We start from the raw sequence: 113,357 nt of genomic DNA, 5'->3' as shown, positions 1-113,357 counted from the left end.
CAATACAATATTGTAAAGTAAAAAAAAATAAAAAATTTTTTAAAAATTTAAAAAAAATAAAAGAAAAGAGGAAATCCATCAGGAAAAAAGAAAAATCTCCAATAACAACCTAACGTTGTACCTCAAGAGACTAGAAAAGGAAGAACAAAGTCCAAAGTTAGTCGATGGAAGGGAACAACAAAGGTTACACCAGAAATAAATGAAACTAAAAAGACAAAATGAAATCAAGAGCTGGTTCTTTGAAAAGATACACAAAATTGACAAATCTTTAGCTAGAATCACCCAGAATTTTCTTAAGTGTGGTAAGAATTAACAAAATTTCTCTTGGAAGATGTGAAATGATCTAAAAAGTAAGCAATGCATCAATAATGGAAGGATATGACAGCAGTAGCTCAAAAAGATTGATGCTCATTCATCTTAAGGACTTTCTGTGGCAAATACGATAGTTGGTCTTTTGCCCTAGTAGACTAAATAAAAAGAGGGGACAAAAAATAGTTACATAAGCTATAACAGGGAGAGCTGAGGTTTGAAGTTATTATTTTGGATTTTGCACATTGAATCACTTGATGAATTGGTTTGATTCTGTCCATCATCTCTTAATCGTAGACAGTTTTTCTAGAGAGTGACAGCATGGGGTCAGCCAGGCTAGGAGAGTCACTGTCCTGGTGGTATCTGGGGTGCAGGGGAATAAGTAGAACCAGAATATGTTACTCACAGTATAACTTGACCCTTCACATTTGCTGACTGCACTGCAATTTCTTTTAGTTGTGCTTTTAGTTGCTTGCACCCAGCTCCCTGAGGACTTGGTCTTCCCCCTTCCCTTGATCTTCCACTTCCCCCTTCCCCACACGCCTGCGTAGGACCCCTTCTGCCTTCTGGTGCGGAGGCCCAGGCTCCATTTCCACTCCTGTCAGGGCCTGCCTGTGGGCCCAGGAAGGTCAGAGTCAAGTGCAGGCCCCACAGCATCTGGGGCAGTGGTGTCTTGTCTTAGGCTGGCTGTACCTGGCTTTGGCAGGGGCCTCTCACCTGCTCCTGGTCCAGGGGCCCAGCACATCCTGTGCAGAGGTTGCAATTCCTTGGGGTCATCCATTCCTTGTACGTTGGTTTGATGGGCCCAAGGGAAGGGGAGGTTCGCTTCCCCACCCTGTTGGGCTGTGCATTTTCATTTTGCATTGAGTTTGGCAAATTACATCACTGACCCTGTGTGCCAGGACCCAGGGCAGCAGTGAAGCAGCAGAGGAGATGAGGTAGGGATATGTTCTTCCCATTAATTCCATCGCTCATTGGTTCTGGTATCAGGCTACGAAACTTTCCATTAAGAAACTTTTTCAACACTGCTCAGATTTCGAGCTTTCATTCACATAATTTTTCTGTTCTGAAATGTCTTCTCTTAGCTGCTAAGATTTTCCAACTTTTCCTTATTTTTAAAGGCCCAAATCCAGATTGATCTCTCTCACAAGACTTCTGGCCCACTCCGGACAACCTTGTGGGTTCTCTGTGCTGAACTCAGGCTGTGCTTTCTGAGTGTTTTTTACGAATTAAACATAGATTTCTGACCGTTCATCCTGTGTTCATTGTTTGGCCTTGTTATTGAACTTTTCAGGTGCTTGTGATTTGTTTAATGACTCTTCTTAATACAGTCTCTTGCAAAATGTGATAGATGCATGCACACATATTTGTTGAATGAATGACACCCTCAGTGTGTGATGGCATTTTTTGAAAGTAAGGGAACAATTAAGGCCATACTTTTTAAAGACATTGTTGATTGGTCAAAATCAAACTTCTAAATCCAGTGATTTCAAGTGATCAATTAGAGAAAAAGTAATGATGAACTAGAAATTGACAATGAAGAAAGGAAATTTTCAACCAGAAGACAGCGGTTTTTATAGCAGTGGATTCATTTAATTTGAAGTCTGTCTTTTACAATCACGAGATTAAGGACAGGGAAGCCTGGCATGCTGCAGTCCATGGGGTCACAAACAGTTGGACACAACTGAGCGACTGGACAACATGATTAGATGAAATTCTCACTGCAACACGAGCGTGTATGTCTTTTCAGACCCACAAATTACGTTCAGTACCCCAACCAGGAGGTTAAGGAAAATTCTGGGGACTTGGGCAATGCTGCCTCAGTCCTGCTCATTTTTTGAGAGGTCCTCCCAGGCGGGCGCTAAAGTATTGGGCTGTTAGTTGTTGTTTTTTCCCCCAGATATTCTGTTATTTTCAAAAGAAAATAAACATTTTAAATGTTTACCTGAAACATTTAAGGTAGACAGCAGCATTACTTAGTATTTATGAATTTATCATTTTAGAACTTCACATTTTAATGTTTGCTTATTAGAGGGTCTCTGTTAATATACTGATACCACGAAGGTCTTTGGTGGGGCTGCTCTTTACCTTCAGGTTTGTTGAATTTTCCTCCCAACTTTGGTGGTTTCCTGGGTTTCTTGAGTCACCACAGCTCCAGCTGAAGGATCTTCCATCCGGTGAGGCACCTGGGGCTTACAGGGCTTCATTTCAACAGAAGATGCTCCTTTCCTGTTTTTGTCCAATGACCAAAGTGAACACACGGGCTGTTAGTTCCATTTTGGGAGGAGTTTTCAGGTCGGGCTTTAAAACGCACGAATGACGTCAGCACGTCAGCGCCTCCATCGAAAATGGACGCTTGAGTCAAGCAGTGTTCTTGTTTTCTCATTTGGCGGGGCGGGGGAGAGAGCTGCGGAGGTGCCTTCCTCCGGGGAGTTACAGAACAGAGGCTTTGCGTTCTCTGAAAAGCTCTCTATTCTTTCTTAAAATGTTCACAGAGTCCCAGGCCAGAAAACAAAACAAGACGGCTGTATTAGTCACCCGACAATGGGAGAGGAAAGCCACCCACTTCTCCATGCTTCCTTTCAAAGTAACCTCAGCGACCCTGACAGATTCATGGAACTAATTAGAAACAACAGTTAGGAAGCCGCGGGAGGGGCGATTTTGTCTCTAGACAACATTTGAGAACTTCCCTGAGGAGCCTCTGCTGCCTCAGACCCCACTCCCTGCCCCCATCCCACTCCCCACCGGGCAGACCCTCCTGAGAGGGGCTCAGACCACCACCCCCTTGTTGAATCCACCATCAATTTAAGCACTCCCGTGTCCCACAACCCACCTGACAGGCTGTCACTCTACCCAGGCCTCAGTGGGGGTCAGAGCTCAGTCAAGCCCTGCAGCCCCCTAAGCTTTCGCCCTGACCACAGGGTTGAGGGTGGTGAGCCCCTCAAAGCAGAGGTCACGACCTGTGAAGAAAGGGAAGAGATGGAAACCTAGCTCTCAAGTGCCTGCTCAGAGCCGGGCACTGTGCTGGGAGGAATCTTAATTGTTGTTCTTTAGTCGCTAAGTTATGCCTGACTCTTGGCGATCCCATGGACTGTAGCCCACCAGGCTCTTCTGTCCATGGGGTTTTCCTGTGTAATATCATTTTACCATGTAAGTGGCCCTTCAATTATATAGAAGGAGAAAAACAGAGTCAGAAAGATTAAAAATGTATAGAAGATTGCATTCCAGTTATCTCCAAAGTTGGGTGGGTCTGCTCTAGGGAAGGTGCCAAATTAAATCTCGTTGATTAACCACTAACTACCTGAAAGTGAAAGTCAATTGGGTCCAGCTTTTTGCGATCCATAGTCCATGGAATTCTCCAGGCCAGAATACTGCAGTGGGTAGCCTTTCCCTTCTCCAGGGGATCTTCCCAACCCAGGGATTGAACCTAGGTCTCCCACATTGGAGGTGGATTCTTTACCAGCTGAGCCACAAGGGAAGCACAAGAACAATGGAGTGGTTAGTCTATCCCTTCTCCAGCGTATCTTCCCAACCCAGGAATTGAAGCTGGGTCTCCTGCATTGCAGGTGGATTCTTTACCAACTGAACTATGAGGGAAGCATGAGTGCCCTCCAACTGGCCAGTTTCTAGCTTAAATTGTGGCAGGAAAATTATTTGGGAAAAAAAATGGTGTTGACATGACCATATTAAGTCTCTGTCAATTAATGACTAAAAATAGTTTTGTGTGTTCACATAGGATTCCAAGTTTATGTCAAGAATTATTCAAATACAGGAAAAGTTTCAGCTTCAGAACACAAACTTTCAGCATCTTGTTTGGCCCATCAGAAACTTCACTGAAAACACAAATATTATTCAAGTTTCCATCTTGATGCCTGGCAGTTTTTCCCTTGGGAAAGAGCTTCCAAAATGCATAGTTTAGATATAAATTTATTCATCGCTCTAGTGTCTCTTTTGTTGGGAAACCAACATAATAGTAGCTAACATTTATATAGCCATTGTCATGTGCCAGACGCTGCCTTCAGTGTTCTGTGTATTACTCACTTAATCACCATAACATCCTGTGAAGTGGATACCATTGCTATCTCTATCTTACATGTGGGGAAATTGAAGGCCCAGAGAGGTTGAGACTTGCTCAAGGACACACAGCTGATAAATGGTGGAGCCAAGTTCTTGGTATACTGATTTTTCTCTTTTTGTATGCTTCCTGTTTCTGTCTTAATAACGTTATTATATCTATATCTCACTGTAGGCCACCCTGGCTTGGATACATTTTAAAACAGAGAAGATGCTGGTTCCTCCTCTCGTGGCCCACGTAGGGCAGAGTCCCCATGCTTGGAAGGTGAAGGGAGTCGCTGGGTGCAGTGAGGGGCCATCAGACTGGAGCTCTAAAGGGCTCCTGCCCCGCTTCTCTCATCCTAGCACCCACACAGCTTCTGATTTTAATGTGTAATTGAAACTTGATTTAACCCCAACTAACAGGATTAGGCAGAGAAGGCAATGGCACCCCACTCCAGTACTCTTGCCTGGAAAATCCATGGACGGAGGAGCCTGGTGGGCTGCAGTCCATGGGGTCGCTAAGAGTCGGACACGACTGAGCGACTTCTCTTTCACTTTTCTCTTTCATGCATTGGAGAAGGAAATGGCAACCCACTCCAGTATTCTTGCTTGCAGAATCCCAGGGATGGTGGAGCCTGGTGGGCTGCCGTCTATGGGGTCGCACAGAGTCGGACACGACTGAAGCGACTTAGCATAGCATAGCATAACAGGATCAGGAGAAGATGGTTTGCTGTTGTAAAACCAAGCAGAGGAAAACAGACCCTGCTGGAATCACATGTGTGTTTTCTCTGAGTTGTCCATGGCCTAGAAGGGCTCAGATTCATTTAGTTGGAGGGGTGGGGATTACCTAATTCCCCAGCAAGACATGGCAGCTCACTCCCTTGGTCCAGCATGTTGTCCTTAAATGTGCAGCCGTGGGAGTCGTGTAAACCCAGATGCGAACCAGCTCTGCTGTGGAGTTGCCTTAGGAAGGCTGGTTAACCGCTGAGTGCCATGTATGCTTGTCTGTACAATGGCTGCGTTAATAAAAGATACCCTCTCAGGATGCGGTAAGAGTTAACTAAGATTATGTTCGTAAAGCAGGAGATTAACACGGTGGATGGCACAAATGACTCAAAAAATGTACTAATATCAGCAGAAACACATTGCATTTTATTACAGTGATTAGAAAGGAAGCACAAGCAACATGGGTGGGCCTATAGATTTTCACTTTGAGTTAAGTCAGAAAGAGAAAGACAAAGACCATATCACGTATATGTGGAATCTAAAATACGGCACAAATGAGCTTACCTGTGAAACAGAAAGAGACTCACAGACACAGAGGACTGACTGGTGGTTGCCAAGGTTGGGGGAGGGAAAGATTGGGAGGCTGGGGTTAGGAGATGCAAGCTATTGTATACAGAGTCAATACACAACAAGGGCCTACTGTAGAACCTGGGGAACTATGTTTAGTATCCTGTGATAAGCCATAATGGAAAAGAAAACGAAAAGAACGTATACATAGATATGTATAACTGAATCACTTTGCTGTAGAAAAAGTAGAAATTAGCACAACATTGCAGATCAACTGTACTTCAATAAAATAAACTTAAAAAAGAAAGGAAGCAAAAAGCAAAAGCTTTTATAAACCTAAGTTTCTCAAGAGAAATATCAAGCACACTAAGTCTTAGAGTCTCCCATCCAAGTGGGCCACCCAGTGTAACGTTGAGGCTTCAAGCAACTCGTGCAACATTTACAATAACTGGTTACATACTTGACCATAAGGGAAATCACAACAAAATCAAAGAATCAATAATAAAAAGTCTGACTAAACTACAGCAATTTTTTGAGAGCAACAGCTAAAAAGATATTGCCTAAAGTTTTTGTGATATAAGCATTTTAAAAGTCAAATCAAATATGATTTCTAAGTGATTCCTAGAGCAAAGAAAATGTCTTAATGGGGGAATTTAAATATTTTGAACTAACAACAAAAACACTACCCAAAACCGTGGAATGTATTATAGCTAAGGATGGAGTGCAGCTTCTGGCTTTAAATGTATACAAAAAAGTTTGTTAAATCAGTGAGCTGAATTCCAGTTTAAGAAGGAAAAGAGCAACTGAGCAAAATCAAAAAAAACAAGAACAGAAATAGTAAAGATTAGAGCAGGGATAATGGAATAGCATTTTACAAAATCACAGGAGAGTAAAACAGAACTAAATCTAAGGAAACTAAGCTTTGTCATCTACAGAACAGTGGTGCTAACATTGCCTTCAAAGTGAAGTTGTAAGGTCATGTGTTACTCTGTGCAGAAGCACTCTGTAGACTGCAGAGAACTACATTGATGCGCATTTCATCTTTATATCATGTATTCAGTCCATCCTGACCAATTATCTCTTCTGTGCCTGGTGGTGGAAGTATAATGCCTTCTTAGGTATTGATCATGTCAGCCCAACAGGACCCCAAACAGTGTCTGCAGCAAAGAGACACACACCGCTTAATGAGAACACAGGATGGGGATGTAACCCGCTCAGGGATGTTAGGAAAGTTCTGAGTGAAAATGAGTTTCAAGCAGAGAAAAGGAGGCAGGATGGAGGGAGAAGTGTGTCAGACGAAGGGAAGGGCACATGGCGTGTGTGAAGGACAGAAAAAGGACAGAGGGGCTGAGGCACCATGGCTGGGGAGGGGGCGGGGCTACAGTGTAGGAAGGAGCCGGGAGGCTGTGCTTGGAGTTTCACTTTCTATGAGCCACAGGAAACTGCTGCAGTGTTTGTTTTTGAGTTGGAGGGGATGGTTTGAACCTCCAACTTGTAGCCAATCAGAAGCACAGGTAACAACCTGGGCTTGTGCTTGGGGTCTGAGCCCTTTACCTGCAGAACCTGATGCTCTCTGCGGATAGATGGTGTCAGAATGGAGCTGATTTGTAGGACCCCAGTTGGTGTCACGGAACATCACTTGGTGTGGGGAAAATCCCACCCCCACGTCGGGATCATGAGTGCAGAGCCCTTAACTTTCCCTTATGGCATTTCATTTCTGTGTCCTTAAAACTGACTTCCATTTCCCACCTCCTGGAAATTCGGCTGAGCTTAGGTAGGAGTCAGGGGACATCTACTGAATAGAATCTGGGACTCTTTCCTGCTGTCTCCTGCCAAAAAAACACATCCATTTCCAAGGGAGCTCCTTCCTCCAGGGGAATGACCTCAGAATAGGATGAATGTGCTTTCTGGGAGAGGTCCAGCCCTTGGTTTTTATTGAGAGAGTCATCAGCGTAGGACAAATGGATAGCAGAGTTAAATTATTACATTCTTAAAGTATTGGAAGCCCTTTTATTCTGAGCTTCAATTTGTGGCTTCCAGGGCAGCTGAGAGTCTCATTGTTCTGAAGGTCCTAAATCTCTGCTTTGCCTATTGGTCTATTGGCTTTCAAAGCCCATGTCTTTACCGATCATATAAGTCACTTGGTAAACTCCTTTAGGGTCTCCTGGTAAAATGTTTCTACCGGGATGTTGTTTTGCCTGTAGACAACTGAAAAATCAAATAACATGACTTAGTTGATGCCTTTGAATTGTGGCGCTGGAGAAGACTCTTGAGAGTTCCTTGGACATCAAAGACATCAAACTAGTCAATCCTAAAGGAAATCAGCTCTGAATATTCATTGGAAGGGTTAATGCTGAAGCTGAAGCTCCAATACTTTGGCCACCTGATGTGAAGAACAGACTCATCGGAAAAGACCCTGATGCTGGGAAAGATTGCAGGCGGGAGGAGAAGGGGATGACAGAGGAAGAAATGGTTGGATGGCATCACCGACTCAATGGACACGAGTTTGAGAAAACTCTGGGACATAGTGAAGGACAGGAAAGCCTGGTGTGCTACAGTCCATGGGGTCGCAAAGAGTCAGATGTGACTTAGCGACCGAACAACAACAAACATTAAAATGTATCAGTTCAGTTCAGTTGTTCAGCCTTGTCTGACTCTTTGCAACCCCATGGACTGCAGCACGCCTGGCTTCCCTGTCCATCACCAACTCCCGGAGCTTGCTCAAACTCACGTCTATCGTGTCGGACATGTATAGCTTTACATAACAGGAGATCCCGGGTGAGCTTCTGTATTCCTATCTTCATCTCACTTTCTCAAACTGTGCACTGCTGCCCCCCCCCACCTAAGAATTTCCCTTGTGTCACTCTCATCTTTTCCTTTCTTCAAAATCATATTTCCACTCCACTGAACGATACTCACACAAGGAAGCACCTACAACCCTGAAACATGTACACTAAAAGAACCGTTTCTCTTTTTTATAGCAAAACTGCTTCAGATGGTTTCCCTACTCACCAGCTCTTCTTCTGTTCCTTCAATTTTCTTTTGAATCTTCTCCCATCAGGTTTTAAAAAATACTGAGCTATAACTGACATACGGCATTGTGTTAGTTTTATCAGTACAACATGATTTGGTATTTTTATGTGTTGATAAATGATCACCACAATAAATCTAGTTAACATCCATCGCCACACATAGTTACAAATACTTTTCTTGTGATGAGAACTTTTTAAAAATAACTTTTTATTTTTAATCGAAAGATAATTGCTGTACAGTGTTGTGTTGGTTTCTGCCATATACAACATGAATCAGCCACAGTGATGAGAACTGTTAAGATTTACTAACAAGTCTCAAATATACAGCAGAGTACTATTAACTATAGTCACCACGCTGGACAGTACACTCCCATGACATTTATTTTATAACTGGAAGTTTGTACACTGTGATTCTCTCCACCCATTTTTCCCACCCCTCACCTCTTGCCTCTGAAAACCTCCAATCTTTTATTTATAAGTTTGGGCTTTTCCTTTTTGTTTTTAATTAAAGGATAATTGCTTTGCAGTATTTTGTGGTTTTCTGTCATACATCAACAAGAGTCAGCCATAGGCACACCCATGTCCCCTCCCTCCCAACCCCCCCTCTCATCTTCCTCCCCATCCCACCCTTCTAGATTGTCACAGAGCCCCTGTTTGAGTTCCCTGAGTCATACAGCATGGAGAGAGTAACATGGGAATTTACAATACAGTGTGTGAAATAGACAGCCAGTGGGAATTTGCTGTTTGTTTTGTTTTTGATTCTGTACATACTTGAGATCACCTGCTATTGGTCTCCGTCTGACATCTCCCTTAGCATAACACCCTCAAGGTCTGTCCATTTTGTTGCAGATGGAAAGATTTCCTTCTTTTTACAGTTAATATTCCATCATATTGTTGTTATTCAGTCACTAAGTCGTGTCCAACTCTTTGAGACTCCATGGACTGCAGCATGCCAGGCTCCCCTGTCCTTCACTATCTCTTGGAGTTGGCTCAGATTCATGTCCTTTGAGTCGATGATGCTATCTAACCATCTCATCCTCTGTTGTCCTCTTCTCCTGCCTTCAATCTTTCCCAGCATCAGGGTCTTTTCCAGTGAGTTGGCTCTTCGCATCAGGTGGCCAAAGTATTGGAGCTTCAGCTTCAGCATCAGTCCTTCCAATGAATGGTCAGGACTGATTTCCTTTAGGATGGACTGGTTGGATCTCCTTACAGTCCAAGGGACTCTCAAGAGTCTTCTGCAACACCACAATTCAAAAGCATCAATTCTTCGGTGCTCAGCTTTCTTTATGGTCCAACTCTCATGTTGGTACATTTAAAAATCCACATTTTAAATGTATGCCACATTTTCAAATCCATTCATCTATTGATGGACACATATTGTTTCAATGTCTTGGCTGTTGTAAATAATGCTGCATTGAACATGAGAGGCACATATATCTTTTTGAGTTAGGTTTTTGTTTTCTTTGGATAAATACCCAGGCGTGTAATTGCTGGATCATATGGTAGTTCTCTTTTTAATTTTTTGAGAAATCTCCGTTTTGTTCTCCATGGTGGCTGCACCACTCCCCACCAACTGTGCACAAGGATTCCCTTTTATCTGCACCCTCGCCAACATTTGTTATTTCTTGACTTTTTGACAACTGCCAGTCTGACAGGTGTGAGGTGCTGTCTCCCTGTGGCTCTGAGTTCTGTTTCCCTGACGTGGAGCATGAGTGGACTTTCCACCCTCTCCTCCACGGGAGCTCCTCTTAGCAGAGTTCCTGATGTGCTGGCAGACCCAGCGGGTGATTTTCCTTTCCTGACTCATCAGCGGCATTTGATGTAGTTGATCAGCCCTTTTGCTCTGAAACACTTTTTTTCTTGGCTCCTCTGTTCCCCTCCTGTAATGCTGACACTGCTCCTCAGTCTCCTTTTGAGATTCTTCTGGTTTTTTTGGACTTCAAATATTGAAATACCCTGAGGCCAGTCCTCAAACCTTTCTTCTCTATTTGTTCTCTTTCTTGATGAGCTCATCCCATCTCACTGCTTTAAAATTCATTCATGTGCTAATGATCGCCCAGGTTAGACCTCCAACTTGGACCTCTCCACCAAACTTCAGACTCATAAATCCACCTTGTAAATCCACAAATCTAGCTTGACTATGCAATGTCTGATTGGCATCTCAAACAGTGCATCAAAACTGAGTTCTTTATGTCTTCTTTGCCCCAAATCTGCCCTTCCTCCAGTTGCCCTACCTCAGTAAATCACAACTCCATTCTTTCATTTCTTCTGCCCTCAAATCTTGGGTTTCTCCCACACTTTTAGTGTCCTTATATTTATATTTTATGTTTTCATTTATAATTTTAAAATTGATAACATATTGAATGATAATATTTTAAGTATATTGGGCTAATTAAAACAGATTATAAAAATTGATTTTTCTCTTACACCACTTTTTTTCAGAATGCCTATGAGAAAATATGAAATTATGCATGTAGCTTGCATTTGTGGCTCACGTTCATTTCTCTCAGAGACCAATGATGCTTTACTTGAATCTTGAGAAGTGGTGCTGGCTCGTATAAGATTAATATACAATTGGGGTTATGCAAGTATGAAAGAGGTGGGTAATGGGAGTTAGAGGGCAACTGGCAGTGTTGGTTACATGAGAACAGCTGTTTGTTGCTTTTTAAAATATATATTAACATATATAGTGCTCAAGTGTATATGCTATTTACAGTATATATCTATATCAACATAAAACACAGGTATCTATATGTGTGTACAATATATGTCCTAGGGTGTATATTGTCTGGGGAGACCTGTTTCTGGGGGTCACGGGGCCCACACACTTGCTCTGCGGAGAGGAGAGGTGGGGGAGTGACTCGGGGTCACTGGAGGGTGCACACCACGGAAAAATCAAGGCCTTCCAGGGACAGAAAGGGGGCTCAGGACGTGAAGGGCTGCCCTGCCCACGTGGTCACCCCGGTTTTGGAACCAGCAAACAGTTGACATTTTTGGGTGTTTCTGGACTTTTGTGCAAAATGACTTCACTTAAAAACAACAACAACAACAACAAATCCAACTACATGGGTTCCGAATCAGTAGTTGGGCTCTGAACATCTGTAAGGATTCAGACACACAGCTCCCCCACCGGGTGGGTTTCCGGGGCTCAGAGGGTCCTATGTGGCCTGGAGAGGAGGTGAGGGCTTCACTCTGTCAAGAGAATGGCCCTTCTCCTCCCAGCTTCTCAGGGACAGCACGTGTCAGCAGATGTCTGGTCACCGAGGAGGACTCTGCCAGTCCTGCTCACTCAGAAAACACCACCCACTGGAGAGGAGACACAGGGGTCCCCCATTCTCTGGGTGGGGGCTGGCCTGCCATCTGCCTGTCCACCTCCTCGTGGCCCATGGGAACCTTCCTCTGATGCTCAGAACCACTCTGCCTTGCCAGCCCTGTGTGGGGTGCCCTGGGGACCCCTGGATCGTAACTGACCTCTGTTTCCAGCTTCCTGCTCTGAAGGGAAAGCCCTGGAAGCAGCTTCAGTTCTCATGGTTGTCCCTGGAGCCACAGATGTCAACCAAGTGATGTCATACTTTGGGCCCTGACAGGCTCAGCAGGTCCTGTGCCCTGAACCCACTGCCAACCGCAGCCTGGGTGCAAATACATTAAATGGGAAACTATACCAAGGTATGGTTTTCTCTATTAAGGCTCAGATAAGCTGCTTCCATGGTCAAGTACTCATGAACGCCACAGCCCTTGGACTGAGGGGCGCGTGGGCAGATGAGTTGGGGGGCAGAAGCCTTCCATGTTCCCCCACAAGTGGGGCAGGGAGAGGAGGGCAGGACAACGGGGGAGCCCTGGGCCAGTCTAGTCGATTGCTGGGGAGGTGGGGGTGAGCTGAGGAAACCCCAGCCCAGAATGCTGGGGATGCCCCCACCTGGGAAGAACCAAGCTCTGCCGGCCCCAGGAGGGTCCGGGGAAAGGAGAGGGCATAGGAGCTCGTGCTCCAGGCTGCTGGGTCTCTAGGGAACCCTGTTGCCCCGAGGATGAGTGCTTGTGGTGGGGAGGGTCTGGACAGGACCCCCTTGGCAGTCTTGCTGGGAGTTGGGGCATAGGGCCTATGGTTGGCAGGCAAGGTTCTGGGTGGCTGGGGTCCCTGCCCAGATCCGTTCCCCCTGCCCCTGCCGGGGGCTCTCTGGGAGCCTCACCAGCACACCACCATTCACTGACCTCCAGTGTGCAGGAACCAGCCCAGAGCTGATGGAACCAGAGACCAGCAAACACAGGATCCAGAGCCCCTGCCCTCACAAGGGCCTTCCTGGGCTCCATGAACTCTGTCCTGCTCAGCCAGCCCCCAAGATGACAGGAGAATTGGTACCCCAGCTTCCTTCAGCATCTACCAATGCCCCCCCTACCCCAGCCCTGGGTGAGGCCTGATGAGAAGGTGGCCGGGCTTACAACTCCCTGGGCCCCAGACATCATTTTCTGGGGTGGGGGAAGAGGTGGGGGTCTCACTGGAGGATCTGGGGACTCCAGGAAGGCAGGAAGGCACGGGGAAGCCTTGGCTTGGGTCCCAGCCATTGAGGGTGTCTCCTAGAGACCCATCCTTTGGGGGCCACGGGGCCAATTTTCTAGTCTTTTGAGAAACACTGCAAGAGTCTTCAGGGCAGGGCGGGCCCAGGCCTGGGGGCACTGAAGGGGAGGAACAAAAGAGGCCCTCCATATTTTTCTGCTTGGCTGACTTTCAGGGTGCTGATGTTTTCTTCCGGCACCAGTGTGTGGAGGAACTTGAAGGTGCTGATGTAGTAGGTTTGGATGTCTGCGGCAGCCAAAGGCTCAGCGATCCAGGCCACTTCGAAGCACTTATCAAATCCCGGGGCCTATCCTCCAATCCTCACCATCTTCCAGAGCCCCCCAGATGTGCTTGTGAACAACAAATTACTAGGAAACCTCTGCTGGGTCTGCTTGTCCCTCACCAGGGAGATGTAGCCCTTTATCAGGGAGAAGGAGAAGAAGCGGATGTGGCCACAGTTATCGCCGGAGGACACCAGGGGGTCCTTCAGTCCACTGGAGTAGAACGTGACGTCCATAAGGAGTGTGGCAACAGTGGGCGGTATGTCAGAGTCCAGGCTGGTGACACAGAACCTGTTGCTTGGGGTGGACAGTGGGTGGATGACGGGCCTCTGGACCGCCTTGGGCTTCATGAAGCAGTGTGTAATGCCAAGGTTCTCAGCTGCCAGCGTCTCGCTATTGATGACGTGCAGGGTGGTTAACTCTGATGACAAAGTGTGGGTGATGAAGGGCAGGTCCTACTCATGCACCAGGATGAAGTCCATCTGGAAGGTGGACAGCGTGGACACAGAGATGTTCTGATCAGCCAGTGGGGTGATGACTGACTTGACGATCTTGGTCATGCTGGTGGCCTGGAAACTGGAGAAGCTGCCGCCCTGGACACCACATTGAGGGCCAGCCAGGTGGCATCGGGCACACCCAGGTGTTCTGAGGAGGGCAGTTCCAGGAAGCCCTCCTCATCGACAATGATGGTGTAATCCTCTGGCGTCTTGGTCAGACTGAAGAACTTGCACCTGGTCTCAGAGGACAGGAAGGCAAGTTTGATCAGGCTGTAGGTGAAGAGTGGGATACTCTCCTTGACAATGCTGGCAACTTGCAGCTGAGGGAGCAGGTGTTTGGAGTGTGGGTTTTGGAGCTGAACAAGCAATCACGTCCTAGTTCCACTGCTTAGCAGCAGGTGACGTCTCTGAGCCTCAGTTTCATCATCTCTAAAATGGGGATAACAATATTTACCATGTAAGGTCATTGTGAGATTTGATAAGATGATGTTGATACAATTTAATATAGCACATCTTCCCAACCCAGGGATCGAACCCGGGTCTCCTGCATTGCAGGCAGATGCTTTACCATCTGAGCTACCAGGGAAGCCCGATATAGCACATAGTAAGCACAAATAAGTGGTAGTTAATATCCTGATTTCTCAAGTCTTGACTGATCCCACCTTTGGGCAGAGAGTCCTTGGCTGGCATTCAAGCCAAGATGCTGTTGGTACATGTTCTGAAGTTCCAGTTTCCTAAACCACAGTGTTGAAAGCTCTTGGTCATCGTGAAAAGTTCAGTAGATATGAAATATATTATTCCTAGGAATCAGAATTTACCAAAATTACAGGCCCCTGGAGGTGATGTCATTTTAGCAAAAAGATCCTTTGCTACAAGGATGTCACAGTATGTTTTGTTTGCTTTGTTTGTTGAGTCACTAAGTTGTGTTCGACTCTTTGTGACCCCATGGACTGCAGCATGCCAGCCTTCCCTGTCCTTCACTATCTCCCCAAGTTTTTGCAAACTCATGTCCATTGAGTTGATGATGCCATCCAACCATCTCATCCTCTGTCACCCCCTTCTCCTCCTGCCTTCAATCTTTCCCAGCATCAGGGTCTTTTTCAGTGAGTCAGCTCTTTGCATCAGGTGACCAAAGTATTGGAACTTCAGCTTTGGCATCAGTCCTTCCAATGAATAGTCAGGGTTGATTTCCTTTAGGATTGACTGGTTTGATCTCCTTGCTGTCCAGGGAACTCTCAAGAGTCTTCTCCAGCACCACAGTAGGAAGGCATCAATTCTTCGGTGCTCAGCCTTCTTTCTGGTCCAACCCTCGCATCCATACCTGACTGCTAGAAAAACTATAGCTTTGACTATATGGACCTTTGTCAGCAAAGTGATGTCTCTGCTTTTTTATACGCTGTCTAGGTTTTTCATAGCTTTTCTTCCAAAGAACAAGAGTTTTTAAAACTTTGTGGTTGCAGTCACCATCCACAGTGATTTTAGAGTCCAAGAAAATAAGAATCCGTACTGTTTCCACTCTTCCCCCATCTATTTGCCATGAAGTGATGGGATCAGGTGCCATGATCTTAGTTTTTTGAATGCTGAGTTTTAAGCCAGCCTTTTCACTTTCCTCTTTTATCCTCATCAAGAAGCTCTTTAGCTCCTCTTCACTTTCTGCCATTAGAGTGGTGTCGTCTGCATATCTGAGGTTATTGATATTTCTCCTGGCAATCTTGATTCCAGCTTGTGATTCATCCAGCAGAGCATTTCACGTGATGTACTCTGCATAGAAGTTAAATAAGCAGGGTGACAATGCACAGCCTTGACGTACTCCCTTCCCAATTTGGAACCAGTTTGTTGTCCCATGTCCGGTTTTACCTACTGCTTCTTGACCTGCATACAGATTTCTCAGGAGGCAGGTAAGGTGGTCGGGTATTTCCATCTCTTGAAGAATTTTCCACAATTTGTTGTGATCCATGCAGTCAAAGGGATTCATTCAACAGATAATTTTGCCACCCTCAGAGCCTATCAACTGCCATTAGTCACCATCTTACCTGCCCTCTAGGGTTTTCAGATCCTGGCCATCTTCCTCAGATTCAAGAACATCCTTAGGACCAAAGCTCCCTGTCAAAACTCTATGGTCTGATCCTGGAGGTGGAGCCTGCCTTGGAGAACTGTGCAAGTCACACTGAAGCTGACAGCTTCACCCTCGTGGAAGGATACTTTTAGGGTGACTCTGATGAGACTTTCTCGAAGCGGGGCTCTGACAAGCAGTCTCTACTTTTGACACCCACCATGGACTTAGGATTCTGCTGGTATCATGAGACATACTTTCTGGACAGGAGCAATGCCTGTTCAGCACTTACTTTGCTTAACTCACTGACCCATCAGGACCTGGCAGAGAGATGACACACTGCTGATTGTCTGATTGAATGCAGCAGCCCATCGATCTGAAATAATCATGGTAATTGATGGTAAAATAGGACCCGAATCAAGGAGTCACAGAGGGATTCTCAGAAACACACCTATTGTATAAAGTAGTGATTCTCAGTGTTTTACGAAGAGGAGCATGTTGCTACTTGTGTGATTTGCCATTGTTGCTCTCCACCTTTCTTTCATTGAAATAAGCTTTTTAACCTACTTTGAAAGATACACATTAATACTTTTAAAAAGAGACTGCAAATTAAAGCTTGTTTTTGGTTTTAAAAGCAATATGTATTTTCAGAATTTGATGACTCTACTGTACTCCTAATGGCCTCCACTCCCATGGGGATGATGGCGAGCACCCTGATGCATAAAATAAGATCCAACTCTTCCTTATGTTCCTCCTGCTTTTAGATATGTTTCATAGTAGCTTTGTCCTGTCATTCCAAGCACCAGAATGTTGTTGAATAAAATGAGAACTAGAATAAAAGTGAGTGTCATAGCTTTTGGATCTTCCTTGAGAAGAATAGTTGTTTCTCCTGCAGTACTTAATCATGAATGAATGGAATGAATGTATGATTATTCTTAAATTGTTGCCTGAAAATTGTCATGTCATTTTTCATTTGTATATGTCACCCTTCATTCAAATGGTATGCTCCTGAAGGGAAGGCTATTAATTTTTTTTTTCTTTCTTGGATTTCAAGTGACAGGGATTTAATTCCATGCAGCTTAAGTAAGAGTTGAGATTTACTGACTTCTGTAACAGGGAGAGACAGGGCTGCATTGAAGAAATCAGCCTGTGTATTCAGGGCTTGCTCTCAGTCTCCACGTCTCATCTCATCTCATCTTCTCTTTGTGTTGGTTTTATTCTCTCTCATTACCAGGGTTTTCCTGTCTGTGGTAGGTGATGGGGGTGGGCAGAGGGAATGAGTGGAGGGCAGGTGACCTGGTAGCCGGCAGCTACAGACTTTCATCATCTCAGCTGTTGTATGATGAATTTGGCTGGCCTCCGTCCCTGGTTCCTGGAAGAAAACCTCAAAACTCTTGGAATTTCCCGAGTGATAGGAGTGTCTTTGTAATTCATCCGTGGGTTCTTGGACCACACCTGAGTTTATATGAGGTGACTCATTGTTGGCCCCCAGACAGTTTTAGGATGGGGCTGGCCAGGTCAGAAGGGCCAACCATGTAATTAGAGGGCTGGGGCTATGAACCAAGTAGTATCAGCCCCACTTTCCACGGGTGAAAGAGAGTGGAGATTGAGTTCAATCTCATGGCCAGTGGCCCCATCACATGGCTATAGAGTGAAACCCCAGTAAAAACTCTGACTGAGTATATCAATGTCCCAGAACAGTGACACATCCGGAGGACACAAGAGCTTTGCATTTGGAACCTTCCCAAATGGTGCCCCATATATCTCTTCACTTGGCTGTTCTTGTTTGGTATCCTTTTGCTATAATAAATCTGGATAGTGTTTTCCTGAGTTCTATGAGTTGTCCTAGTGAATTATCAAACCCGAGGAGCTGGTGGGAACCCCTGCATTTGCAGCAGTGGGTCAGAAGTGTGGGTGGCTTGGGCTGGTGACTGACGTGAGGGTGGGCTGTAGAGGACAGTGCCCTTAACCTGTGAAATTTGACCTAACTCTGGGTAGCTGGGGCTTCCCAGGTGGCGCTAGTGGTAAAAAAAAAAAAAAAAAAATCTGCCTGCCAATGCAGGAGATGTGGGTTTGATTCCTGGTTCTGGAAGATCCCCTGGAGAAGGACATGGTAACCCACCCCAGTATTCTTGCCCGGGAAATCCCATGAACCAAGGAGCCTTGTGGGCTACAGTCCATGGGATTGCAAAAGAGTCGGACATGACTGAGCAACTAGACCAGCACCTGCGTCTTTAGTGCACAAATTGCATTGCGCTGACTTTGGTGCAGTTTCCAACACTGAAGTGGAAAATTCCACACTAAGACTTTGGTTGGACAGACTGGGTAATTTGGCCACCTTTGAAACTTTGGCTCCACACGGCGTGAGGAGGAGCGGTTCTGCTGCAGCGGGGGGCGCGGGGATGCATGTTGGGTGACAGAGCAGTAGTTGTCTCCCACAGCAACAGTTTGCATCATTTTCTGACCTCAGCACGTTGCAAAGACAGTTAGTGTTCATCAAATATTTATTTGCCCCCTTACATATGCCAATATAACCACAAGTGGGGTCTGACTTCTTGCTGCTCAAAAGCCAATAAAGGGGCAAGTTTGGTGGAAAGGAAAGTTTGCTTTCTTTTGGATGCCAGCAACCTGTGTTGGGGGAGGACAGACTCCTGTCCAAGGGCCAGCTCCCCCTCTCCCTGACAATCAGGAGGCAAGACTTTTCACAGGCAGAGGGAGGCGGCTATGTGCAGAAACAGCACAGTCAGCTCTGACGGTCATCTTGAAATTCGTCATTGGTGGTCTGACCAGCATCATCTAGATTATTTTAAGTCCATAATCTTTAGTTCCAGAATTGGTTTGTTCCCATTTCCTTGAGGCCAGTTCTCCCAAACTGTGGCAGTTTATGTCATGGCTACAGTCTAGACTTATGCAGTTAACTTCTTCCACCTGGTGGGAGTTTCAGTATCTACAAGACAGCTCACAGGATATGGCTCAGAATATTATCTACAGCCCTTGAGGAGGAACTAAAGGTCCTTGGCTTTGCTGAATGACTAGAACTATTATTATTTAGTCTTGTTGGACTATTTTTTGTCCCTGCATTTTCTCATTTTTCCGATTAAACTTATTCTTTGGCTAAAGTTTTCCCACAGACAAAAGATGGGGTGAGGATGTGGTGGGGTAGGGGTGGGGAAGGGTCCTAAGATCCTACTCCGTTTCATCAGTATTCCTTACAGTTAAGTTGTGTCCTTATGGTTAGTTCTGGCCAATGGACTGTGAGCAAAATTAACATGAGTCAGTTTCAGCCAAAGGTAATTAAAAGCCTAGAATCTTTTCTTCTCTCTCTTCTTTCCTTGCTGCTCTGACCTTGGCCACCAAGTGTCCCAGTTGGCATACCACAAGATGGAGGAAGGTACTTGTTCATGTTGGTCTCTGCTGTGTTAAGTCAATGAGATTTGGGGGCTATGGAAGACTGATTAATTCCCCCCTATAGATATTAGGTCCTAATCCCAGAACCTGTAAATGGATAAAGGGTCTTTGCAAGTCTGATTACTTTAAGAATCTTGAGATGAAGTTGTTGTCATGGATTATGTGGGAAAGTCTTAAATGCCATCATAAGTCTACTCATAAGAGAGACAGAGAAAGATTAGACATCCACATAGAAAAGTTGACGTGACCCTGGAGGCAGATTGCAGTGATATGGCCACAAACCCAGGGAATTTACTCTCTCACAGTTCTGGAGGCCCGAAGTCTGAAGTCTGTATCATTGGGCCAAAATCAAGATATCTGCAGGGTCACATTCTGATTGACTTCTGGGGGGATTTCTTCCTCTTCCTTAGCTTCTGGTGGTTCCAAGCATTTCTTCAGTGCGGCAGAATGACAGCAGTCTCTGCCACCATCTTCACACAAGCTTCTCTTCTGTGTTTTCTCCCTCATGTGTGTGTCTTGTCTTTTTTCCCTCATGCATGTCTTCTTCCTCATGTGCATGTCTTCTCCCTCACGTGTGAGTCTTCTCCCTCATATCTGTGTCTTCTCCCTCATGTATGTGTCTTCTCCCTCATATCTGTGTCTTCTCCTCATGTGTGTCTTTTCCCTCATGTGTGTGTCTCCTCCCTCATATGTGAGTCCTGTGTTTTCTCCCTCATGTGTGTCTCTTCTTCCTTGTGTGTGTCTTCTCCCTCATGTGTGAGTCTTCTCTCTCATATCTGTGTCTTCTCCCTCATGTGTGAGTCTTCTCCCTCATGTGTGTGTCATCTCCCTCATGTGTGTGTCTTTTCTGGCGTATCTGTGTCTTCTCCCTCATATCTGTGTCTTCTCCCTCATGTGTGTCTTTTCCCTCATGTGTGTGTCTCCTCCCTCATATGTGAGTCCTGTGTTTTCTCCCTCATGTGTGTCTCTTCTTCCTTGTGTGTGTCTTCTCCCTCATGTGTGAGTCTTCTCTCTCATATCTGTGTCTTCTCCCTCATGTGTGAGTCTTCTCCCTCATGTGTGTGTCATCTCCCTCATGTGTGTGTCTTCTCTGGCATATCTGTGTCTTCTCCCTCATATCTGTGTCTTCTCCCTCATGTGTGTCTTTTCCCTCATGTGTGTGTCTCCTCCCTCATATGTGAGTCTTGTGTTTTCTCCCTCATGTGTGTCTCTTCTTCCTTGTGTGTGTCTTCTCCCTCATGTGTGTGTCTTCTCCCTCATGTGTGTGTCTTCTCCCTCATGTCTGTGTCTCCCTTCTCTTCTCATAAGAACACTTCCCTGGCGTAAGAGTCCATCCAGATTATCGGTGATCACCTCTTTAGCTTGAGATCCTTAATTTAATCATATCTGCAAGGACCCTTTTACTAAATAAGGTGAAATCCACACATTCTGGGTGGACACCTCTCTTGGGGGCCATCCTTTATCCTGCTACAGATACCAATGTCTTGGATAGCAAGTCTGGGACAGGTAGTGTCCCCACAATATATATTCAGTGAAAGAGTTTATCCAGTGAGCAATTGCCCTTTAGTCTAAAGAACATATTTTTAAATAAACATGAAAGCTATCTTTCTGTGTACAGGTATGAACCAATTATTGCTTTATTGAAAACATACAAGATCCAGTGTATTATTTGAGAATGTTCTTCATTAGGTTGAACATATGCCTTATCTAGTAATTGCTTTCTTGGCTTTGAAATCCGCCTAGAATATCTTCAGTACATCCAACACACCAGTCCCATCTTTGCCATGATGGTGAGATTGATGCCTGTTATGAGGATGACATGCTGAGTGAAGGTTTATTACTATAAATCTCAGGCTCCAAATACATCAAAGGAGATGACAGGCATGAAATGTTTGCTTACGATGCTAAACTCAAACCAGAAATTGACTCGAAGTCACTTCCAAATATCTGAAAGTCTAAGATCTTTTGGTTCAACTGAGTAAGGTTAGGATAGGCATGCTTCAGATTTTGGTGGCTTAAATTCTAAAGTAGTCTATCATTTGGAGAAGGCAATAACATCCCACTCCAGTACTCTTGCCTGGAAAATCCCATGGATGGAGGAGCCTGGTGGGCTATGGTCCATGGGGTCGAAAAGAGTCGGACACAACTGAGCGACTTCACTTTCACTTTTCACTTTCATGCACTGGGGAAGGAAATGGTACTTGCCTGGAGAATCCCAGGGACGGGGGGAGCCTGGTGGACTGCTGTCTATGGGGTTGCACAGAGTCGGGCACAACTGAAGCGACTTAGCAGCAGCAGCAGCAGTCTATCATTTGCTCCAAAGAAGTAGAGAAATTTAGGAAGGTGCCCAGAGGTTTGGGCTATTTTTAGGTATTTCCATTTAAAATGAAAACATTTGGAATCAAATTGGAAAACTGTAGAGAATCTAGGGGTCTACCATCTTGAGGTAGAAAGGGCATCCTGCAGTTTCTGAAGACCCTGTACCATTCCTGTTTCTGCAGCTGGATTGCTGTGTAAGTGTGTGCTAGTGACTTAACCTCTCTGGGTCTCTTGTGTTCTCAGTAGAAGCAATGTATTGGAGTAATTGATCTGGAAGATTCCTTCTAGCTCTAAAATTCTATGGTTCTGAAAGGGGACCTGCTTTACGACAGACCACCCAGGTGAAAAGTTAACTCTCTGAGGCAGATCTCATCCTTGGACCCAGGAGAACAGTGGTAGGTCATTGCAATATAATCTGGAGCAAGGGCAGACCGCGAAGCAAAACAACTGAAACAGGAACTTGGACCCAGTGTTGATTTATCTCTAAGATGTGTTTTTCCATTTTCTCTGGCAAGGTTGCTCTAAAGTAGAATCAGCTGAAAAAGTATGAGCTGGCAGGATACACATAGGCCCTTCTGATTGGGGAAGGCTTTGGGGTCCTGGTCCCCACTAAGAACACCCTCTGTTCATCCCTTTCACCAACAGCTCTTCTGAAGGATGCCAGCTGGGGCCGCAGACTCTACAGCATCTTGCTGCAGAGACAGGGCCTTCTTCACCGGGGGCCAATCACCTTGACACCTTTCTAGTCCATCAGGAAGCACCCCTCCCCTTCCCAGCAGAAAGAGTGCTTCCTCAGAGCATGTCCAGGGCAAGGGGAGTGAGTCTAAGGGGAAGGCGTGCTTATGATGAGCTGGATGAGGGGAAGCATTGGATGGTTTCCTAACGGTGAGAGCATACAGTCAGTTGCTTTTTGCCAAAACAATATTCCATAGCTCAAGGAATGACACGGCCTTCTAAACCAGGCGCCTAACATGCTCAGGCCGAGATGACTTCATGTGGACAGTGACAACTGGCTTTGTCATAATAAATAACTCTTTACAAAAGTCCTGGCAGACTCTTGTGTTTTCTCTGCTTTATGGGTTGGAGGTATGGAAACAAGAAACAGGAGGCTTTCCTTCCTTTGAGAAATGTGTTTCAAACTTGAGAATCTTGGGAGAATTTAAAGTTAGTTTTTCAGAGTTTTTTTTTTTTTTTCCTTATGATGATTGATGCCTGTTGAAGGGGAAGAACAAATTATCCTTATTGTGTGATCATTCAATTTTGAAAATCTCACGAGAAGATGACTAGATCAGTGACATCTGAACATGTCTTTCATGGGGAGTGTGGCATGGGCACTGCTCAGTGCCTGTGGGCATTTCCAGAATCGCATGCCCTTGGTGACACCCAGTCTCCAGGATACAGTAGAAAATCACTCATCTGACCAAGAAACTGATGGACTGATGCTGAAGCTGGAGCTCCAATACTTTGGCCACCTGATGCAAAGAGCTGACTCATTGGAAAAGACCCTGATGCTGGGAAAGACGGAGGGCAGGAGGAGAAGGTGTGACAGAGGATGAGATGGTTGGATAGCATCACTGACTCAATGGACATGAGTTTGAGCAAATTCTGGGAGACAGTAAAGGACAGGGAAGACTGGCGTGCTGCAGTCCATGGGGTTGCAAAGAGTCGGTCATGGCTGAGCGAGTGAACACCAACCAAGAAAGAGGAAAATCTCCAGTTGAATGAAAAAAAATTCGAAGCTGCCAACACCAAGATGACATGGACGAGGAAATGATCTCAGGCCAAGGGCAGTGAGTGACCTCCACCCCGACTCTGCACAGCGCAGTCTCCAGTGCATCACCACTGTGAGGTGTGGTGTATGTATCCCTTATATGTGGCCTGGGGCCAAGGGACTGGTTGGGGATGGGCACCTAGAGAAGGGAGGTCAGCTGGAGACGAGGAGATCACAGCCCACGCTTGGGAGGAGATAGACTTATGTGGAACACAGAAGAAGCTTTGACAGTCAGGTATGTTGAGAGGTTTACTATAAGCTACAATACAAAAATCTTGGTGTGTGTGTGTGTGTGTGCGTGTGTGTATGTGTGGTCAGATTTTATAGTTTGTGTCTTCTCAGATGCCTCCTCTGCAAAAAACAGCCTCAGCTACTTGACTGAACTATTAAGATTTATATATCCATGCATGTAGCACTTAGAACAAGTCCTGATATGAAGTATTTGATGCCTACAACTTAGCTTTTATTATCATATGAATGAAAATGCATACTATATATCAGCTGATTACCATTTATCACACTGAGAAGTTGTTTGTGCACAATCAGTTGGTAAGTTGTGTCTGACTCTGCAACCCCATGGACTGCAGTCCATCAGGCTCCTCTGTCCATGGGATTCTCCAGGCAAGAATACTGGAGTGGACTGCAAGTCCCTCCTCCAAGGGATCTTCCTGACCCAGGGATCGAACCTAAGTCCCCTGTGTCTCCTGCATTGGCAGGCTGATTCTTTACCACTAAGCCACCAGAAGTTGTTTATCCAGAGTATTTCAATCTGGAAAAGAAGCGATTGGCATTTGAAAGCGTACAAGGCCGTGGTAAAAGCCAACTAAGAGATGCTTGCAAGGAAAATCTTGTTAGACTGAGGTTGGAGTTCGTGAGCTCAAAGACATCCCCCTTTGAGGATTTCAGTCTGACATGCTCTAGTGACTGTGGGAGTGTAAATTGGCACAAGACTTTGGGAGGGCATTTTGATCATGGTTTTCATTTTTTTTTTTTTAAAGAAAAGGCTTACATCCTTTGGCCCAGCAATTTAACTTCTAGGAATGAATCCAGATGGAATATCAAGGGTGCAAGCCATATTTCTTTACAAGGACAGTCACTGAAGCATAACATACAATAACCAGAAATGAGAAACAATGCAAACATCTAACAACAAGGGAGTGCTGTGTCAAAACTAGGTTATGTACGTGTACAGATGATTAAGCCACCGTTACTGTTAGTAATGTTGAAGATTCTTTAAAGATGAGAGAATGTCAGCAATGCATTTTAAGTGGAAAAAAGTTTACAAAACTCTGTTTAGTGTGGTTTTGGTGGAATACATCCTTTGTCCACTTGTCTTCCTTCACACGATGGGCATGAGTTTGGGTGAACTCTGGGAGTTGGTGATGGACAGGGAGGCCTGGCGTGCTGCAATTCATGGGGTCGCAAAGAGTCGGACATGACTGAGAGACTGGACTGAACTGAACTGAACTTCCTTCACAGCAACAGGATGGAGGTGTTCCCACCTCAAGCATTCAGCCAGCACACCCTCCCCAGTCGCCCATCACAAACAGCAGGGGGCGCACAGCTGCCCCGTGGCTCCCATGCCACTGATTTCAGTAAATATTTGTGATCAAAGTGTGACAGCAAGTGAATACTCAGACTGGGTCAATAGGAAATGAAACCATTTTATTTTTCTCTTCATCCTTGATGCCTTAGAAGGATGGAACACAAATATTTCTCTTCTCCCTCCTGTGTGTTAGTTGCTCAGTTGTGTCCAACTCTACAGCCTCATGCGACCCCATGGACTGTAGTTCCTCTGTCCATGGGATTTCCCAGGCACAAATACTGGAGTGGGTTGGCATGCCCTTCTCCAGGGAAACTTCCCAACCCAGGGATCTAACCTGGATCTCCTGCATTGCAGGTGGACTCTTTACCATCTGAGCCACCAGGGATGTAAAAAATTAAATGCTCTTTGCCCTTGAAGTTAAGGCAACTTGCATTTTTGGTAGGACTGATTAAGAGGCTGGATGTAGCAGGTTGTAAATATCTACTGTATCAAGAACAAGAGAGAGAAAAGGGGTTAAGCAAAGAAGTCATTTATTTTGGAGAAACAGGAGTAGACATTACCTTGGAATATAAGCCAGCAGAGATCTTTACGTTCCTGATAGCATCCTGGGAAGATGGAGGGACCCCAGAAAGGCATGGTCTTGGCATGAGAGAGGGCATATATTCTGAGCCTTGTTTTTTAAACAAATGACTTTGTCCCAAATGTGGCACTCAAGAGTCAAGGGCCATATGTAGAAGAGAACCAGTTTCTTAGTGGTTCAGATCAGATCAGATCAGATCAGTCGCTCAGTCGTGTCGGACTCTTTGCGACCCCATGAATCGCAGCATGCCAGGCCTCCCTGTCCATCACCAATTCCCTGTCCATCACCAATTCCCTGTCCATCACCAATTCCCTGTCCATCACCATACTCACATCCATCGAGTCAGCGACGCCATCCAGCCATCTCATCCTCTGTCGTCCCCTTCTCCTCTTGCCCCCAATCCCTCCCAGCATCAGAGTCTTTTCCAATGAGTCAACTCTTCGCATCAGGTGGCCAAAGTACTGGAGTTTCAGCTTTAGCATCATTCCTTCCAAAGAAATCCCAGGGCTGATCTCCTTTAGAATGGACTGGTTGGATCTCCTTGCAGTCCAAGGGACTCTCAAGAGTCTTCTCCAACACCACAGTTCAAAAGCATCAATTCTTCGACGCTCAGCCTTCTTCACAGTCCAACTCTCACATCCATACATGACCACAGGAAAAACCATAGCCTTGACTAGACGAAGCTTTGCTGGCAAAGTAATGTCTCTGCTTTTGAATATGCCATCTAGGTTGGTCATAACTTTCCTTCCAAGGAGTAAGCGTCTTTTAATTTCATGGCTGCAGTCACCATCTGCAGTGATTAGAGGACCCTCCCACTTCCTAGTCCCCCCTTGGAATTGCATAGATTTACACTCCTTTGAGAGTTTGAAATTGTCAGAGTCACTCTTGCTGAAATCCCTGCTGAGGGAAGACTACACAGACAGCAATACTTTCAAATACTCCTTTGGTTTGTTCAATAAGTACAGTTTATAAAGGCTCTCTATTCCTGCACTTTCTCTCTCTCTTTCTTGATGTATAGTTGGTATACAGTATTATATAAGTTACAGGTGTACAATATAGTGAGTCCCAAGGTTTAAAGATTATAAACCATTTATAGTTATTATAAAATATTGGCTATATGCCTTGTGTGGTACAATACATCCTTGTAGCTTATTTTGTTTATTTTTTTTAAGATATTTATCTGGCCTCATCAAGTCTTAGTTGCAGAATCTAGTTCCCTGACCAGGGATCGAACCTGGGCCTCCTGCATTCGGAGCATGGAGTCTTAACCACTGAACCCCCAGAAAGGTCCCCCTTATAGTTTACTTTATACCTAGTTGTTTGTACCTCTTAGCCCCCTACCCCTAGGTTCCCCCTTCCCTCCCCGTCTCTACTGGCAACCACCACCTTGTTCTCTGTGTGTGACAGACACCTTATTCTTAATCACACACTACATTCTTTATCTTCTCTCTCGTTCTTTCTCCCTCTCTCTTTCATCTACGTGTTATACCAACCTCACTGAATGACTTGGGAGGTGTTCCTTTCTTTTCTGAATCCTAGAATAGTTTGTGCAAAAGTGTGTTCTCTGACAGATCTATTGATTTGATTTCATTAATGCTTGTTAGACTATTAAGGTTTTTCATTTTTTCTTAACTCAGTTTTGGTAAGTAATATTTTTCTAGGAATTTGACTCTTTCAGTTATGTTGTAAATTTTATTTGTACAAAATTTTTCCTAAACATTTTTCTTAATATTCTGTTGTTTCTTAACATCAGCAATACTTGAAACTTTGTCTTAATTGTATTTATTTCTCTTTTTTTCTTTATCAGTTGTTTGCTATTTTTTAGTCTTTCCAAAGGACTTACTTTGTTCTCTTTTATGTTTCTTTTTAGTACCATAAATTTTCTCTCTTACCTTTGTTTTCTTCTGTCTACTGAAATGGAATTTATTTTGCAATTCTTTTTCTAGGACCTGTAGATGGATGCTTATAGCAATTATTTTTGGCTTTTCTTTGTCACTAATCTAAATTTTTAAGGCCATGAATTTCCATTTAAGTTCTGCTTTAGCTGCATCTTGAAAGCTTTGATACATAGTATTTTCATTAGCACTCAGTTAAATTTTTTTTCAATTTTCATTTTGATTATTTTTGATTTGTAAATTACTTAAAAGTGATTCTTAATTTCAAATATATGGCAGTTTTAGTGGCCTCCTTGCTATATTTTATAATATCTATTGAGACCATTGTAATAAAATGTGTTCTGTATGATGCCAACTCTTTTAAATGTGTTGAAACTTGTGTAATGGCACTCTGTATAGTCAGTTTTTACAAATACTCTGAGTAGCTATTAGGTATAATATTCTATCTGTTTATTAGGTCAAACTTTTTAATTCTTTTATTTTCAAATCTTCTATGTCTCTGATGATTTTTTGGAATGCTTAGATTCATAATTTCTGTGGGTTTTATTTGAAAATCTATTGCAATGGTGGTGTGCTGAGTGCTAAGTCACTTCAGTTGTGTCCAACTCTGTGATGCTATGGACTGTAACCCGCCAGGCTTCTCTGCCCATGGGATTCTTCAGGCAAGAATACTGGAGTGGGTGGCCATGCCCTCCTCCAGGGGATCTTCCCAACCCAGGAACTCAACCCACGTCTCTTCCCTCTCCTGCATCGGCAGCAGCTTCTTTACCACTAGTGCCACCTGGGAAGCCTGCGGTGGTGGTGAAATTGTTGATTTCATATCTTCTGTCAGTTTTTGCTTTATTTATTTTGAGGCCTTGTGATTAGGTGCATAATAGTTTAGAATTACTTTAATTTACTACCAAATTGAATCTTTTATCATTAAGTAGTGACTCTCCATACCTATAGCAGTGCCTTTTGCTTTAAAGTCCACTTTTTTCCCCTAAAATTTCTATAACCACAATGGTTTTCCTTTGACTAGTATTCATCCACATATATATTTTTACCTTTTCCTTTTAATGCTTTTGTATCCAATTGTTTTTAATGTGTTTCTTTTAAAAATCACTTGTTAATTATTGTCTTTAACTGGAGAAATTAATCTGTTTTCATTTATTATAATTACTGACATTTTGTGTTTATTATATTGTTCTGTCATAGCTTTTCTTCCAAGGAGCAAAGGTCTTTTAATTTCATGGCTGCAATCACCATTCACAGTGATTTTGGAGTCCAAGAAAATAGTCTGTCACTGTTTCCATTGTTTCCTCATCTATTTGCCATGAAGTGATGGGACTGGATGCCATGGTCTTCATTTTTTGAATGTTGAGTTTTAAGCCAGCTTTTTCACTCTCCTCTTTCATCTTCATCAGGAGGCTCTTTAGTTTCTCTTCATTTTCTGCCATTAAAGTGATGTCATCCACATATCTGACGTTATCGATATTTCTCCTGTCAATCTTGATTCCAGCTTGCGCGTCATTCACCCCAGCATTTCACATGTACTTTGCATAGAGGTTAAATAAGCAGGGTAACAATACACAGGCTTGACCTATTTACTTAATTTTGAATCAGTTCGCTGATCCGTGTCTGGTTCTAACTATTGTTTCTTCACCTGCATATAGGTTCCCCAGGAGGCAGGTCAGGTGGTCTGGTATTCCCATCTCTTGAAGAATTTTCCAGTTTGTTGTGATCCACACAGTCAAAGGCTTTATCGTAGTCAATGAAGCAGAACATGTTTTTCTGGTATTCACTTGCTTTTTTTATAATCCAATAGATGTTGGCAATTTGATCTCTGGTTTCTCTGCCTTTTCTAAACCCAGCTTGTACATCTGGAAGCTCTCGGTTCACATCTTGTTGAAGCCTAACTTGACAGATTTTGAGCATTACCTTGCTAGCAAGTGAAATAAGTGCAATTGTGTGGTAGTTTGAACATTCTTTGGCATTGCCCTTCTTTGGTATTTAAATGAAAACTGACTGAAAGCGTCCAATCCTCTGGACACTTAAAGGACGCTTGCTCCTTGGAAGAGAAGCAATGACCAACCTAGACAGTGTGTTAAAAAGCAGAGATATCATTTTGCCAACAAAGGACCATCTAGTCAAAGCTATGGTTTTTCGAGTAGTCAGGTATAGATGTGAAAGTTGGACCATAAAGAAGGCTGAGCACCCCAAAATTTGTGCTTCTGAATTGTGATGCTGGAGAAGACTCTTGGGAGTCCCGTGGACTGCAAGGAGACCAAACTAGTCCATCCTAAAGGAACTTGTCCCTGAATATTCATTGGAAGGACTGGTGCTGAAGCTGAAACTCCAATTCTTTGGCCACCTGATGCCAACAGCCAACTCATTGGAAAAGACCCTGATTCTGGGAAAGATTAAGGAGAGGAGGAGAAAAGGAGCAAGAGAGGACTCAACGGACATGAATAGGAGCAAACTCCAGGAGTTACTGAAAGACAGGGAAGCCTGGCTTGCTGCAGTCCACGGGGGTCACAAGAGTTGGACACAACTGAGCCACTAAACAACAGCAATATATTGTTGTGATTTTAATATTTTTAATTAAAATAATTGCAGTTTCTCCTTGTTCCACCATTTCTATGTTCCATTCTCTCTCCTTTCTTATCTTCTTTTGGATTGATTGTTCCGTTTTTCTCACTTTATTTTTTCCTATGGTAGTTTAAGAGTTTTGCATTCTATTATTTTCATGGCTATCATAGAAATTTAATATACACAGTTTATCAAAATGTTACGTTATTGACAGTAAACCCTCTTTCCAAGTAACATGATGTCCTTAAAATACTTCAATTTCAGTTGTTCCTTCTAACATTGTGGTATTATTACTATGTATTTTATTTCTATTTTTAAATTGCTCCCTAAGAACATTATTATTATTATTAGCTTATTCTTCTTATTTTATGTATCAATATTTTTCCATATTTACCCACATATTTTCCCCTTTCTTTGTTTTTCTTTCTGTATCTCATTCTTTCCATCTGGGATAATATCCTTTTTTCCTGAAATAAATGCTTAAGGATTTCCTTTAGTAAGGGTTTGCTGCTAGCAAACTCTCTCAGTTTTTGTTTTTCTTAAAAGATCTTTATTTTATCCCGGTCCTGGAAGGACACATGTGATGTATACAATCTTCTTATCTTATGCAGCTATTTGTCTTTCCATTAAAGTGGTCTGTAACAGAAGAGGATTTAAAACCCATCTATCAGCATTGCTGTCCTCTCGTGGAAACAAGGTACACCTTTATCTGGATGGTGAGTTTAGAGAAAACTGGAACCACCATTCCCCTTCTACTGAAAAATAAAAAGGCTCTCTCAAGCACCACAGAGGTGGAAATGTCCATCTCTTGATTAAAACACATAGCTCTAAAGGTCTTCTATTAAAATGCAACTTCTCACCAGTAGGAAGGAATGTTAAGGGATATTTGTTATTCACTGTCAGCTTCACACGGTGAGTTAATTCTCGGGCTGCTAGGTAATGCTGTTGCTTGGAGGAAGACCACATAGGATGAACAGGAAAACTAATTTTGGGTAGAAGGAAGGAAGGAAGACAGCTCTCTTTTTGCCCCAAGAACCAGTCCTGGAGACAATGTAGGACAATCTCGACAGGAAGCTGGGGCAGGAGGGCATGGGCTCTCAGGGGTGAGTGGGTGGGTGGTGGAGTGGTGACCACGAGTTTCCATGTTCTTGTCAATTCCCAGCTCTGAACTCTTCAGCCCATGCCTGTGGCTTCTTCCTCACTCTCAGCGTTGAGGAAATAAAGTGTCAGAGGAGAATGTTCTCCACTAAGCTGAGTTGCTGCTTCCCCACCCCACCCTGCCTCAGAGTTTTATTTAACACACTTCTTCCTCCTTCTTTTTCTTCCCACTTTCTCTTAGGTCTTGGCTTTTAATCATGCTTGAGTCTCGAAACCAAAACCTGTTACTGGTACCAGTGTAATATAGTAGTCACCGTCAAAGACTTGGAAAATCCAGAAAAGTCTGAAGAAGGAAAATAAAACCCCCAAATCCACTTACTATTAGAGGATAATGACCTTTCTAATTTTTGTGTATTGTATTTTGAATTTTTTGGTATGTGTGTTCTTTCTCACTCTCTTTATCTACCCTCCCCACCCCCCCACCTGCCCCTCCACACACAATTGGAATGATTACGAGGATTAATTTTCTCATTTACTTTGTCTTCGCATTAAAATGCCTTTCTTCATGTTGTTAATATATTCCTTCTATCTTGCTGTTTCCTTCCATCTTCCTTTCCCTCATAAACATCAAGTCCTCCTTCAGTCCTCACACTCTTGAAGACTGTATCCTGCACCAGCAAATCCCACTCCCCATCCCCACCAGATGCCGGCAAATGCCGTCAAAGACCTTGGCGCTGGCAAATCTGACCGACCCTTATTCTTTCCTCTTTTTATTGAACATGCAGTGACAGTTGTCTCTATTGGTTGCGGTCTCCTGGAAACACTCTGCTTCCTTCATGTTCATGGAAAAGTTCACCCTGCTTTTCTTTTTCCATTTCCTTCTCAGAATGCATCGCCAGCTTCTTTGGGTAGCCTTCCTTGTGAAGGGCAGGTGGTCTTCATGGATCTGTCCTCGGCCCTTCCTCATTCTCCTGCCTCTGGACAATCACATCTGTACCAGTGATTGCATCTCGAGTTCAGACGTTTCTCTAAACGTGCAGCTCTGGATGTCTCACTGGCATGTCAAACTCAACAGGACTGAAGCAGAGCTCACACGGCATGTGGGAGGGTTTCAGGGGCCAGAATGAAAATCGCGTCCATCATTCTGGCCACCTTCTTTGCCTAGAACCCAGGCACAGGGTGCCCCTAATGCTGGGAAATGGAGTAGCTGGATGCCCAGGAGGGAATGACACTCAGCTGGGAGAGCAGCCAGCTAGTGTCCATCACGTCTGCCTGTAAGGAACAGCCTATGGCAAAACCCACCAAAGGGATGGCTTCTGAAGAGGCTACTGTTAACTGCTCAGGATGGCAAAATGGGAGCTCCTTGGAAACAGTCTTTCAGGAAAGTTTGGAGCTGACATCATTCTGGAGGTTCTGCAAAGAGAAGCCAGAAAACAAGTACAGATATTAAAAGCCGCACATGAAACACGATTTGCCTGTCCATGAAGCCATCCAAGATGAGCTCAGCGAAGGGGCATGAGGTCGGCAGGGACGCCTCTGAAGCATCCAGATGCTCGGCACAGAGACTTTCAGTGCCGTTTCGGGAGGACACCGGGACAGCTGAGGCAATGCTTTGGGCCCGCTTTCATTTCACACTGTTCTTTTTTTTCCATTTCAGTTGCAACTTTGAAAGTGTTTTATGCTTTGAGATTTCTGGTCATTTTCAAAAAGAGCTGAAGTATTTCAGTTCTGTTTTTACTCTTGATCCCTCTCCTTAACCCTCCCAATCTTTATATTCTTCTATCTTATATTGCCAAGTACGTTTTAAAAGGGAAATCCCTGGTAGTGAAGTGAAAGTCGCTTCACTGAGTTCAATCACTCAGTAGTGTCTGACTCTTTGCGACCCCATGAACCGGCAGCATGCCAGGCCTCCCTGTCCATCACCAACTCCTGGAGTTTACCCAAACTCATGTCCATTGAGTCGGTGATGCCATCTAACCATCTCATGGACTATACGGTCCACGGAATTCTCCAGGCCAGAATACTGGAGTGGGTAACCTTTCCCTTCTCCAGGGGATCTTCCCAACCCAGGGATCAAACCTAGGTCTTCCATGTTGCAGGCAGATTCTTTACCAGCTGAGCCACAATGGAAGCCTGAAATCCCTGGTAGCTCAGCAGTATAGAATCTGCCTGTAATGTAGGAGATACGGGTTCGATCCTTGGGTCAGGAAGATCCCCTGAAGAAGTAAATGGAAGCCCACTCTGGTATTCTTGACTGGGAAAGTCCATGGACAGAGGATCCTGGCAGGCATGGTGTTGCAAGAGTCGGTCATGACTAAACCACCACCACCATTTTAGAAGGTGTGGCTTCAGAAGATGAAGGAGGCTGAGCGCAAGCACAGACTGGGTGCTGTCCTTCCTGTGATCATTCTGCTTGAGCCATGACCTATTCTCTATACGAAGTGTGAGATATCAGTCCCATCAGAGCAAAGAATGGGCTTGACAGATAGAAGGAGCATCCTTAGAACACCTGCGAACATTTCCTTACTTGCAAAGCAAGGATGGAGGTGAAAACAAATCATTCTTACCAATCATCCTTCTCCTTATAAAAATGCTTAGTGAAAATTGTCTTTCAATTTTCTGGCCAGTAAGTTTCCGCGTACACTAAATAATAGTGTTTAGAAGTCTACATTGATTTATCCATAACCAAGTCTTCTTTCTTTCCCTTTTCATTCTCCAAAACTGCTACCATCTCTTAATTGCTTTGTCTGCTTTTTGGTTTCTTGTGAGGTACCACTCTTGGGGTAATTAGAAGCATCACCCTTTAAGCCAGACCACTAGCAAATCTGAGCTCTGCCACTTACCAGCTGTGTGACGGTGGTAAGTTCTTTAACATTCCTTCATCCCAGTTTCCTCATTTATAAAACGAGGAAAATAAATGATGCTGCTGCTGCTGCTGCTGCTAAGTTGCTTCAGTCATGTAAGACCTGTCCAAAAGGTGGGTATGAGGATTAACTGAGTTAACTTTTGTAAAGCCCTTAGGGCAGTGCCTAGTGTGTGTTTAGCTTCTGTTATTATTATTATTTTAATCCATTCAGAAAGCCAGGGTCAGAATGTTGAGGCTATCAATTTTCCTGCTAACCATCTTCAGTGGCTCTGCATTGCCAAGGAAACAAAGTGTGAATGTCTTTCAGGGTTCTTTGTGATCAGGCCAGGATGCCCCTTCCAGCACATTCTCTTACTCATCAGAATCAGCCACGAGTTTATCCTTCACACACACCAGTCTCTTTCCTGCCTCTCCACAGTAGTACATGACATTCTCTTTGCCTGGAGTTTTTTCTTTCTAGATGGAAGCCTCACTTCTGACAGGCTGCTTTCCGCTTATCCTGGGCAGATGATGACTTATCCATGGCTGTCAGCCTGGGGTTTCTCCCCAGCTCCCGGCACACCTGCAACTACCTGGGAGAGACGGCAGGTGTGTGCTGATGAGCTGGTGGCCCCAGAGAAGAGCAGGAAGGTGTCTGTTCCCAAATGGACACTCGGATATGCTCATGGCTAATCTTTCCACTTCCAAGAAATGACATTCCCTCACGTATAAAATGACCAGACAAGACATTTTCTGCCCCTTTTCTCAGAGTCACTAAAAGGTTTGAATGATGTCAACGGCAAGAACATTTTGTGAGAAGAATAATATGCTTTGCAAACATACGAAAGATCATCATTATTCTGATAGACAGGATTGAGTGGAAAGAGCATGCCCGAGACTTTGATTTGTTACAGAAATCAGAGTGTCTACTATGTATTATGGTCTCATTTAATTTTTACAACCTCTGAGTCAAGGCTCAGAGAGGTATAGGAATTTGCCCAAGTTCCCATGGTTGGCTGGCGATGGATTCATAGGCTGAGACTACAGATTGAATCCAGATCCTTCTGGCTCTGAAACCTTGGTTCTTCATGGTGATTTCCTGCTTCCAGACTCCACGAGTGATGTCAGTAGCGTGCATAGAATTTGGAGCCGCATCTCTGGAGCAGAGGCTTTTCATCACGAACAGCATCTGACTCATCCAAAGAAGCTTCTCCAAAACACAATTACCCAAATGCAGCCCCAGAGATTGGATCCATTAGCCCTGGGAAGGGCCAAGGTCTCTGCATTTTGAAAAAATTTCCCAAGAGGTCCAACCATTCACACCTGTTAAAAACCCCTACCCTTAAAGCTTCATTAATTGAGCACAAGTAGCATGCCAGTCTTTGTGTAGGCCCAGGGCACAGATATAAAGAAGACTGACTCTTGCCCTTAAGATCTTAGGTTTTAGAGGAGAATTGAGTATGTTGACTCTGCAACACACAGCAATATGTGCTAATGACACTTACGAGCAGTTCTGGGAGACTGTGGAGGAGCAAATGGCAGACTCCACCTGAGGGCCCAGGAAGGCTTCTCAAGGAAGTTAACACCTGAGCAGAGGCTCGAAGGATGTGCACGTGTTCATCAGTTGGAATCAGTTGGCCTTTGTCAGGCATGCAGTTCAGTTCAGATTTTGCTATTGGAAAGAGCACTCTGGAGATTTCTAGAAGGATGGGTTGGAGAAGGAAAAACAGACCCACAGCAAGTCAGCCTCCCGGTCCCAAATGACCTTCACCTGTGGTCCATGTCAGCTCTCCCATTCACACTGGACCCCTTAGCATTAGGGTCTGCGCTCTAGGTCAGCTTGGGCTTTCCTTTCCTGACATTCTCTCTGACACTTCTTTCCTGTATTCTCCCTCCTCCTCTCCCACGGCGACTGCTCCTCATCCTTACTCTCTTTTCCCAGCCGTCAGACGACCCTAAACCTCACAGTTCACAGTTCCTTCTCTGACCTCGCTTGCCTCACCACACAGCCTGGACGGAACCCTTTGATAGTCATTGGCAATGACGTACTGGCTAATGTGGTTCCTTTGCCCAAATACAGAGAAGAGTGTTTTTTTTTAATTTTTAAAATTGAACTTTTAATTTTATATTGGAGTGTAGCTGATTAACAATGCGGTGATAGTTTCAGGTGGACAGCAAAGAGACTCAGCCATACATACGCATGTATCAGATCTCTCCCAAACTCCCCTCCCATCCAGGCTGCCACATAACACTGAACAGAGTTCCCTGTGTTACACAGTAGATCCTTGCTGGTTACCCACCCTGAATATAGCAATGTGCACATGGCCATCCTAAACATAAATGAATCACTTTAAAAGTATTATTTGGGGGAATCCCAAGTATTTCGTGTAAGAAACATGGTTAGACCATTCTTGCCTGGAAGACAAACATCTATCATACCTTCTAGTTGCTTTCTCACCATTGACTATTTTATGATTATGATTATTTTATTTTCTCAAGGTATAATTGACATACAACATAATGATTCAATATTGGTGTATATTGTGAAATGATCACTATGATAAGTCTAGATAATATCTATCACCAAAGTTACAGAACTTTTTCTTGTGATGAGAACTTTTACAACCTGTTCCCTGAGCAACTTTCAGATATGCAACACAGTATTATTAATTATTATTAAATAGTAATAATTAATTAGGGCTTCCCAGGTCGTTTAGTGGTAAAGAATCTGCTTGCCAATGCAGGAGGATGTAGGAGACACAAGTTCAATCCCTAATTGGGAAGATCCCCTGGAGAAGGAAATGGCAACCCACTCCAGTATCCTTACCTGGAGAATCCCATGGAGGGAGGAGCCTGGTGGGCTGCAATCCATGGATTCACAAAGAGTGTATACACACACATTGTTAATTACAGTCATCACGCTGTATGTTTCATCACCACCCACTGACCCTTCTCCCATCTCCTCCAAGCTTCACACATGCTCACCTCTTCCCAACATTATACCATCTGCTTTTCTAACACTGGCTCAAACCCTTTCCTCCCTTCCTCATCAAACTACTAGGCCAGGTAATTGCCTTTTTCTCCCTGTCTTCATTCCAGGACAAAAGCTATTTACTTACACATATCTCATTAGAATTAAAATATTCTTTCTTTCACTGCTATTTATGTACACCTTTACTTCTGTCTTTTATGACTTCAGTTTGGTGTGTGTCTTGAAAATTTTCCTTTACTAGAGACAAACTACTTAGGCTCAGATGCTGTGTCTGATTCACCTTGGTTATCTTGCAATACCTTGTACAGTGAAATGTGATCTTTGCTCAGATGTTACCTTCTCATAAGGTCTGTACTTATCGTCCTACTTAAAATTCCAGCTTACATCCCACCTTTGGCATTCCTGATTCCCCTTACCCCTTATTAATTGAAATACATTTAGGGCAAATAAGTGCCTTCTAAAAATGCCTTCCTGGGACTTCTCTGGCAGTCTAGTGGTTATGACTCTGTGCTTCCACTGCAGGGGCCATAGATCTGATCCCTAGTTGGGAACTATGATTCTGCATGTCATGCAGCATGGCCAAAAAAAAAATTCTTTCTCAATAATTTATAAATGTGTAGCTGAGAGATTTGGGATTATCAGAGTCTGATCAAAGTGAATGAGGGATCTACAACAGCACTGAAGTTGTGATTAATAAAGAACTCAATCAATTGTCATGTACTTTATATACTGGATGATTTGAACAGGATCCGCAAGAAGGAAGAATAGTTGAGAGGTCTCCCTCTATTGGGGGGCAGGGAGCAGACAGCGTGCTGGTTGCCCGAATGCACTGTCTGGTCTGCTGGACTAGCCCAGGCCTATATGGGAGATGGTGGTTGCTTCAAGCTGACTCAGACCTTGAAGTCAGGCCACCAGACCTTAAGATACTGACCTACAGCTTAGACAGGACCTCTAGGGCCAGGTAATAAGGGTTATCTGTGGCTAGAGGTCAAGGCATCAACAGAATCCCAGAGCTGATCACCTAAGTGGAGTCAGCTCTCCCTGACTACACTCTAAGAGGCAGATTAGAGATCAGGAAATTGAAGCTGCAATCTACAGTGAGAAAAATACTGCCATTTTCTCCTGCTGGTGAATATGCAGAAGAACCCACTGGGAAGCAGGAGGTTGCCAGATGTGCACAGAGTCAGGACATACTGCCTTCCTCTGCCTTCAGCAGCCACCGAGGAGGACCCACTCCTGGACACCTCCTCCAGAGGCCACAGGCCCTGCTGTGTCCACACGTGGGAAGTAACATCCCAGCTAAGTTGAAACACACATGCTTATTCCCAGGCAGCTTTCCACCACAGCACTGTTGGCAGGAAGCAGTGGAATAACCTCTGCAAAAGACAGAAATGATTTTATTTCTTTTGGTCCATCTGGACCAGGAGATTTGCCTTCTGTTGATGCTTTATTTAGGTTAATATCAAAAATTAGCATACACAATATGTGGATGCACAAGCTCAATAAAAGAGATGAATAATGAACGAGGATGTTGGTGAATCCCTGAGAGTTCGGCTGAATGTCGGCAAGTTACCAAGGGGCTAATCCACCACCGGATGGTATAGAAATGCCTCTCTGTTTACATGGCAAGGCCTGAGAGCCAGCTTTCCAGCAGTGACAAAATCCTGCTGAAATCTACCACATCGGGCTGGTGGGAGGCCTCTAGTCATCTCAATAAACAGTAACCTAAATAAGGCTTTATTGTAGCCGGGCGTTCTCATCCCTGTGCAAGATGTCTTGAAGCACATGGTTCCCAGGGCAGAAGATCAGAGAGAATGCTATAAATTACCCAGTAATAAGAATGATCATTTCTTTGGGCTGGTTTTAATTGGCAGCAGCTGTCTACCCATCCTGGGTCTATCTAGGATTTCACAATTCGGTGTCACCACGTGAGATCGACACCCCAGGGTCACAGTCGGCCTCCACACAGACCCCCTCGAGGGGTGGAGGGATTCATGTGTGTCCTGCTTTGAGTCATGTTAACAGTCACTCCAGTAATACCTGCTCCTGGGCCCTGCTGTAATCTTGGTCATGCTGAGCAAACTGTTAAAATCTGAAAATCCTCGTGAATCACAGGAGCTCTCTGAGTTTCTACCACCCATCTGGCTTCCCAAAAGATAATGCAACAGTAACTAGATAATAATAAAATAGTAACTAAGGGCTTATCATAAATTTTCCTGCTCAGAATAAAACCACTTTAATCGATCCTTTTAATGTAAAACTATATGGCTATTAATTCCACTAATGAAGTATGTTTTTCACAGAACACATAAGTAGAGAAATGCAAGCAGATTCTTTATCATCTGAGCCACCAGGGAAGCCCCGAGAAATGTATGAATACTATACTGAATTGATGACAAGGATGTATATATAATTTTTTGCCTCTGGCCCTGGGCTGTACTACTGTTCACTTTTGCCTTCACGAAATACTCACTGAAACAGAAGAAAACCTACGTGTTGGGGAGTATGAGGATTAAACAAACAAAGAAAAGTACATAAAAATGCCTCTTTTGAGCCCTGCACACAGGGTGCTCCATAAATATGTGTTGAGTTGAAATGATTTTGAAAATAGAATTTCTATTTCATAAATTGTGGCACTGCCTCTAAGTATATTTGTCACCCAGTGAGTCAGCTTTGAATTTAGCTGACTTCGGATCAATGGATACTGAATAAATGTCTTATGACAAGAAGTGTCAGGGTAGCTGGTGAGAATCCTAGTAAGAAAACCCATTTCTGAAGTTCACTTCCAGAGCAGAAGCCACATTTCTTCAGCGCAGCTGTAAAATGTTTGTCGTGGGAGTTGTGTCCCTGTCCCTAGGGCCAGGTGACATGGCCCAGCGGTAGCTTCTGTACCTGAGGTGACGTATAGACCCAGCCCTCGACCCTCAAGGACACATGAGAGGTCAGCTGGAAGGTCACCTCAAGGACACATGAGAGGTCAGCCGGGAGGTCACCTCAAGGACACATGAGAGGTCACCTGTTCACGACAGAAGGTGAGACGAGAGCTTTGACACGAGCCATTACAAGCGCTTGGATTTCCCAAGTTGGTTGTAGATGAGACTGTGAGTACCCAAAGGGCTCAAAAAGGAAAGTAGGAAAGGGAAAGGAAGGATGCCTGATGCCAAGTTTATGGAGATACTGGATGAAATGCTATGCCTTTCCCGAGTCTGAGGGCCTCTTTGAGAAGGGAATCAGGCTGAATGGCACTTGAGAAGGTGGCATTTTCTTAACAGAGAACACCAAGCAAATATTAAAGACAGCTTGTGGTCATTAGGAAAAGGGCTAAGCTGAGACAGAGAACAGTCTTCAGGTGGTGAGGGGTCAGGAGCACACAGATGTGGCCCAGTGGACACAAATTCTGATCTGTACTCTGTGCCAACAAGAGGCATGAACTTGGGAGAGTAATTTCTCTTTCTAGTAATTTCTCTTTCTAGATGGGTGGACCCATCTAATAATATTTCCAAGATTATTTAGTTCTCAGCTCCTGTGAGACCTGCTGGTGAATGATATTGTTTGCTTACTATGCACCAGTCACTGTGCTAAGACACTTTTGTGTATTTCCTCATTTTGTTGTTATTTTTTAGTTGCTCAGTTGTGTCCAGCTCTTTGCCACCCCATGGGCTGCAGCACGCCAGGCTTCCCTGTCCTTCCCTGTCTCCTGGAGCTTGCCCAAGTTCGTGTTCACTGATTTGGTGATGCCAACCAAGCATCTCATCCTCTGTCATCCTCTTCTTCTGTCTGAAGTCTTACCCAGCATCAGGATCTTTTCCAACGAGTCAGCTCTTCGCATCAGGTGGCCAAAGTATTGGAGCTTCAGCATCAGTCCTTCCAGTGAATAGTCAGGACTGATTTCCTTTCCCTCTGAGTTGTTAAACTATCCTCCTTGTTTTAGAGGTGGACAGTGAGTCTTGAAGAGGTTAAGTAACTTGCTTGGATGCACAAGCTTGGACAGTTCTGGAGGCAGCATAAGATCTAAGCCTGCCTCTCTGGAGCGTATTGTGAGGTGGTGATGCGGCTGCTGTGTGTCTGTCTCCATGGCACCCAGAGAGGATGGTCCCCAGCCTGGGTCCCCGTCTGCCCTTGTCAGTGGTCAGCTGCCACTTTCATGAGGTTTCCTCACAGACACGTGTGTGTCTTCTCCTCTCTTGCCCAACTGCCAGGACTTGGGAACCAAGGTGAGGAGAAGAAAGAGGGGTTCTTCAGGTCAATGAGGGCTTCTCTGGGGCCCACAGGGCCCAACTTGGGGAAACCCTTCTGGGAATGTCAGGATCCCCAGCCCTGCAGAAAAGTAACCCTGGAATCACAGGGTCTTTAGGGCTTTAAAGTAAAAGGGATATTTGCATTCAGCTACTCTAACTTTGTCAACAAAGGTCTGTCTAGTCAAGGCTATGGTTTTTCCAGTGGTCATGTATGGATGTGAGAGTTGGACTATAAAGAAAGCTGAGAGCCAAAGAATTGATGCTTTTGAACTGTGGTATTGGAGAAGACTCTTGAGATTCCCTTGGACTGCAAGGAGATCCAACCAGTCCATCCTAAAGGAGATCAGTCCTGGGTGTTCCTTGGTAGGATTGATTTTGAAGCTGAAATTCCAATACTTTGGCCACCTGATGCGAAAAGCTGACTCATTTGAAAAGACCCTGATGCTGGGAAAGATTGAGGGCAGGAAGAGAAGGGCACGACAGAATATGAGATGGTTGGATGGCATCACTGACTCAACAGACATGGGTTTGTGTGGACTCTGGGAGTTGGTGATGGACAAGCAGGCCTGGTGTGCTGTGGTTCATGGGGTTGCAAAGAGTTGGACATGACTGAGCAACTGAACTGACTGACTCTAACCCTTGAGTTCATCTGAATCCCATGGCCCAAGGCCAGACTTGGAGATGGTGGGAGATCAGATCTCTCAGAGCTCGGGGGCGGCGATGGAGGAGCTCTGAGTGCCACGTGCAGGCCTCTTTCTGGACCTGGCCTCAGGGCTCCTTGCTGCCGTCCAGGCTGTGTGGAGTCAGGCCCTGTCACCGTCCTGAGGAGACGTCGTGTGGATGAGGGCAGAGCCGGGACCTGTCAGGGAGGCAGCTGGGACCGGGGTCTGTATTTGTGTTTTGTATCCAGACCCCAGGTGACTAGAAGTCCAGATGCCCCTTTCTCCCTGACGTGAAAGTGCAAGCTTTCTTGGTGTCTCCAGATTTGATTTCACTGCTTCACCCAAATACTCGGGAGATTTAGTCACTCAGAAGTATGTTCACGAGAAGACAGAATTATAGCCTGTTCTTTATTTTCCAGTGTTAGGTTTATTATTATTATTATTTTTAGTTGGTGGATCCACGTCCCTTCCTTTTCTCTTCCTGTATATTATTTCTTTCCTCGTGTTTTTGCATTTTGGATATTGCACTTGGATTTTCTGATAGTGGAGGGAAAGAGAATGGGAGAAGTCTCAATGAACTGCTCCCTGTCAATGACAGTAGGAAGAGGTTCAGGGTCAGGTGTCAGGGAGTCTGAGGGGCATTGGGAGCTGAGGGCTGCCAGCGGGCAGTTACCCAGCTGTGTAGTGTCTGTCGGGATCGCTCCTTGCTCTGAGTGGCCTGGCACAGCAAAGGGCAGAGGGAACGGGACTGGGGTGTTGCTGAAGGGCTCAGTGAGGTGAGCCCAGACAGGGAGCCACAGAAGGTGCTGGGAAGTTGGGATGAAACCTGCCCCAAATGAAGCCAATGTTGTGAAAGGAGGCAACGCATCCAACACCACCTTTGCTCCCTGCTTTCTCTTCGTTGATGGTCAAAGCGGAGCACATGGATTCCACTTTACTCTTCACGAAAGCAATATGGTGTGATGATGGAAAAAGCATCAGACTGGGTGGTACTAGAGTTTCTAGCCCAGATTCTATCAAGTGTGACCTTGGGGACACTGCTTATTTCCTTTAGCATAATACCCTCAAGGGCCAACCGTGTTGTCCAAATGGCAAGATTTCATCTTTTCTATGGCTAAGTAGTATTCCTTTGCTTAATATACTACATCTTCTTCTTCCATTCATTCGTTGATAGGCACCTAGTTTGCTTAGGTTACTCCAGTATCTCGGCTGTTGGAAGCAGGGCTGCGATAAACATAGATAAGGGTGCGTGTATCTTTTTGGACTACTGTTTTCATATCTTTGGATAAAATGCAGAAGTGGGATAGCTGGATTGTATAGTAGTTCCATTCTCAATTTTTTTGAGGAATCCCATACTGTTTTCCATAGTGGCGGCCCCAATTCACATTCTTATCAGCAAGTGCACAAGGGTTCCCTTTTCTCCACATCCTTGACAACATTTGTTCTGTTTTTTTTTTTTTTTTGTCTTTTTGATGATAGCCATTCTGACAGGTGTGAGATAATATCTTGCTGTGACTTTGATTTGCATTTTTCTATTAATTAGGTGGCTCAAATGGTAAAGAATCTGCCCACAATGCAGGAGACCTGGGTTCAATCCCTGGGTCGAGAAGATGCCCTGGAGAAAGGAATGGCAATCCACTCCAGTATTCTTGCCTGGAGAATCCCACGAACAGAGGAGCCAGTGTGCTACTGTCCATGGGATCGTAAAGCGTCGATACAGCTGAGCAACTAACACCAATGTTAATAGTTAGTGATGTTGAACATATTTTCATCTGCCTGTTGGTCATCTGTATGTATGGAAAAAGGAGAATCAATTTTTTTGCCATCTGTAAAGTGAGAGTTTCATTGGATGTGCCCTGGGAGTTCTTTAGGCTTCAAATTAGGATAATTGTGACCACTGAACTCAGCACAATTATGATGCATCTATGCATAGGTGGTCCTTCCTCGGGGCCTCCAGCCTGGGATGCTGCAGGGATATTCTGGGTGCGTGAGCTCTGTTGGTGGAGCATGTACCATGATTACACGGCACCTTTCATCAGCTCAAGGAATTAGATGTGCTGTTTACACATCTTAGCTGATACATGAGATGCAAACCCCTGGGTGTCCCAACATAGGGAGATGAATCAGGGGCGGCATTGACTGGCAAAGCTGGTCTGGAATGTCCACCTGCCTAGACATCTCTGCGCCCTCAGTGCTTTAAAAATCTGGGTGATGGGAACGGGTGTTGGTTGCGTCATTCTTTCTGCCTTTCTGTATGTTTTAAATACTCCAGGACAAAGCTGATCTTTATTGACTTGAGAACATGTGGGACAAATGCCCTGTGCTGTGAAACAGCCAACAGTATTTTGGAGCCTGGCAGGCAGGAAGGCTGGGCAGAATTAAGTTTTGGGAGCCTTAAGACTAATGGTAGTCCTGCCTCACCCACTCCCAATAAAGATCTCCCTAACCTTCCTTCTCTGCCTCCCTCCTGTGGGATGTGGGTGGGCTGCAGCCCCAAATGGAGAGGAGGTGAAGTCTGAGCTCTAGGTGCTACCCAGCTGATTCCCATTTCTGGGTTTTAGGGTGGGACCTGAATTTTCCATGCTACAGGGGAGCAGTCCTACAGCTTCTCAGAAGAGAAGGAAATGGAAGCGATGATACAAATGGGAAGAGAGTAAAGGCTGTGGGTCCCTCATCCCTCCTGCGGAGCTATAATCAGTTGCCTTCCTAGAACACAAATATTTACAGCAGACACAATAGCGTGATGACAACTAGCATTCCAGGCCACATACGGAAATGGAATTTATGTATTTTATGTGTCTGTTGAAGGCCTTGGGGGATAGGAGGAGGGGACCAGGGAGATTACTTTCATACAGCAGAGGGGCCCTTTGCTCCCAGTAACATGTCTTTAAGCATCTTCTCATGGAACTTGGCAACAGCACTGAAAACTGAAGATGAAAAATTTAATAAAAAGGATAAACCAGTGACTTCAACTGCTGAGAATAAATCCACAATCACTCCTGCCTGGAGACCGCCCAGTCTTACAGAAATCAGTTTCTTGACAATTTCAGTCCATTTTCCACATATGTAATAAGAATCTCAGAGATGTTCACCTAGGCTAACCCTCCTTCTTTCCTTCCCTTGAAACAAAGAAGGCACATACTCGAAAGCAAATATTCCTTTCTTTTTCCTGAAGTACTGGAGTGGGTTGCCATTTCCTTCTCCAATGCATGAAAGTGAAAAGTGAAAGGGAAGTCGCTCAGTCGTGTCCGATTCTTAGCGACCCCATGGACTACAGCCTACCAGGCTCCTCCATCCATGGGATTTTCCAGGCAAGAGTACTGGAGTGGGGTGCCATTGCCTTCTCCAATTGGGATTAAAGGAAGTTGGCAATTCTAGAAACTAAAGTATGAATTTAAATGGATGTAGCTGAGTTGCTGCTGGCATCATAAATGTGAAGTGGGGACTTTCTGTGACCAAACTTTATTTTATATATTACATTTACAAAATATTTCCCCAAATTGTCCAGATTATTATGTAAATTATTGTTTTGATTGTATTGTTCCTGCCTAAATTCAGGATAGTTAAACTTTGGACTCTGTGTCTTAAGCTCTATTTTTGACCTTAATAAAACTCTTAATTCTTTTAAAATGAAATTAGGATTTAAGTGCTTCTTTCTTAGCTTGGTCCTGAAATTGACATGCTATTGTCTTAAGGGACTTCAAATTAAAAAAAAAAATTCAAAAATCCAACTATTTTTTCCAAATTAGACAAGGTGTTTTCTTACTGCCTTAATTCCAGGATTCAGAGTAAAATAATTGAATTGCATTTTCAGGTAACTGGTAAATAGTAATAATTTCTAATATATTTGTCAGAGGTGTCCCATTTTAATTAATTAATTCTTAGGCCATGCTAATGTAATAATCTGGACATGCTACGTGGCTTGAAGTATCTTAGTTCCCCAACCAGGGATCGAACTTGTGCCCCGTCCTTGGGAGCATGGAGTCTTCACCACTGGACCACCAGGGAAATCCTTTTATTTATTTATTTACTTTTAGAGCTGTCCTATTTTAGACTGTAGTGGAAAGATGGGCTGTAAAGTCATACAACCCTGGATTTGAGTGCAGACTTTAGCATATGCTATAATCCTGGAAAAGTTTTCTATCCATTCAAAGCTTTGGTTTTTCTCATCTAAAAAATGGGAATATCGAGACAAACCACCTTGACTCACTGTAAGTATCAAATGAGAAAACGTACTAGGGGCAAAAAATAAATATACTATGTGCAGAGAGTAAATGTTCAATAAAAGTGAGATCTTCCTATTTCCTCGACACAGTCTACTGCATATAACCACATTTTCTAGAAAGATGTCCCAGTGATGCTCAGAGGAGGGGGAGGTGGGAAGAGCAGGTGGCTCCTGGATCTGCAATCAGAGACCTGGCTGAGAAAAATGACACGGAAGCCCCAGAGAGCGGGGCTGAAGAGGAGCCAGTTCCTAATGCAGGGAGGGGAGGAAAAGGCTGAGAGTTTCTGTGTAAAGGGGGAAAATAGAGCAGAAGGCGGCTGGAGAGGCTAGGAAAGGGAGAGATCATTCCAGCAGAGTGGGGATGACAGCCCCCAGCCCCATCCAAGCCAGCCCATCCTTGCAGGCATCAGGCCCTGAGTGGGAACTTTAGGAGGAGGGAGAAGAAAATGTAAACCCTGGGTTCGTGGGCCCTAAACGTTTGGAGAGAGGAGAAGGGCAGATGCTTAGGAGGTTTTGAAGGGTGCAGAGATTCAAGGTGGGCACTGTTTAGGAGAAAAGCTTGTCTAATTGATATTGAGTTTTCTTGTTTCTGGGAAGAGCCTCAGGGGCTGCAGAGGGTTTGCAAGCCCCATAACAGCTACACAGTATTCTAAAAATATTTGTCTATGAATTATCAGACAGTGGTTTAGTAACCCAAAGGGCACCGTGTGACTCAGACACTGGCTGGCGAGTGCCTGAGTGGCTTCATAAAGGTGGGGATCATGCTGAGTGGTGTTCTGATCTTCTGTTTATAAAGAAGAAATTAGGAGCTATGCTGTAGCTAATAAATGGGCCCCGATGTGTTTCAGACAGAAATGTTTGACTCCGGGGAGCCCCAAGTGTGTATTCTGAAGGGCATAAACCCGGATGCCCTGTGAATATCAGGGACTCACATTCAGCTTTCGCCTCTCAATAATCTCAGCAAAGGATTAACCTGGGCCTTGTGACTGTTGGAAATTTGGTTACAAAGTACTGATTTTCCTCCCTTCATGCTTGCATGATATGTATGCTAAGTCGCTTCAGTTGTATCTGACTGTTTATGACCCTATGGATGGTAGCCTGCCAGGCTCCTCTGTCCATGGGACTCCCCAGGCATGAATACTGGAGCAGGTTGCCATTCCCTTCTCCAGGAGATCTTCCTGACCCAGGGGTCGAACCCGTGTCTCTTTAAGTCCCCTGCTCTGGGAGACAGGTTCTTTACCACCAGCACCACCTGGGAAGCCCCTTTTCTCCTCCAGGCAACTTCATTTATGAGGGTCATGATGTTTCAGAAAGCAGGACAGGCAGGGGCAATTCCCCGGGAAGGCCCTGGGAATGGAGCTGGTCTCGTACAGAAACTGTGATTGACAGGTTGTTTTCAGGGCCTCCCTCATCGCTTCTCTTGGAAAATGGGCAGGGCCGGAGGGCAGCTGTAGGAATTTCACCCAGATCAAAAGGAATGTGAGTTTCTCCTAAAGGGGAGGGGAGTTTTGATATGGGAGAGAGTTTAGGACCGAACCGAGTCAGTTCACGCTGTACATTGTAAAGCATGCTAGAAATTGCTACTTGGGGCTAGACCCTGTGAACCTGAATTCTCTTTAACTGCTGGAGTTCCTCCCAGTGGACTCATTAAGAATAATTTGCATCACTGCATTTTCACCACCTTAAAAAACGCACCTGCAAGGCTGGAGGGCTTGCCATGTCAGGTTGAGTTTGGCTTGAATTAGATTTGCCTGGGAGCAATGGAGAAGCCCTCTCTCCAGGAGAAGTTAAATTTTTTTTCTCTGTCTCATGCAGAGGAAGTCTAGAGGTTGGCAGTCGTGGGCAGGGTTGGAGCCGGTGGGCAGTCCCCTGGTGTTAGCACTCAGTCTGCCTTCCATATTGTTTTCCTATGTGTGAATTTCATTTCCAAGGTGAAGTCTTGATTCTGTATCACCAGGTCCAGCCACCAGCTTTTCTTTCCAGATGGCAGGAAGGAGGAGGGAGAGGGGCCAGCTCCTTCCCTCCAAAGACATTTTTCAGGAGCCACATACATTTCTGCTCATTTGTCATTAGCTGAAGCTCAGTCATGTGCTTACCTTTAGCTGCTGGAAAGGCTGGAGAACCAATGGTCCCAACTAAAAACTGGGGTTCTTCTTGCGAAGGAGAGGCTAATGGCCCCTGGGAGGCACCTCTCAATCTCTGTGGAAATTGATGTGTATAATCAGGTTCCAGTGCTGACTTAGCTCAAGGTCTTAAAATTAATCAAACAATTTTTGAGGAATGTTCTAAATATCTTCTGGCTAGAGATTGGGCTTCCTAGGGGGAATCTGCCTGTCAATGCAGGTAGACACAAGAGACCTGAGTTCGATCCCTGGGTGGGGAAGATCTCCCGGAGAAGGAAATGGCAACCCACTCCAGTATTCTCGCCTGTAGAATCCCGTGGACAGAGAAGCCTGGTGGGCTAGAGTCCAAGGGGTCGCACAGAGTCGGACATGACTGAAGCAAGTTAGCAGCAGAGGCTGGAGGCTCATCTACACAAAGGGCACAGCAACTAGCAAATGGGGAAACTGAGGTCTGTTTTAGTGCCATGGTGAGTTGTTGGTTGAAGTTGGACTGTGTACCTTTGTTACAAGTGGAATTTTATAAAATTACCGTTCCCCAAATCTCCTGACTGCACTGACAGTTTACTAATGTATTTTATTAAATTTATTCACTTTATACTATTGGCAGAGATGTGTGCTAGGCCCTATGGAAAACAGACATATTCTCTGAAGGAGTTTACAGTAAGTAGAATAATAAAGATTATTTATGCAAACTTGGAAAGTTGACAATAGGAGCAAAGGTGGGAATCTGATGATCCAACAGTAGACAGAGGTGTTACCCTAGTCTTCAGCTGGGCACACAAAGATTCCTTAGCTCTGACTATACTCAAGGCCTCAAATGGGCTTTGGTGAAGGTTCATATTCCTTCAACAGAGAAGGCAATAGCACCCCACTCCAGTACTCTTGCCTGGAAAATCCCATGGGTGGAGGAGCCTGGTAGGCTGCAGTCCATGGGGTTGGGAAGAGTCGGACATGACTGAGCGACTTCACTTTCACATTTCACTGTCATGCATTGGAGAAGGAAATGGCAACCCACTCCAGTGTTCTTGCCTGGAGAATCCCAGGGATGGTGGAGCCTGATGGGCTTCCGTCTATGGGGTCGCACAGAGTTGGACACGACTGAAGCGACTTAGCAGCAGCAGCAGCAGCAGCATATTCCTTCAAAGAAGCCACAAATGACTCTTCCTGTTTTCTCTAAACAAACACTAACTGAAGATCAAGCTGAACAACAGCTTTTCATAATAAGTTTTGGGGGTATTTGGACCCTGACCATCTTCATGAAGTCAATCCATGTGGTTGGAACTCATGGGAAGAGGGTCCTGGATAAAGTGAGGGAGAATTCTGGTGGGGGAGGGTCTGTTCATGTGAAGGAGTGGAAGGATCACACACTTCCATACTCTGAAGGGCAAGGACCTGTCGAAAGTAGGTTTGGACTTGTCAAAGGTTTGCTTGACTGAGAAGAGCAAAGGAGATGGGTAATTCAAGGGCCAAAGAAGAAATGAAATGAATTGGACTACAAACAGCTGAAGACAGCCAGCCGCAGGCACTGAGAAGGAACTGGGTGACTGCCATCCTGTACCTGTACCCTCGGGGTCTACCTGGTGTCTGCATGGCAGGGTGCTGAGTTTGCCTCATCTAATTCTATTTCCTTTATCTCCTCCATGGGACTTCCTCAAGGGAGCCAATATATGAAGCTATAACTTTTAAACTGGTAACTTATGTGAGGTGATGGATGGTAACTTGATTGTAGTAATCATTTCACAGTGTGTGTTGTGTGTGTGTGTACACACACACACACACATATATAATCATGTTGGACATCTTTTTAAAATATTTATTTGTTTTTTAATTGAAGGATAATTGCTCTATAGAGTTTTGTTGTTTTCTGCCAAACATCCTTGTTGGACATCTTAAATATATCCAATTTATTTGTCAATTATGCTTCAGTAAAAAACTGGAAAAAGTGGAATAAAAGCACTGAGTTCTAGAGTTAGGGTGCCTTGGCCTCATCTGGATTTCATCTCCTATGAGTGAAGTCACCACAGGCTGCTCTCTGAGGCTCTGCTTTCTCATCTCCAAAATGGGAACCCCGATAACCTTTCTTCACGTGGAGAGGATGAGGTGCTCAATGTCAAGTTCACAGCATAGGTAGGCAATCAATGCATGTAAGTTGCCATTGTTGTGGTTGGAGTTTTGGGCGAGGACTGGCCTCCAGGTTTCCATTCCTGCCTCTCGGCCTTGATTATGAGGACTCCTACTTCTGCTGGGTTGAAGAGTCCTGGGGGCTCTTCCCAGACTTAATTCCAATTCCAGGTTGGTCTAGTTTGATGACTTCTTCCTCTTTGTCTGGTAGGCGAGGCTGCAAGCAGTTTTCTCCTTGAGTCCCAGTTGATTTGTATCTCTCCATGCAGTCCACCAATGTTCTCTTAAGGTAACGTGCTACAGCTATCATTGTTGCTGCTGTTTAGTCTCTAAGTGAAAGTGAAATTTGCTCAGTGCTGTCCGACTCTTTGCGACCCCATGTACTATACAGTCCATGGAATTTTCCAGACCAGAATACTGGAGTGGGTAGCCTTTCCCTTCTAAAGAGGATCTTCTCAACCCAAGGATTGAACCCAGGTCTCCCGCATTGCAGGCGAATTCTTTACCAGCTGAGCCACAAGGGAACTGGTGACCTTAGTTCAGTCGCTAAGCCGTGCCCAAGTCTTTGTGACCCCCATAGAAACTGTAGCAAGAATACTGGAATGGGTGGCCATTTCCTTCTCCAGGGGATCTTCCAGACCCACAGATCAAATTTGAGTCTCCTGCATTGGCAGGCTGATTCTTTACAGCTGAGCCGCCAGGGAAGGCCACAGCTCTCGCTCCTGCCCATACTATCAACCGAATACAGAGAGTGAGTTGATGACGATGAATTGTCCTCACCAGTCTGAGTGCCACTCTGTGCTGGGTGAGTTCTGACCCTGAGCAGAGCTGCTGGACTGCCTCTGTTCATGTGGGAACTTGTGGGCTGGCCCACCGTCACCCCTGGTCTCTGCTCTCCCCCTGAACTTCTTCCAGGGCTCTTGTTCACTTTCGGTCATGGTCCAGATCACTAACCTTAGTCATATCACTGCATGGATCAGGCTCAGGATGGAGCTTCAGGGCCCTTCAGTCAACCCCCTTGACCCATGCGGGCCCAGTTACCTCATGGTCACTGTGGATGAGCGATGGTGGGGTAAAGTCACTACTTCAGGTCATAAGCTTTCAAGGTAGGGGAATCGTGAGAGTGCGTTTGGATGTGAGGAATGGGGAGGGTTGGTAGGGGCAGTGGAGAAGAGGCGGAGATTTGGAGCTCAAGAGAACATCAGTTCTTTGCCTTTCATCTCCCCTGGTCTTTACCTTGTGTTTCAGGGTTTCTTTAGCCACTAAGTTCTGCATGGTGATTTTTCACCATGTTTCTGGAAGTGTCTCCCTTTTCTCTCTTTTCACAGAAGCATGCAGGGGGCTCCAGCAACCGACTGCTCACCAGCCTCCCTCCAGACTGCAAGCAAAAATATAGCATCCAGCCAGACCCTCACAGAGGAAAAGGTCTGGGGACCTGAACACAATCACAAGGCTCGCAGAGATGAGTGCTTACATCAGTGTGGGGCATTTGCAGTGACTGAACCCTGGATCTGTTGTTTCTAAACTGGAAGCTGCCTCTGTCACCTGGGTCCCTGCAACAGGTGTTCTTTCTGTACGCCGCTGGACCCTTGCCACCAGGAGGCAGCAGCCACCGGGGCCCCCTTCATGCATTCTCAGCGCGTAGGATGTATGTGTGTCTATTCTGAGATCCAGAGCATACCCAGGAATTTTCCAAACCACACTTACAAAATAAAAACTACATTAAAAAAAACCCAAGAGTAGAGTAGCTACTTCTTATGGAGTAAACTCTTAAAAGAAACAAAATAACTCTATTAGCTTCTATGTTGCTCTCACTAAAAATTAATAATTATCTAGGACAGTTGAATTTAATACTGGTCTAACATTTGATCTCAGAGTCGAAAATTAATTGGTCTTAGTCTATAGATCTGGGATCTACAACAGTGACCCCTGTCCCTCAACTCTACTGTTGCTGCTGCTGCTGCTGCTAAGTCACTTCAGTCGTGTCCGACTCTGTACAACCCCATAGACGGCAGCCCACCAGGCTCCCCTGTCCCTGGGATTCTCCAGGCAAGAACACTGGAGTGGGTTGCCATTTCCTTCTCCAATGCAGGAAAGTGAAAAGTGAAAGTGAAGTCGCTCAGTCGTGTCTGACTCTTAGCGACCCCATGGACTGCAGCCTACCAGGCTCCTCCGTCCATGGGATTTTCCAGGCAAGAGTACTGGAGTGGAGTGCCATTGCCTTCTCCGCTCAACTCTACTACAGGAGATTTATCCACTGTGCTTAGACTGTTCAAGCTAATCTTAATCCAAATCATTAACAGATCTCCTATGAGGCCCCTCCCATTTTTCTAAGAATCTTGCTTGTTCCCCCTGTCATGCAAATGGTTTGGATGACATTTCCAGACCACAGACTCTTCTCTGTAGATCAGCTGAGCTCTGCCCCTCCTGGCTTCATTAATTCTTTTAAAAAATAAAGACAAACCAGTTTTCTTAATATTTATTCTTTGAACATTGTAAAGCAGTAGTTAAAGACGTTATGTTCATTTATTGATATATTCACATCTTTGTTGCTGCTCGGTTGCTCAGTTGTGTCTCACTCTTTGTGACCCCATGGCTTACAGCACATCAGGCTTCCCTGTCCTTCACCACTCCCAGAGCCTATTCAAACTCATGTCCATCGAGTCGGTGATGCCATCAAACCATCTCACTCTCTGTCGTCCCCTTCTCCTGCCTTCAATCTTTCCCAGCATCAGGGTCTTTTCTAATGAGTGGGCTCTTTGAATGAGGTGGCCTTTCTCTAAACAATTGTTGAATGGTCATGACAGTACTCAAACCTTTTGTCCTTCTATTCTTTATCTTTCCTATGTAAGGTATATTTCTTATCTCCTTTCATTCTTTTTCTTTTTCCTAGCTCTCTTTAGTTCAATTTTTAATAATTGCAAAGATCTAAGCTAGATACAATGCTATAGGAATTTTGAGACCAAAACTGATAGTAATAGGACAATAATTTCCCAACTTTTGGAAGCAATTGTCTTTTCTTGGTTCCTTTGTTTCTTCTGAGCTCTACCTGTTGAATCTTTATCCTCTGGGCATGTGTGATGCTCTTTTCTAATCTTATTCCTGGCAAACTTCATCTTGTTTTTTTTTTTTCCCCCTTTGAATCATTTGTCTAACTCATCCAAGTGGCTGAATTCTGCATCTTTCTTCCAAGATGCTAGCTGTCCTGCCTCCCTCAGCAGCATCTACCAAGCTGGATGGGGGTGTTCTCCATTCTTTCTTCCAGATCATTGACAAAGAAATGAAACCACGCTCATTGTGGGGGTGACCGCTGGCAGACATTAGTGGTCGTGGTCTCTGGGGAGTGATCATGAGCCGTGCATGGATAACTCAGCCTTGGACGCAGAGATATAGGGTTATCAGCCAACTGCAGCTCCGTGAAACTTGCCACTGGCAACTCAGATGCTTATTTTCAGAAGCACAAGAACAATAACTAGTAGAGCTTCTCTTCTGGAGGAAAAAGTGCTCTGCCTGCCACCCCCTCTCTGCAACCTAGGACAGCCAAAATCCTTACTGTGCATTAAGCTCTGCCCAGCAACTGAAGGGCTTGGATGGCTTAATGCTAAAGTTCTACTTGGTTCTGAAACTCCTCAGTTCCCATTGAAAACTGACGTATTTTTCCAAGGAAGACTTACTGGCCAAGAGGTCCATGAAAAGTTGCTCAACATCAGTGATCAAGAGGGAAATGCAAATCAAAACCACAATGAGATATCACCTCACACCTGTTAGCATAACTATAATTAAAAACAGCAAAAGATGACAAGTGTTGGCAAGGATGAGCAAAAATTGGAACCCTAGTGCACTGTTGGCGGGATTTGTAAACTAGTGCAGCTGCTATTGGAGAAGGCAATGGCACCGCACTCCAGTACTCTTGCCTGGAAAATCCAGTGGACAGAGGAGTGTGGTAGGCTGCAGTCCATGGGGTCGCTAAGAGTCGGGCATGACTGAGCGACTTCACTTTCACTCTTCACCTTCATGCATTGGAGAAGGAAATGGCAACCCACTCCAGTGTTCTTGTCTGGAGAATCCCAGGGACGGAGAAGCCTGGTGGGCTTCCGTCTATGGGGTCACACAGAGTCAGACACGACTGAAGTGACTTAGCAGCAGCAACAGCAGCAGCTGCTATGGAAAACAGTATAGAGATTCAGTATGGGTCTGTGGAAAGTAGATCCATCATATCATCCCACATCTGGGTATTTACCCCAAATAATTGATCTGGATCTCGAAGAGATACCTGCACTCCTCAAGTTGACTGCAGTGGTATTCAAAATAGCCAAGACAGGGAAGCAACCCAAGTGTCCACTGAAAGTGAAGTGAAGTGAAGTCGCTCAGCCATGTCCGACTCTTTGTGACCCCATGGACTGTAGCCCACCAGGCTCCTCCATCCATGGGATTCTCCAGGTAAGAATACTGGAATGGGTTGCCATTTCCTTCTCTCAGGGATCTTCCCACCCGGGGATTGAACCCAGGTCTCCCGCATTGCAGGCAGATGCAGGCTCAGATGCTCTGAGCCACCAGGGAAGCCTCTGAACGATGAATGGATAAAGAGACTGTGGTTTATACACACAAAGGAATATTATTCTGTCTAAAAAAAAAAAATAGAAGTCTTGCTATTTGCTACAGCTTGGGGAGACCTGGAGGACATTATACTTAGTGAAAAAAGCCAGACACAGAAAGACCAACACTGTATGATCTTATATGCATGGAATCTAAAAAGCTGAACTTGTAGAAGCAGAGAGTAGAGTGATAGTTACCAGGGACTGGGGGGAGGGGAAATGGAAGATTCCAATCAAGGGTACCAAATTTCAGTTATGTAGGATGAATGGGTTCTGGAGATCTAATGTACAGTATGGTGACTTTAGTTACAACAGAGTCCTGTATATTTGACATTTATAAAGAGGGTAGATTCTGAGTTTTTCACCATGTAAACACACACACATATGTAATGGTAACCATGTGAAATGATGAATGTGTTCATTGGTTTGGTTGCCGTGACTATTGCATTCACAATGAAATATTCATGTATATCATACCATCAATTTGTACACTGTAAGTATTAGTTCAGTTCAGTTCAGTTGCTCAGTTGTGTCCGACTCTTTAAGACCCCATGAACTGCAGCATGCCAGGCCTCCCTGTCCATCACCAACTCCTGGAGTTTACTCAAAATCATGTCCATTGAGTTGGTGATGCCATCCAGCCATCTCATCCTCTGTCATCCCCTTCTCCTCCTGCCCTCAATCTTTCCCAGCATCAGGGTCTTTTCCAATTAGTCAGTTCTTCACATCAGGTGGCCAAAGTATTGGAATTTCAGCTTTCAGCATCAGTCCTTCCAATGAATATTCAGGACTGATTTCCTTGAGGATAGGCTGGTTGGATCTCCTTGCTGTCCAAGGGACTCTCAAGAGTCTTCTCCAGCACCACAGTTCAATTCTTTGGTGCTCAGCTTTCTTTATGGTCCAACTCTCACATCCATACATGACTACTGGAAAAACCATAGCTTTGACTAGATGGACTTTTGTTGGCAAAGTAATGTCTCTTCTTCTTAATATGCTGTCTAGGTTGGTCACAACTTTACTTCCAAGGAGTAAGCATCTTTTAATTTCATGGCTGCAGTCACCACCTGCAGTGATTTTGGAGCCCCCCAAAATAGTCTGTCACTGTTTCCACTGTTTCCCCATCGATTTCCCATGAAGTGATGGGACCAGATGCCATGATCTTAGTTTTCTGAATGTTGAATTTTAAATCTTTTTCATTCTCCTCTTTCACATTCATCAAGAGGCTCTTTAGTTCTTCTTCACTTTCTTCCATAAGAGTGGTGTCATCTGCATATCTGAGGTTATTGATATTTCTCCCAGCAATCCTGATTCCAGCTTGTGCTTCCTCCAGCCCAGCGTTTCTCGTGATGTACTCTGCATAGAAGTTAAATAAGCAGGGTCACAATATACAGCCTTGATGTACTCCTTTCCCTATTTGGAACCAGTCTGTTGTTCCATGTCCAATTCTAACTGTTGCCTCCTGAACTGCATACAGGTTTCTCAAAAGGCAGGTCAGGTGGTCTGGTATTCCCATCTCTTTAAGAATTTTCCAGTTTGTTGTGGTCCAGAGTCAAAGGCTTTGGCATATTCAGTAAAGCAGAAGTAGATGTTTTTCTAGAACTCTCTTGCTTTTTCCATGATCCAGCAGATGTTGGCAATTTGATCTCTGGTTCCTCTGCCTTTTCTAAATTCAGCTTGAACATCTGGAAGTTCATGGTTCACTGTTGAAGCCTGGCTTGGAGAATTTTGAGCATTACTTTACTAGCATGTGAGATGAGTCCAATTGTGTGGTAGTTTGAGCATTCTTTGGCATTGCCTTTCTTTGGGATTGGAATGAAACCTGACTTCCAGTCCTGTGGCCACTGCTGAGTTTTCCAAGTTTGCTGACATATTGAGTGCATATTAAGTATGAATATATACAATAGAAAAGAGAAAAGAAAGCTGACCTATGTCACAAAGGTCACTGTCTCCTCAGAGACCCATGCCAACCAGCTTCCCCCTCCTTCCTGAGTTTGCACATCTCTCTCCATCTTTCACTGTCCCCTCCAAGTGTGAGCACACTCCAGTCCCCTGGACTCTACTCCATCTCTAGCTACCACTCTAACACTTGCTCTCTTTCTTTCTCATTTCACATTCTCCATGTGGTGATTTACATTCACCACCAGTCTGAGTATTTGCATCTGCCCAAATTCATATGTTGAAACCTAGTCTCTGATGTGATGGTCTTAGGAAATGGGGCCAGTGGGAGGTGATTCAGTCAGGAGGGTGGAGCCCTCATGAATGGGATTAGTGCCCTTTTAAAGAGACCCCAAGAGAAGGTACTGGCAACCCACTCCAGTACTCTTGCCTGGAAAATCCCATGGACAGAGGAGCCTGGTAGGTTGCTAAGAGTTGGGCACAAATGAACAACTTCACTTTTATTTTTCACTTTCATGCATTGGAGAAGGAAACAGCAACCCACTCCAGTATTCCTGCCTGGAGAATCCCGGGGACAGAGGACCCTAGTGGGCTGCCGTCTATGGGGTCGCACACGACTGAAGCAACTTAGCAGCAGCAGCAGCAGAGAGACCCCAGGGAGTTCTTTTGCCCCTTCCTCCAGGTGAGGACACATCGGGAAGTCAGCAGTCTGCAATCTAGTAGTGTGCTCTCACCAGACCCCAAATCTTTGGGCTTCCAGCCTCCAGAACTGTGAGAAGTAGATTTCTGTTTATAAGTCACCCAGTCTGTGGTACTGTGTTACAGCATCCTGAATGGATCAATGCACTAGTTGTTTCTTCTTCATTACTTTTCAAACGTTTAAAATCCGTAACCATTTTTCTTCCATCTAGATCAAGGGAGTGGAATTGTTGCAGCTCAGGTAACCAACATTGTTCTACTTGCAAAGTCCAGTGAATGGCTCCTAGGGCTTGTCTTACTGACTTGTGTACCCTGGGATCCTCCTTCACCCTCCGTGAGTCATTTCCTTTGCCTCCTTCATGACTCGCCCTTCTCTTCCCTCTTTAAATGTTGGCGTGTCACAGGCTTCTGTCTCCTGCCTGTCTCCATCCTCCTGCCTCAGTTTCTCTGCAGATAAGATCAATTATTTCATGATTCTAACCGTCACCTTGTTGTTGTTCAGTCCACAAGTTGTGTCCAACTCTTTGCGATCCCATGGACTGCAGCATGACAGCCATCTCTGCCTCTGTCGTCCCCTTCTCCTTCTGCCTTCAATCTTTCCCAGCATCAAGGTTTTTTCCCAATGAGTCAGCTCTTCACATCAGGTGGCCAAAGTATTGGAGCTTCAGCTTCAGCATCAGTCTTTCCAATGAATATTCAGGGTTGATTGCCTTTAGGATTGACTGGCTTGATCTTGCAGTCCAAGGGACTCTCAAGAATCTTCTCTAGTACCACAATTCGAAGGCATCAATTCTGTGCTCAGCCTACTTTATGGTCCAGCTCTCACATCCATACATGACTACTGGAAAAACCATAGCTTTGACTAGATGGACCTTTGACACCTAAATGCATGTTAATGACGTTTTCTATCTATGTCTGATCACCCCACAGCTTTGGATGTGTTTTAACCACCTCTGAGCATCTCTGTCATGGGAAGCTCAAGTATCAAGTGTCTAAGGCTGAGTCCATCCCCTTCCCTTCACAGTGGCCTCCCTGCCTTGTTTGTTGACAACATCACGTCATTGCCTATGCTTGAAATCTAGGGCCTCCTGTCAGATTCCTCTCTTTTCCCACCTCCTCTACCCGTGGAAGGTTCTAAACTCTTCCATGGTGCCCTCCTAGTGTTCACGACCCGTTTCCCTGCCCCCTGCCTTGCAGGCTGCATCTGGCTCGGTGCCCACCATCCCCTCCCCCCAAGCCCCCTCATCACGCGTCTCACTAGTTCCATGCTGCCCACCTGGCTCCCCTGGGGTCCATTCTCCACATTCTCACTACAGAGACCTGGAAAAACATGGCCAGGTTGCTCTTGTCCTTAAAATCCCTCCTGTGGCTCTCATCCTCTCCAGCAATTGATTTTAAACTACTAGGGGTCACATGTGTCTTTGAAAAGTTTATGAAAAATAAACAGACACACAGACAGTTTCAAGACAATAACAAAAATTTCTAAAAACTTACTCTCTAGACCCCAAATGAGGACCTCACTCTACAGGCGGTCCCTTTGCTTGGCATGAAAAGCCCACCTTGGGCCACTTCCACCAAACCTGGGCGGCCCCCTAACACACGCACCCCACCCCCCGCAACCCCCCCACCGCTGCCTCTGCTTGGAAAGCCCATCCCCCGCTCCTTGCCCTGTTTGCCAGGGGTGGGGAGGGGGCAGTTCTTCAAGGCTCAGCTCCTTCTGGACGCCTTCCTCGAGTCCCCCCTTCCTCACCACCCCCACTCTCTCAGCCCAGTTCATCGTGCCTCCTCTGAGACTTAAGAACATAAAAGGACACAGCTGTAGGACACTTAGGAGTCACTCAAAGTAATAAAGAGCTGGCTTTTACATTACTGCTTACAAAGGAAAAAGTATTCTTTCTACTCTTAACAAAAGAACCCCAGTGACAAGACCAGCCTCCTCTGGCGTTGTCAGCAGTGGGGACAAATAAAAGAAGGCTTTAAATCTTCAGATCTCTCTCTCTTTTTTGATCTGCATTTGCTTTACCAAATTATATGTGATTAGTTACCCGAGTAGAAAATTTCAGGGACTTCCCTGGTGGTCCAGTGGCTACGATTCTGTGCTCCCAATGTAGGGGGCCTGGGCTTGATCCCTGGTCAGGAAACTAGACCTATGCACCTAGAACACACACACACACACACACACACACACACACATATATATATATGTATGTATATATAAGAAAAGTGCATACATCTGTGAGTTCTGGGAGAGGGCCCTTCAAAAGGTTGATGCCAAAGTTTCATTCACAGGCAACTTCCTATCCTGGAAGATTTTATTTCAACATTATCCTTAGCAAATGAACATGAAGGTGAATAAAGCATGTGTAATCATAATTACAGGCTTCCCCAGGGGTTCAGACTGTAAAGAATCTGCCTGCAATGCAGGAGCCACAGGAGACATAGGTTCGATTCCTGGATCAAGAAGATCCCCTGGAGAAGGAAATGGCTACTCACTCTAGTATTCTTGCCTGGAGAATCCCATGGACAGAGGACCCTGGCGGACCCTTGGGTCGGACATGACTGAGTGGCTAAGCACAATCATAATCACTCTATTCTCAACTCAGCTCTTCATTTAAATCTCTATAAAACTTGGTGCCATATGCCCTCTTGAGACACACGGCAGTCTAGAGGTTACACTGTGGACTGTCAGGGAATAAGATGGTTGCAAACAGATGCCACTGTACACAGAAGGCACATTTAGAAGCAGATGGGATTCTTTTATGTAGAAATGAGAATAAAAAGCAGTAAAAAAAATATGAGGGTGAAGGAGTCACAGAAGCAAGCAGAGAAACCAGGAAGGCAGAGGAGCATAGGATGCTTTGATTAAAACTACTGAACTGAGTTTAGGATTTTCAGAAATTTTATCTTTGAGCCTGTTATGTTTAGTACAGAAATAGCCATGGCATTAGAGAAGAGAATCCTGAGGGTTTGGGCAATAGTAGTTTAGGCTAAGAGACAGCAGAGACATTTTAACCCCTGCTCTACACAGGTGGTGGCTCAGATGGTAAAGCATCTGCCTACAATGCGGGAGACCCGGGTTCAATCCCTGGGTTGGGAAGATCTCCTGGAGAAGGAAATGGCAACCCACTCCAGTATTCTTGCCTGGAAAATCCCACGGATGGAAGAGCCTGGTAGGCTATAGTCCCTGGGGTCACAAAGAGTCAGACACGACTGAGCGACTTCACTTCACTTCTACACAGGTAGAAAAGGGAAGTTGAACTTGTGACCAAATCTCTATGGACCTCAGTATTGTCATCTGTAAAATGGGGAATAGCCTGAGGGGTCTCAAACAGCCTTTCTAACTTGAAAATACTGTGATTTCTGACTCTATAGATAGGACTACATAGCCCCAGACAGGCAGTTTGAAGATAAACTATTAAACAAGATTAAAATAAAACCTAGAGGAAATCAACCCTGAATGTTCATTGGAAGGACTGATGCTGAAGCTGAAGCTCCAATACTTTGGCCACCTGATAGGAAGAACTGATTCATTGGAAAAGACCCTGATGCTGGGAAAGATTGAAGGCTGGAGGAGAAGGGGACGACAGAGGATGAGATGGTTGGATGGCATCATTGACTCAATGGACTTGAGTTTGAGCAAGTTCTGGGAGTTAGTGCTGGACAGGGAAGCTTGGTGTATTGCAGTCCATGGGGTCACAAAGAGTCAGAGACAATTGAGTGACTGAATAGCAACAAAACAAAACCAGCTAACAAAATTAGAAGTCTCAGCTGACCACAGATAGTCTCTTTTAGCTAACTTAGGCAAGAGGTTGTTTTATTTGAATTTTATTTGTTGATGCGCCACCTTCTTTGGTAGCCTTGCTCCCTAATCACTCCCACCCCTGTTCTTTCAGGGGACAGTTGGATGGTCCTCTATCAGCCTTGGAACGTTTGGTGGGTCAGACGCATGCCTGCCTCAGGATCTTTCCATGACTGATGCCTAGAATACTTGCCCTGCTTATTTGCATGCCTCACTCCCTCATTTTGGAGAGGGAAATGACAACCTACTCCAATATTCTTGCCTGGAGAATCCCATGGACAGAGGAGTGTGGCAGGCTACAGTCCATAGGGTCGCAAAGAGCTGGACATGACTGAAGCAACTGAGCACGCACGTACTCATTCTGTTTGTTATCTGGCCTCCACTACCTCCATGAGAGCAGTTATTCTCCTGTTCGTTCACTGCAGTATTGCCAGTGCCTGGACCAGTGCCTGGCACGTGGTGGGTGTTGAGGAATGCCTGTGAGTGAAGGTCTGTGTGTCCACAGCAGCAGCAGACCCTGTGGTCCAGAGGGCAGGTGGAGAGCTATGGCCCCGAAACAGGCTAAGGTGAGAAAGCCCCACGTGCTAAGGGAGCCAGGCCTGGCAGCTCCTTGGAGGCAATGAACCATCCTGGGCTACAGCCTTAAACAACGCTCCTTTTAGATGACACATGCCCTCTAATGCCACAGGAAGGGAGCTATGGAGGCACTGAACCAACCCACGGGGGCATCAGCCCCGAGGACGCTATGTCCACACACACTGGAGTCATTAGCCCATGACTTTATGTCTTAAGTTGATTTTGAAGCCCTGAGGTGAGCATCTGAGATGCTGCCATGATGGTTCTGGGGCTCCAAGGCCAGTGAGAGAAATTGCGGACATTGCGTCTTCAGTGCAGAGGATCCCAGGTAAAGTTGGACACCCTCCAGTGCCCCATGGTTCCCCGAGTCCCCCTCTAAGACGTCACCCAGCCTGCTTCCCCACACTGGTGACCTGCGAGAGTGTCCTGATCCTCCTGCTGAATCCTGAGGCCTTATTACAGTGCTGGAGCTCTGTTGGCAGAATTCCTGGGTCAAACAATGGCTCCAACACTTGGTCATACTGTGACACTGGCCACGTTACTTGCAGTGCTCTGTGCCTCTATTTGCTCTTCTGTTAAGTGGGAACATTGACGTCTTCTCCCTAGGGCTGTTGTGAGGATTACATATATGTCAGGATATGTCAAGTCCCTGGAGTTGAGCCTCATGTGCTGTAAGAGCTTTACCATGCATTGTCCAGGTGCTCTCGATGCCCAGCAGAGTGGCTGGTGCAGTAGCTGCTCAACACCATCGACTGGGGACATGGAGGGAGTGAGGCGATGGACGCAGAGCTAGAGATGAGTGAACTTGACCTCTGAACAAGACGATGGCTGTCCTGGGGGAACAGCCCTCTTGGTGCAGCTATTAGAAAGGAGCTCTGCTGGCAGCAGGTCTCAAAGTCAGGCATTGGGATGTAAACCAAGGGGGTTCCTGGTGATTGAAACAGGGGAGGGAAGGGCTGACTTTGTAAATATAACTGCAAACACATACTTGGTAACTAAGCAATTTGGCAAAGGTCCCCACTCTAGAGACGAAATTTTCCCTTTGAAAATGAGCATAATAACAATGACTTCATCCAGGGCTTTGGCACGTGTGTCTGAGAGTGGCCATCCTTTTACTGATGGCTGTAAGGCCCCAGAGGTCAGGTGAGGTGCACACGCAGAGTCCCCCCCTCCTCCAAGGGCACGGTGGAAGGTCAGTCCAGGTGGTGTCTTCATTCCAGTCTTCCAGGGCGACTGCCGTGCTTGCCCCTTGGTTTGTTCCTGCATTCTCTGCAAGGTGTGCATAAAAGCTGAGGTTGTTCTCAATTCAGCTTACAATCCAGGCATTAAGGGACGTGAAACCCTTCTTCAAGGGCTTCCCTGGTGGCTCAGATGGTTAAGAATCTGCCTGCAATGCAGGAAGGCTGGGTTTGAACCCTGGGTCAGGAAGATCCCCTGGAGAAGGAAATGGCAACCCACTCCAGTACCCTTGCCTGGAGAATTCCATAGACAGAGGAGCCTGTTGGGCTACCGTCCATGGAGTCACAGAGTCGGACACGACTGAGTGACTGACGCTTTTTTCATGCTTGCTTCTCTGCTCTCCCCCTGCACTGGAGGTGATTTGGATCAGAGGAGTGGGAAAAGGCAGAGGAAACACACTGGTGGTTGTACCACTCTCCGCCTGCACTGGAAGCACGCCGGTCACCTGATCTCTGGACTTTTCAAACCAAAGGCAAAAGCTGCATCTCCCCGACCCAGCCTCGCCGACCAGGGTGGTGGGAAGCAGATCTTCCTACTCCTCTGGTCTCCAGAAGGAAAATGTATGCTCACGGGGAAATAACAGTTCATCACACGATCTTGCTCCTAAGGGGAATAACTTTTGTTTTCTATTTCTTCTTCAATCAACCATCCTTCTCTTCTCCACTTGTCATCACCGACTGCAAATCCACTTCACAGAACTTGACTCACCCTGGACTGGTTAGGATACCCAAGTTCAAAAGCAATCATAGCCCTCTTTTTCTTTCTGAGGATGAAGAAATATCCTCTTACTTTGTTGATGGCTTATCTATGTTTTCTTGCCATGTTGTTCTTGAGAGCATATTGGGCAGGGTTGATATTAGAGCATTCATCTAAACAACACCCCTACCAAGAATTTCATTAATTCCCAAAACAGTTCTCTCTCTTTATGAAAATTGGTGATATTTGGGAACATGTTCTTTTGGAAAGAGTCTCCCATTCTAAGAACTGAAGACTCTAATGTTCTCTGAGCCGTATTTTATATAGCACCAAGTACTGCTTGGATCCAAGAATTCCTGTAGAATTCCTGTGCGTGTGCACACATGCACACATACACACATCACTGGGAAATAATTATTGTTTCAGGGCAAGTGTGAACTCATAGCTCTGTGGTGAGTACCATGACCCCTGGCTTGGTGCCTATTTTTCATTGCAGTGGGGGCCTGACCATCTGCAGTTGTGAACTCTGACCTCCTGTTGGAGGAGGTAATTGGAAGGAAGTGACTGTTGTTGACCTGAGAACTGGACCTGGGTGCACAAAGACTGCATCTCCCACCCCTGACCTTGGGATGTAGGCTCTGTCCTCTGTCCCCATCAGTTCAGTTCAGTCGCTCAGTCGTGTCCAACTCTTTGCGACCCCATGAACTGCAGCAAGCCAGGGCTCCCTGTCCATCACCAACTCCCAGAGTTTACCAAATAAACTCAAGTTTCTTGAGTCAGTGATGCCATCCAACCATCTCATCCTCTGTCGTCCCCTTCTCCTCCTGCCCTCAATCTTTTCCAGCATCAGGGTCTTTTCCAATGAGTCAGTTCTTTGCATCAGGTGGCCAAAGTATTGAAGTTTCAGCTTCAACATCAGTCCTTCCAATGAACACCCAGGACTAATCTCCTTTACGATGGACTGGTTGGATCTCCTTGCAGTCCAAGGGATTCTCAAGAGTCTTCTCCAACATCACAGTTCAAAAGCATCAATTCTTCAGTGCTCAGCTTTCTTTACAGTCCAACTCTCACATCCATACATGACTACTGGAAAAACCATAGCCTTGACTAGATGGACCTTTGTTGGCAAGGTAATGTCTCTGCTTTTGAATATGCTATCTAGGTTGGTCATAACTTTCCTTCCAAGGTGTAAGTGTCTTTTAATTTCATGGCAGCAGTCACCATCTGCAGTGATTTTGGAGCCCCAAAAATAAAGTCAGCCACTGTTTCCACTGTTTCCCTTTCTATTTGCCATGAAGTGATGGGACCAGATGCCATGATCTTCGTTTTCTGAATGTTGAGCTTCAAGCCAAATTTTTCACACTCCTCTTTCACATTCATCAAGGGGCTCTTTAATTCTTCTTCACTTTCTGCCATAAGGGTGGTGTCATCTGCATATCGGAGGTGATTGATATTTCTCCCAACAATCTTGATTCCAGCTTGTGCTTCATCCAGCCCAGATTTTCTTAAGATGTACTCTGCATAGAAGTTAAATAAGCAGGGTGACAATATACAGCCTTGACGTACTCCTTTTCCTATTTGGAACCAGTCTGTTGTTCCATGTCCAGTTCTAACTGTTGCTTCCTGACTTGCATATAGGTTTCTCAAGAGGCAGGTCAGGTGGTCTGGTATTCCCATCTCTTTCAGAATTTTCCAGTTTATTGTGATCTACACAGTCAAAGGCTTTGGGATAGTCAATAAAGCAGAAATAGATGTTTTTCTGGAACTCTCTTGCTTTTTGATGATCCAGTGGATGTTGGCAATTTGATCTCTGGTTCCTCTGCCTTTTCTAAATTCAGCTTGAACATCTAGAAGTTCATGGTTCACTGTTGAAGCCTGGCTTGGAGAATTTTGAGCATTATTTTACTAGCATGTGAGATGAGTCCAATTGTGCAGTAGTTTGAGCATTCTTTGGCATTGCCTTTCTTTGGGATTGGAATGAAAACTGACCTTTTCCAGTCCTGTGGCCACTGCTGAGTTTTCCAAATTTGCTGGCATATTGAGTGCAGCACTTTCACAGCATCATGTTTTAGGATTTGAAATAGCTCAACTGGAATTCCATCACCTCCACTAGCTTTGTTTGTAGTGATGCTTCAAAATGGGCCTTAGGCCCACTTGACTTCACCTTCCAGTCAAGTGATTATCTGGGTCATGAAGTGTTGGGGGCCAGCATGAGGCACTCCGCCCGTGGCAAAGGTCATCAGGAAGGAGGCTCGACATACGCAAAGGCGGGATCGAGCCTCAGGAGTCCCCCTGGAAATCCTCGAGCATCTACCCCCATAACCAGAGCCTGCCTACTTTACTACTTTATGCTCTCACCTACACCTCTGACTTTATGGGGGGCTGTCCCTCACCACCTCTTTTGGAGAAGGAGTTAACTTAGAGCTCCAATTAATAAAAACTCCTGGGCATGATAGGAGTGTTTCAACCTACAAACTCCTCTGAAGATTCTCTAGCCTGCCTGACAGGCTTGTCCGGCCACATGTGATTGCTCACAGCCTCCCAACCGTGAGAGGCACGAGATGCTTTAAACCTTCTAAAAACAGGTTCCTTAGAAAAGTTAGAAAACCATTAGTATAAGTATAGTGGGCTGATTAGAAATTGTATTGGTGAGGGGTTTTTCATTTGTTGAGCCAATGTTTGTTGCTAAGTCTCCATATTCCCTGCCCTTACACACATTAATGAATATATAGAAGAAATAAGTATTAACCTTTGATATTAATCATGTTAGACCTTAGGCTAAGTAAATTCTTTTCTTAATTAAAACCCACTACACCCTCACCCTATAGGAATGTAACTTTATCTGGTACCTTCGGAAGGTGGAGTCTTTTTTAAGAATAATCACCCCTGGAGAAATAAGTGTCCTGGTTGACTGACTGCTGTCACAAGGAGAGGGTCATAAATTGTCAGCAGGCCCCCTGGCCAGAAGATGATGTAACACCCCTAAGGCCTCTGTATACATTTGTATGAAGTACCTGACTTTGATAAAAGTCAGGACTGCTGACCCCACATGACTTTTGCATAACATCTCAGTGTATAAAAGTAGACCATGGAAAATAAAGAATTGGGATCAGTTTCTTGAAATATTGGTCTCCCCATGTCACTCTCTCTCTCAAACTCTGGCTGAGTCTCCATCTGGAGCTCGGAGCCCGCCATACTTACTAATTATGCCTGGGCTTCTAAGATCCGACCAGGGAGGCCTCAGTGTCTCCTTTCCTTTAGGAGAACAGAAGGATGCCTGCGGCCTACGTAAGTGGTGCAAACTTCTTGTCTTGAAGTTTTATTGGTCTCCCGCGTAAATCAAGCTACTCAGCCTCTTTTCTCCACTGAATTTTCCTACTGAGCTATCCTCATTCTATTACTCTTTACATCTCTAATTAATATCTAATTTAAGCTATTGTATCCTGATCCTCGCCGACGCCGTCTCCGCTTCGAACTCCCTGGATCAGCCGGGGCTGGGCCTCGAAATGAAGATCTTTTTTGTACAGTTCTTCTTTTGTGTATTCTTGCCACCTCTTCTTAATATCTTCTGCTTCTGTTAGGTCCATACCATTTCTGTCCTTTATTGAGCCTACCTTTGCATGAAATGTTCCCTTGGTAGCTCTAATTTTCTTGAAGAGATCTTTAATTTTTCCCATTCTATTATTTTCCTCTGTTTCTTTGCACTGATCACTGAGGAAGGCTGTCTTATCTCTCCTTGCTATTCTTTGGAACTCTGCATTCAGTTGCTTATATCTTTCCTTTTCTCCTTTGCTTTTCGCTTCCCTTTTTTCTCAGCTATTTGTAAGACAAATAGCTCCTCCTCAGCCATTTTTGCTTTTTGGCATTTCTTTTTCTTGGGGATGGTCTTGCTCCCTGTCTCCTGTACAACGTCACAAACCTCCATCCATAGTTCATCAGGCACTCTGTCTATCAGATCTAGTCCCTTATATCTATTTCTAACTTCCACTGTATAATCATAAGGAATTTGATTTAGGTCATACCTGAATGGTCTAGTGGTTTTCCCTACTTTCTTCAATTTAAGTCTGAATTTAGCAATAAGGAGTTCATGGTCTGAGCCACAGTCAGCTCCCAGTCTTGTTTTTGCTGACTATATAGAGCTTCTCCATCTTTGGCTGCAAAGAATATAATAGACCTGATTTCAGTGTTGGCCATCTGATGATGTCCATGTGTCGAGTCTTCTCTTGTGTTGTTGGAAGAGGGTGTTTGCTATGACCAGTGCATTCTCTTGGCAAAACTCTGTTAGCCTTTGCCTTTCTTCATTCTGTGCTCCAAGGCCAAACTTGCCTCTTACTCCAGGTGTTTCTTGACTTCCTACTTTTGCATTCCAGTCTCCTATAATGAAATAGACATCTTTTTTGGGTGTTAGTTCTAAAATGTCTTGTAGGTCTTCATAGAACCATTCAACTTCAGCTTCTTCAGCATTACTGGTTGGGGCAAAGACTTGGATTACCATGATATTGAATGGTTTGCCTTGGAAATGAGCAGAGATCATTCTGTTGTTTTTGAGATTGCATCCAAGTACTGCATTTTGGACTCTTTTGTTGACTATGATGGCTACTCCATTTCTTCTAAGGGATTCCTGCCCACAGTAGTAGATATAACTGTCCCCATAGCTGGAGCCATTTTCAAAGGCACAAACTTGAAAGAACAATGTGTTTTGAGACCATCAGAGGGTGTATGTAACTGAAAGCCATTAAGGTCTCTAAATGTTCAAGATTGTGGTAGGCAGTGGCAGAGATCTACCCATCTTGAGGCTGCCCAAGACACCCCTACTGCGTAAGTTCTCTGCTTATTATGCCTTCCACCGACCAGTCCAGAGCTGTCTGCCTCTTCCTTTGGTCTCTCCTTGCGCTCTAAGTATGAGGGCTAGTTTCATGTTTCACTGGGAAGCTTCTGAGGCTGTGAACCTGCACGTCTATGCCTTCTGAGGAGCATAACGTAGAAACAGAACACAAAATAGCACGCACAACCCATGCGGTCCACCTCCTGCACTGAGCGTTCCCATGCTGCCAAGGCCCAGCTTCTCCAGGATTCTTCCCTCCCTCGGAACATGTTGGATGTTACCTTGTGTTGGGTTTCACAGGTAGCACATCATTCCATCAACACACAAATTTTCCTGAGCGTTGTTCTACCAAGTGCTGGGGACAGAACCACTGAAGAAGCACAGAAGGAACAAATGTCAGAACTCACACAAGGGAAGGAATAATTTGTGTTCCCTGCAGCCAGAGAGGAAAAGCCTTGGAATTCATGGGACGACGGGTAGAGTACATAGCTGAGTTTTGGCTCACCAGGAGGCGGGTGGGTTAGAAATTTGCCTGAGACTAAAGGCTGTTCTGGTCTCCCTTAGGAAAGCTTGATGACAAGCCTCAAAATGATTCAACTATTGGAAAGTAATTTAACTGCACCCCAGAACAAAGCTCTAGAATATTTATAGAAATTCAAAAGTATTCAGCACTCAGTAAGAAAAAATTCACTCAATCCATTATCTAATAAATAAACTATCAAGCTACAAGAAAACAGGGAAGTATAACCTATAATGAGAAGAAAAGTCAGTCAATGGAAGCCAATCTGAAAATGACACAGATGATTCATTTCAACTAGTAGACAAGGATATTAAAATAATTTTGACTATAAGAGGAGAGTGAAAAGGCTGGCTTAAAACTCAGCATTCAGAAAACAAAGATCATGGCATCCGGTCCTATCACTTCATGGCAAATAGATGGAGAAACAATGGAAACAGTGACAGATTTTATTTTCCTGGGCTCCCAAATCACTGTGGATGGTGACTGCAATCATGAAATAAAAGATGCTTGCTCCTTGGAAGAAAAGCAATGACAAATGTAGTGTATTGAAAAGCAGAGATATTACTTTGCATTACAAAGGTCCATCTAGTCAAAGCTATGGTTTTCCAGTAGTCATGTATGGATTTGAGAGCTGGACAATAAAAAAGGCTGTGCGACGAAAAATTGATGCCTTTGAATTGTGGCACTGGAGAAGACTCTTGAGAGTCCCATGGACTGCAAGGAGATCCAACTAGTCCATCCTAAAGAAGATCAGTCCTGAATGTTCATTGGAAGGACTGATGCTGAAGCTGAAGTTCCACTACTTTGGCCACCTGATGTGAAGAGCCGACTCATTGGAAAAGACCCTGATGCTGGGAAAGACTGAAGGCGGGAGAAAGGGATGGCACAGGATGAGATGGTTGGATGGCATCACTGACTCAATGGACACGAGTTTGAGTAAACTCCAGGAGTTGGTGAAGGACAAGGAAGGCCTGGCGTGCTGCAGTCCATGGGGTGGCCAAGAGTCAGACACAACTGAGCAACTGAACAAAACAACAGCAATTCCTTGTATTTAAGAACATAGGGGAATACTTGAGTATTAAGTGGAGAAATATTAAGTAAGTAAATATTAAATAGAGAAGTAAAAGATATATAAAATATCCATATTAAACTTCTAAAGACTTTTAGATACAAAGTTTCCTGGACAGAACTAACAGCAGAGAAGACACTGCAGAAGGAAAGGTTAATGAACTTGATATAGCAAAGCGAGGCACAGGTTTTGCAGTTGTCCTGATGAGAAACAAAACCATCCCTGAAGTAAGAGAAGGACAACAGAATTTAACACTTAGGGCAGAAGGATTTGGAAACTGATGGAAACATAGAATTGTTAGGTTGCTCCCGGTTTCTGGCTCAGGTGAGTGAGTTGACTAGCAGGAAACACAGCCATTGAGAGGTTTTCTGGGGTTAGTAGAGGACGGAGAGTTTAATTTTGATACAAACATTGAGAGGAGTTGACCTGAATGGGTCATTCTTTCTTTCTTTTTTACCCCTAGTTTTGCAATTTTGAAAACTATTGATTGGAAATCATCTTTAAAATGTGCCTAACTTGTTTTAACAAAGTGTGCAGTGTGGTGGCAGGAGCCCTGGATGGGAAGGAAAGAGAGCTTCTGGTTTTGGCTTGGTCCCTGACTAGCTGTATGATCCTGGGGAAATCTCAGTGCATACCGTTTCCCTAATCCTTTCCTGCAGGCCGCTGCATTGGAACTACCTAGGTACTTGTTAAAAATGAAAACACCAACTCATCCCAGAACTACAGAATCAAAATTTCCCAGGGCACAGCCCAGGTACCTCAATGTAAATTTTTAAAAATTTTGACACTGTGAAAGTTATAGAAAAGGTGCAAGAATCATACAAGGAATTCCTGAACAATTTCACCTAGAGGACCTGCTGCTGCTGCTGCTGCTGCTGCTGCTAAGTCACTTCAGTCGTGTCCGACTCTGTGACCCCAGAGACAGCAGCCCACCAGGCTCCCCCGTCCCTGGGATTCTCCAGGCAAGAACGCTGGAGTGGGTTTGCCATTACCTTCTCCAATGCATGAAAGTGAAAAGTGAAAGTGAAGTCGCTCAGTTGTGTCTGACTCTTAGCAACCCCATGGACTGCAGCCTACCAGGCTCCTCCGTCCATGGACCTAAATGGTAACAAATTACTATATTCATTCGCTCTCTCTTTCTACACACACACACACACACACACCACGCACAGACACACAGAGGTTTATTATTATATATGTGTAGGGTTTTTTCTGAACAATGTAAGAGAAAGTTATGGACATGAGATATGGTTCCCTTTTATTCCTAAATGTCTTTGTTTCCTAAAATCCAGGAATTATAATATAGAGTATAATTATATAAAAAAATGGAAATCAGCACCAATACAATAACACTATTTAATTTGAAAACTTTAAATTGCCAATGGATCAACAGTGTTCTTTACAGAAAAAGGAAACCCAAGGCCTTGCATTCCATCGCCTTGTCCCATTAGTCCTTCATCCTCTGGAGCAGGGCCTGGGGCTTTGTTTGTTTCTCATAACATTGGCACTTTTGAAGAGTACAGGTCACTGATTGTGCAACTCGTCCCTCACTCTGGGTGTGTCGACTGACTCCTCGTGATCAGGTTCGGGTCGTGCACTTGGGGCCATCCATCATAGCAAGGGAGTGATGATGTGTCTTTGTGCATAGAGTCCAGAGGCCCTGGCAGTTGATCAGTTCTGTTTCTGGAAATGGTAATTTGGTGATTGGTTAAGGTGGTCCCTGCCAGTTTTCTCCACTGAAAAGTGACTTTATATCTTGTAATTAATAAGGATTTGGTGGGGAGAAAGTGTGAAAGTGTTAGTCGCTCAGTTGTGTCTGATTCTTTGCAACCCCTTGAACTGTAGCCCACCGGGCTCCTCTGTCCATGAGATTCTCCAGGCAAGAACACTGGAGTGGGTGTTCCCCACTCCAGGGATTGAACCAGGGTCTCTGGCATTACAGACAGATTCTTTACCATCTGAGCTACAAGGGAAGCCCCTGTGGAGAGAGACTTTGAGAAAATATTAGTCCCTATAATCTCGACCCTTTCCCCCGCTGGCTTTAGCATTCATTGATGGAAGAATGTTACTGCTGTTGAGTTGCTCAGTCGTATCTGACTCTTTGCGACCTCATGGACTGTAGCCCACCAGACTCCTCTGTCTATGGGATTTCTCAGGCAAGAATACTGGAGTGAGTTGCCATTTCCTTGTCCAGGGGATCTTTCTGACCCAGGGATCAAACTCACATCTCCTGCTTGGCAGGTGGATTCTGAGCCACCTGGGAAGCCCTTTCATTGACAGAGGGCCAGCACTTGGGAACCTCTGCGCTCACTGCATGGTGACCTCTGCAGGCCAGTCCCAGCACGTGGCCTGGTGTCTGCTTCATAGCAGGTGGTTCCCAAGTGGTAAAAAGGAAGCCAGAGGCAGCTGTGTCTTTTCTCCTGGCTGTGAGTCATCATCGATACCATGAAGGAGATCACTAGCTGTAACTGTGATGTTTTATGATCAATTTTTCACTTACCCCATGACATGTTAATTCCATTTTAAAAATTCTTAATTTTATCTTTTCTTTAAAGATTTTTTGGAGGTGGACCATTTTTCAAGTCTCTATTGAATTTGTTTCGTGTTTTGCTTTTTTGGCCGAAGGGGGATGTGTGATCTCAGCTCCCTAACCAAGGATTGAACCCACACCCCCTTCGTTGAAAGGTGAAGTCTTAACCACTAGACAATCAGGAAGTCCCAGTAATTCCATTATACAATGCTTTCTTCAACATGGGAGGCTGCGGTTGTGTGTGTCGTGGAAAAACAAGAAACTAAGACAGCTCAATATACGCTGCTGCTGCTAAGTCGCTTCAGTCGTGTCCGATGCTACGCGACCCCATAGACGGCAGCCCACCAGGCTCCCCCATCCCTGGGGTTCTCCAGGCAAGAACACTGGAGTGGGTTGCCATTTCCTTCTCCAATGCATGAAAGTGAAAAGTGAAAGTGAAGTCGCTCAATCGTGTCCGACTCTTAGCGACCCCATGGACTGCAGCCTACCAAGCTCCTCTGTCCATGGAATTTTCCAGGCAAGAGTACTGGAGTGGGTTGCCATTGCCTTCTCCGCAATATACGATACAGGAATGAAAGCTGGACTTAGTTTATTCATTCATTCATCCAATAAATATTTATTGCACAATTTCTGTATGTTAAGCCCTGCTATAGCAGTATATAGTGGTAACAAGACAGTCATGGTTCCTGCCCCATGGAGTGTGTCGTCATGTGATGCTAAGAAGTACCATTTTTCTCTGCTCTCGTCTAGCAGTTGATGATGAGCAGGGATTCCAGAAATAACCCTCTCTTCCCTCCCAGGTTATTTCTGAAGCATCTCTCTGGAGGGTTTGGCAAAGCTGCATGTACAATGTATAAAAAGGAGCACTTATTAGAAAGAAGCCTATGTAATTCACAGCTGTCTTTAAGATTCATCCATAGCATTATTCACCTAAACTTTCTACATACCTGTGCTGTGGAAAACGTACTTCGAGTTGTTTTCAAAAGAACAAATCTGAATCTGATCAGGTCTATTTTATTTCCCAAACCAGCCTGTAGAATGAAAACCAAGATAAACTCTTGATACTTTCTGATTCATAAGGGAAGTCAAACCATTCACACAGATGAGCTTTCCATAATAAAATTAGCGAGGTCATGATAATGAGTTAAATGCAACAGTGCCGATGTGTACATTATAATTTAGGTGAGTAAACTAATGTCCTCCCATAAACATCTGATAACAAATACAACTTTCCAAAACAAACAAAAGAGGGAGGAAATGCAACTCTCCATAACAACCTTGCAAAGCCAGTACAGCCTGGAGATTAAGGGTTACAGCCCCGACTGAACTCCGATAAGATAGGAGTAAGGCTTTTAGGATTTACAAACAGAATGGCCAAGGAGAATTTCCTGCAAACAAATTAGCCTAGACTCAGTTGGACAAGATACAGAATAAGAATTTTTCAAACTGCTTACTGTTTATATCCTTGAGTGTTTCTGATGGGTTTGACTTATAAACCTTCCCAACCTTCTGTCGTAATTTTGTAGTAAGATGTGACTGTGAGCTCAGTGCCAAGTATTCTCAACATAACCTTTGTCAATGGCTTTACCTTGTTATTAACTAAAGCCCAGAGTTTACTGTGCTTCACAGTCCACAGGTTTGGACAAATGTATAATGCATTTACACATGTGTGTGTTAGTTGCTCAGTTGTGTCCGACTCTGCAACCCCAGGGACAGTAGCCCACCAGGCTCCACTGTCCATGGGATTCTCCAGGCAAGAACACTGGGGTGGGTTGTCACTCCCTTCTTCAGGGGGTCTTCCCGACCCAGGGACCTAACCTGGGTCTCCTGCATGGCAGACAGATTGTTTACTGACTGAGCCACCAGCATAGAATAGTTTAAAACAGTCTAAAATTTTCCTGAGTTCTACCTATTCATCTCTCTTCCCATCTCATTTAATTTTCAAAACAATACTATGAGGTGGAATTTCACAGGCCCTGTTACAGCTGAGAACCCTGACCCCTCATTTCCTTCTCTACGAAGCTGTGATGTTTGTGTTTACCTCAAGTGTTGCTGTGAATCTTCATGGGGTTGACAGGCAAAGGCTTGGGAACCATCAGTATGGTGGGTGTACATGGCATTTGGTGCAAACTCTGAGTTATCAAGACTTCTCTGCCTATGTGGCCAGGATAAGACTGTCCCTTCTTGGGACCCTGATGGATTTCCCTTGTAGCCCATAGTTCCGGAGGAAGCAGAAGATTTAGGTTTAGTTTGTTTAATAACGACTAGGCTGAGCAGAAAGAGGGCTCCTGGGGAAAGGGTGGCCCCAGCAATTCCTCGTTTCCTCTGGAGCCCCTAGAACTCTGAGCAGCTGACACAGAATGGGAGTCAAGGTGAAGAGCATTCTGACTTTGACTGGCAGTGACTGAGGGGGCAGTGGTCAGGAGGTGAGCAGGGAGACAAGGGTCTAGGCTGGGCCAAGTAGTGGGAACCTTGAGACCTCAAGGTCCCTTTGCCAGGTGCCGCGAGAGTGTGTCACATGACTGCCTTCCCCAGCTTGGCCTCCTCTGTCCCCATCTATCTGCAGGCTTCTGGGATGGCCCCTGACGTCTGTCTAGGTTGCCTTTCCCTTGGAGAGGAGGTGCCCTGAGCCCTCAGAGGGTTCCTAATCCAACCTGAGAGAAGCCTCATCACCCTGGCGTCATGGCTCCCCCTCCTTGCCCATCACCTCCCCACCACACTCAGCTCCACCCTCTTCCTCTTCCTGGAAGCCCTCCAGGGAGGCCTCACTGTGTGGGAGGAGGTGAGTGCAGGAGTCGAGAGGGGCTGGGAATTCTGTGAAGCTCTGTCTGCCCACATCCACAGACTTCACACTCCTTTCCATCCCGCTGCTCCTGCTCCAGAAGGCCTGGCCTGTGGCATTTGGGGATGGGGTCATGGTCAATGAGGGTGCAGTGAGCACTGGGCTCAGCCGCCCGGCCAGATGCAGGAGGGTGGAGCAGGAGCTCAGGCTGGCTCAATTATTCCAGGAGAGTCTACCTTCCTGGAGGAAAAAGCACCACTCAAAGGTACCTGGCAGCCTCTGAAAATCCTCACCACATCCTGCTCTGCCTGGCAACACGGGCTGTGCACCTTCTTCTATTCCAGCCTGTGGCCAGGAAGGACCCCAAGGAGAGGGTTCTGGACTATGGGGGCAGTTTCATAAAGGCACACTCAGGAGCTGCCTGGGTGGCACTTTCCAAAGTGAAGGCTGAGCCCTGGAGTGGGGTGGTGGGGGAAGGTGCGGGAAGGTGGAGAGGTTAGGGGGGCTTGGAGGAGGGGCAGCCCACCCAGGACTCTGCACCTCACCACATTGCGTCTCCTGGGCCACTCAGGAGGTGGGGCAGGTGGGCTTCATCATTGAGGGGGTGGGGTGGAGGCGGAGGGAAGCTTTTGCTTTACTTGCTGGCTTGGCGTCTCCTTCCCAGACCTGAGCTGACTGGTGGCGTATGGAGCTCATGGAGCCTGCGTCCTGGCACGGTGGGAGATTTAATCAGCTTGGTAACCTCTTCCCCAAGGAAGAATCGGGGCTGGAGATTCTCCAGCAGGAAGGTGAACCCCAACTCTCCCAGACGTGTCTCTGTCCCCACATCTCAGACGGGCATCCCGCGTCAGTGTCCCGGGCCCCAGAGCCGGGCCCTCTGTGGTGTCCTGTGAATTAATTGGGGCACAACAGTGGGCCATTGGCCTCATGGGTGATGGAGGGGTCTCTTTGGAGTCTTCACTGCTTTAACCCAGGAGTCACTGTTCGGAGCAACCAGGAATGCCCTCAGCAAAGGTTCATCCCAAGGAAGGAGTGAATGAAGGTGAAGCCCTGTGGCTTAGTGACAACAGCCCGACAACCACCTCGCCCCGCCCCACAACCCGGCCTGGGCCCCGCGGGTAGGCTGTACTGTCCACACTCGTGTGTGTTTCTCAAGTGCCCTGTGGTCCAGCCCCAGCCCACTCCACAGTAGGCACTAGAGGCCTCGGCCGGACCGTCCAGGCCACGTAGCCTGATGCCCGGAGGACTCAGGGTGGCAGCTGTGAATCAGGCTGCATCGTCTGCCCCTTTTGCTGGGGAGAGGAGTGCAGACATCTCAGACTGTCCGGGATGATAGGACGTGCCTCCTGAGTACTCGGGGAGCTAGACGCGCACAGACCTTCCTTCCACCGCCCAGGGTGCCTGGGAACGCCCAGCACACGGGGTAGCCGTGCGCGTGCGCAGCTCCCACACCCGGTGGTCTCCTGCGCGACCCCTGGACCCGCTCTAACCTGAGCTGCGCAGCTGCTGCTGTGAGCAGGTGGGGTACCCCGTTCTGCACCGTTGCAGGGATGCGCTGTAGACAGTATCCCGTGTAACCTGAGTGGAAAAGCATCCGGAAAGTCGGCTTGGAAACCTTTCTCACATCGCTTTCACAGTGTCTGGAACCCGCCAGGGCAGGTGCTTTGACTTCATATCTTTCTTTTAAAGGAGTGGGGGTTCTTGGCTCTTAGGTTTCATAAATGGTTGCTGTTCCACACATTTATGTCTTGTTTCTTCTAAGAAGAGTTTGAACTCTCCCACTCCTGTAGGTTAAGAAGTACCGTCTCACACCTCTTTTCTATCCCTTTTTTGGGTCTAAAAGAAAGTGAATCACTTAGTCGTGTCCGACTCTATGAGACCCTATGGACTGTAGCCTACCAGGCTTCTCTGTTAAGAGTACTGGAGTGGGTTGCCATTTCCTTCTTCAGGGGATCTTCCCAACCCAGGGATCACACCTGGGTTTCCTGCCATTGTAGGCAGACGCTTTACTGTCTGAGCCACCAGGGGAGTCACTTTGTAGATGCTCACTACATTTTCGTTCATTATTTAAAAAGCTGCCTAGTGCAAGGTGGGCGTAGAGGGTTAACCAACATTATATGAGCTGATACTTCTCATGTGGATCATGATACACTGCAAATGCTCATACCTTGAGTATGATTTCTGAGAGCACATGCGTTGTAGGTCAGCAGGAAAAATACCTTGTTTGTGGTCCACCCCACTGACAGGTTTTGCTGAATAATTGTAACTCACCAGTGTGAGTACATAAAACATGAAATCTCAAAGGTCCAACGAGGCAAATATTTAGCAGGTGGATGGGTTTTAACACCTAGAAGAAAGACGGGAGGCAAATACAGAGGAAAAGTGAGAAATGGAGATTGGTCACGCAGAGAGCCCTCAGCATGGAGGATATGGTTGTTCCTACCTAAACCCAGGAATGTCTGTAAGCCCCTAGCCACACTCCAGAGGACTTAGCAAGCTTACGGCATTTTGCTGAGTGCGTTTGACTTGGAGAGGGTTCCGCCTCCACCAGTTCTTGAAATGAATGAATTTGTTCAGTAGAAAGACCTGGAGCAAAAGAATGTTTATGAAGTCTCTGTAGTTGAGGCTGAGAGATGTTTGTGCTTAAGTTGTGTTTAATGTTTGTGCATTAAAGAGTGAAACGTGAGAATTTGTAGGTAAGGAACTTTTCTCTCTGCAGTTAACATGGCTGTCCTGAAGCTTCCAGGGTCTGAGGAAACTGACGTGGCCGCAGGATGGAGCAGAGCCAAAATGTGGAGCTCAGTAGACGATCACGACGTTGAGCAAGACCAGGCCAGAGGAGAGTCTGCAAGTCACACCACAGACGCATATGTGCGCTTTGTGCAATTTGTGGTCTGCCTCTTTGCTTCATTCTTTTTTTCGTACCTTGGCATGGACCCACCAAACATCAATAGAGGTTACTTCAGACCTTGTCTGCTGTGAGCTATCAGTAACTTTGGTTTCTTCTTTACAAACTAACCTTGTTCATCCTCAACTTTTTTTTTTCTTTTTGGTTGGGAACATCTGCAGAAGGTCTCTGCCTGGAGATGGTGTGCTAACCTATGTCTAGCAGACACCAGCAAGGCGCCCAGGTTTGATCATGGCAACAAGGCAAGGCTTTAGGGAGGATCATTGAGAGCAATGAGGTAAAAGAAGCTCCTAGCACAGGTGACTGCTTTGCACCTCGCCTGTAGGATGTGATGTTGTTTGCGGTGACTTATTTAACACGGGGCTAGAGAACGGAGATTTGTGTTTTAGCTAATGAATGGAGGGTGAAGGCCTGGAATTTTGTTGTTGTTTTTACTTTCTATTTTGGGATGATTTTTGACTTATAGAAAAAATTTCCAACCAGATTTCTTCACCCAGATCACCCAAATGTGAACACTTTTCCACATTTCTTATTGTTCTCCATCTCCCCACTTCCACTGTCTGTCATCTCTATTTTTACCTGTATCTCCAGCTACATCATGTTCTGTCTCTTTCTGGCTGTACACATATACATTTCCACGGCAGGCAGCTAGTTTTAATTAGGTTGTTTATTGACTGGGGAAGAATGTTAGGTGGCATGGGCGACACTGGGGGAATAGCTGATGAAAATCATGGAGTATGAATGCCCCTCAAAATTTGCTCAGTTTCGTTATTTACAAGTATGTGTCTTTCTTGAGGGGAGTTATCTGACGTATTGATTGCCATAGGTTTTGAGATTTCTCAGTTAAAGCATGTTTGTTTTCATTGGAAAGGAAATACTGTGGTCATTTTCAGGGCTGAGGGCTGTTGGTTCTTTTGGAGATATGTAAAAAGGGAGGAATGTAGGGATTTTATTTGGGGTTTTTCTTTAATAAGCTCAATCTTGTTGGTTTTACATCCTTTGAGGCTTTTCTGAGAGTGGAGGGAAGCTGAGCATGTGTGGAATGGCAGGGTTTACAATGCAGGGTCACCTCCTTTACATCAGAGCCAGTCCTTGTTAGAAAATCATAAAAATAAAAACAAAGTTGAGACACAATGGCTTTCTGAATATATTTCTGTATTGAGTGTGAAACTTAGTTACTTTTAGCCTGGCACTTTAAGCCTCAACAAAGAGGACTCGGGTAACATGATTATCACGATTTTAAACATGAAAAGCCGTCTTTCTAAGTGGTATTTACTCTTCTGTGTGCTTTGGAGGCTCTCCCAGTCAATGTCAGCATGATGAATCACTTATTTAACTTTGCTTCTTAAAGTCTCTTTTAGTTTAATGCAACTGGACCTTTCTTTCTTTCTTTTTTTAAAATGAAGAGTCATCTGAATTCCTACAGGAACAAAACCACTTTTGATTTTTTAGGATAAAAAGTGAGAATGGATTCAAAAGCCATTTATAGGATGATTTGCTTTTATAAAGATACAGGAGCAGGAGAGAAGGGAGCCAAGGGCAAGTGGGGATGATATCACTGATGAGGACTAAGTGGATGGAAGAGGATGAGGCCCAGGAAGGGGACACTAGTCGACTGCAGAAGCTGGATATTTTTTCTTTGCTAGCCTTTTGCCCAGTATTAAATAAATTATTGATTTAGTGCTCGAGGTCATCACAGTCTCACAATACCATGGACCAGTGCTGTACTATTACTTGGTACTGCATAGAAATGATGTGAAGATTATAATGTTGCTTTAAAGTGTCACAAGATATTCTTCATTTTATAGTGATAGTGATGGAGTAATTTAGGTCAATCATCTCACTGAAAATAACCACCAAATAATTGTTGTTCTCCAGTTGCTAAATCGTGTCTGACTCTTTCCGACCTCATGGACTGCAGCACACCAGGCTCCTCTGTCCTTCACTATCTCCCAGAGTTTGCTCAAATTCATGCCCATTGAGTCAGTTCTCCTGCCCTCAGTCTCTCCCAGCATCAGGGTCTTTTCCAATGAGTCGGCTCTTCTCATCATGTGCCAAAGTAGTGGACCTTCAACTTTAGCATCAGTCCTTCCAAGGAATATTCAGGGTTGACTTCCTTGAGGATTGACTGGTTTGATCTCCTTGCAGGCCAAGGGACTCTCAAGAGTCTTTTCCAGCACAACAATTTGAAAGCATCAATTCTTTAGTGCTCAGCCTTCTTTATGGTCTAATTTTCACATCCATACATGACCACTGGAAAAACCATAGCTTTGACCATACAGACCTTTGTCAGCAAACATTAAAAAAAGTTCTTTAATAGCATCAAGGAGCTATAAAGGTAGTGAGGAATCACTGGCTCCAGATTTGGAAGAAGATGAAAATTCATAGAAGCGAGGTTGGCATTTGGGACTACTTTTGACCAAAGGGCAGCTGGGAATCTGAAATACATGTCTAAGAGAGTGAGCAATATGCTTCTAGTCCTGTAAGATCGGGGGAGCATGAAATTTGAGCCCAGGGCTCCCCAGGATAAAACTTCCTATGCCATGGTCTCAGTTTCAGTGGACTTGCTTCTCCTAGAAATAAGGGTGAAATGGAAGTCAAACAGTTCCTCCGTGAAATGTTGCCCATTTGTAGGTCATCTGGGTGACCAAGAAAATTTTATTGCCTGAAGTTGGACTAAATGATAATTGATTGGTTTGATTGTGCCCCAGGACTAGGCAAAAGCAAATGAAAACTGTATCTAAAGAAAAATAGCATCATCTGAGGCTTCAAAATATTTCTATAAATTAAAAAATACAATGTCAAGCACATAGTCAAAGTCAACTATAAAACAACAAAAAGCTGGGCACAAGGTACACATTCACCTATGAAAGAACCAGTGAAAATAAGAAATAACACACACACACTCATAAGAATATAAAGTATGGGAACTAATAGCAAGAGACTACCTAGCAACTATATTTACTACTTTCAAGAAGAGAAAGGGAAGCTTGAAAAATTTGGTCAAAGTGTTAGTCCTTCAATCCTGTCTGACTCTTTGTGACCTCATGGACTAGAGCCCACTAGGCTCCTCTGTCCATGGAATTCTCCAGGCAAGAATAGTGCAGTGGGTTGCCATTTCCTTCTCCAGGGGATCTTTCCCACTCAGGGGAAAATTTGGTAGATTATTGAAAACTATAAAAAGTGGCAAAGCAGACTTACATAAGAGCAAAGTAAATGCTAGTACTTGAAAATCTGACTGAATTAAAAATTCAATGTATAGGTTCAATGACAAATTAGATATAGTTGAAGAGAAAGCTATAGTAAACTATAACCTTGGTTATAGCAGCTGAGCACTGAAGAATTGATGCTTTTGAACTGTGGTGTTGGAGAAGACTCTTGAGAGTCCTTTGGACTGCAAGGAGATCCAACCAGTCCATTCTGAAGGAGATCAGCCCTGGGATTTCTTTGGAGGGAAGGATGCTGAAGCTGAAACTCCAGTACTTTGGCCACCTCATGCGAAGAGTTGACTCATTGGAAAAGACTCTGATGCTGGGAGGAGTTGGGGGCAGGATGAGAAGGGGACAACAGAGGATGAGATGGCTGGATGGCATCACTGACTCGATGGATGTGATCTGAGTGAACTCCGGGAGTTGGTGATGGACAGGGAGGCCTGGTGTGCTGCGATTCATGGGGTCGCAAAGAGTTGGACACGACTGAGCGACTGAACTGAACTGAACTGAAGCATGTAAAGGCAATAAGGTCATGAGAAAACATAAAACCCATAGAGGATATAATTAAAAGGTCCAGCATATGTCCAAAGGGCTACTCAGAAGGAGCAGAGTCTAAAAGTCTTAAGCATAAAACAAAAACGAGTGACAATTTTCCTAGGAAAATTCCCAAAGTTTCTTAGGATAAACATAAAGGATATATTATAGTGAAATTGTAGACAATCAGATACATAAAGCTGCCAGAGAGAAAAAGAGATTACTTTTAAAAGATACGATAGTTAGACTGATAATAGAGTTATTGAAAGCAACAGTGGAAGTCAGAAGATAGTGGAATATCCTTAATGTACTGAGAAAAAAAAAAACAACTCACCAATGTAGACTGTTAATAAAAATGTCTTTTAAGTATAAAGGTGAAATAAAGACATTTTCAGACAAAATCAGAGAGAGCTGTTACCACTAGAACTTCAGTAAAGGAAACACTAAGGAGAGTTGTTTAGGCAGACAGAAAGTAATCCTAGATGGAAGGTTAGGATACAGAATAAATCAAGAGCAAAGGAAAGTATAAATATATGAGTAAATCAAAATTATATTGATTTTATAAAACAATAATAATGTATATGTGTGGGTGCATATATATGTAAGTTATTATCTATCCATTTATATATCATCTAAGCAGAAACATCATTTTGCCAACAAAGGTCAGTATAGTCAAAGCCATGGTTTTTCCAGTAGTTGTGTGCGGATATGAGAGTTGGATCATAAAGAAGGCTGAGCATTGAATAATTGATGTTTTCAAATTGTGGTGCTGGAGAAGACTCTTGAGAGTCCCTTGGACTGCAAGGAGATCAAATCAGTCAATCCTAAAGGGAATCAGTCCTGAATATTCATTAGAAGGACTGATGCTGAAGCTGAAACTCCAATACTTTGGCCACCTGATGGGAAGAACTGACTCGTTGGAAAAGACCCTGATGCTGGGAAAGATTGAAGGCAGGAGGAGAAGAGGACGACAGAGGATGAGATTATTGGATGGCATCACTGACTCGATGGACATGAGTTTGAGCAAACTCTGGGAAATATTGAAGGACAGGGAAGACCAGTGTACTGCAGTCCATGGAGTTGCAAAGAGTTAGACACGACTTAGCAACTGAACAATAACAATGTATCATCTATCTATTTAAAGACGTAAGACCTAAAAATCTTTAAGTTGGGAGGGACATTAAAGAACTTTTAAGTGTTGGAAGCTCCAGTACTTTGGCCACCTCATGCGAAGAGTTGACTCAATGGAAAAGACTCTGATGCTGGGAGAGATTGAGGGCAGGAGGAGAAGGGGACAACAGAGGATGAGATGGCTGGATGGCATCACTGACTCGATGGACATGAGTTTGAGTGAACTCCGGGAGTTGGTGATGGACAGGGAGGCCTGGTGTGCTTGCAAAGAGTCGGACACGACTGAGCAACTGAACTGAACTGAACTGAAGGTCCTTTTATTGTCCAAGAGGTAGTAAAAGTACCAAGTACCCTTAAAATTTGATAAATCAAGAATTCATGTTATAATTTCCAAGGTAGCCATAAAAGCAAAATAGAAAGAGTAAAACTTTCAAATAAATAAAATGATAAAATGAAGCTATAAAAATGAAATAATAAAAATGGTCAATCCAAAAAAAGGCAAGAAAAGAGAAAAAAACATGGAGTGAATGAAGCAAATAGAAAACATACTGAAAGATGGTAGGTTTAAAGTCAAATATATTAGCAAGTATATTAAATATAAATAGACAAAATACTTCAGTTAAAAGACAAAAACATTCTGACATGATTGTAAATCAAAGCCAAATTTTATGGTCTTTTAAAGGCACAAATTAAAATGTAAAAATAAAAGAATTTGAAAATAAGAGAGTAGAATAAATCACACTGTGCCAATAGTAGCCAAAGGAATGCTGGTAAATCTATATGGACATCAGACAAACTTGATCTTAAAGCAAAAAAAAAATTTGGAGATTAAGAGTTATTTTTTATTGGCTAGGGATTCAATCCATTGGGAAGATAGTATAATTTAAAATTTATATGCATCTAATTTTATGGCCTTGAAATATTTGAAGCAAAAGGAGACAGAAAGACTTGTGAGGGGATATGGATAAATCCATAGCCATGCTGGAGTTTTACAACAAATCTTCCTCAGAAAGAGGAAAAGCAGGCAAAAAAAAAAATCTGTTAAAAAAGATTTCAGATGCATGATTAGAAAACTGAGATGCTGAAACCTCTGCATGGATCACAGAGCAAGTCTCAACAATTTCAAAGGATTTTAAAATGACAAGGTATATACTATGATCACAATAAAAAACAAAAAGATAATTGGAAAATCAGCATATATTAAATATATATATAATAAATCATATATACATAAATCAGCATATGTATTAAGACAAGTATTTAACTCAGTAGCTCCCCCCAAAATCTAAACAAATATACTGCTTTTTTTTCAAAACCTGTGAAAGTAACTCCCTTTAGGGAGATCTTCACTTTAAAATGTTGTATTAGAAAAGACTGTAGGCTGAAAAAACTCAATGAGCCAAGTATTCATCTCAAGAAATTGCAAAAAGGAAAGCAAAATAAATGCAAAGAAAGAAGAAGTAATAAAAACAAGAGAAGAAAGTACTGAAAAAGCAGAATAGAAAAGACCAACAAAGTCAAAAGTTGTGCTTTTTGAAAAGATGAATAAAACTTTTCAAAAAACTTGGGTGAGACTGATCAATGCAAAAATGGAAAGAACATAGAAATAACCAATGCTGGACATGGAAAAAGGAGACATACAGGCTGAGCCTTAGAGGATGAGCATGCATCAGGAGGTGATGAAAGGGAAGGGGCATCTTGGGCAGTGGAAACAACCTGAATTGGGACTGAGGCCTCAGTTACTCACTGGCCAGAGCAGTTGGATGGTTGTAAGGGTAGACAGGACAGGAGGCAGAGCAGGCCAGGATGGCCCAGACTGGGAGGGGCAAGCTGAGGAGTTTGGGCTTTATCTTGAGGGCCAGGAGGCACAGTGGAAGATTTTAAGAAAGAGAAAGAAAAAGCCATTTAGGCTGGCCATCCTGGCTACACTTGGGGAATGATTAGGAGGTGGGATGTGGTGGAGATGCCAGCCTAGAGTGGGGGAGGCCAATGGGCAGACAGATGCAGTGGTCCAGGTGAGAAAGACGAGGGTCTGGACCAAGGTGGAGAAGCTGACAATGCAGCAGGCTTAGAAACACCCTGGGGCTGGCAGCTGCTGTCACAGGACAGAGCTTTAAGAATCACCAGTATGTGCAAATAGCAAATAGCGTGGAGAAGAAGAGGAATCAACTGCCAAGGTGAAGAGTATTTGGAGAGTCAGAAAAGTCCTAATGTTAGCCCCTCAGTTATGTCTGACTTTGCAACCCCACCAACTGTAGCCTTCCAGGCTCCTTCTGTGCATGGAATTCTCCAGGAAAGAATATTGGAGTGCATTGCCATTCCCTTCCCCAGTGGATCTTCCTAACCCAGGGGTTGAACCCAGGTGGCTTAACCATTTACCAATCAGGACACCACCGGTGACTCTCGCAAGACTTCAAGGAAGAGTCTAGCTTCTGGAGCCCAAGTGCCTGGTATCATCCTGGTGAGAGTATGGCTGGGAGCTTGGTTTACTGTGAGGGAGGAGAGAACACAGCATTGGAAAGCCTTGTGGGATCACAGACATTTTTTTAAAGTTGGAAGATGCGTCTCTTCCCCCCTTTACTGCCTGCCACCCTCCACCTGAGAAATGAAAATCAGTGACTCACATTATATGACTAAGATTTTCCAACTATGTCTGTCCAGGTTGTCCTATTTCCTCCCTCTTATTACATATTCATAAGGAAGTGTTTTTGAACCTGGCCTCATGATTACTCTTAGTTTATATGTCTTTATCTTGGCTTCCTAGGTGGCTCAGTGATAGAATCCGACTGCCAATGCAGGAGACGCAACAGGCTCCAGTTCCATCCCTGGGTCGGGAAGGTCCCCTGGAGGAGGAAATGGCAACCCCCTGCAGTATTCTTGCCTGGAAATTTCAGTGGACAGAGGAGCCTGGCAGGCTGCAGTCCATGGGGTCACAAAGAGTTGGATGTAACTGGGCACGCAAGCATGCTAGTTACTTTATTTACCATATAAGAGGATGGGGAGACAAATTTTTTAAGAATTGCAAAAGAGGAAAATTTAAAGGATCATCATAGCTGTTTCTGCCAAGGAAGTCTATGAAATGTTTAAATCAGGAATGGCCAGTTTACATGTCAGACTGGTATTTCTGAATCCCAGTTTTTTCTCCTCTGTAACATATTGTAATTGAAAGATGCCCAAACAGATGTTTTCTGTTATATGGATGTGGTTCCAAAGGTTTCTTCATATGCTGCTTACAGACAAATAATCCCAAAGGAGCTATAGGGGCCAATAATCTTCATTTTGTTATTGCATGTGAAAACATCTCAGGCTGTTTATGTTAGACGAATTTCATTTTAGAACAGCATTATTATTAAGACACACCTTTCTGTGCACATTTTTAACAGTAAATTCCTTTCCCTTATCTCGTGGCTCAAAATTCTACTTACTCCTTTCATGGTCATCAGATCATTTATTCATTTATTGTGGTCATTGAGAATCCCTCTTCCTTAGTCAGATTTCATCCCTCAGACATGGAGTCCCTTGGAAGAGATACTCAGGTTATTTAAGTGTGTGTTCAGGCACACCTATGAACACAAGTGTCAAGTTTTCCTTTAGGACTGGTGCTCCAGAAATGAAACATTTAAAGTGAAAATGGAGGAGACATTGTTTCTACAGGAGAGCTGGCGAAAGCACTGTTTGGTTAGACTCTATCAATATTGGTTTAAATCTTGTTACGTCTCAAAGTCATTCTGAAATCAGAGCTGGCCGTGAAGAAGCCCTTGGAAAATAAGAATAACCCTCTCCTGGGGATCTGAAGCTCTGACCCAAAGAACGGGAGGGGGACGATGCTGACCATGTGAGAGAGATCGACTGTATACGCAGTGTGGACTGAAAAATAAATACCGGCAACCTAAAAGTTAAAAGTTAGATTTTATTCGGTGAGAATGTTAGGACTCGATCCAGGGAGACAATACCTCAGGAGACCCCCAGACAGCTGACTCCAGAGAGGCAGGGGAGAAGCCAGGCTATATACAAGGTTGCAGCAAGGGGCAGGTAATCTGAATATGAAAAGATTACTGTTGATTAAGAAAAACTAAATCTCTCACAGGAAGAGATTTAACAATCTTCTATGTATGGGAAGATGCAGGCATCCGGGCTTGCTGAAATCATTTCTTTCATATGTACCTAGCTATCTGGGGCCAGTCCCCGCTTTCTCTATTTTTCACTTCCTAATTCCTTGTTTACCGTAAGAGATGGTGGATGTGGCACATGGCCACCTCTCACGTCCCTCCAGCTCCTCAGCACTTACCGGGAGGAAGTAGCTGATGGCTTCCAAACAGCTGGCTTTGTTTCACCTGGGCTCAGAAATTTGTATTTGGAAAAGGCTTGTTGACTGATGGTAGAGCAGAAAATATTTCATTTCACAGCAGTAAGACTTCTGGGAATTCTAGAATATCCTAGGATTTTAGAACAGACTATCTAGTTACTTCCTCTGAGACTGTCCTGGATCTTTTGCTCATCAGTAAACAACGGCAGGAGAGACGAAGGGGAAATACCACAGGGGGATCTTCCAGGTCTCGTGCTGGTGACGTTAACTTCAACAAGGGGAACAGGGTGGTCGAGTTGGAAGCTGGAGTTCCTTGGAGCTTCTGGAGTTCCAGAACACAGAGATCTCCTGTGCTTTTTGCTGTGGGTGGAAGTGAAGGGGCACATTTCCTGCTGGTGGATGGATCTAACATAACCACAGACACCAGGCCTGAGTCCAGGCCTGGGGCCTCCCTGTGCACCCGGGGGCACGGGTGGAGCAGGATGTAGAAACCTCAGCCACACCATTTGTCCATTTACTCACTCACTCACTCAGCAAGTGATCATTGAGCCCTTTCAGCATGGCGGGCATTGTACTCGGCTCTAAATAAACCATGGTGGGAAAAACAGGTACAATCTCTGGATGCTTGAAGAGTCTGTTGGGAGAGATGGAGGCTGGAAAACTAGACAAATGAAAACTAAATGAAGAATAAAATATATGCAGGAGGTTTCGGGGACAGAGGTTAGAGGTCACAAAGTCCTCTGAAGGCAGAGGCATTGGCCAGAAGGACAGGGGAGAGGGCCAGGGCACCAGCCCAGCAGGGAGGGAGCAGGTGGGAACCAGAGGGGGGCCTTGCTGTGACAGCAGGGAAGAACCTAAGGAAGTTCAGGCCAGGGAGGGAGGCTGGGAAGAGAGGGGGCTGGAGGCCTGAAAAAGATTTTAGACCAGACAGTGGAAGCCAGAGGGTGGTTGTCAGCAGGAAAGTAACAACCCCTCCTCCTCCCACCCTCCTGCACTGGAAAGATATAATTGCAGCAGCTTGGAGAGTGGGTGGGGCTGGCTGGACACAGAGGGGTGTGAATATAGTGAGGCCAAGCGGGACAGGCCGGTGGGAGGCTGCCCTTCCAGGTGGTCAAAGGCCGCCACCTGTGGCCTTGGCTTCCCCGTCTCCATCAACTCCCTTCATCTAAGACATTCATTATCCTCCTGCACTGGTCCCCCTGAGATGGGGGTCGGAGAAGAGCCCCTCGTGAGCGCAGTGACAGCTTCAGGCAAATGACTGCTCCAGGGAGGGAGCGTCTTCATTCCAGCGGTAGGTGGAGGAACCACCCCTCTGAGTAGATGCAAACTGAGAAAATGTGAATTGGCACCGTCCTACCCTTCCCAGGTGGCGCAGAAGTAGAGGATCCGCCTGCAATGCTGGGAGACCTGGGTTTGATCCCCAGCTTGGGAAGATTCCCCTGGAGAAGGGAATGGCAATCCACTCCAGTATTCTTGCTGGAGAATCCCGTGGATGGAGGAGCCTGGTAGGCTACAGTTCATGGGGTCACAAACAGTCGGACATGACTGAGCTGCTAACACTCACTTAGTGACCTAATGGGACAGAAACCACCTCAGTATTCCTCCATGCCATTTAAAAAGTCTGTTAACACTAGAACCTATTATACAGAGTGAAGTGAGTCAGAAAGAGAAATATAAATATCATATTCTAATGCATACATATGGAATCTAGAAAGATGGTACTGAAGAATTTATTTGCAGGGCAGCAATGGAGAAACAGACATAGAAAGTAGACTTATGGACATGGGGAGAGCAGAGGAGAGGGTGAGATGCATGGAGGGAGTAACATGGAAACTTACAATACCGTATGTAAAATAGATAGCCAATGGGAATGTACTTTATGGCTCAAGAAACTCAAACAGTGGCTCTTTGTCAACCTAGAGGGGTGGGCTGGGCAGGGAGATGGGAGGGAGGCTCAGAAGGGAGGGAATATATGTATACCTATGGCTGATTGATGTCGAGGTTTGACAGAAAACAACAAAATTCTGTAAAGCAATTATTCTTCAATAAAAAATAATTTTTAAAGCCTGTTAACATTAATGTTCCCAGTTAGCAATCTAGCATCCCATTCAAAATATTCTGCCATGCATACAGGAACATACATGTGGAGTTGGCAAGGTGAAGAGTCTATTGAAATGTTGACAATCTAGAGGAGAGGACCTGAAAATAATGGACAGATAGCTTCGAAAACATCTGCTATTGTTCCCAAAGGAACATGCAGGAGAATGCTTGCTTTCAAATCTTGTCCTGAAATGAGGAGACACAGTTTACAGGACAATGGGACCAGAGGCGTCTTATGCTCCTATGTTACTCTTTGGGTCTCTGAAGGCTCCTGAGGTTTTGGGGTACATGGCAACAGGTTGAGGTTTGATGTTCATCTTTGGAGACCCCGTGTCTTCATTGGCTACAACCTCCTCCCTCTCAGAACTTCTTTCCTTTTGAGCACCAGGCACCCTTTAAGCATCTCCCCACCCTCCTCCCCTGTGAGATACCCAGGGCCACCTCTGCAGCCCCTCCCTGGTGGGACCCTTCAGGAAGTGGCCACTCTTCCTCCTGCTGTGGTGCAAGCTCACAGCTCGGGGTCCCTTCCCTGCACTGTTCGATCTGTGCTCTGGGCCACCGGCTCATTGGACCTGTAATCCAGGCTATTGGGCCCTGGTGCTGGCAGGCACCTCATTGAGGTCACCAGAGAACAAAACACTACTTGCTTTCAATGCTGTCTTTATTTTAAAATTTGCCCTTAAAAAGCAGCCAGACAGAATTCATTATTCTCGAAGCAGACTTCTCTTTTTGGGCAGGCCTGCCAAGTAATTGCCGAGGAGACACAGAAGCAGTGGGATGCAAAGATGAGGCCTTGGGACACACGCATTTCTCCAGGTCTGGGCAGCAGGACCCTGGCTCAGTCTTCCCCCAGGACAGAGTCAAGTGCCAGATGATGCTGTTCGTTTGTCTGTGTCCCCACATCACACCCCAGCTCAGGAGCCCATGGTTCCCGTCAGTGCTCTGCAGAAACTGTATACATCCTGGACCAACACTGAAATAAAAAAGCAGCCACGTTGGTTTTCCAGTAGTCACGTATGGATGTGAGAGTTGGACCATAAAGAAAGCTGAGAGCCGAAGAATTGATGCTTTTGAACTGTGCTGTTGGAGAATACTCTTGAGAGTCCCTCGGACAGCAAGGAGATCCAACCAGTCCATCCAAAAGGAAATCAATCCTTAATATTCTTTGGAAGGACTGATGCTGAAGCTGAAACTCCAATACTTTGGCCGCCTGATGCGAAGAACCGACTCTTTGGAAAAGACCCTGATGCTCTGACAGATTGAGGGCAGGAGGAGAAGAGGACGACAGAGGATGAGATGGTTGGATGGCATCACCGACTCAATGGACATGGGTTTGGGTAAACTCCAGAAGTTGGTGATGAACAGGGAAGCCTGGCGTGCTGCAGTCCATGGGGTTGCAAAGAGTTGGACACGACTGAGCGACTGAACTGAACTGATTAGTTTGTTCTCTCCTTTCCCCATATTCTAATCATATCTTTCCTTGAACCTTGGTAAGCGTCATACCACCTTCATGGATGTTTTACATAGACTCTACCCACCTTTTCTCTGTCTTCTTCAAGCTATGTTCTTCACTCAGGAACTGTTCTCCACTGCCAGCTGTGCTAAGTTGTTCTGGGCCAACGTGGTCAAGCTGGCTGCACTGCGATTCCTTACTTTTCCTTCCCCGGGTTAGAGTTGGCCAAGGAGATTTGGAATCAAGATTTGGATGGCATCACCAACTCAATGGACATGAGTTTGGGTAAACTCCGGGCGTTGGTGATGGACAGGGAAGCCTGGCGTGCTGAGGTTCATGGGGTTGCAAAGAGTCAGACATGACTGAGCAACTGAACTGAACTGAACTGAAAGCGATTTGTGTGAGCCTTGGAAGGTAGGAGTGAAGTGTGACCATCACTCACAGAAGTTCCTGGTGGTCACGTCTAGTGATGGGTGGACTCAGAGCTGCCCAGTGGCTCCCAGCTTGTCCCAGGTCCTCTCTGCTCTGGGTCCAGCTGCTCTGCCAAGCTGCTGGCTTGGCTGGCCATAGTGGGTCCAAGCCCAGTATCAGGCCATAGACCCTCAGAGGTAGAAGCCACTGAGGCATGGCCCCAAATCCCCCTTCATAAGACCCCTTTATTATCTTATTTAGGGGCTGCCCACCCCAGCTTTTCAGATTTCCCCACAAGCTCTAACTTTTCTGTTAGAGCCACAGGTGGCCTAGTGAGTGATTCTTCTCTGATCCTTCAAACTTTGCCTTCCAAGTCTTCACTTCTTAAACCACTCCAAGATTTATGTGAGGTCTGAAGTGAAGTCGCTCAGTCGTGTCTGACTCTTTGCAGCCTCATGGACTGTAGCCTACCAGGCTCCTCCGTCCATGGGATTTTCCAGGCAAGAATACTGGAGTGGGTTGCCATTTCCTTCTCCAGGATATCTTCCTGACCCAGGGATTGAACCTGGGTCTCCCGCATTGTAGGCAGACGCTCTACTGTCTGAGCCACCAGGGAAGTCTAATTAGACCTCTAATGTGAGGTCTAATTCACATTAAATCCCCTATCCCTAAAACCTGGCTTTGCTTTTCTCACTGAACCTTGATTGTACACTGTCCAACCCTCCCAGATGACCTTTGAGCCTGCTGCTCGGGGCCATGACTTCCATTTCTTTGAACTACTTCATCGTGCCCAGGGCATTGCTGGAGACAAGTAGATGTCCAATGGTGTTGGCTGATTGATAGACTGAAAAAAAAATGTTCCTACAAAATGTTTTTGGATAAATGACCCTCCTGCTGCTTCCCCTCTCCCAGAAAATGTAGGAACCTGCTGCTAAATTCCAGGGCATGGAGTCATTCAAGTGTCAGCTTCTGTGTGTGAAGATCCACCATCATTTCTTAGGACTCCGTCACAGGACAGTGGAGTGCAAAGCAGGGATTGAGCCCATTTGCTTTTTCCCTCTGCACCTAGGTAGAGCAAATCAGCTCTCAGAGGTAGACTGTTACCAGATGAGTGACCAAGGGAGGGAGACTCAGAAGAGACTCATGTCCAATAGTGTTCAAGGCTCTGCTTTAACAAGTGGGTAGTCAGAATATGAACGACATGTGAGGAACGCTGTCACTCTTGGGATGTCTAGTAATCCATGTGTTCAAGAATGTCAGAGTCTTTCTAAGAGGCGAGACCAAGCCTGAAAGTCTGATGTCCAACAAATGAGTCATACAAGTTAAGTGCAGTTTTCACAGCTTGCCTTCCTAACTCTTTCTTTCTTCCTTTGTATTAAAACATATTTTGAAGTCTTATAATCATTTTTATTTTCTTGGGCTCCAAAATCACTGCAGATGGTGACCACAGCCATGAAATTAAAAGACAGTTGCTCCTTGGAAGAAAAGCTATGACAAACCCAGATAGTGTATTAAAAGCAGAGACATTACTTTGCCAACCAAGGTCCATCTAGTCAAAGCTATGGTTTTTCCAGTAGTCACATATGGATGTGAGAGTTAGACCATAAAAAAGGGCTGAGTGCCAAAGAACTGGTGCTCTTGAATTGTGGGGCTGGAAAAGACTCTTGAGAGTTCCTTGTATAGCAAGGAGATCAAAGCAGTCAATCCTAAAGGAAATCAGTCCTGAATATTCATTGGAAGGACTAATGCTGAAGCTCCAATACTTTGGTCACCTGATGCAAAGAACTGACTCATTTGAAAGGACCCTGATGCTGGGAAAGATTGAAGGCAAGAGGAGAAGGGGGCAGCAGAGGATGAGATGGTTAGATAGCATCACTGACTCAGTGGACATGAGTTTGAGCAAACTCTGAGAGACAGTGGAGGACAGTGAAGCCTGGCATGCTGCAGTCCATGGGGTTGCAAAGAATTGGACATGACTTACCGACTGAACAACAACAAAATTTCCTTCTTTCAAACACTTAACACAGAATTTATCTGTGTTTGATGATCTTGCTCTCTGAAGTCCTTGTGTGGGGGACCCAAAATTTATTTCTGTTAACTCACTTTCATGGTAATTTTTCCTTTGCAAATTTGATCTTGGGTTGTGAGCTTGAATTTGTTTGATCTTTATACTGGGGAATCCTGAGAGCCCAAACTGGGGATTTCCCTCCAGAGAAGACTTTGCATTTGGTTTCACTAGGATTTGGCATACTGCAGTGTCTTCAGGTGGAGAAGGCGATGGCACCCCACTCCAGTACTCCTGCCTGGAAAATCCCATGGATGGAGGAGCCTGGTAGGCTGCAATCCATGGGTCGCTAGGAGTTGGATACAACTGAGTGACTTCACTTTATTTTTTCACTTTCATGCATTGGAGAAGGAAATGGCAACCCACTCCAGTGTTCTTGCCTAGAGAATCCCAGGGACGGTGGAGCTTGGTGGGCTGCCGTCTATGGGGTCGCACAGAGTCAGACACGACTGAAGCGACTTAGCAGCAGCAGCAACAGCAGTGTCTTCAGGTGGTCAAACTTAATGCAGGAATCTCAAAGTCATCTTTTCACCTAGCAGCAGGTGCAAGTCTCGGATTTTTATTGATGAGTGGGATCATCATTTGCTTTCACATCAATTGCACCTGATGCCTCTGTTTGGAACTTGTGACTTCCTGCTCTGATTTCAGCTCAGTAACTTAAAAAAAAAAAAAAGTGTCTTTGGAGACTTAACTTCCTGGAGCCCAGACACATAAAAAATAGTATAAAGTCTATTTTATCTAGGATCTCACTTTGTAGAGGGAGAGAAGTCTGAGCGCTGTGGGGGAGCCCCACGTCTTATTCTCTCCAAGATTGTTTCCCTGGATAACTCAGCTTCATTGAGCCCATAGAATCAGTTTCTCTCCTTTGCCATATTTTTAGCATCAGTCTTGAACTATCATTATGCACTGATGATGTATAAATGGATACTGTAGTTGAAGAAAGGCACTTTCAAAAAGGCTATTCTATTAAACCGCTATGTAAATGTCACAGAGTAAGACTTGAAAAGCTTTCAAGGCACTGAAACCAGAAATAGTATGTACAGCTTGGTCCATTTTTTGTGCCCACTTCCTTCTAGGGCAGATTTTAGCCTTTCCTGAGGCCATACTTTTTTTAACTCCAAAGTATTCCATGTTGGGACCATCTATAGAAAGTTATCTTTGAGAATTAGATTTCTAACTTGCTAGTCTAGCAAGAGAAGTCCTGTGCAAGCATAAAAGCAGTGAGAAAGATGTGACCAATCTATTCTTTAAAAGCATTGCAATAAAAGTAGTCAGTCTCTTCCTAGAATTTTTGTCTGATGCTCTGAAGTGCAAGGAGATCCAACCAGTCCATCCTAAAGGAGATCAGTCCTTGGTGTTCATTGGAAAGACTGACGCTGAAGCTGAAACTCCAATACTTTGGCCACCTGATGCGAAGAGCTGACTCATTTGAAAAGACCCTGATGCTGAGAAAGATTGAGGGCAGGAGAGGAAGGGGACGACAGAGAATGAAATGGTTGGATGGCATCACCGACTCAATTGACATGGGTTTGGGTGGACTCTGGGAGTTGGTGATGGACAGGGAGACCTGGCCTGCTGCAGTTCATGGGGTCGCAAAGAGTTGGACACGACTGAGCGACTGAACTGAACTGAAGTGTTAAGAGCAGGCCAAGGGGAGCAGATTATTAGTCGCAATGCCTGGTGTTGATAAAAGCCATTGAATGCATGTTGATGTATTGCAGAAACCAACAGATTTGGGTTGCACAGGCACTCAGAGGTAAGGTGTAAAGGTAAGGCCGGGATCCTCTTCTGTCCCCGTGTCCTGAAGCTGTGTTTCATTCTTCACCACTTTATTTTGGCTTTCATGTCCTATAAATGTAACTTATTTGCTCAAGAAAGAATTCAAAGTATTTAGTCATAGTTTCCTTTTCACAGGGGATAGGTGAAGTAATGCATTTTCTGGGGGAAAAAAAAAAAAAAAAAGACGTGCTGGCATGACCTGTGTTGAATTCTGTTGAAAACATGGAGTACTCAGAAGTGGTCCTCTCTGAATGTTCCCCTTTGGGATAAAAAAAGAGTTAAGTTACAAAATTCTGTTTTTCTCTAAAATTAAAAGAGTCTTCAGATTTACTTGGCAATAGTATATACAAACTGGGCTATCCTCTGGAGAAGATGAGAACATTGATTTCTGTTCATGTTCTCAAGAAAAACAGAAGTTTTGTGACAAAGCGGTCATGTGACTAAACATTGTGGACCTACGTATCTTCACGGCAGTCTTCTTCCGGCCACAGTGTTCTACACGGCACACCTGACGTGACGAGGGGACTAGCCCCAGTTGTTCTGAAAATCTGTAATATCTTGTCAGCTCTCAGTCTTGTACATGCTCATTATCTTCAGTTGAAAGGGATTAAAGTGAAGAGCTATACTGAAACTGGAGAGGAAGACCAGCGTCCTTTTTTGAAAATCTGAATTAGACATGGAAACAGCCCAAAGGTCCATCAACAGATGAATGGCTAAAGAAAACATGCCGCACACACAGTGGGAAGCTGCTCAGCCATCCTGCCATTTGTGACAGCGCTGATGAACCTGGAGATTGCTTCAAGTGAAATATGCCGGATTCAGAAGGACAGACACTGCATGCTTCCACTTACCTGTGTGCGAAAGTCACTCAGTCGTGCCCGACTCTTGGCGACCCCCATGGACTATATGGTCCATGGGATGCTCCTGGCCAGAATTACTGGAGTGGATAGCCAGCCGTTCCCATCTCCAAGGGATCTTCCCAACCCAGAGATCGAACCCAGGTCTCCCATATTGCATGCAGATTCTTTACCAGCTGAGCCACCAGGAAAGCAGGATTCCACGTTAGGAGGAATCTAAAATAGTCAAACACATAAAAGCAGCGAGTAGAATGGAGGTGGCCAGGGCTGCGGAAGACGGGCAGCTGTGGTTCAATGGATACGAAGCTTCGGTTATTCTCCTGGAAAGAGTTCTAGAGATCTACCGGACAACACAGTGCTCGTAGTTAACGATACAGGACCGTGTGCTTCAAAACTCGTTAAGAGAGGAAATCTCATGTTTGAGACCCCGGTTCCATTCCTGGGTCGGGAAGACCCGCTGGAGAAGGGATAGGCTACCCACCCAAGCATCCTCAGGCTTCTCTTGTAGCTCAGCTGGTAAAGAGTCCACCTGCAGTGCGGGAGACTTGGGTTTGATCCCTGAGTTGGGAAGGTCCCCTGGAGAAGGGAAAGGCTGCCTGCTCCCGAATTCTGGCCTGGAGAATCCAGGGACTATACAGCCCATGGGGTGGCAGAGAGTCCGACTCGACTTTCACTTTCACTTTAGTGTTCTTACCACAAACAAAAACCAAAACCACAAAGGCCACAGGGAAGCTTTTGGAGGTAATGGACGTGTTTATCCCCTTGATTGTGGTGATTGTATCATGGGTGTATACGCAGGTCTCCAACTCATCAAGTTGGATCAATTTAACATGTGCAACTTTCTTTTGTATCAGTTAAATCTCAATAAAATTTCAGTATTCTTGCCAGGAGAATCCCATAAACAGAGGAGTCTGGTGGGCTACAGCCCACGGGGTTGCAAAGAGTTGGACGTGACCGAGGGTCAGAGCACAAACCTCAATAAAACTGTTAAAAAAGGGGGAAAAAAAACTAAATTGTAGATGTTGTAAAGAAGAAAAGAATTTAGCTCTTACAGTTAATTGCTTTGTGAGAGTTAAACGATGAGATAATAACTGATTAGTTTAGAATGGAAGCAATTGTCTGCATTTTGTTTAAAGCCATGTGACTTCACATGATTTATATGAAATGATTTTAAAAATCTTCATTTCTCTTTCTTTCTAAAACTGATGCTCCTGGACTGAATTATTGCTGTTTTTATTTAAATTTTTCATTGTATGTATCAATACATGCGATTTTATTGTTTGCATGTGTTTTATTTTTGTATTTAACCTACGTAAAGTCTCAAACAAAACTTTGGACTTTTTCTGAGCCAGTTCATCTTCTCTTGTAGACCCATCACTTTGTTGGGTCGATCTGCTAGGAAATTCTCAAGTCACCTTTAGAAAATCAGCCTATACTTTTTCTCTTGTTTCCATTATGCTCACTTGGCAACTGGTGCTCTGTTGAGTACTTTGTAGACCTTCTGTTTTGCAGAGATCTGAATGGAAAAGACTAAGCGCAAATGATGAGTGGAGCTGGCTGTGGCCCACAGTCTAAAACATGCTCTGATGCAACACAAATGTTTGAGTTACTTTTTTAGGAGTGAATTTGAAAATTTTAGTCAGCCATACTGAGGCCTTTCATCAATTCTTCAGCCTCATTTTCGTCTCATTCCAATCACATGTATGTAAGACATTTTCACCTGTCTCATATAATTTGTATTTTTTGTTGTATCTCTCATCCTTTCTTTCTTCCCCCTCCCTCTGATACATATTGGATGTTTTCCACTGAGTTGTCTTAGATAGCGTATTGAAAAGCAGAGATATTACTTTGCCAACAAAGGTCCGTCTAGTCAAGGCTATGGTTTTTCCAGTGGTCATGGATGGATGTGAGAGTTGGACTGTGAAGAAAGCTGAGCGTCAAAGAATTGATGCTTTTGAACTGTGGTGTTGAAGACTCTTGAGAGTCCCTGGGACTGCAAGGAGATCCAACCAGTCCATTCTGAAGGAGATCAGTCCTGGGTGTTCAATGGAAGGAATGATGCTAAAGCTGAAACTCCAATACTTTGGCCACCTCATGTGAAGAGTTGACTCATTGGAAAAGACTCTGATGCTGACAGGGATTAGGGGCAGGAGGAAAAGGGGACGACAGAGGATGAGATGGCTGGATGGCATCACCAACTCGATGGACATGAGTTTGGGTAAACTCCGGGAGTTGGTGATGGACGGGGAGGCCTGGTGTGCTGCGATTTATGGGGTTGCAAAGAGTCGGACACGACTGAGCAACTGAGCTGAACTGAACTGAACTGAACTGTCTTCCATTTTACGAATCCCCTTCTTCTTCTGGGTTTAATCTAACATTAAAACCATCTATACATCATGTGAAATGCCAAGCTGGATGAATCACAAGTTGGAATCAAGATTCCCGGGAGAAATATCAACTGCCTCAGATATGCAGATGATGCCACACTAATGCAGAAAGTGAAGAGAAACTAAAGAGCCTCTTGATGAGGGTGAAAGAGGAGTGAAAAAACTGGTTTAAAACTCAACATTAAAAAAAGAATAAGAAAGAATAAGATCATAGCACCCGGTCCCATCACTGCACGGCAAATAGAAGGGGAAAAAATGGAAGCAGTGACAGATTTTATTTTCTTGGACTCGAAAATCACTGCAGATGGTGACTGCAGCCATGAAATTAAAACACACTTGCTCCTTGGAAGGAAAGCTATGACCAACTTAGACAGCATATTATAAAACAAAGAGATCACTTTGCCACCAAAGGTCCCTATAGTCAAAGCTATAGTGTTTTCAGTAGTCATGTACGGATGTGAGAGTTGGACCATAATTCTTCTGAGAGTAGAAGAATTTTTGCTTTTGAACTGTGGTGCTGGAGAAGACACTTGAGATTCCCTTGGACTGCGAGGAGATCAAACCAGTCTGCAAGGAGGTCAAACCAGTCCATCCTAAAGGAAATCAGTCCTGAATATTCATTGGAAGGACTGATGCTGAAGCTGAAGCTCCAGTGCTTTGGCCACCTGATGCTAAGAGCCAACTCATGGAAAAGACCTTGACACTGGGAAAGATTGGAGGCAAAGGGAGAAAGGGGTAGCAAAGGATGAGATGGTTAGATAGCATCACTGATTCAATGGACATGAATTTGAGCAAACTCCAGGACATCGTAAAGGACAGAGGAGCCTGACATGCTGCAGTCCATGGGGTCACAAAGAATCGGACACAACTTAGCAACTAAACAATAGTTGAGCTCTTAATTTCAGCTCTTATATTTCAGTTCTAGAATATCCATTTGAGTTGAGCTCTTAATTTCAGCTCTTATATTTCAGTTCTAGAATATCCATTTGATTTTTAAAATAGATTCTACTTCTCTGGTGAAATTTTTTATCCTGTCATCTATTTACTGAACTTACTATTCACAATTATCTTAACTTTCGTATCTGATAGCCCCAATATCTGGATCTCCTGTGGGCCTTTTTCTATAATTTTTTAAAAAGCTATTTGGACTTCTTTCCTAGTATGCCTGGTAATAGTTATTGAATGCCAGGCAATGTATATGGAGAATTACAGGTGCTCTGGGTGATGTCTTTCTCCGGAGAGATATTTTTGCTTCTGGAAAGCAGCTAGAATATGGGCAGGTCATCTAAATCCTGTCTTGGATTGAGCTGACTAGAATCTGGTTTCAGTTCTCAGGAGGGTTGGTCTATTCATGATTCACTCATATCCTAATATAGTAGTTCAGGCATCCCAGCCAAAAGCCTGGATAAGCCCTTGACCTCCAGTTTTTATCTCCATGGCACCCTGAGACCGCTGACAGCTCTGCACACCTCCTCAGTCTTGCGGGCACTGCTGTGTGCGTGTGTACTAAGTTGCTTCAGAAGTGTCCGACTCTTTGCGACCTTATGGACTGCAGCCCACCAGGTTCCTCTGTCCATGGGATTCTCCAGGCAAGAATACTGGAGTGGGTTGCCATGCCCTCCTCCGGGGGATCTTCCTGACCCAGGGATCGAACCTGCATCTCTTATGTCTCCTGCATTGGCAGGCGGTTTCTTTACCACTAGCATTGCCTTGGAAGGCTGGGCACTGCTTACAAATCAGTAAATGACAGGGAAAAAGCATGGCAAATATCAGACACACTTCTCTGTGCATCCCTGTTTGCTGGGTTCCTGGCCCCGCAAGTGCTACATGCCTTGATGACCCTGGATTCTAATTTTTAACTCTCCAGTGTTTGAGACTGTCACAAGGTCACTTCTCATTTACTTTGCCACTTTCTCCTTGGATTTTCAGACTTTGAAAAATTGATTATAATTAGCAATTTCATTAGAAGAAGAGTGGTGTATGATGCCAGACTCATGAGTACGTTTTCTTTCTCTCCAGGATTTTAGACCCTCAGGTCCTGCTACTTTGGCAGCTCCCAATGCCTTTGAACAGATACTTTCAATATTTTAGTCAGCTATCTAGTGATAACTGATGGAAAGTTTTGTCTGTTACAAGTCAGTTAATCAAAATGAGAATCTTGTCCTCATTCATTCATATTATGTACTTACTATGAGACTTTACTTCCATTAAGGATATAAAGATGATAAACAAAATCTTCGCCTACTAAGAACTACCATCTACTTCAAACCAGAAAACAGATAATAACGATACAGTGGGAATAAGTAAATATTATAGAATAGAAGTTAATTAAGTACATAGCGTACAATGACAGCATAGAGAGAGAGTGTGTGGTTCTAAGACTTGGGTGGGAGAGTGATTCATGAAAGAGTTGGTGCTGGAATTGAGCTTTGAATGAGAATTAGGGCATTAAGCACCGAAGAATTGATGCTTTTGAACTGTGGTGTTGGAGAAGACTCTTGAGAGTCCCTTGGACTGCAAGGAGATACAACCAGTCCATCCTAAGGGAGATCAGTCCTGGGTGTTCATTGGTAGGACTGATGTTGAAGCTGAAACTCCAGTACTTTGGCCACCTGATGCGAAAAGCTGACTCATTGGAAAAGACCCTGATGTTGGGAAAGATTGAGGGCAGGAGGAGAAAGGGACGACAGAGAATGGGATGGTTGGATGGCATCACCGACTCAATAAACTTGAGTTTATTTGGTAAACTCTGGGAGTTGGTGATGGACAGGGAGCCCTGGCATGCTGCAGTTCATGGGGTCACAAAGAGTTGGACATGACTGAGTGAACTGAGATAAAGGGGGTGACTGTGAGGTTCTGCTACAAATTATAACTGGAATGAATTTGAGAATCACCTGAGTTCTCTGCTTAGCTGGTCTGTCTGTCTTCTTGGTTGAAATGCTCATTTTCACCTCTGTGTGAACATCCCATTACTGGAGAATTACAGAACTATGCTTTTGGTCAATGATGGATTAATCTGTTTTTGCAATGCCTGTGCTGGGTTAAGAACATACACACTTCTACAAATACTCAGGGCAACTGAAGATGTAAACCTGGGCCTTGACCCCTAACCTTCTTCTACCTGAATTACTCCATCTTTTAGGTTCCCATTTCCATCAATGATTCTACATTTCTGATTTCTCAGGTTGGAAAGCTTTGAGTCATCTTTCATTTGCCTTCATTCTCAAAATCTATTGTTTTACAAAGATTTCTTTACATAAGTTTCTCTGATTTCTCCTCTTGGGCTCCAGTCATCACTCTTGGGTAAATGAATATGCTGTCTTTCTTCAAAGTTTCTCTGACTCCAGTTTCTCCAGTCTATTTGTATACTCTTTACAGATTCATCTCCCAAACTAGAGCTCTCATTATGCTATTTTTCTGACTCCAAACTTGTATTGGCTCCTTATTGCCTCTCATATAAACTCTACTCCTTTGTTGACTATTGAGGAAGCACCATAGTCGGGTTAATTCTATTTACCTAACCTTTTCTCTATTATTCGTAAACCTGGAATTTCTGTTCTAAGCTGGGAAAACCAAAATATGGTTACTTAAACAGACTTTAGATAATCTATACTAAGCACCCAGCCCAAGAGGCAAAACAAAAAAATAGAACAAACCCTGATTTGCGTTGTTTTTTCATTTTCCTCCAAGTGGAAGCCTTAATGATTTGAAAGAACATCTTCATTAGATGCAGTTTCTGTCTAGAGCTAGGGATTTCTGATGGCTTCCTGCATTTCCTTTTTGTGGCTTCCTTTTGTGATTAGATAGTGATGTAACTACAGATATGATTCTTTGCCTTTCTTCTATTTGCTTCTAAGAGTTAATTTCTTTGATGAGTGTATGCTGGGTTTTGGTAAAAGAATAGATTTAGGTTTCATATTTATTTCTAAGAGTTTGTGTGTATAAGTGTCCACTGAAGGTTGTCAGATTGAAAACTGGAAGGTACTATCCTTTTCAAGACCCCTAACAAGAGGTGTTTGAAAAGAAACAGAAAACTCCCCCCTTTCTACCTCTCTTGATAAATGTTCTAACTATTGTGTATCCTGTGTGTGTGTTAGTCACTCAGTTGACTCTTTGCAACCCCATGGACTGTAGCCCACCAGGCTCCTCTGTCCAGGGGACTTCCCAAGCAAGAATACTGGAGTGGGTAGCCATTCCCTTCTCCAGGGAATCTTCCTGACCCAGGGATCAAACCCAGATTTCCTGCATTGCAGGTGGATTCTTTACCATCTGAGTCACCTGGGAAGCTGTTGTGGATTCTAACAACTTGTATTATGTTGTTGCAATGGTTGGAGCAGAGAAAAACTTGGAGGAGATTGCAACGTAAGTTCAGATTTCCACCTATGTGAAAAGTCAGACTGCCTGGTTTCATTATGTAAATAAGCAAAATGATATGTTATTTCCAGTATTCTATGAGTCAGATTTAACTATATTTTTTATTCTATTATGTACTCCAGGGATGCCAAGTCTACTCAACAGACTTTTAGGGAATGGGAGTCCTGGGAGCATGAAGACCCCAAACCAGTTCCCTTGTCATCTCCGTGAATGTTGCCTGCTGAGTCACTGTCCCTGCCTCCCTCATGCCTTCCTCACAGCCCATCCAACTCCTGCCCCTTCTTGAAGACCAATTTTGATCCAGCTTTTCCATGAAATCTTCTCAACCCTTTCACTGACTAATGACTAACTGCATGTGTTCAGTCATGTCTGACTCTTTGCGATCCCATGAAATTCCCCAGGCACGAATACTAGAACGTGTAGATGCTTCCTCCTCAGGGGATCTCCCCCACCCAGGGATCAAACCTGCAGTCTCCTGCATTGCAGGCAGATTCTGTACCATCTGAGCCTCCAGGGACGCCCTAAAGCACAGGGTATTATTTCACTTAGCTGGCCACTTAGAGTAAGGTGCGGCCACGTAACTCACTCTGGTTGATGAGGTGTGAGTGGACTAGATGCGTAGCATTTCTGAGTGGAAGCAGTAAGAGGCTTCTCCCTCTAGCACTACCATCAGCAACTGGAGATGGCAGCATTCTTAGCCTAGGCCAATGAGTGACTGTTGCAAGTGGTGCCCCCTGCCGGCCTTTATACATGGAATCTGAGCTAGAAATGAACGTTTGTTTAAGCCCCCTAGGGATTCCCTTGTGGCTCAGCTCGTAAAGAATCTGCCTGCAATGCAGGAGACCTGGGTTTGATCCCTGGGTTGGGAAGATGCCCTGGAGAAGGGAAAGGCTATCCACTCCAGTATTCTGGCCTGGAGAATTCAGTCCATGGGGTCACAAAGAGTCGGACACTTTCACTTTCACACTTTAAGCCCCTAAGGTTGTTGGGTCTTTTGCATCTGCAGCATAACGTAGAGCCTACCCTGACTGATCCAGGTTACTTCCCATCCCTCACTGTGCAGGAACTAAAATTTCTATACTTTGAAATTGAATGCTGAGAGGGCCAAAGGAATAACTTACTTACTTCTGCTGTAGATTGATTTCTTCTTGTTAGGCATTCAGATTTTCTTTGGAGGTTCTGGAATTACTAATGGCTAATAAGCTTGAATGTCATGGAATGACAGGATTCTGGGTAAACCTTCCTTTCTTCTAAATGAAGGCCCTGGAGGAATCATTGTTCCAAGAGACTCCCTCTTATATGGCTAATAATTAATGTCAGGGATCTTAGTTAAGGAAAGACTGGTGCAAGGAAAGTTTGTGAGATCACTGCACTATAAATTTCCCCAAAGCTTATCATCAGCGTAGATCACAGGGGAAAGATCCACAAATATTTGTATAGGTGGTTAGAAAACACAGACTGGTCTAATGAGCTGTGATGTTTCTCTGGACTTGGACACATTTTTGGCTCCGGTTATCATGGCGCCCCTCCAGGACCTAACTCTCAGTTGATCAGCTTTCCCTGGATACCAGATGCTTCAGCTCCGGTCCAGGCCCTCCGGGGAACAGACCCTGGTGCTTCCTGTGGAGTCACAGCTGCCCTTTCATTCGGAGAGATTAGGACTTGCTGGTGAATTTGGTAGCTGAATTGCTTAATTTCCTTTTTGGAAAGGCTGGGTAAATCTCTTCTTTGGGTTAAGTTATAGCTCCCCTGAGTCTCAATTAATGCCCTTGGCTTTCTGACATGTTTCGTGGTTGAGTCCTGTCCTAGGAGCTACTGGGTTAGTACCCAGGCTGTTATATCCATCATTGCTATAAAAATGCTGCCGTCTATGAAGGTGTCACAGGAACACGTTGCTGTGGTGAGTGTTCCACATGCTAGGAAACTCTACTCTGTTGTCACTTCTGACAGTGTGATCCCCTCCAAGGGATGTGCTCATTCCCACTGTTAAAGCCATGGTTGAGATCTCAGTCTCATCAAGCCCGGACAATCGTTCAGGCTCCTTGGCCAGTCGTCTTGCCACCACTGGGTTCTTTCCTCTTTCTTCTCTGGAAGCTCACACAGACTGTGCCAGACAGAGCTCCTTTAGACAGGATACCTACCTTTAGAAGGTGGGACATCCAAAATCTAAGGGCCGAAAACCAGCTATGTCTCAGGATTAACTGGAACACAGAGACTTAGAAGCTACCAAGAATCTCTCTTGCTCCTTTCTGCTCATCATGCATCATTCTTCTCTGCTCAGCGAGCCAGGGTACCAGCATCCACATTGTAGGAACTGTGGCCACTCAGCACCAAGAGTCTACATCTAAGAGCTGTTACGCCAGGAGAAGGGTGGGTCATAGAAAACATTATTGCCCATGGAAATCCTGTGGATGGAAATGCATGGTAGGAAAAGCTTCCCAGTGAAGGGGGCTGCTTGTTTGACAAACAACGGGTGCCTTTAACCTGAAGGAAGGATCTTCCTTCAGCGCCTCCCACACCTGCCACATGTGAGTCACCAGCCCTCATGCCTATTTGCATCTCTGAGTTTTACGGATATTGTTGGTTCACCATCTTGAAACACCCCTGCTTTATGGGAAGCTGTCTTCCTTTTTGCCTACAAAACTCACTTTCTCTGCACAGATATTTTCAATGAATCCTACTCTACCCAGACACCCTTTCCACTCTTGCTTGCTGTGGGGTTGGTTGGGCAGATTAATAAGTGGATCAAATCTAAGTGTCCGCTGTGGCCTCACATTTGCTGGTGATCTCTGTGCAAAGGAATGGAAGCCCCAGGAGGACCGAAGGGGGTTCAGGTGCCTAAAATCTCTACTCTGCAGAGTTGATTTTGGTTTAAAAACCACCCCCTTTGTGTTCTAACAAACAGAACCGGACCAAACTTATCCATAACCACTCACATGAAGTCCACATGGCCCAAGCAGACTTTACCAGCATGGTGGGTGCAGAGACCGAAGGGGTGGGGCTGCCTCTCAGCAACACACACGACTCAGAAGGCAAAGAATTCTCTGGTGCTAACCAGCCTCTGTGGCTCCACCATCGACCCTGGCCCGGCAAGCATCTTGTTGGTGCTTTTCTACTGCTCTTCCCTCTTGCCGTCTTCACTCATCTCTTCCCCTTCTCGGAAGCAAAACTGATCAGTTGTCCCTTTTCAGGCCATCTTGCTGCTCTCCAGGTGAAACTGAAGCTGAGGACAGAAGCTGTATCCAGGTTACTTGGGGAAGTAGTGGCTGGCTGCCCAGTGCTCAGCTTCTGGGAGCTGCTTTCTGCTCAAGTGCTAATTCCTGGTCTAATAGGCTGTGACCGGGAAGCAGAGCTGATCTTTTGTATAAAACCAGAGCATGGAGGACTTCCTGGTGGTGGTCCAGTGGTTACGAATCCACCTGGCACTGCAGGGGACACGGGTTCGATCCCTAGTCTGGGGCTATTCCACATGCCACGGGGCAATGAAGCCCTAGTGCCAAAACTATTGAGCCTGTGTACTGCAACTACTTAGCTCACACAGCTAGAGCCAGTGCTCTGCAACAAGAGAAGCCACCACAATGAGAACCCCGTGCGCCGCAAAGAGGAGTACCCCCCGCTGGCTACAGCCAGAGAAAGTCCGTGTGCAGCAACAAAGACCCAATGCAGCAAAAAGAAAGAAAGCAAGCAAGCAAGCAAAAAAACCCACAGAGCACGGGGCACTGCTGCTTATTCAGTGCAGGGCAGGTGGGGACCATGCTTCCAGAACAGAGCTGCTCCTGGAGAGGGGGGTGGACTCCTCCCACAGTGGGCAGGTGACTCAGGTCAGAGGATGGATGAAGGAAGCAGCAGGTGGACAGGGATGAGTATTTAATTTTTGTTTTCTTTACTTGCAGACAACCTTGAGGGATGTTCCCCAGCGAGATACAGGGTCTTCACAACACAGCAGAGCTAAGTATCAATTTTTGGAGAGGGACTATGGTGACTCTCCCAGGGGAGGAGTCCCAGGCTGAGCCAGATGGGCCAGGGAGAGGGTGGGCCAGGGTAGGAGGCTAAGAGAGCTGACCCACGGACCCAATGCACAGATGGATTGGAGGAGCTGTGGAACAGGGTCAATAGAAGAGCTTCAGGTGCAAGCCCAGGAGGATATGGAAAGAAAAGGGGGTTAGAACTGAGGAGACAGACAGCGCTGATGAATGCCATCAGCTTGGCTTAGGGAGGCTGGGTAAGGTGACAAGCATGGCAGCGGAAGAAAGGGCCCAGGCGACTCTGTCTATAGGGGCAAGTGGAATGACGGTCAAGGCCAAGGTTCTCCCGGAAGGTCAAAGGGCGGGAACCAGGCTGGAGCCCAGCCAGGAAAAGACCCTCCTCCTGTCCTCAAAAGACCTTGAAAACCGAGAGAAAATGCAGGACTGGAGGGGATAGGAGGGAGAGAACTAGGAACCCAGGACCCAAGCTGAGTGCTCCCTAGGTGTCTGCTCAGAAAGCACCATGGAGGTGGGGCAGGGATTGCAAGGGGCTTGTTTTGCAGTCAGCACAGTGCCTGGCACGTGGTAGGTGCTCAGTGCACCTCTGCTGATCCTTGCTTGAGTGTGTATCACGCGACTGGTGCCACTGTCAACGGCGTCTGGGGTAAGCTCTAATAATACACTTCTTTTCAGGAAAAGTTCTGAGCACATTAGCAAGTTTCAAGCCCAGAAATCTTGATGCATTGAAACCCGGCTAACTTTCCTTTAAGCCAATTTTTGCCATACTTGTTTGGGTAGAGCGTCCCCCAACTTAACTCCCGTGACATCTGTTAACCCTGGAAGGAGCCCAGCTTCCTTGGAGGGACCAAGGAACCCAGGAAGGAGCTGGCATCTGAACCAGGATCTGAGCTGTGGACGCCAGCAGTGTTCATGGCACAGCCCTTACCTGGAGATCTCACAGCCCTTTCTCTTTGGAGGCTTATCACACGGGCCCCCTGAAGCCAAAGAACATTTTCTGTCAATTTTAAATGTGATTTCTTTCTTCCTTCTTTCTTACACCCTCTTTCTCCTCCCTCCCTTTCTCTTTTTGTTTCCTTAAAAAGGGGGATTTGTGTTTCTTTTCCCAGTAATGTGGAGACCACGAGAGAAACATCATTCCTCCTGACCTTCTGACCCTGGGTGTACCTTCATTCATTCATTCAGTACTGAGAGTACCATTGACCGAGATCGGGAAACAGTGCTCTCAAATCTTAGATGAGTAACTTCAACCTAGCAATAATTGAGTAATAATAATAAAAGAACAGTGAGACAATCTAATTACACTCCAAAATAGAAAGTCTACACCAGTGACTTTTAAATACTTGATTGTTTAACATCACTAGGGAAATTTAAAAAAATACATATTCCTGAGTTTCCATGCATGAATCAGAACCTCTGATGTTTAAGTTTTAAAATTCTTAAAAGTTTCCCAGGAAATACAGAGCTTGCCTGGCCTGGGACTGTGAATTAGTGTTTGCAAAATACTGTAGATGACAGGCAAACTCTTTGATGTCAAGAATGGAGCAACATCTGGCTGGCTGGGTTATCACACAGGTCCCATTTGCTAATGAGGAAGGAGTCAGAGAGGAACCAGGCCCTGGGGACCAGACAGCCATCTGCAGCACAGACACCTGTTCACGTGCCCTGCAAGTCGATACCCACACGCTGCGTTTCTGCTCTAAATGCCTCGAAAGCGTGCAGGTGACCTGTTACACTTCTGGTTGGTGCCAGGGTTTCCATGATGCTTCAGTCTCCATGCTTGCCTGTTAAAGTTCCATCTGTTTACTGTTTTACCCACACTCACTGTGTGGGACAATGATAGTGAAGACTTTCCTCAAAGCCGTGACAGATGACTGAAAATTATTTGAAAAATAACTCAATCAATACTTACCTGGCAAGGGAGATACCATGATCATGAAGGTGGTTTTCCCAGGGCAAGGCTTTAAACTTAAAAGCTTCTGCACAACAAAGGAAACTATAAGCAAGGTGAAAAGACAGCCTTCAGAATGGGAGAAAATAATAGCAAATGAAGCAACTGACAAACAACTAATCTCAAAAATATACAAGCAACTCCTACAGCTCAATTCCAGAAAAATAAATGACCCAATCAAAAAATGGGCCAAAGAACTAAATAGACATTTCTCCAAAGAAGACATATAGATGGCTGACAAACACATGAAAAGATGCTCAACATCACTCATTATCAGAGAAATGCAAATCAAAACCACTATGAGGTACCACTGCACACCAGTCAGAATGGCTGCGATCCAAAAGTCTACAAGCAATAAATGCTGGAGAGGGTATGGAGAAAAGGGAACCCTCTTACACTGTTGGGAATGCAAACTAGTACAGCCACTATGGAGAACAGTGTGGAGATTCCTTAAAAAACTGGAAATAGAACTGCCTTATGATCCAGCAATCCCACTGCTGGGCATACACACTGAGGAAACCAGAAGGGAAAGAGACACGTGTACCCCAGTGTTCATCGCAGCACTGTTTATAATAGCCAGGACACGGAAGCAACCTAGATGTCCATCAGCAGATGAATGGATAAGAAAGCTATGGTACATATACACAATGGAGTATTACTCAGCCATTAAAAAGAATAGATTTGAATCAGTTCTAATGAGGTGGATGAAACTGGAGCCTATTATACAGAGTGAAGTAAGCCAGAAAGAAAAACACCAATACAGTATACTAATGCATATATATGGAATTTAGAAAGATGGTAACAATAACCCTGTATTCGAGACAACAAAAGAGACACTGATGTATAGAACAGTCTTTTGGACTCTGTGGGAGAGGGAGAGGGTGGGATCATTTGGGAGAATGGCATTGAAACATGTATAATATCATATATGAAACGAGTCGCCAGTCCAGGTTCAATGCACGATACTGGATGCTTGAAGCTGGTGCACTGGGATGACTCAGAGGGATGGTATAGGGAGGGAGGAGGGAAGAGGGTTCTGGATGGGGAACACGTGTATACCTGTGGTGGAGTCATGTTGATATATGGCAAAACCAATACAATATTGTAAAGTTAAAAAATAAAATAAATAAAAAAAAGAAAAATAACTCGGTCATAATAACAACAATAGTCCTACTTCGAACCTTATGTTCCCTGAGCGTGCTTTCTACCCCCAGAGAGCTTTCAAAGCTTCTGTGATTGCTTTGGGGCCAGCTTTTATCATGAGAGCATCTTCATAACTGACACTTCATCTGAAGCCCCATTTGCTTCTTTACACATTGAGTCACACGTAGAGATCCTCCGGGCTTCCGTGGCAGCTCAGCTGGTAAAGAATCCACCTGCAATGTGGGAGACCCCAGTTTGATTCCTGGGTCGAGAAGATCCCCTGCAGAAAAGATAGGCTAACCACTCCAGTATTCTTGGGCTTCCCTGGTGGCTCAGACAGTAAAGAATCTGCCTGCAATGTGGGAGACCTGGGTTTGATCCCTGGCTTGGGAAGATCCCCTGGAGGAGGTCATGGCAACCACTCCAGTATTCTTGCCTGGAGAATCCCCATGGACAGAGGAGCCTGGCAGGCTACAGTCCATGGGGTCGCAAAGAGCTGGGCATGACTGAGAGACTAAGCACAGCACACAGAGATCCTCCAGCCAGAGCAGCTGGCTCCAAATGACTCCTTTGGGTGACTACACAAAGGGTGTCCACATCAGCTATTTTAATAATATCGCAGCCTGCAGTTGAACAGTTCAGTTGGACTCCTGAGATATTCCTTCTCAAATCATGTAGTACTCATTTTGGAAACTGTATCTCCCCCCACCCCCTGCCCCACACCACCTTTTAGTCTTTATTTATTGCTTTAGTTCAGTCCTGGATTCTCGTCCCAAGCTGCGGGTAAGGAGAGCTATGGATAAATTCATCCTTTACTTTAGAGTGACAGAACTAGAAATATCTGGTTTCTTTCTGTTTGGAAAAATTGAGTAGTCATGGAAAACGCTTATGACAGAGTTTACACAAGTGAGCCCTGAAAGGGATTCCTCCTGCCCTTCGTTTTTCCTCTTCTTTACTCCCTATCTTCCCTTCCTCCTTCCTTCCTTCCGTCCACATTTACTAAATATCCACACCATCAGGCAACGTCCTAGATTCTGAGTCAGACTCAAAGGTGAAAACAAAACATAGTCTCTAACGTTATCTGAAGATGCCACGGCAGACCTTGGGGAATGCCTTCCGGGCTCACAATTCCTTTTTCTGCAGACTTCTCTTTTCAGGGCACAGACCTAGAAAGACGGGGGACTCCTGGGTCAGAGAGGCAGGACTTTACTCCCCTCAGCAGCAGATGAGAAGACTTATTTTTGCACTAGTCCTGAGCCCCAGTTCTCACAGGGCAACGAGAAGGGGAGCCAGGTGACACCCCTGCCCATAGTAGCTTGAATTACCAGAGAGGATTTCTGAGTTTAGAGAATTCCAGTCTTTTATGAAGGGGAACGTGCCGGCTATTTTCTTCAAGAGGTCTCATTTCTGTGTTTTGAGACTGCTTGAGACACGGAGGGTCTCCCCAGCGCCATTTCTCTCGTCCTCTCCAAGTCCAGAGAAAGAGGAAGTGGCAGACAGAGGATGAGATGGCTGGATGGCATCACTGACTACATGGACATGAGTCTGAGCAAGCTCCGGGAGCTGGTGATGGACAGGGAGGCCTGGCGTGCTGCAGTCCGTGGGGTCGCAGAGTCGGACACGACTGAGCGACTGAACTGAACTGAGACTCCTCTGGAGTGTAGCGGGGTGAGGACCCAGATCCTGTCCCTGCTCTGCTGGGTGTCCTTGCCTGCTCTGTCTTCTCCTTCTGACCCTCCATCTAGTGCCATAGTCTGCTCAAACCAGGACTGCAAACCTCAGCCCCGACTAAGTCCTGGGCACCAGTTTTCGGTCCATTTATCAAGAGCTGGGGTTGGCACGCTGTCGTCCGACAGCCAAGGCTAGCTTGCAGTCTGTTTTTGTGCGTCTCTGGAGCGAGGAAGGAATTTGAATTTTTAAAAGGTTGTAAAAAAGAGAATGAGAAGGAAACAAGGGGGATTATCAGATAGGGACATCCCACCAAGCCTTAAATATTTCCACAACTGAGCGACTGAACTGGTAAGTGATTTACTATCTTGACCCTTAAAAGAAACGTTTGCCAGTTCCGAGTCTAGATGTTTAGTCACGGGACATGGGAAAGGAGACCTACAGAAGAACAGCAGCTGTGCCATCCCCAGGATGGAGGGGATGCTGGAGGCCTGGGATGGTGCTGCCTTCCCGTTCTCAGAGGTGTCCTGCTCCCCTCCCTGGTAGAAAGCAGACTGCGTGACCCTCCCACCTTCCACCTGTCTTAAAAGATTCGGATTTCTCAGCTCATAAAATTATACCCTCTTTCTGTACATGTGTTAATCCCTCAGTCATGTCTGACTCTTTGCAACCGCATGGACTGTAGCCTGCCAGGCTCCTCTGTCCATGGAATTCTGCCGGCAGGAATACTTGAATGGATTGCTAGTCCCTTCTCCATGGAATCTTCCAGACTTAGGGATCGAACTCAGGTCTCCTGCATTGTAGGCAGATTCTTTACTGTTTGAGCTATCAGGGAAGCCCTCTCTGTACATACACACACACACACACACACACACACATACTGTGTGTATACAATAAACACACACACACACACTGTTGTGAATCAAATCAGAAAAGTGAAGAAGAGGATGTAAATCATTATTCCAGTTGTGATACGTGGTTTAAACTAGAGAGGAGCTGTGACTCATCTTTGTCCCTCGGTCAAGCGCAGCTACAGCGTCAATTAGGATTTAGATGATGTTCTCAGACCCAGGGAATGAATTGCTGAGTGCCAGGAAAATAATACTACAGTGTCTGTGCATGCACGGAGCTAGCTGGACAGCTTCTCAAATGGATTTCCTTTGTGTGATCAACCATCTGAGCTCTGTAGAAATTCTCTCTTCTCAAAGCCATCTTGGAATCCCTGAGCCCTCAGATTCCAGCAGTATCTAATTTTTTTTTTAACCTCTCCATTGACATAAAGACCTAAGATGTTTATTCATACTTTCTATACGCTGAAATTCGCTCTCAAAAATATGGAAGAACGTGTTTGAGAATATTGATGCTCACCTCATAATGACAGAGGGACACTTTCTTCCTCTGG

General features: G+C 44.9%; 2 pseudogenes; one reads left to right on the top strand and one right to left on the bottom strand.

The window, feature by feature from the left end:
- Positions 1-13,330: 13,330 nt before the first annotated feature.
- Positions 13,331-78,562, bottom strand: LOC113898766 (annotated as a pseudogene).
- A 30,535-nt stretch (positions 78,563-109,097) lies between these two features.
- On the top strand, positions 109,098-109,181 carry LOC113898916 (annotated as a pseudogene).
- The last annotated feature ends 4,176 nt before the right edge of the window (positions 109,182-113,357 follow it).

The sequence above is a fragment of the Bos indicus x Bos taurus genome, chromosome 9 (genome assembly GCF_003369695.1).
Source record: "Bos indicus x Bos taurus breed Angus x Brahman F1 hybrid chromosome 9, Bos_hybrid_MaternalHap_v2.0, whole genome shotgun sequence".
In the NCBI taxonomy this organism is placed as follows: domain Eukaryota; kingdom Metazoa; phylum Chordata; class Mammalia; order Artiodactyla; family Bovidae; genus Bos; species Bos indicus x Bos taurus.
This window is presented reverse-complemented; position numbering and strand designations above follow the sequence as displayed.